Raw genomic sequence first — 121,896 nt, forward strand, 5'->3', positions numbered from 1 at the left:
ATGAGACAGTGATACTTTATTTCCCAGCCCTGTTTCTTTTGTGTGTGGGTGTTTTAAAAGGTATGTATGTGTATTTTCCTTCAATTCTTTGTGAATGAATTTTAGAGGGTTTCTAAGAGTTCCCAGTTGGAAAGAGCTCTGCGTTCTACACAACTTGAAAGGCCGATGTCCCTCTCAGGAAATGAATGAGTCGATAACATCTGACACCAGTGACCAGTCCAGTGAACCCTACCTTAATTCCACTAATACTGGAGGCCCCCAAATCGGGGCAAGTTCGTGTATCTTGTAACTATAGCATTAAACGTGCTTCAGCTGTCTTTGGTGATTGTGGTCTTTTCTTGGCTAATTTTAGCCTTGTCTTTTCTTTTCACTTAGCAAATTGAATTTCATCAAACAAACTAAAAACAAAGGATTCAGACATCAGAATACTAGGAAATAGTTTAGGTTCTGCCTAGAAATATTCTGACTACTTTAGGTGTTTTTTTAAAAAAACACCAGTAAAACGAGGGATTTAAGATAAATGTATGTTTTAATAAAATACTTTCTATGTACTTTAAAATTGTCCTTTTAAAATAAAGATTATATTTATGCTACTTTTTGACACAATCTATATTGTTTCGTGAGAAATATTTTGTACATTTTTCTATCGATTTTTTAAAAAGTTAAGTATTTGACAACCTGGTAGTTTTTATTAAGAATCAGATTTTAAATTTTCTACTATGCAAAATGTTTTCATGTTAAATAGCATTTGTGATGTTTAAATCATAAGTCAGAGGTGATGTAAAAACCAAGTTACACCACTTAACATAATATATGGACTTTCATTGTTTAGTGTGTAGTTTGAGAATGCAAAGAAAACTCAAAATTTAAACCTTGTTTCCCTTGCCAGATTGCTTGTATTTTATGTACTTATTTCCTTTTTAGCCCCACAACAGCTGACTCATTGTTATCCCCCCCAAAAAATGAGAAAGGTTTGTACTCCATCCTAAGAAACAATTAAAAAAACCAAGCAAATGAACCTTCCTAAATCGGTTAGACTGATTGACGCCATCCCCCCCCCCCCCAAAAAAAAAACCCCACAACTGAAGATTACTTACAGTTTAGTAATAACTCTTTATTTCAGATCTGGACAGATTGCCACACATTTTTGTCTTCCAAATAGGACTGAGGGGGTGTAACGGGAATCCAAGATATGTTTTTCAGTATTCCTTATATTGACTATAATCTACATTTTAGCATGGCTAAACTAAGCTTTAAGAGTTGGGAGTGTATGCTAGGTTGAGAAGGGTGGGTTAAGAGGAGAGGCCTGGGTATGGTGGGGGAGGGGAGGACTCCGGAGCTTATTGAAGGGAAGTAGTATCTAGTTTTTGTGTAAACTGCTTATCTAAGAAAATGGGGGTGGGGGTAGAGGTGGGGGTGGGGGAGGCGGGGAATTGGCTAATGTGTATTATATTCATAAACGGGAAAGTTTCTTGTTTTAAATAAAAACAAATATTAGGCAAACCATGTCTAATTAAAGTCCTTATTATAATATTCCATAAATGCAATAGTATTTAACCAGAATCCTGTAATCGAACCATTTCAAGAACTGAAGCAATATAAAAGGTCCAGCGTTTGAGAGAGAATTACATTGAAGTGGGAGGCTACCATATCCGTTAGAAATTGTTCATCTATTTGACTCCACCAATAATGGTGCAGCTTTAAAATGTCAGTGCCCTGGTCAATATTATACCTAATTACCTCCTTTCTCTTGCTCCTCCTATCTCTACTTTCGTCTTTCTCCAGCCCATTCCACCTCCCTTCTTTCTTAATACTCCCTCCTCATCCCTTCCCCTTTTCCACTCCTCCCCTTCGTTCCCTTTCCCCTCCCCCTTTCTTCTCCCCTCCTTCTCTCCTCCTTTCCTCCCTTCCCTCCTCCTCTCTGCTCCTGGGGAACAATCGCCGCTGATTGAGGTTCACTCTTATTCTAAGCTAGAAAACTAGGCTCTTATTTAGGAAGTCATTAATCACATCTCCTCCCCCGGAAAGAGATGGCGGAGAAACCTGTGAAGTACAATTTCTCACTCATCCCCTCCAAAAATGTTATGAGATGCCAAACCTCTACGCATTTTGACAGTATTAAGATGATAACCAGTTTCTGGCAGACTTTTAATTTAATTTGAAATTATTCAGAGGAATCAAAGAGAACCAGGCGATTTTGCATAGTTAGAGGTGTATATCCAATGATCCGAGTCATCGTAGAAACATAACTTGGCACAATTAGTTAGAATCTGAAGTGTATTTTTCCTCTCTGAACTGTCTTAAACCATGAAATAACTTATCCTAGCCATGCCTGCTTCTGACTATTCTGCTGCGTAGATAGAAAACATGTAATATCAGTTCCATTGTGTAACTTCCATGCATTCAGATACGTGTTGCTGGTGTGTGTGTGTTTTTTTAAGAAACGTTTAGAAATCCGTCCATCTATGGCACACGTGTACAAATGTATGACTGTCCTATTTGCCTAAATAGATGAATCACAAGGAACCTGAATTCTGTTTGAATAAGATGCACAGAATCAGCCTCCTGATTTGCCGTAAAGAAATGTTCCAAATAATCTGTAAGATAACATGTTTGAGTTCTTGTTCATTCATAAATTATTTTGATGTCAGCATAGATGAAATGGCGATTGGTTATCTCTTCCTCTTGCCAACCCCTTAAGGATCCGATGTGAAATTAGTAGCAAGAAAGCATGTAATTGACAAAGTCACGTGTGCTCAGGGGGCCAGAAACTGAGGGAGAGAGAAGGGGGAAAAAATCAAAAGAGGGAAAGCACATTAGACCATGCGAGCTAAATTTGTGATCGCTCAAAATCAAGATGTTAGACTGATGCAGAAGATCACTTCGTTCCAAAGGGAAAGTTTTCATCTCACGACTTTGGAGCAGAGGGCCCGTGGGGCAACATGGCCGAAGGTTAATTTTCTTTTCTATTGTTTTACTATGATTTTTTTCCTCTTCCTCTCTCTTCCCCTCCCCCACTCCCACTCTTGCCTGCCTGCCCCCCCCCTCCTTTTGCTCCACTACTATGCATTTACTTTGCCCCCCCTTCGGATCTCTCAAGGGGGGGCTTTCTGCAAACCTATTGTTATAGATCTCCCAAAATGTTTTGTACCGCCCACACTGATTCACAACTTGAAAAGCTTTCTGGGGGCTATTGTTTGAATTGTTCGGGTGTGATTAAGCACAGTTTCAGTTGGTGAATCCGAGAAAACATTTGTACACCTGCTCTCTTCCCCCCATTCCTAACTTTAATCGAAGGGTATTTCATAGGAGAGGCACGTTGCAAAATAATCTTCGTTCCGGTACTATTGCTTGTGCAATAACAAGTAGTTATGCAATCTTCCCGGGTTCTCCTTCCTCTCCGCGCCTTGCAAAGAGAATAGTTTCACCGAACATTTCTCTTTGGAAATGGAATCACTGTTAAACTAACAATCATCTTGTATGCTGTAGTGTAACGATGTGGCTGAAAGATGGTGTTAAATGAAAAAATACACGTATGTACAGAAACGTGGGCTCTGATCCGATCTGTAGAGCATTGCAGGTCCCCTCCTTTTTAATGACTGCTTACTTCTAGAAAATGTGATTAAAAAGATTTTATAAAGTTTTTCCCTCTCACTCTCTTAAGCTTTCTCCTTCTATTATAATGCATGGACATGTGGTATTATTGTAGTAATTCCATGTGTTTTGTCGTCTTCCATCTAAGGGGGGGCAAGTAAAGGTGGTGGAGACGAACCCGGGAAGCTGCAGGAGCAGGAAGAAGAGGAATCCCAGGTTTTGCACGGAACAGGCCACTGCAAATGGTTCAACGTGCGAATGGGATTTGGATTCATCTCCATGATAAACCGAGAGGGAAGCCCCTTGGATGTTCCGGTCGATGTGTTTGTACACCAAGTAAGATCAACTTTTTTTTCCCTTTCCATTTTCTCTCTTTGGATTAATTGCATAGCTGTTAGGTGAACAGAAAGAGAAGTGCAGTTAATTCTTTTAAGCTTAGTGAACTGTATATTCGCCGATAAAGTAGTATAGATTTTATGGGTTTTGGGTCAACTAAATGAGTCGTCTCTTGCAAAGGAGTACGGAATCTTTGAAATTTCATGGCTCCGGCTTATTTAACATTTTTAGCCTATAGCAAGGTTGATAATGGCTTCCCTTAAAGGGTGAATGGTAAAACCACAGATGAACAAATAAAATGCCAGTTAACTTCTGAGTTTGTATAAGGAAATAGTGTTCGTTTCTACAGCTTCTCTTTTAGTCACCTCCCTTCTCTAGCTGAAGGTCCTTTCTCCCTTCCCCAAAAGTTAGGCATATGTTGGGACTAAATCAGCCAATATAGCTTACATAATTAATTGATTTTATAATAAGATTTAAAAGTACGCCCCATACTGAGCAAAAATTTTGAGAAAGTATATGTAGAAGAAGGAGTTGGTTAATTTAGCATTTTGGTTTATCTGCAGGGTGTAGGAAATAATAGATCCAAGGATACTGTCCCTTTAAGGGAGGGAACTCAAAAAAGCATGTGGCCAGAGGCGGTTCTAGCTTGTGCGTTTAAAATGGACCAGGCTATGCTTTAAACGAAATGTCTTTCTGTATATATAAATTGTTGAACCTTTAAAAAAATCTCAAATCAGAACCAGAAATTCATTATTTTGCCTCAGAAATGAACATTCATTCTACCCTTCATTCTGCTATATATTGTAATTACAATGTTGCAACAATAACATTCACAAAATTACAAGCTTTTACTAAATACCTTTAAAAAAACCAGATTTTTCTTGAAGGTATAGAAAGTAGCACTTTCAGAAGAAGGGGGGAAGGGACTGGAACGTGAATCTTTTCTGTTTTGCTTTGTAAGCAAAAATAATTGAAACCATTTTTATTAATATATGTTGCTCTTTTTTACTCAAACCTTCAAACCTGTTAGAGTGTATATTTCAAAAAATGCTTAGTTTCCTTTTGTGTATAAAATGTGTTTATATATACATATATGTGTCTGCATGTATGTGTATATACACACATACATCCATATATGTGCATTTACTCTGTTGCGCATTTGTTACATTCTATTCTTTCTCCCCAAAAATGTACACAAAATTGAAATTAAGCAGATAAGCAATAGAAACCATAAGAAAATATTCCCTTTTGATCTGTAGTCTTATGGTCCCTGCAGCTTCTTGATTTCACTCTGTAGCATTTTTCCCTTTCAGAAGGTCTGGGCATCATTATTGTCTGTTTACATGTGGAAGGATAAGCATAAACTGTGAAGGGAAGCTGGATTTATATACATAAATATATTATGAGCTCATATACAAGCTACTTGATTTTATGCTTCCTGTTCAATATGTGTAAATGAAGCCATCCTTTTTGGTCTGTTTTTTTTTTTTAATCCAAGAATGAGTTACTAAAATAACTGACATCAGTCTTTTTCTACTCCCACCCCCTTTTAACCTTATTTTAGGTTGTTAAATTGTTCTTTACGATCTCATAAATTTGCTTTATAGATAAATGAAAAAAATCTCTATTGCTAATCATACCTTTGTGTAATTTTGTTTTGTTTCCCACTTTAAAATATGTTGTCATTTCATAAATACTTATATTTAAATGTCAGAATTCTTAAATCATGTAGCATCCAAATTTAAATTACCTAATAGTTATAATTTGAAATAATAGATAAATGTCATATTTAGAATTTCAAAACTTCTGAAAAGGCTTATTATGATATAACACTTCAATAGCATCTCTATTTTAATGGTCTTTTAGCAATAAATTTTCTTTCAAAAATATGTATTTACATAAATGAACTATTAAAATATTGTTGCATATATAATTCACTTATGTGACTATATAATTTGAAGCCCTTCTCTACAAGCCTCTTATAACTGTATAGGCCTCAGCAATTTCATAGCTAGCATGAAATTGATGAAACTATAATGTGCTCTTATTTTTTAATTTTAGGATTTTTCTAATAATCTTACCATTTCAATTTTTGGAGTGTTTGTTCTGTCTCAATTTAACTGGTACTTATCATAGCCTTCCCTTCCATTTTTGAATCCACTAGTCTGTTTAAAACATTTCCTGGCCTGTGTTGGGAAAGAAGTATTCTATTTATATAGGTAGTGTATAAATCATGATGGTTTTGAAAGAACCAAAGGCCCTTACTGACTTTGACAGGGCCACTATAAAGAACAGTAAGTCTTTAAATGTGATTGTGTACAATAACTACTTGAATATTTATATAAAGGCATTCTGTAATGTTAGAATGCATTGATATAATTTATGATTCTTTTTGGACAATTTTTATTTTAAAATTTAAAATATATTTTCTAAATAGTATGCCATTTCTAAGAGCTGCCATTCTTCCTGGAGGTATACTTTTTTGAAAATATTACGATTATATATATATGGAAATTAAAACAAAGTTTTTATAGTTTGGGCTTTTCTTCTCTTTTGTGACTTGGAAAATTAACATTCAGCTTAACTGGTATCAACCCAAATTAATTAAGAGCTATCACTTATATTTTGTTAGGTGTTCAGAAATGCTTTTGTTATGGGGTTTGTTGATTTTGAAGGTCATCTGACTTGCTTCTTGAAAAGCTTGGATTTGAAGGTTTTATAAATCATTAGTGGGATTGGGTCTTTACAGTAATGAAAATAATACAGAAAAATGCCTCCCAAAGCACATTTCTCTTGTTTAAAATATGAACATAAATAACCCTAAGCCTACTGTAATATTTCTCTAAAAGGAGAAAAGTGTTCACATGCTCTTAAAGTGATCATTTGGATGCAAAAATTGGTGGCATAGGATTACAACATAACTTTGCCCAGGAGGGTGTGATGTAATCAATACAACATAGGAGAAGCTCATGCCTAGGTGCTGCACTATGCATGTCTTTTGCTGAGTATATTGAGATTATTGTGTCAAAATCATAATATAAGGGAACTGTTTAAACATTTTTTATTCAAAAAGACAACAACTTCTTATCATCTTGATATTTAATTGGGTACTATATAATGTTTGACAATGAATATATATGCTCCATTTGCATATTGACAGTGGTGTTCTAATTAATAGAATACCTAATCAGTATTTTAAGTTTTTTTTAAGGGCATATTCAAGCCATACATTTGCACATCATTTTGTTATCTGAACTGATAATATGTTAGTTGAAAGGAAAATGCCTCATGATGTTTAATTTTCATTGCAGAGAAATGCAATTTGGAGGGATTTTTTGTATAGTAAGCCAAAATAAAATTCTGAAAACTCTGTAGGTGGGTGGGTATCAGTTGTGATTCTGTTGAATATCAGTGTAAAAATCTTAGAGCATATTTATGAACATAGATCCTTATCAAGGTAATTTCATAGATTACAAAGAATAAAATTATTCAACAAGTTTTGATCTTTACCTTTGTTTACCTAGCATAGTGCCTTGCACATAATAGGAACTTAATGAATGTTTGTCCTGCCTTATTTCTTACTATTTATCAATAATAATATACATCAGAACCATCATATTTAAATGACACAGTGCTTTATGTCAAATTATACAGAAAAGATACCTGAGTTCCATAATGATTGATGGTTGTCAGTGTTTATAACTAAAAGATTTAAAAATAAAATTGTTTCCAACTGATATCAGAAATTCATTCTAATGATTTATTATCCACCACTGTACATGGAATGAGCTTGGAAAAAAAATCATGTCTTTCCTTTGAGCTTTTGAATTATGATACTTTAGGGAATTTCTATAGTGATTAAATTTTAGAAGTGATTCAGAAAAGGACATTAAAACCCAATGTAACCTACCAATTGATATTGTTATCTGGTAGACTGTCTAGTGCTTCAGTTTTGACATGTTTATTTTTAAAGTACCATTATTTCAACTTGTAAGCTAAAATGAACATTTTGAACTTTGTTTTATTAATATAAGGAGGAGGGGTAGAGATTTGTTGTTTTTAAACAATGGAACATAGGATTTCTTGCATCTTAACAGTGTTTCCAGAATAATTTTTTCTTAAGTATATCACATTAAAGATAGCATACAAACAAACTCAATCACTCAATCTACTATCACACACATGAGAAGAAAGTGGAGCTAGAGAGAGAGCCATAAGACAGAGACAAAGTAAAGGAGGGGTAGAGAGTTTTCTGGCTGTCAAATTTTTATTTAAGGCTTACATTTCTAAATTTAAAAAAACAAGGTATTTTATATTATAGGATAAATTATGCAAGGGTATTGACTTTTTTTAGTTGGGAAATGTTTTGAAAACCATTTAGCTCAGTTATTGTATTAGAGTAAGCTCAAGTATTTGCCAAGGTATGAGTGTTGCTCTCTAACTTTAAACAAAATTAATTTTGACAATCATTTAATTAGTACCTACTGTGTGCAATCACAATGCTAAACTCTGCAAAGATGAATAAGGTCATCTTATTAGAATTTTATCTTCAGTAGATTCAGTTTGCATTTTAAGACTGATTTCTGAATGATGACATTGCTTATCATAAACAGTGATTGTTTTCTGAAAAATTTAAGCGTTTTTATGTTGCACTATTTTGCTTAGAAATATAAAGATATGTAAACAAAAAGAAATTACTTAATTATTTCTGAAAAAATCTTCAGAATATTTCTTATTGTTAGTAGTATGGGATTTATATTGACATTGTGAATTATAAATATGTACACATGTATACACTTTTAATAATTCACTCACAGGTGGAGTATCAATCATTTGAATGTAGCAAATAATTGATGTTTTGATCATCTCAAGAGTAGTTAAAGTATTTTTTGAAGACATATTTATTTCAAGAGTTTCTTGTGATAATTTTCTTAATATAGTATGTTCATTATCAATTTCTAGAATTTTCTGCCTTTGATGTAACAGCACTTAAATGTATTCTATTCCCATGTAAAAGTATGTTATAGTTAGTGGCAGATAGACTCAGAGTACTTTAAAGCAATTAAGAAATGTTAGTCATACTAATTGAAGTCTTATAAATGTTATATTTTTATTTTAAAATTAAACTTTGTTGGAAGCCATTTTGGTACTTTAAAAACAGTGCCTAATTTACGGAGCCCTGAAGATTATTGGCTTAACCAAGTCTCCCAAATAATTATAAACAAAATACATTGTATATGTTTTACTAGCAAATTCACTTTTACTTGTATTTAAAACAAGATATTAAATGATAGAACAACACAAACCTTAATGGCAAGGATAAAGATGTTGGGCCCTCCCCTTGGCCAGTTGGTGTATTTTCCATTGTTTTTTGTGTATCTAACTAAAAAGAATTTAGTCCTGTTCATTCTACACATTGATTTTGAATTTGGTTTATAAGAAAGTATTTACAGTGTTGAGACTACTTATTGAGATTCTTTAAAGAAACTTTATTGTATTAACATTTTCCTTTTTCCTTATTTGTATTTCTTTTTCAAAGTTGTAGTTTAAAAAAGACAATAAATTGTATAATTGTTAAACAAATATGAAAGGTTTCACAAACTTCTTACAGACCTTTGAGAATTTAACATTTTTAGCCCATCTTCTGACCATATCATCTTGGAGCTCTGGTTATATTTGGTCAACAGTAGATGGTTAGAAACATCTCTGATACTTGTACTTAACAGTGTGAGTGAACTTAATCCTTCCTTGTGAAGGTTGCTGCTTTTGTGGGCAGCCAAATTCTTTATTATTGGAACTTCACTTCTTCCTGTGATGACGTATTTGTATGGAGTTTATCAAAGACTTATAATTTGGGGCTGAGTAATTGTTTTAGTGGAACTTAAAATTTTGAAGTTTCAATTTATATATTACAACACCCCAACATGTTGGAAGTGAAGATGTATATTTTGATAGAAAGACTTCAGTAGAACTTATATTCACTGACTAAAAACTAAAATGAAATGCTTTAAAATTTGATATACTATTGAAGTATTTTTTTTAGTTAACCAAAAATGAATTTAACCAGGTAAATTGTTTAAATGTATTGTTGTATATTCACATCTTTGTGCATGAGTTTTAACTGAAAGTTAAGCTGTACAATTTGTTGAGTATTTTAAAATATGAGAAGCTAAGAAGGGATACTGAAATGGTTTACATTCTCGCCCCAAATAATTTGATTTTAAAATGTCCAAATAGTAGGATTAATGGCCATCGGTAAATTAAGAATAGATACTTCCATGATAATTGCTGTAGATTTTAAAGAAATGATCACATTACATCAATAAAAACATTGTATATATTGAATATACATTGTATATATTGAATGAGGATCAAAGGTTATAAATTGCATTGTAAGTACAGTAAGATAGATATTTCAGAAAGAATAACAAGGTATGAGCATATTCTTGTCATTGTTTCATTTTAATGTAAAAGTATTTGGCAATTTCTAAGGTTTCTATTAAGTAATCAAAATTTATAAATAATTGCCCTGGGTGTTGTATGTTTTTAATTGAAGAAAAGGCTGGTTCTGTGTATTTAAGTAGTTCCTAATTTAATAGTACATCTTCAGTAAGTATCTGTTGAATGAATGAGTAAAAATTTAAAAAAAAAATCTTTTCCTTAGGAAAACCAAGTGATTTTACTATATGTCCATGTTTGAGAATTAGACTATTCCATGTAATGCTTTTAATTTGAAGAAGCAAGGAACTTCCCAGATTCTTTTGTGTATTTTAGCTTTGTTCATTGAATATTATCTAAAATCAGTGGAAATAATTTTGTTACACAGGTATTTTTATTTTAATCATAGTTGCTATAATGCTATTTGCTCTTACTTATGTCGGTGATTATTTAATGCCTGGATTTATATCACTAGGAGTTAATGCAAAGCAGTGTTACTTTAAATAGTGTTGCTTGACTGTCCAGATACAATGTATTATACTTAAAATTAAGGACAATGAAAATAGCTATTCAACTTTATCTTCAAAAATAGTATCTAGATTGTCAATATTGTCAACTGTTATGTAGTTTTTAGAATTGTTAAAGTATGGACTTTAAGGCTCTCTTTGTAATAATTTGGTAGCTGATGGGGGCAGGGAGAGGAAGAGAAAGTGAAGCCATATTGTCTGCATTGACATTGGGTCAAATCAAATAAGTATTTCATAGTTTTGACTTAAATTTGTTCTAGCATATATATAGTCTGAAAGTCATGTAGTATATATAGCCTGAAAGTCATGTACCTTTCCAAATTTTCTCTGGATGTTGATATCTAGAAATGATCAGAGTACAAGTTCTTTCAGTGCATAAGAAGTTAATTGGGATATATTTAACTCATTTAAATATTAGTTTACTTTTACTTATTTTCAAACTATCTTAATTTTGTAAATGTTACAAATTGACTCATTAATATTCATGTCTGATGTCAGGAATTTCCCCATTGGTTTTCAGTTGTAACAGGTTGTATACATTAAATTTTGGGAGGAGTAAAATGGATGGGGACTTCTATTATTGAAGGAAAAGAACAATTAAAATATTGAAATTATTTCTTTCCAGTAAAGTATATGATTACTCATAGGCATGCCACATGTAGATAGGTTGGTGTTTACATTGAATTTAAAAATAATTCTATAGGATTATTTAAGTATACATGTGGGTGACTTGAAGGGAAGAAAGTATTTAGTTTGAAACCTTTTTGATGAGGTTTTTCCTTAACATATCACTTCAGGAAAAGATTGCCAGTTAGTAATCATTCATATAAAATAAAGTATAAGGCAAATGGGGTAGTTTCCTATCTACTACTATTCAGTTCCTGTTTAAATAGACCACATTTCCATGTTGTCTACTCTTCATCCATTGTTGACTGAATTACACATATAAATATTTGTATTTTAATTAAGAACCAAATTTCTTTATTTCTTAATAATAGTATTGGGAGGAAAGTCCTAATTTTCAGACATCTATGGGAAAAAACCAGAGGGCTTCTTTTAATTAAGCAAATCTCTGTCTATCCTATAATTTAATGTTTTACAATGTTTAAATAGAATATATTTTCTTAGTTGCTTTAGAGATTTGTAAAAATTACAACATTATTTACTGTTACTTAGACTGAAAATACTTAAAACTCATAAGATGTTATTTTAAAAGTAATATATCATTAGGTGAAATTTTTAAAACTCTCCCTAGCTTAGTTTTCCAATTAAGCAAAGCTATATGTGTGATTTTATTCTCTCTCATAGTGGAACATTATTACAAGTTTTCAAATTGATTTTATGTTGTCCAGTGTTCTTTCCTGACCATTGCCTTCCACAATCCTCTAGGCCACTAGTAATTATCAATATTGTTTTGAAATGCTTGCAATCTTCATTATTTGATCTAACATTTTTCCTTTCTTAAATTCCTTGCCCTTATCCTTGATGTTCTATTTTATGTGACACTGCATAGTAAAGGAGATGTTTCATTTACCCTATAAGAAAGGTGTCTGACAATTTAAAAGGGTCATTGATTAAATGTAGTCTGGCTTGAATTATATCAAACAATTTTCCCTAAGCTTGGGAATTTTTCCATTTTAACAGTTAACCCAACTGAAATGATGAGACTTATAATACAATCTAACTTTTCAGCATCTTTTCCAAAAATAGATTAAATGATATCTTGTTTCACACTTAACTTGATTTTATTTGTCAGATATTTAAGAAGTAATGTATTACTCTGATTTAGTATTAATCAGGAAGGAAAAACCCTCTCATTTTAAAAGCCATTTTAAAATTAAAAGTTTCTAAAATCTAAAGCACAACATAATCGGAAAAAATGCCCCACCACTTTTAAAAACAGGAAAACAAAATGTATATACAATTGGATTTGCAGTATGCCTTCTTAGAGTTTCCTCCCCCATTCCATTGAAGAATTTTGAATGGTGAGGAATTTGCACCCTTTGGCTCAGGTTGCAGGCCCTCTTGATCAAACTAGGGAAGCCAGGGTCAGGGCTATTCATTGCCTATCACTTCCTCAGGCCATTTATAACCGACCTTTCTGCTTGCAAAAGATTCTCCTTTTGTTAGTCTTTTAATATGATATAGACTTTTAAACAGATATGATCATTGTTTTTTATTAAAATGTACTACATGGCCTGATCTCAATATCTGAGGAGGTTTGTTATTAGCATTTGGTGAATTTTATGTTGTTTTATTTAAACATACTTTAAGTAACTTTAGGTAAGTACTTTATTAATGTAGTAATAAAATGGTTCTTCTGTCAGGATAAGATTATCTACCACTGTCCCCCCATCTCCTTTTTTTCTGTCAAACAATCTCTTCTAGATTAAAGTATCTTAATTTGAATTAGAAATGCAGAAAGTCCAGAAGTACTTCTATCATTTATGTTAACACTTAGAAAAAGAAGGAAACAATACTTGCACATGTGTATGTGAAGCATTGTTAAGGATGCAAATACTTTTCATCTGGACTCTGGTTCAAACAAACACCCAACACTTTGTTCTTATCTCTGAATCCCAAATAAAGTATACAGCCCTGGTTCAAGACCTTAGGACCACCCATCACCCTGGACACTGGATACTCCTATTTATTCAAGAAGCTTGTGAAATGTATGTAGTGCTGAGTGGGGGATGGGTGTGTGTGTGTGTGTGTGTGTGTGTGTGTGTGTTTAACATCATGACCATAGGTGATTCTTCAAAACAAAGAAACAACATTATTTGTAAGTTGCTGAATGCTGTCTGTCCCTGTAGGATGTTCCAATTCTAATTTTACTTCACAGAAAATGCTAGTTGTTTTCACGAAGTGCTGCCACTGTAGTGTGTGGAGCTGGGGAGGTGGGAAGTAGGGAGGTTGGATGCAGTTTTCACATTTTTGATGTATTCAAGGAGGTTAAAGTGGGCCCCCATTAAGATTAACCTCAACCCATTACAGCTTTTTGGCTTGCAGGCCCCACCCATGAATGGCCTTGGATAGCTAATACCAAGCTTTTGTTTCTCCTGTAGAAAGGTTTTTAAGAAAGGAAAGAAAACAGTTCATTCTCTTTCACTGCCTCAGTCATGTGACTTCCCTTTTAGTGAGTCACAGGGTTGAAGGTGAATTTCAGAATGAATAAGATTTCAAAATTTGAAATTTATAAAAATAATGGTCATCGAAATGGCTAATATTGTAATCTATCAAACTATGTTCACTAGAATAACTACTTTTTGGAAGACTGTGCCGTATTTAGTGCTATGCACTCATTTTTTAAAAACCTAGAGATGTTAAATACAAAGCAGGTTTTCAATTGAAGTAATACTTATCTCTTGCATCTCCCCCAAACTGGTAGCTACTGAATCTTCTGTAGAATTTTTCTACCATACTATCTATCTTTCAGGCTGTCTTTGAGGTTTCTGAACTGTAACATATTTTCTCAGAACACACATGGTAAATAAAATGGGGGAAGGGATCTACCCACCTACCTCCATTGTATGGAGTTGGGATTACTCATAGAAATTTGATAATAAATACATTGCTGGTGAAAAAAAAGAAACCATATAAAATGGTATGTAAAGAAAGATAAAGGTAATTCAAGGATCACCCTTCTTTTTGTTATAACAGAGAGGGTTTGGGTGAAAAGAAAAAAGTTATTAACATCATGTTAATAAATTAGTGCTTAATTTTTAATTTAGATAACTTTGAAGAACATTTGATGTTTGGTTATTCTCAAGAATATTCCTCTAATTTTAATGTTTAAGTATCAACCACCAAAATATTTTGGGTTTTTGTATGTTTGTATAAATTTGATTTTCAAAGTCTTGCCATTATAGGTTGCTAAAAAGGGGAAGAGAGATGGCAATTATGACAAAAATCTTTGAATTATTGGACACTCCAAAAAAGAATTCACTTTTCTTTTCTCCATTATTTCTTTACTTTGGCCAAGTTAGTTAACACCTTGGGCATTTGTTTCCTCATCTTTAAAATGAGGGTGTTGAACCTTTTAACCTCTGAGACTCCTTTCAATTCCTAATTCCTTATTTTTGCATTTTTTTTAAAGAGTGAAGAATGGTAGTTACTTTTAAGAAATATTTTTTTTAAAAGACTACATTTCCATTATTTCAGAACATTAAAAGAATAATGGAAATGAACAGGATTATTTGAGGATATTTTTGATTCTTATTATCTCCCAGTTGAAAACACTCTAGATTATTTTAATGGAAAATAATACTTTTTTAATGTCATATTCAAAGTATACTATATTCTGTTTAGTCTTAAAGGGCAATGATATTTGACTTTTATCAGATCCCTGAAAAGGATAACTGAAACTATAAAATGGGATTTTTTTTTACTTCATTGTTTAGGGCAAAATGAAATGCAGTGATCATTTAAAGGGATCAATTAATCCGGTGTTATTACTTACATGATATATTTTGTTCATTTATTTTGAAAGGTAAAAAAAGATATATTTCAATTGAAATATATTATTTCCACTCAACTGCAAATTTAATTAAGGCACTACATGTTAAGTTTTCTTTGATTCTAGCAGATAATTTAAAAAATTTTAAATGTAGTTTGTATTTAGGGAATGTAGTCCACATACCTCTTCTTTTTATTTTTACATTAAAATACTTTTGTGTAATTAATAAGTGGAGTATATATATTTCATATGCACTTTCCATGCTTAAAATTTTAATATCTAATTAGTATTTTGGTTTACATTTCACTAAGATATTTTAAAAAAACTCCTTTCAAATCTTCGTGTCACTCATCTTTTTGTCCTAGCCTAGTTATTAATAAAGTACCTATCATTGTTAATTTAAGCATCTGAACCTCTAGCATTGACATTTACTGTTGAAATACAACACCTGTTTTCCAAGTGTCTGTATAAGCTTTAAAATTAGACGGTTATAAAATTAATTGCTAGAATTTCATTGAAAAGATGTTTATTTAGTTCTAGGAGTGAATTGCTTTGGTTTAGAAAATCTACAAATAAAGAAGGGTTAAAGAAAAGATTGTTTGTTTTAAAATCCTTGTTTTCTTCTCAGACATTTTTCCCTATATTTTTTGGTTGGGCTTCTGGGAAAATTTTCAAATTGATGTGGGATGGATTTAGGGTCAAATTGCCTAAATTTCCCTAACTTAGAAGGTTTACTTGAGTAGTAACATAGTTTGAGGTATGTTATCTTTTCACTGTTTTTCTTGATTTTTAATGAGTGAAACACAAAGCTGATAAATGAATGAATATCACCTTTTCCCCCCAGAAAATAAAAAATTTAGGAAATTGGAAATTTTTCAAATGGCTAAAGTGAAATGCCAACTGAATTTGAAAATTTTCTCTAGTAATTAGTCTTGTCAACATGCCTTAGTCTTCTTCATTTTACAACTGGAATACTTATTTTGTAAAGATAAATAAATGGAGAGAATCTTATCAGATGGTAGTTGATGAACTTTTGTTTTTCATAATTTAGTAGTGATCATCTTTGCCCCCCTTTTCCTTCATTAAAAAATCACACACACATCAACTTGGTAACTATTAAAGATTATCAAAAAGAATATAGGTTTTTCTATAAAATTTGAAATTCACATTCAAAATGCATTTTGAAACCTACCAAAGTACAAAATTTAAAAAAATATATATTCTTTATACTTGGATTAAAAAAAATCATACTGTCAAATAGGTCATTTCCTGTTTTCAAAGTTGATTGATAGATTTTTAAATACACATAAGCCCTTTGTTAGTTTGCCTTATTATATTCTACTTTGCAATCAATGTTTTCCTTCTAGACATCAAATTTCCTTTATTTTTAATATGTTGAGATACCCCCAAATGAGCCAGAATTTCCTGAGTTTGCACCTCTCCTTACACTAACACCACTGCCTGAGCTGCCACCAGTAATTATCACTTCCTTTGTGGGGCCTCCTCTGTGTTCTTAGTGCTCCACCTCACCCCACCCCAGACCAGCAGCTGCAAGCTCCCTTTGGGGAAGGAAGCTGGACTGTCTTTAGCAATGGTAAGAGCCCAGTCATTGAGGAGATTGGGTAAGAAAAGAATGGGTTTTATCCTAAAATCTTCAAGCTGGAGAGAGTAGTCCAGTTCTTCATTTTACAGATGCAAAAGGATAATGGGCTCTGGCATTTTCAGTCATCTGGACATTGCTGCCACTTGGAAAAGAAAAAAACTGACTTAAATATGATATGCCTAAAGAGACAAGACAGTTCATCAGTAGGCCTTTTCTCTCTAGTGTCTCCTCTCTGTCTTCTATTCCTGCTAAAGATAGGCTGAAGTTTCTTGCACTGTTGCCTGTCCGGAGCTAATGTTCTTGCTTCTGGTCCAACAGTCAGTGCCAACAATTAGCTCCGACTGATAATCTTCATGTTGATGAAATATGATATTTCTGGCTGAAAATATGTTGATTACTTCATCAAAATTACTATCTTATTCAATGGAAAGCATAGATTGACAGCTAACCTTGTGCCAAACATATTCTTAAATCATTTTAAATTATTTCAACACAACATAGTTTGTAGATGTATATACATCGTTTCGTTTGTATTAGGAATTTTTTAATAAATAAAAAGAATTCTTGTTGACTCTCCTTTTTCTGCATTATTGTATACCATATTATTATCCATTGGTGATTTCTGATCCTTTTTGTAATACATCATTAATTGTTTAATTACAAAGTCAACATGTGAATGCCATGGAGAGTGGTATTTTGTGATATTAAATGTATATTTACAGAAAAAGTAATATTGCAAATGCATAGTATCTACTGCATAGTACCCTAGTCAGCTAGATATTTTCCCTACCCCTAATCCCAGGTCTGCTGAGGAGGGGTTGAAAGAACCTGAAGAAGAGGTCTCTGCAAGTGAGGTATACACAAAGGTATGAGCAATTAGGTAATTACTCAAATTTATATATTACTAATACTATAAGTAGTTCCTTTAAATAATAGAAATGTAAGGGACATATTTTACTATTCTGAATCTTTTTTGGTATAAAGAGTTCTTTGAATTCTCAAGTGATCTGTGATCTCATCAATTCATATGTTCTGTTTAGTGCTACTGATCACAGCCCATCCATGCCTGACCATTCTGTGTGACTCTTATCCTTGTCTTCCCATAAGTACACCACAGGGGGCCCACTCATGCTAGGGACTTAGGCACTTTTTCTTGACAGATAGCTTGCTCACCAGTTCTCCCTTACTCTTACCATGAGATTGGCCCATCCTCCTTTTCAATTGTAGATTTCTTTGATGACGTAGTTGACTCTAATACTTACTAGTTTCTTCTTGTTAAGCCTGCTCCTACCCACCAGTGTTTCTTTATTGCCCTCTGAATGATTATAATATGCATTTAGATGGAAAACCAACAGAAACCTCATACTTCCATATGTTATGAATCTGTATATATGTATATATACACACCGACACATATACACATATCTGAGACACTATAGATGGAAAATAAGTTGACTTTTGATTAAATAGGAGGAGAACAGGCTGAATTGCCTTTGGGAAATTGTAATTCTTTTAATGACCTTAAACTTCTCCTAGAAACAAAGGCCCATTTTAAAAAATGCCAATATTCTATTTGTGCTATTGTATGGCTGTGATACAGGGAACACTATCAAATTAAAAGGTTATCCTTATGAAAACCAATATCTGGAAGAAGAAATTTTTTTATGAGTAGAATAGTAGAATAGCTAGCTTGACAAATAATTTATTGTAGGCGTATTCTTTTGAGAAATTATGGTAAAAGTTTTTTGGTTTACTCAGAAAGACAGTATAATCAGGAAGAATTCTGTTGTTCTGAATAGTAATGAGAAAATTCTACTTAAGTGCAAAAATGCTGTCAAATAATTTGTAGCTTCTTAAAGCAGCCTGTCAAACTTCAGGATCCATTAAAAGTGGTCCATTAAAAGTAGGTGAGGGTGGAAGAGATGTAGAGAGGAGCTCTTTGTAAACTATTGTGGATTATTGTTGTTAAGTAAATTGTGAGTGTTTTGTAGATGTTTCTTTTGACTTTTCTTCTAGGTGAACATTCTTAGTTCCTTATGCATTTGGTTTTTATTTTCCCCATGTCTTCTGTCTTGATTTCTTTTGTTCTCCCTCTGTAGACCTTCAACTGTACAGGACACTAGTGAAACCATAAAATTTTAGGAGTCATAAAAAAAGGTGAATGCCTGAAAGATAATAAAAAGGAAGATCTAATTCTGATTTACAAAATAAGCAAAAAATTCAGCTCTAGATAAGTTTAGCATTTTAAAGCGGTTTGTTAAAGAATAAATCAATATTTTATAAATAGTAATACTGAAGTATGTGGCATCTTAGGTAATTTTTCATTTTATTTTGTATTTTGTAGTTTATAATGAGTTTAATTGAAACTCTTTGTATTTATATCACAGTTATTTCAGGAAATACTGCTCCCTATCCTGTTACAAACAAACCCTTCTTTGTAATAAAGAAAATTAGATGAGCAAAAGCACTCTATATAGTGGTCATATGTGAAAATGCATAAAATATTCTGTCTCCTGCCTTTCTATTGAGAGGAGAGAGGTGTGTTTCATGATTAACTTCCCAGGACCATTTGTTTTTTTTAAAAGAAATCTACTGCCTTTTTAAAAAAACTTTCCAAATGTTTCATCGATAATGCTTTTCTTTTTTCATATCACTGTCACTCCCCCATGCATCCTCATTATACCCTTTAGAATGCTCTCCTCTACTATAAAAAATCCAATCAAGCAAAATAAATCAACACATTGGCCAGGTATAAAATGTGTACCTCTTTCTGTACCTGTTGTCCACCATCACTATGCCAAGAGACTGGACTTAGGCCTTACAATCAGTCCCCTAAAGTCAAATTGATTGCTGCATTGATCTGAATTCTGAATTTTTCAATTATTGCTTTCCTTTATATTATTTCTGTGATCATGTAAGTTATTGTAGTTCCACTAACTTCACTTTGCATAATTTCATACACTTTCCCAATTTTCTCTGAATTCATTATATATGTTCTCTCTTATGGTTCAGTAATGCTTTATTGTATTTATTTGCCACATTTGGTTCAATCATTCCCCATTGATAGACATACCTCTTTCTTTTATTTTTTTACTATTTCAAAATGTTTTGCTATAAATAATTTTAGGTCCTTTCCCTCTGTCTTTGACCTCTTCAGATATATACCCATTAATAGTGTCTTAAGGTTATAGGGTAGGTACAGTTTAATGACTTTTAGACCAATTTCAAATTATTTACCAGAATGATTGGCCCATAGTTTCACCAACAGTGTACCTGTATTCCCATAGCTCTTCTAGCATTTACCATTTTTTTGTCTTTTGTAATCTTTGCCAATTTGACGAATATAAGGTGAAACCTCAGTCATTTAAAACTTGCATTCCTCATATTAGTTGATATTGTTTCATTCCACGTTTTTGAAAATTTCTCACATATTCTTTGACCATGTTCCATATCACAACCAACTATATATCACTACATATTGCCATCCAATCTGCTGCTGCCCTGCTTCTTCCCACCTGGAATAATACCCCCAGGCAGAAATGTACCCATCTTCATCCAAATCTTGATCTGACCTTAGTAGTCAAATCAATCAAATCGATACTTTGACACTACCATTGCTCTTGAAAAGGGCATGTCAATCGATTGTTCTGTGGATCAATATTCTATCCTTGTGACCCTGTAACTCCCCAGATACTCTCTTTACTGACCAACACTCATATGTATATATTATATGATTTATATGTTATATACATAAATGTATTTGTGTGGTTGTATACTATTGTTTTCCCCCATAGGAATATAAGCCCACTTGAGAGCTAGGACTGTTTTTATTGTTTATATTTTTACCTCCAGCATGTAGTATAGTGCCTCACACAACAATAACTTAATAAATCACTTTTTATTTATCCATTCATTCCTTTGCTCATTTTTGAAGAACATTATTAGTTTTTCTGTTACTGAGTTCAGCTATTTTTTCTAGTGATCTTTTCCTTTATATTGTAATTGTTTTGTAACTGTTTGTCTGGTTCTGCTTATTTCACTCCATATCAGTTCATACAAACCTTATGTTTCTCTTAATTCCTCATATTCACCATTTCTTAAATAGTATTCCATTTCAAGTAATAAGTAATATTCCATAACCTTATTATACTAGTTCAGCTTTCCTTTCATGGTTTAGTATCCACATTTATTTCTAGTTTTATTCTACCAGAAAAAATATTGCTATGAATATTTTGGTATATGTTGGGACTTTACTTCTGTCTTTGTTCTTCTTGGGGTATGTTTGGAGGAGGAGATCACTGACTCAAAGGCTATGAACAGTTTAGTCACTTTTCTTATGTGATTCTGAGGTGATATAGATAATGCTTGGATGAATCCATAGATCTACCAACAATATATTAATGTGTCTGTCTTCCTATAATCTCTTTAGCATTAATTTTTTTTCTTTTTTTAACCTATTTGCCAGTTTAAAGGATGTTATATAAAACTTTGTCTTATCACTAGTGGTTTTGGATTGGGAGTGGTTTTATATGGTCATTTATAGTTTGTAAATATCCTTTGATTTATCCTTATCCTTATCTGTGGGAAAAGGTATCTAAGGTAATGTTGGAGAAAAAACAAAACTGACTTTCAGGGGGTGAACATTGAGTAAATATTAAATTGATTATTATTTTTTTATTGCATCGTATACTATAAATTTTTGGTACAGTAAACTAGAAAATGTATTTAGCATAGTTTGAGTTAGTTTTCTTACAATTTTTTCTTCTATTCAGTCAGTAGCTTATTTTCTCTCTCTCTCTCTCTCTCTCTCTCTCTCTCTCGTGTATTCTGAAGGTTGATTCCCTTAAGAATGATTCAAGGGTGATTGTTTTACTAAATTATTATAACTTATATAACTTATATTTATTATCATTCTTTAAAGTGAAAAATTAATACTCCCAACTTCCCAATCACAAAAGCTATAATCAATATTTCAGATGAGTTATTATTGTTAATCATCACCATCACTGTCATTATCATCACCATCATATGGATCTATGACTCTCACTTGCCTCCTCACTTTGCTCCTATGGGCCTTTTCGCCCATGATGAGTTCTTCATGGAGCCTCCATATTAGGGAATGGCCCAGACCAGCCACCCTTGATTCTTAGTACTTAACTACCTTGTCACTTGGTTGTCTCCTTACTCTGCTCCTGCAGGCTCCCTTTCCATTGGTGATTCTTCCCAGAATATCCATTTTGGAGAAGAGCCAGAAGAGGCATCCTGGATTCTCAGAATTTAGGCATCAGCTACCACATTGGTACCTCCTCCCCTCACCCTTTTCAGTTCCCTTTTCATGTTGTCTTCATTCATTAGAATGGAATCTCCTTGAAGGCAAGAACTGGCTTCCCTTTTGGGGGGCTTATTTTATATTCCGAGTACTTAGCATAGAACTTGGCACATAGTAAGCACTTAATAAATACTTGTTAACCGGACTTGTTGACTCTATTGAATCAGAGGCAGTTTTTCGAAACTGGCTAATTTATATTTAACACTTGGAAATAGTAATAGAATGTCTGCTTCCGATTGATGAAATTAAGTCAGAAAAATTATGTGTTTCCACAAATTGTATCCCTTGTTGAACTGGGTGATTAGAAGAATTCAGTGAAGTGAATTCAACTTTTTTTGGGGGGGGGGTAGTGGAGGTTAAGTGACTTGCCCAGGGTCACACAGCTAGTAAGTGCCAAGTGTCTAAGGCCGGATTTGAACCCAGGGCCGGTGTGCCCTGGATCCACTGTGCCACCTAGCTGCCCCCCAACTTATTTTTTAAAAAGGATTTTCAAGAATGCTAGCTAGTCTGGTTCTGCCTAGACAGAAGATATTAGTGTTACCAATCATAACCTTAGGAACAGATACTGGATAAGATCATACAAATCAAATAATGTATAGCAAATTATAACAATTCATTTAACAAATATATTTTGAAACCTCAGTAAATCACTTTTTTTTTTAAGTGAGGCAATTGGGGTTAAGTGACTTGCCCAGGGTCACACAGCTAGTAAGTGTTAAGTGTCTGAGGCCGGATTTGAACTCAGGTACTCCTGACTTCAGGGCCGGTGCTCTATCCACTGCACCATCTAGCTGCCCTAGTAAATCACTTATTTAGTGGAAAAACAGAGCAATAAAATTAATTTGGATAGCTTATTATAACAAGATTTCAGATGTGGTATATTTCTTTTCCCATAGACAAGCTTTTTTTTTTAACCTGAAAGAGGGGTTCACTTACCTTTTTAATTCTGGGTACCATACTTTTCAGGGAAAAGAACCCCAAACTAACAGAACAGAACACTTAGAAATGAGAGAAAAAGGGCAGAAAGACAAGATTACTATGAGATGTGGTACCAACAGTGATTTGACTTAGGTTCTACTCATGGTACATCAATTTTCTTAACTAGATAGAAACCTTTTCTGGTAGATACATATATTATTACATATTTCTTGGAAAGGAGTTTCCATGATCTTTTTTGGTGAGGCAATTGGGGTTAACTGACTTGCCCAAGGTCACACAGTAAGTGTCAAGTGTCTGAGGCCAGATTTGAACTCAGGTCCTCCTGAATTCAGGGTGGGTGCTCTATCAACTGCACTACCTAGCTGCCCCTTCATGATCTTTTAATAATTGTTTTGGTGCTGAACCACCTTTTTGGTCATATAAGTAAATTTCTTAAGTGCATATTTTGTGCAAGACACTGCTAGGCACTAGGGAATCAAAACAAAAAATGAAATAGTCCCTGCAGTTAAGGAGCTTAAATTCTCCTGTGAGAAATACCATGTACATACTTAAATATATGAAAATCATTTACATAATAAATTCAGGAATTCAATTGATGATGAAATAAAGTACAATACAAATACTATGCACATGTATGTGTTGCACAGAAGGAACTAGCAATTAGGAAAGTCAGGAAAGATCTACTGTGGTTCTTTTACTGAATTTTGATGAAAACTGGTTACTAAGAAGCAGAATTGAGGAGGCAATGAATTCTGAGTTTGGAGAACTGCTTATACACAGGTACTGAGGAGGAAAACAGGGTTTGTGAAGAGTAGCAAAAAGGCCAGTTTGGTTGGAGTAAAAATGTCAAAGTAGGCTGGAGTCAGGTTGAAAAGAACTTTAAATTCCAAACAGGAATTTGTATTTCATGATAGAGGCAATAGTAATAATAGCTAACATATAGCTCCTAGTATGTGCCAAGCAGTGTGCTAAGCACTTTACAATATTGTCATTTGAGCTTCACAACAACCCTGGGAGGTAGTAACTATTATTATTCCCATTTTACAGATGAGGAAACTGAGGAAGCCAGTGGTTAAGTGACTTACCCAGGATCACATATCTAGTAAGTGCCTGAGGCCAGATTTGACCTTGGGTCATCTTGACTTCAGGCCCTGCTTGCTAATCACTTTGTCACATAGCTGCCAAAGAGAGCTACTGGAATTTAGCATGGGAGCGACATCTTCAGACCTCTGTTTTTGTTTTTGTTTTTTTGTTTTTTGTAGGTTTTTTGCAGGGCAATGAGGGTTAAGTGACTTGCCCAGAGTCACACAGCTAGTAAGTGTCAAGTGTCTGAGGCTGGATTTGAACTCAGGTCCTCCTGAATCCAGGGCCTGTGCTTTATCCACTGCTCCACCTAGCTGCCCTCAGACCTCTGTTTTTTTTGGGGTTTTTTTGTTTTGTTTTTTTTTGTTTTGCAGGGCAATGGGGTTTAAGTGACTTGCCCAGGGTCACACAGCTAGTAAGTGTCTGAGGCTGGGTTTGAACTCAGGTCCTCCTGAATCCAAGGCTAGTATCTTATCCATTGCGCCACCTAGCTGCCCCCAGACCTCTGTTTTTTAAAGCAATCATTGTGCTAGGTATGTGGAGAATAAGTTGGAGAGAGGAAAGATCTGAGGCTAGGATACCCATTAAGAAACCACGAAAATAGTTCAGGGGAGAAGTGATCAGGGTCTGAACTAGAATTAGGTAGACTTGTGAATGGGGAGAAGAAGACCAATGTAAAAGATGTGCAATTAAAATCAATGAGACTTGGAAACTTCTTGTAGATATGGGGTGAGGGAGAAAGGGGATTAATGGTTTTGAATCTGAGTAACTGGACAGAAAACAATAGGGCCTTTTGTCAAAATAGGGAGGTTCAAGGAAGGGTGGGTTTGGTGGGGGAGGTGATAATGAGTTATTTTCTAGAAATATATTTGAGATGCCTACAGGACATTCAGTTTTAAATATCTAAAAGACAGTTGGTGATGTGGGGCTGGAGCTCAGAGAGATTAGGGCTAGGTATGTAGATCTTGGAGTCATCTGCATAGAGATGAAAATTAAAGTCATGTGACCAGATAAAGTCTTCAGGAGACACTAAAGGAAAAGAAGATTAAATAACCCAGAACAGAACCAGTTGGGAGATAATGAGCTAGCAAAAGGAGAATAAGAAGGAACATTCGGATAGGTGGGAGGAAGAGTATGACTCTTGAGAACAGTGTCATGAAAACTGAGAGAGAAGAAAGAGTATCCAGGAGAAGAGTTGTCAGCAGTGTCAAATGCTTTAGAGAAGGTCAAGAAAAGTGAAGGTTATGAAAATACTTCAGATAGAATCAGTAGCTACCATGGTTTCCTCAACTTTTGTGAAATCCCCCATATAGGTTAGGCTGATTCTAAAAGTCAAGCACTGTGTTTCCAAAACTTGATTGATCCAGCTTAACCCTTCTCTCAGCTGAAACATTCCTAGTAGTCTAAGGATGGATTGATACAGCTTCCTGGGTCTGGTCAGCACCAGAAACCAGTCAAAGAAAGGCGTGAATTTTGAGATCCATGAGAATGAAGACCATTTCATCCATGTATTAGGTTATTTCTGTGCATAGACCCAACATACATTTTTTTCTGAAAATCCATATATGTCAAACATTGAAATTTCACAAGAAAAATCTCCTTTTTCCATAGATGTTTCTAGCATCTTGTACACTTTAATAGTGTTAGCGGCATTTTAACCTGTATGTCAGTGGATAAAAGGAAATATATTGGAAGAAACAGTCTTGCTTATGGAATTTGGCAGTCCATAGTAACATGGCAAACAGTGCCATTCCCCCAAAAGAAAAACTGGCATTTTCTTTAAATTATCATTGCTTCCCTTTGACACATAGCAGGTTCCTAGAAAGCAGGGCTCTATATAAATAGAGCACAAAGAATATGTGGATTTATGTACTTAATTAACATTTTATAATGAGTGTCCAAATCATTGTTAGCAGGGTTAGCCAAGTTTTCTTGTTATAAGACTAATTGTGGAAATTGTAGAGGAAACAAGCCTGTCCATATCTGATTAGCATTATCATTAATGACTTGTAAGACTCAGAAAGCATGTTAATTATATATACTGATAACACAAAGTTGGAAAGAAAGCAAATATTATAGATGACAAACTTAAGGTTCAGACAGTCTGGAAAATGTGGAGCAAAGGATCAAAACCAATAAAAATGAAATTTAACAAGGATAAAAGTGAAATCTTAGATTTAATTCTTAAAAATAATTTGTACAAATTCAGAATGAGGAGAGCCTAACTTGACAGTAGGTCATATATAGAAGGTCTTGGGGATTTCAGTTGAACATTATATACATAGGCCAATAGGAAAACGTGGCTGCTACAAAAAACAACCCAAAGAATAAATAGATTTTTCTCCCCTTACCTTTCATGTTGTAAACAGTATCTATCTAAAACCAAGAGCTAGCATTATCTGTAATGGAAAAATGCTGGAAATCTTTCCTAAATCTTTTGGTTGTATTTGCCACTGGTTAGATTAAATCTGGAGTGATGTATTGAGGCTGAAGTGTCACATTTTAAGAGAGACATAGACACATTTACATTCATCAATAGGAGTCTTGAAATCAAATTATTAAGAGGCACAGTTAAGTAAAGAGCTAGGAATATTTGTCTCAAAGAAGTGAAGATCAAAGGGACAAAGAGCAACTGTCTTTAGATATTTGAAGGAGGGAGTACTTTGTTTTTTTGAATTTTTTTAAAATTTTTTGCAAGGCAATCAGGGTTAAGTGACTTGCCCAGGGTCACATAGCTAGTATATGTTAAGTATCTGAGGCTGCATTTGAACTCAGGTCATCTTGACTTCAGGTCCAGTGCGCTATCCACTGCACTACCTAGCTGCCCGGAGTACTTTGTTTTGTAATAGAACAAGGACCAAGCAAGCAAAAGTTAGAGGAAGGCAGATTTCTGTGTAATATAGTGGAGCAATGTATTTAAGAGTCCAAAGACCTAGGTTCAAATTTTGGCTCTACCACTTATTAGTAGTGTTAACAGCAAGCAAGTCAGCTTACTAAGACTAATTTCCTTATATACAAAATAGGGCTAATAACATAAGCATTACTTGATAGAGCTGATGTTCAGAAAGCTTTTGTAAACTTAAAAGGAGTGATTTGCTCCTTTTATTAAGGAAAACATTTATGGCAGAGCTATCTAAGAATGGACTTGGTTACTTTGTGCAGTAATGAGCCCTCTGTCTCTGCCAGTGCCCATGTACAAGATAAAATATATTATAGAAGAGATAGGAGATTGTACTAGATGACTTTTAGGGGACTAATTTTATTTTTAAATTTTTAATTTAATGAACACTAAAGAAAATAACATTTCCATATACAAAGTAGGACAGAAAAAGAGGATTACATGTGAGACTTTAAACCTCTTCTATATACACTTGCTTTTTAAAAAGTTTATAATTGAGCATGTTATTATAAAAGCTGCCCTGCTTGTGTTTCTTTATGAATTTGTTCCTGTGCTTTTCTGTGCATTTAAAAAAAAAATACTTTGGTGACCCTCCTTTTTTTTCTTTCTTATTTTTGGTTACCCTTTACTGGCTCCCGTCTTCTTGCAAATTCCCCTCCCAGTAAAAAAGTAAAAACAAAATCTTTGTAACAAATAAGCATAGTCAAGCAAACAAATTCATACATGGTTGTGTACAATAATGTATATCTCATTTTGTATTTCTAGTTCATCACCTCTCTCTGAGGAGCTAAAAAGAATACTGAGTCCTCTGGAGTTGTACTTAAAATTGCATTGATCAGGACTAAAATCTTTCGAAACTCCTTTTCTTTACAATGTTACAGTCATTATATAAATTCTTTTCCTGCTTCAGTTTATATTCTGATTCCAACTTTTTTGACATTTGTCATGGTGTAATAATATTCTGTACATTCATATGCCATATTTTCTTCAGCCATTCCCTAATTAATGAGTACCTTTTAGACTCCTGTCCTTTCCCACAGTAAAAAGTTCTGTTACTAATATATTTATATAAATAGATCCTTTCCCTCTTTTCTTTGATATTATGGTATCACTGTACTCAAGGGGTATACAGAGTTTATTGAATTTGTGGATATTTCAAATTTCTTTTCAGAATATCTGATCCTATTCACAGTTTACCAATGTTGCATTAGTGTGCCTGTTTTCCCACATTACTCTTCGGTGATTGTCAGGTTCATTTTTTGTCATCTTTGGCCATCTGATGGATGTGAAACAGAACCTCAAAGTTGTTTTAAATTGCAGTTCTATTCACTATAAGTGATTTGGAGCATTTTTATATGACTGATAGCTTGTTTTTCTTCTTCTAAGAACTGCTTGTATATATCATTTAACTATTTGACTATTGGGGAATGGCTCCTGTTCTTACATATTTGAATCAGTTTCCTAAATATCTGGGATATTGGATTTTTTTTTTTCTGGTGAGGCAGTTGGGGTTAAGTGACTTGCCCAGGGTCACACAGCTAGTAAGTATTAAGTGTCTGAGGCCAAATTTGAACTCAGGTCCTCCTGACTCCAGGGCCAGTGCTCTATCCACTGCGCCACCTAGCCGCCCCTAGGTCTTTTTAACCTAGTCTTTCCTGGTCAATCACATTTCATTTTAGGGCAGAGTAACTGGACTGATAGATCAGGGGAATGCTATATACATAGTAGTATATTTAAATTTCAACAGAATATTTGATAATCTTTCACCCTATCCCTGTGGTAGGAGGTGGCACAGTAGATGGAACACAGGTCTTGGAGTCAGGAATACTCATCTTCCTGTGTTCAAATCTGGCCTCAGACACAGAATTAGCTGTGAGACCCTAGGCAAGTCACTTAATCCTGCTTGCCTCAGTTTCCTTATCTATAAAATGAGCTGAAGAAGGAAATGGCAAAGCACTCCACTATCTTTGTCAAGAAAACCCCAAATGGGGTCACAAAGAGTCAGGTACAACTGAAACGACTTAACAACAGCAACATCCTTGTGGATATCATGACAGGTTGTGAGCTAGTTGCTGGTAGAGTAAAGTGGATTTGGAAGTGGTTGAATGACTGTAACCAAAGAATTGTACTTGGTATTCATTTGAAGAAGGGGCCTCTGGTGGAGTGCCTCAAAGACCTCTTCTCAATCCTATGCCATTCAGCATTTTTATCACTGACTTAGATGACACATAACAAAGACACTAATCATAACAGATTGCTAAAAGATTCAACAAGTTAGAACATTTGGCCAAACCTCACCAGAGTAATACATTGAAATTTCCACATTTGTGTTTTGTTGTTGTTTTTAAAATCAATTTCATAAATTCAGTATGAAGGAAATATTTAGAACTAACAATTCATTTTTGAGGCGAGGAGATCTAGATGTTTGCCTTGACTAGTAAGTTCAGTAGGAAAAGCCAAAAATGAGAACCAAAAAAAGTTAATTCTATGTTACATTACATTGAAAGAGTTAGTGTCAATAACATGTTGTACTCTGCCAAGATTAGACTACATCTGGAGTAACGTGATCAATTTTCAGTACTCAAAAGGACACTGACAATCTGGAATGCATCTCAAAGAGGGCAACCAGGATGAAGATGCCAAAAGAGGACTAATTTAAAGGAACTAGGAATGTGTAACCTGGAATAGAGAACACCATGTTGGGGGGTGAGGAGGTAGGGTGATAAGACAGTCTTCAAGAACAGAAAAGGGTTGAGATGTAGAGGAGGGATTAGATCTGTTCTTAGCTTCAGAGAGCAGAATTAGAAGAGCTACAGGTTGGAGATTTTAATTGGATATAAGTGAAAACTTCATAATAATTTGAACTTTCTAAGACTGGAAGGAACTAGCTATCTTGGTAGATGGTAGTTTCTCTCTCAGTGTGAAAGTTCTCAGTCAAAGCCTCATGCCATTAGTGTTCTCTAGAGGATTCTTGTTCAGATATAAGTTGCATTAGATGGTCATACTCTGTAATTCTATGCATAGGATCGTATTGCTAACTAGACTATAGTATTGCTAACTAGACTGTAGACTATAGTTTGCCTTCACTTATAGCAGTAGAACTAGAGGAACACTCAGCATTCTATTTAGGTAAGCCATTTTTCATTTATAATAGAATCTGAAATATATCACATAAAACTATGATGCAGTTTCTACTTAGATTGTATCCTGTTTGAAAGATATGTTACATACTTTATTAAACTAAGAACCTAATCTTTGGTTTTAATTTTAATCATGGTTTTGTAGAAGGGAATGTATGTGTTGTAGCTTGGATGAGAATAAGAGGAGAGAATTTTACATGAAAATTTTCAAAGATAAGAGCTAGCAAGTTATTTATGAGTCCTTAGAGATAGCTAATTTTATTTGGTTTAGAGAGTTCTCAGTAATATCCTTTTTTAGTTATAACTTCATAATTGGATCTTCAGAGATACATAGGCATGTGTGTTTCATTATTTCCACCAAATCATAGAGCTTACCCAGATCAAATTGGTTAGTGTTCTTCAGGTTGTTAAATTAGATCTGTTTAGGCCCCAGGGTAGGTGGGTGGGTGGGGGGAACGACCAAACTAATGTACAAAGGACAATTTTCATTTAACATTAAATATTTTCTATTCATTTGATTTTTCTCCCTCTCTATGTTTTTCTACCGTCTGACACAACACCATCTACCCTATAACAGGTTTTCAGCTGTTTCTTTCATGTATACCATATAATTACTTTATTTTTTGCACTTAGTCCAGACTGGTAACCCTACTCTGTTTCTCATCATAACAACCACAAGCTGTTCTATCTCCTCAGTTACCTACTGTTATTAACTGCTGTTCTATATCGTATGTTCATTTATTCCGTTTGTTATCCTTCTCCAAATTTACTTTTTTCTTCCCTAAGCTTGCTCCACCCTAGCTGAATTGGCACTACAGATGAAAATGGGGCTTGGCACTGAGTCCCTGAACACTTTATACTGAACTACCAAAAATTCAGTGTCATAAAGGATTTAAGAATGGATTATCTACATTGCTTCTTTAATGCTTTTATTCTGTTAATGCTTTTATCCCTTACCTTTTCTGCTACTTTTTTTTAAAAACCTTTTTTTTCTTTCTAATTTTTATACCCCTCGCCATTGTTTTCTCTCTTGTTTTTTTCCCCCTCATTTCTGGTCTTGGTGTAAAGAGCTTCTTTAAGAAATTGATAATCTGTTTCTTTCTGCTTCATACTCTTAACACATGGAGCTGGCTGCTAAGGGAAATTGACTAGGAGCCTGTGATCCTTGTCAGCATATCTGCTTAATCAATTTCTCTTTGCTAGAGGAGCAGCTTTCAACAAAAGGAAGCTATCTTGAATTTCAGTCATTTGCCCAGTTCTGCTGCTTAGCTCATGCCCCCCTTTTACTGCTTTTGCTTAGCTCTCAATTTTTACATACCTCATTTGTGTTTGGAATGTGAAGAGCGTATTTCAAGCTATTTCTTCTTCTGAGGTTTTGAATGACTCTGAGGAGGCTCTGATACCTTCAGAAGTCAATCAAGTAACTTCCGAGTCATAAAGTAGTGACTACAAATATTACTGAGAATTCTTTTGCTTTGTCTTGTGGAGAAACCAGATTAGTGCAACCCATTTACGAATGAATTACAGTAACAGAAACTAATATAACAAAACCCTAGGGAAAAAAAAAGCACAATTGCACATTATTCCTATGCTAAAGAGATGTTCTATTTCACATTTATGTTGAGTTAAAAAGAATTTGCCTTTAGGTCAGGGACTTGTTTGAGCAACCAGGTAAGGTGAAAAATGAAATTCTAATGTTTTGTTCCAGCAGATAAGAAATAATCTTTTCACATGTAGCCAGAACGAATGTAGAGTATTGGGTATATTGTATTGAGGCATTTATGAAGTAACACATATAGATGGCTTGGAGAAGAAGTTGAACAGATTTGTATTCATAATAGATTAAAAATACAAGTGATTTGGGGCAGCTAGATGGCGCAGTGGATAGAGCACCGGCCCTGGAGTCAGGAGTACCTGAGTTCAAATCCGGCCTCAGACACTTAACACTTACTAGCTGTGTGACCCTGGGCAAGTCACTTAACCCCAATTGCCTCACTAAAAAAAAAAAAAAAAAAAAAATACAAGTGATTTGCTATTAATTGATGTTAACATTTTAAATAATATTCCCACACAGAGGCTTATTTGTCATTGCTTTTTTGGTTTTGTTTTTATACTACAGTTAAAGGAGAATAATAAATTCCAGTGATATACATTTTTTTGTCAAAAACTTCATTAAGAGAGGCAAAAATAAGATAAGAGGCAAAAAGATACATTTCAGGATATCAAAAGGGAGAATACTGCACATAACTATAATTAAATATTGACTAATAATTTCAAATATTCTAGAATTTTCAAAAATATGTATCTGGTAGTCTTGGACCAGAGGGAAGGATTAAGATGGGGTTAAAAGGGGAAAGCAGGTTTATTGGGCAGAAAGTAAGCTCAGTGTTCCTAGAAGAAACTGGTTAATCTGGAATACAAACAACGTTGATTCAAGTTTCCAGCCAGCCTCTTGATGGTCCTCAGGACACCTATGGGCCCATGTTGGTGGATAAGGAAAGGAGAAAGAACTAGAGTGTTCCCTCTACACACCATTCCATCCTCATTCAAAAGGATTAAATTAGAGACCCTTCAGGGACACATGTGCAAGTACCATTTTGTATAGTTTTTATTGTGTTCTTTCTCAACCCTATAGCCGTAGGGGAAAGGGAATAAACATTTATATGACACCTGTTATGTTACTTGCCAGACACCATGCCAGATGCTTTACAAATATTATCTTATTTGACCTTAACAGTGGTCCTACAAAGCACATGCTATTATTATCCCCATTTTACAGTGGAGGAGAGCAGAAATTAAGCGATTTGCCCAGGGTTACAAGCTAGATTGGAACTCAGGTCTTATTGACTCCAGGCCTGGTGCTTTGTCCATCGAGTCATCTAGCTTCTTTTGCTACTATTTGCCCTAGGTAATATTTGCTTTGAACAAGTACTTTTAATGTGATGGGAGCTACATGCTTCTGTTTATATAACATGTTTGAAAATCTTTGGAAGTGTAAACCCCATACGGTCAATCAACCAACAGGTATTGAACATTTACTGTGTGCCAGGCAACATGAAGACACACCACTGAGGCAGCTGTATGTGAGATGAATTGGAGAGGGGAGGGATTTGAAGCAGCAAAACCTGTCGTAAGACCAACTGCAGTGGTCTGGCACCTGAATTAGGGTGGTGGCCGGGTTAGTGGAAAGGAAGGAAAAGATGCAGCTTAGTGTCATGGAGAGAGCATTGATTCTGGAAACAGAGGACCTGGGTTCAAATCTGTCACTACTTGTATGACTTTGGGATGGCCACATAACTTCTTTGAACCTTACTTGCCTTATCTGTAAAATGATGGGGTTCTTTAAAAGCCCTACTAGCTTTAGATAAAGGATCCTATAAAGGAGATGTGAAGATAGAATCAAGAGTGGGGAGTTGAACCTTGGTGACTAGAATGAAGGTGGTGCCCTCAATAAAAAGAATGTTTAGGAGAAGGGTAGTTTGGGGAAAGAAAGGATAGTGAGTTCTTTTTTGGAGTTGTGTTTTAGATGCCTACAGGATATCCAGTTTGAAATGTCCCTTGACAATTGTTGATTAAGCTGTACAGCTCAGAGGTGACTAGGGCTAAGGATATAGACCTGGGATATAACTACATAGTGCTTATAACTAGAGAATGATAAGAGAGAGAGGTGGTATTGTTAGAGAGAGAATATAGATAAGTAGATAGAGAGTATAGAGAAAGAAGAGAGGACCAAGAACAAAGTTTTGGGCCCAGGTAGGTAGGTGGTGGAACAAAAGAAAGAGCAGTGCCCCCAAAATATTGAGAAAGAATTGTGAACATGCTTCCATGGTGCAGAAAGGTCAAAAAGGATGAAGATTGAGTAATAAAAGCCATAGGATTTGGGAATTAAGAGATAATTGGTAACTTTAGAAAGAGCAATTACAGTTGAATGGTGAAGTCAGAAGCCAGACTGCAGGGGGTTGAAAAAGTAGGAAGAGGAGAAGCAGTAGAGACAAGGAGTGGAGATAACTTTTATAGGAATTCGACTGTGTTAAGGGAGTAAAGTTGTGAGATGATAGATGGAGGGGATGGTATGGTCAAGGGTTTTTGTTTACGTATGGGAAAGATTTGGTCACATTTGTAGGGAAGAGGAAATGAGGCAGTAGATGGGAAGGAGAGAGAGAGAGAGAGAGAGAGAGAGAGAGAGAGAGAGATTGAGATTGAGATTGAGATTGAGATTGATTGTTGTGGAGGCAATGTGCTACAGGAGATGTCGGGGATAGAGGGGGTTGACCTTGTCAAGGAGGTATCAGAAACTAGAGTAAAGGAGAAAATAGGATTGTATCAAGGAGTTTCAAGATACAGAGTAGTAGAAAAAAGAATTTTCGTGAATATCCTCTCATTTTTTCAGTAAATTATAACTATTGGGTCAAACAGTAATGTGGGGGAAGGAGGAAGGGAATAAGCCTTCATACATGGCTATAGATGGATATAGATATATATGCATATACATATCTATGTATATATTTGTAAATTGCTTAAGAGTGCTTGGCATAAATGCCTACTGTGTGCCAGGGACAGTGTCAAGCACTTTACAGATATTACCTCATTTGACCTTCACAACAACCCTGCAAGGTAAATGCTGTTATTATCCCTGTTTTACAGTTTAGGAAACTGAAGCAGAGGTTAAGTGACTTATCCAGCATCTCACAGCTAATAAGTGTCTGACGATGAATTTGAACTTAATGTCCTCTTGATTCCAGGCCCAGTTCTATATACTAAGCCACTTAACCATCTCATAAATGGAACTGGGAGTGCTATAAATGTTTCATAAATGGAACTGGCTCCCTAAAAATGGAAATAACATATCCAAGGGAACTCAAGACAATAGAGAAAACAGATATTCCAAACCTTTCAGAGTGTCTGAGAATGATTGATGGTGACATACAGCAGTGGAAGAGTTTACATCTTCAAAAGAAACACATTGGATAAAAGGGTCAGGTAAAAAGCACTGTATATCTGGAAGATATAGAATAAAGAAGAGAATGGGATTATGTGTGTTCATCTATGAACCTATGGGAGCGTTTCTGGATATGTGACATTTTTGATATATGAGGGCAAGGAAGGAATGCATGGTTAGCACACTTGTCATTAAAAAAAAAAAAACCCAACATTTTCCTGTTTGGGGAGGTTGAGACAAACTTATAAGTCCTTTCCCTCTTTTAGGCTTTTTGCCCTCACACTCCATTGTATGGAGGTGTGGTGCTTTCCAGCTTTTAAAACTGATACAACAGACTGCCACTTCGGATTTGGTATTTTGCTGAACTCTGATTTGATGTTATAAGGTCATTGCTTTACTCTGATCACCACTTGGGTCATACTGTCTTTCCTCAGGATGTTTGCTTCCCTCAGGCTGTTCTAATTGTTCTCAACCATCAGTATTTCCCATGCTCTTTAGGGATGAGGGAGTTAACAGGAAGAAGCATGATGGGATGAGTTTAAAGGATGGAGACATAAAATTGATAGCCAACTTCCTCATTTTACAGATGAGAAAACTGAGGCCCAGGAAGCATAAATAATTTGCTCAAAGTTCACATAGCTGGTTAGAACTTGTGGAATTGGGAGTTTTTTGGTAGAATGATAGAACTTAGATTCTGACAGCTGTGCATAGAATAAATTAGAGGAAAAAAGGATCTAGAGATAGATTTGCTAGAAGGTTGGTTTAGTTCATTTGTGAGATGAGGACTTGGAACAATAATGTTACGAGAAATTAGAGATTAAGAAATAGAAGGAATGATTTTCAGGGTTTGATGGCTGAATATATGAATTGATTAAGAAAGGATTCAAAAACTTTGAAGCTGGGGCTCTTAGAAAAAAAGGATTTGTATTATAAAAATATATGACTTGATCATGTTAATGAAGATTTCACTGTATTCAAAACAGCAAATCCCACTGTTAGGCATGTATTCCAAGGATGTCAGAAAATATATACCAAAAATTAGTAATGGATAAACCTTTTGGGGGTAGCAAATTAATTGGAGACAAAGTAAGGTTATCGGTCAACCTGGGAATACCTAAGCAAACTGTGGTATATGAATGTAACAGAATATTATTGTACAATAAGAAATGATGGATATGATTAATTTATGGGAAGGTTTGATGGAGAATGATAAACCCAGGACCAGTAAAACATTATATGTAGTTATAACAATAATTTAAATAAAAAGAAGGCTCAAAGGAAACTGAATTGTGAGTACTTTTATTAACATCTCAGTGTTAGAGGCTAGATAATGACACATTACTTCATTTTCCTAGCATGAGGTGAGGGACTATAGAATCAGAGCCTCATATAAAGTGCTCTTCAGTCACTCTTTTTGTTGCTTGTGACTCAATATTTTTCTTTGATAAAAGAACTTTCGACGCTCAAAGGTAGAAGGTGGGACTAAATATGCAGAGATGACTATGATGAAGAAAATTTAAAATATCAATAAAACTTATTTTAATTAAAATGAATAATGAAAGGGCATAACACCAGAATATCAGCACACTGAGAGCTCCCAACATACACTGAAGGTTTAAAGTCACTTAAGAATGCTAAAAATACAATGTGTTTGGAAGTTGAAAGGTTTTAAGTTTATAAGAGTAGAAGGTAAGAATGAGAGATGGAGGTTTTCAGTGGTACAGAGTATCATAGTGACATTGAAATGGACACTGATCAGATATATGTGATTATGTATCCCATAATAATTAGTCTAAGAGAAAGAATGAAGGCTCCTACTTCCGGCTTTGTATGTGTATATTCCCATTAGTGTTATTAATGTGATATATATGTGTACTTACTGGAAGGAGATTTATCTTCTCTTGTCTTTGTGTTGCAGTTGAAGAGATCTTCTCTTAGAGGGCCTTAAAATTATTATGATTTTTATATTGTCTTTCCAGTCAGAAAATACTCCACTTTGCAAATTGATTAACTTTTTTATATGGTTAAAATTATTAAGGAAAGTGATATAAAGAGTCATCAGATTTATATTCTCAGTAATTCATTATCATTCAATTAATATTTTGTCATTGATAAAAATTTAATGGTGAATATACTGCAAACAGATGTTAATACTCATTACCAAAGGTAAAAACATCTAAATGAATTTCTAACTGCTAGTTTAACATATTATTAAAATAGAGATTATATTAACTGAGATTTTTATCTGCCAATTAGAAATTCTTTAAGCAGGTTTGACTGAACATTCTTTTTCCTTGTGCCATTTGTGTCATCTTAACTCCTGCTATATTGTTTCAGTTACTAGAATAAAAAAATTAATCCCTCCTTTTATATTCATTTCCTGCTACCGCTAGATAATGTTAGTCACTCACTGATTTTGATGTGCCTGGTACTCTACTAAGTGCTGGTACAAATAGAAGCAAACAAGATAGTTCCTGCTGTCAAAGAACTTACATTCAGATGGAGGAAGCAAACACATGAAAGAGAATTAGAGGGCAGCTAGGTGGCACAGTGGATAGAGCACCGGCCCTGGAGTCAGGAGTACCTGAGTTCAAATCCGGCCTCAGACACTTAACACACACTTACTAGCTGTGTGACCCTGGGCAAGTCACTTAACCCCAATTGCCTCACTAAAAAAAAAAAAAGAGAGAATTAGAAAGGACTTCAGTGGAGGTATATGAATGAATACAAGGTGTGGAGGTGGCTAGGATGTACTGACTGGCTAGTCAGGTGTTGAAAACTTTAAATGTTTGAAAGTCAAGCATCTAGTAGCCATAGTTCTGCTTTGCTTTGAAGAAATGTTTTAGGGGGCAGCTAGGTGGCAGCTAGGTGTCACAGTGGATAAAGCACCGGCCCTGGATTCAGGAGGGCCTGAGTTTAAATGCAGCCTTGGACACTTGACACTTATTAGCTGTGTGGCCCTGGGCAAGTTCCTTAACCCTCATTGCCCCACCCTCTCACCCCACCCCCCCACCCCCCCATGACATTTCTGTTAAATGTTTGCGGATGTGGGCCACCTTTTTCTCCTTGTGTTTCTTCCTAATTAGGCAGAGCTCTATTTTGGCATTCGTGGGAGCTGTGTATACATGGTGTTACTACCAGAAGAGTTCTGCCACTAAAATACATATTTGTCTTGTAATCAAAGGTGGTGGGGGCAGCTAGGTGTTGCAGTGGATAAAGCACCAGCCTTAGATTCAGGAGGACCTGAGTTCAAATCTGACCTCAGACACTTGACACTTACTAGTTGTGTGACCCTGGGCAAGTCACTTAACCCTCATTGCCCCGCCCCCCCCATATATATATATAAATGTATGTAATCAAAGGTGGCAGTGTTGTCAGTATTTTTTACTAATCTTGACTGTCAATAAGTTATACTTTTATTAATGATGGTAACTAGTTGTGTTGAATAAATTATGCTATCTTGTCTATGACATTCTGGACCTACAACATAAAGAGAGAAGAATGGAAGATATAAGATTATATTTAATACTAGCTTTTTCCAGTAGCAGATGACCAGTACATATATCCACAATATTATTTAGATTATTCCCATAAGTGTACTTTTGTATTAGGAAAAATCTAAACACATTGAAAGAGTAATAGTATGGCAAGTTCCATGGTACACACAGAATGTAGTGTGACAGTGTTATTATATGGCTTTGGTATTTTGAAGTAGGGTGAAAATAGAGCCAGTTTCAGTTGAGGTTAGAGAATTCTGTGGTCAGGTTAGTAAAGGGGTTGTCAGGAAGAAAGTTGCTGAAAATGGTGTCAATTGAAGAGGGAGACCATGAGGCAGGTTATCTCTGTGGCTAGGAAATGACCTATTTTCTTTGCAAATAACCTGATGATTGGAATAGACCTCCTCAGATGCTTTAAACTCTTAAGTTGATCCAATAAAAAGCTGTTCAGCTTGTTTCAATATAGGGTAATAAATGTTTTTTCTTTTGTCATTAGTAAATATATTAGAAAGCTGATTTGACTTGTGGTTAGGTCAGGGTACTTTTGAAGAAAGTTTCAGTGTTCATTTAAGAACAAACATAGTGGCACATTTCTTCCACATTTTGGAGATGTAAATTGCTCTGGTAACATAATATGATAACACAATGACTGTCCATCATGGTTAGGAAATGAAATATAAAGTAATTTTCCAGAGAAATGAAACCTACCCTTATTTAAGTTCCAAAACTTAATATATTTTAGCCATTTTATTGAAACCTTTCCAAGATATATCACACATTTCCCTGCCTTCTCAAAAGAAGCACAATGATAACTAATTTAACCCTTTTTTCTTGTTGAATCAAAGGCACATTATGAAAACTTATTATGGTATAGCAATAATAATAGCAAAACCTCAGTGGCCCTTGTGGTACATAGATCTATTTGCCTCTGTGTGAAGTGGCCTAAGATTGCTATGGTTTTGAGTTCATGCATGAACTTTTTATGCCTCTGTTTCTTCTCTTGCTGACAGTGATACAGTCTGACCAGATTAGAATCATTCCCCAAGAGGGAGAAGGGGGCATGAGGAGGTGAGAACAGAGAGAACTAACCAGAATGACTGATGAATTGCTAAGTTCAGCCCCTGACATGAAAAGAATTCTGACAACTCCATTGGGTATCCTTATTTAGCTGATTTGATTGCTATATTCAAAAGATGTCTGTAGTTTACTTCCCTTAGATTGGTCTGTTTGACAAAATGTCTGGCTCCTTCCATCCTCAGTATAAAACTACCTTGCCATAACTGCTGGGCCCATTCAGAACCAGCTCACAGTTCTGGGCAGGGCTGGTTTTCTTGGAACAATCATTTGTTCTCCTTTACTGGTGCAACATCAGAATGTACAGCTGAAACTTCAAGTAGCAAGGGAAGCTAATTAGCATGTGTATCTTTGAATTCTGGGTGTGCACTGTGTGCATGTATACACATGTGTGAATATGCACATGCATGCCATGAATTTGAAATTTTTTTGATGCATTGTGTAGTTAGATTAGAATGAAGGCTTGGACTAAATGAGTCAGGCTGTAAGTTATTATTTTTGTTTACTTTACACATTGTATAATGTTATATAATGAAAAGAACACTCTAGACTTGCAATTGTGAGACCTGGGTTTGAATTCTGCCTCTGTGATGTTGAACAAGTCATTTAACTTTATGAACCCCAGTTTTTTCATCCATAAAATATATAAAATATAATACTTAAACTGTGTATACTCATATAAATGTTAAGTGCTTTGTAAATTGAAAAGCCCCATACAAATGTGAACTGATATTTCTCTCATTTTACAAAAGAAGAAATAGAGACTCCAAAAGGTTGTGACCCACCCAAATTCATGCACTTGGTAAATAGTAGAAATAGAATTTTAATCCATGACTGCCAAATACTAAGTTTAGTTCTCTTTTTGCCCCATAATGTAAATATCAGTATTTCTGTCTTTAATATATCCCTCCTCTCTCTTTTCCATTTTATTGTTTCATATGTGCTGTAGGCCAAGGAATGTATGAAATTAGAACAATTAGGCTGAGTATGAGCAATTGAGGTCAGAGTCCTGGGTGCTCATTCTTGTGTACTGTGTGTGTGTGTGTGTGTGTGTGTGTGTCTGTCTGTCTGTCTGTCTGTCTGTCTTAATCAAGCAAACTCATTTATCCAAATAGATAGCAAACTGAAATCAAAGAAAGTATCCATATGCAATTATATACCAGACAAAGCACAGAATGCATGAGCTTTCCCTTTGGGAGGGAGAAAACTCAGTTCACTCAAGAAAAAGAGTTGGAAATCTCAGCCAAGGGAATTTCCCCAAACTGTCTAAATATAGCAAGATGGAGCTAGGGACCTGATGGAGCCTGCAAATTCTGCCATATTTTGACTTTCAAAAGTGCCACTTCCTTCAGGGACCCGAAGAGAGGTTGGAATATTGTGCCTTTTCTCTTGAAACTGGAAGCCAGAAGATCAGATCTTTTTTCTCTCCAACTATTGCCATCTCCACTCATTAATTGTATAGATTCAGAGCTTTGGGGAATCCATCTTCACCAATGAGGGTGCTCTCTCTTAATGGGCTAGATGCATGAAGTTTAATAGTGAACTTTTGTCCACCTATTCTGTATGCTTAGAAAACTCTTTGCTTTACTCTTGATTCTAGAGTATGTTCTAGATAGTTGAAGCAGCTGAATAAGTAACTAATGAATATATGAGGTATTAGTGGATGATTACATGGAGAAACAAACTCTAGCCTTGGCATGGTCACATGATAGAAGGCTGATGGAAGAATTTAATTTATCTGAAATTCTGCAAGAGCTCACTCTTCATTAAAATCAGAGTAGCTGGGGTAGCTCGATGGCGCAGTGGATAAAGCACCGGCCCTGGATTCAGAAGGACCTGAGTTCAAATCCGGTCTCAGACACTTAACACTTACTAGCTGTGTGACCTTGGGCAAGTCACTTAACCTCAATTCCCTCACCCAAAAAAAAAAATCAGAGTAGCTAATAAATTCTTGTCCTAATGATCATTTCATTTCTTAAAAGGAAGAGCAAACTTTTCTTCTGGATTTTATTCTGACCAGTAAGGTGAACAAAGCCCAGAGTAGATATGACAGGAACTATTTGTTGTGGAGTGCAAGAATCTAGTTCACAGTAACTGAATGACAAAAATTCCTATACCTAGCTCTGCCTAGGTGAGAGGGGGTGATTAATCCTTCTCTTTTTTGAAATTTGGACTGGAGTGAAACTGTTCTCTCTTTAGTGTGGAAATAAAATACATAGACTTGTATGCTCTTGATTTCCTTTTTATTCAGCAATACTTTAAAAGACACATATCATGCAATCAGCCAGTCATGGTGAAGTATAATGGGGCTGCTTTGGGCTCCTCAGTACATATATATTTGGACTTCCCATGGGGCACACTTCCTGGACCATATTATTTCATTTTGATACAAAGCACGAAGCATCCATGAATAGAACAATATGAAGACTGGTTTAGTTTCTCGTATTTTTATCTTCTCCTGGTATGGCATGAGTTGGTACCTCTGTTTCCCAGTGTCCGGATTATACCTTGAACATTACATTTAGTTGGAAGGATGAAGCAGAAAGGTTGCCTGGTTTGTGGATGGCTTTTAACATCATCACATTTAGCAAACCTTTGATCTTTGTGTACATGAGGCTCTTTATCTTATTCATAAACATAGCTGTATGCATTCTAGTATATTGTATTGTAGCATTCTAGTATATTTTACTTAATAACATATAAATGCATCTGTCTTTACTTATATTATCCTAAGCAGTTAAATTACACATGGTCAGAACTCACAGTTGATTTAACAGTCATTCATCTAGGTAATAATTTGTTATTTTCTACTCTCCCCACCCCGCATCCCCTTTCAGTATTTCATGACATTTTCGGATGGATGATAGTGCTAGAGAAAGAAGTGAAAGCCAGGCACAGTCTTAGCTTTTGGGAGAATGAATTTTGAAGAATTCAGAAAAAGGCATTGTGCTATGTTAGAAAAGGTCACTGTATTTGGTGCTTGAAGGCAAATTTGAATAGTAGTGTAATACAATGTAATATTACTCATGTGACTTTGTGTAATTCATTCAACTTCTTGATTTCAGTTTCTTCGCCTGTAAAATGAAATAGTTGGACTAGGTGATTGCTAAAGTCCCTTCCAAATCTAAATTCTGTGCCCTAAATTTTTAAATGGAAATTCTACCCAAGTGACTGAATGCTCCCAAGAATGAAATTCCAATGACACAGATGTAAGTGATTCCAATGAGGGAGGAAAGGGGAAGATGTCTTTAATAAAATAATTTTGGATACACAGGGAAATGCAGAAACTAGTTTTGATTTTAAAAGTTTTTAAAAAGACTTCCTCAACAGAAGCAAGGTCAAGATAGTAGGAGTGGCATATTCTCATAAGGATAGTCTCCCAAAAGGCTAAAACCCAGCATTACCCAAAGCTAGTAATAAAACTAAATAAACCAAAAGCACTTTAAAAAGTTATTTCAGAGGATGGGGCACTGATTATACATGATAAATATAAAGCAAAGTGATTCGGTGTTTATTTTGTTACTGTTTTTTCTACCAAAGAGAGTGATCTTCAGCTTGAAAATATGTAATAAAAAATGGTTAACAGGTATGTGGAATGGTCAGTGAAGAAATTATTCAAGAGCACCAGGCCCTAATGTATTATGTCTCAGCACAATGAAAATACTTGCAGATGTAATTACTGAGCTGCTTTTGTTAATCTATGAAAAACTATTGGACAAGGGGAAAAGTGCCAAAGGACTTGAGATGAGTAAATTTCCTGACTATTGAAGTGGGAAAGAGTATCAGTTTGTCTTTATTAAGTTTCCTCAACTGCATAAAACATAACAGAATTGAGGAAAAATTTATAATCAAGTAAATTATCCAGTGATAAGAGTTCAGCAATCAGATGAAGTGACCTGGATGACAGTAGAACTAGGTGGCTTTAAGTCATTTAAGGCAACTAAGTGTTTTCTTACCATCTCCTAATTTATTTCAGGTTTCATTTCCCTGTTCCCATCTTTCCCACTCTGCATCATTCTCACTGGCAGATGAAAGTGAAACAAAATAGAAACCAAATAATTCTGCCTTCTCTCTCATCATCCATTGTCACTTTCCTATCTATTCCTAGCCGGTTTCCTTAACTCCTTAGATTTCATTCTTGCCTTCAACATAGCTTTAAAAAAACAACCCTTTATTGTTTTTAGTGTTTATTGCTAACCTCAAATTATAGTAATCTTTAGCCTACCTTGTTATATTCTTATGCGACAATACCACTTTTATCTCCAATATTTAGTTACCTACCTTACTTCCTAATACTCGAGTTCATTGATGAATTCCCTGTATAGCAAACGGTTGGGTATTTTGTTTGTTTGTTTTTTTGCTGGGCAATGGGGGTTAAGTGACTTGCCCAGGGTCACACAGCTAGTGTCAAGTGTCTGAGGCTGGATTTGAACTCAGGTACTCCTGAATCCAGGACCAGTGCTTTATCCACTATGCCACCTAGCTGCCCCGCAAATTGTTTTCTTTAGACACATTCTATCCATTTTTTTCTCATTAGAAAACATTAATTGCAACTCTCTCACCACATTTTTGTTCTTGAGAACTTCCCAACTCTCTTAAGCCAATTTGCCTTCTAGATTCTTAGCCCATAGAATCCCAACTCCTTATCTGTCAAAATTCTAAAATGGCATAGACATGACTTCTAAAGGGTCCTGACATGTTCATTTCACTAAGCATTTTTCAGTGGTCAGAATTATGTCCATAAGAGCATTCTCCCTTGTTGCTTTCACTTCCCTAAAAGATGAAAGTATTAGTAAAACAAGTTAAGAATTTATTAGTTCCTAGAAATTCCTTGATTCTTGGAGTTCCTACAGAGCTAAGTTGCTGTCTTTTTAATTTACTTTGTTCAGTGTCCACTATGGTGCCATGCACACAAGGCATTTATTAAATTGTATATAAAGATAATCATAATGGCCTTCTGTCTCTTGTCATCAATTTCTCGCCTTCCTCTGACTCCTCTTATCTAGCTTTTGAGCATAGCCAGTTCTCCCTCATCCTTAAATTATTACTCTGCCAAAGAGTTCTGCACTTTTACAGATGAAATAGAATTCCTCTAGAAACACTCAGCTCATTCTATTTGAAGAAATGAATATATAGCAAATCATTAATTTGGATCATACTTATTTGAAATTTGGAACAATCTATTCTGTAACTGGACTGAATTTTAATCTACTCTTATAAGTCTAGATGACACTTACATTTCCTTCCAGATTTACAATTGATTCTAGAAATAAAAACCTAATTATACTTTGAATGCTATTATAGTATCACCACAATTTTTTGTCATTTTCAGAATTCTTTTTTAATTGAAAGAGCTGAAGCATAGCCCTCTACAGTGGTCTTTTTCAGCTATATAGTTAATAATATTTATAAGTGGACAGCATTTAAGATTTACTGCCTCATACTGATACTGATCTTTTTTAAAAATAATAATAAACATTTTTATTTATAGTTTTGGGTTCCAATTTTTATCCCTCTTTCCCTCCCTCCCCTGCCCCCTTCCTGAGGCAGCAGATATGGGTTATATGTGTATGATTATGTAAAACATTACCATATTAGTAATTTTGTACAAGAAAATTTAATTAAAAGAAAAAAATGAAAGAAAGTGAAAAATAGCATGCTTCAGCCTGTTCCATCAATATCAGTTCTTTCTTTGGAGGTAGATAGTATGTTTCATCAGTAGTCCTTTGGGATTGTCTTGGATCATTGTATTGTTGTGAATATGGTACTGATTTTTTGATGTCTACATATCTTTTCTCTTCAATTAAATAATGTGCTCATCAAGGTTAGAGAATGCATATGTGTCTCTGTATCACCCAGCAGCATCTAGCACAGTAAATATTCACTAATTTACTGTTTGAGATCCAATACAATGAAGTCAGCTAACTAGAATTAGTTATTTAATAAATATTTCCAAAGTATGGTACCAAAAACATTACTTTCTAGGAAGAAGTAAAGTGGGTTGTCACTGCAAATATTTTATAGTACTTATAACTAAAATCTTCCTTACTGTGTTTTCTCTTTATGGCTTTCACAGATAGCCATAATTCCTCTAGGTCTCAGATTCCTCTTTTCCCAAATAAAGAAAAATCAGTTGGACTGGAAGAGTTCTATAGTCTCTTCCAATTCTAAAGTTCTATGAGTACATGAAACCATGGAAACAGGAAAGAAGGATGCTTGGGAACTTTGGAGAGCAACTAGATTTAAACAAAGATTAAATCTGAAAATTATCATTGAAATGGTCACCAAAATCCCACATTTTTATGAGAGGTTCTAAGTTGATAAGTGCAGAGAGAAAAGTGGCATAGGAAACCAGGCTGATATGGAGCCATTCATGTCTTCCTTTGCATCTCATTTTCTAGTTGCCCTGTAAATTCATCTTGGTCCTAGAAGCACTCCATGAAAAAACCTAATTATAAAATTTCTTGCCATCTTATATTCTTTTGTCTTCTGGGTCATGTTCCCCCTTGACTGGCTTTTTACAGACCCTTTTTAGCCTTTGGAATAAAATTGGAAAACTAGTATTTCTTTTTTGTCCTTGCTTAGGATATGCAAATGTGGATGAGATTTTGCTAACTCAATATGGTCTTTAAATTAAATAAAAAAAGATTCTTGATTATCCAGGAATTTTTTTTCCAAAAAAAAAAAGTTTTCTTTTATGACCACAACACAAAACTCAGCAAAACTACTCCGCTGTTTAAAATGACTCTGCAATGTAAAAGCCCTGTTGTGAATCAACATTTTCACACATGACTAGAAACAAAACATGCTTTTGATCACAGATGATGAACTCTTAGTAGGAAGACCAAATTAATCTGAAAACAGCAGTTCTGGAACCAAACAACAGGTTATGGGTTCATAATAATCAGGTACTCCTAAAGTCATTAAATTGTATTTTTTTAGTGTGAAAGGAACTGTTTTCATTGTTTAGTAATGTAAATTTGCCAAAAATTAAATGATAATTTTACTTTGGACACTGAACACAGTATTTATCTGCCTTATTGGGCCTCTTTGGAGCAACTTTTGGCCGCCTAGTAGACAAAAATGGTTCTTTACCTCTGATTCAAGGCATAGGGGACAGGAAAACATTTTGTAAATTACTTAAAAATCTAAGAAATAACTATAAAAGTTGTTTATGATTTGTTTGCAGACAGGACTGAATTCTTTTTGATATGTGTACATAACTATGCAGGTGAAAAGATTAGTAGGAGTGTGGTTTTCAGTTGCAGCCCTTTTCTGCAATCACTTTTGAAAGATGGGTATTCTTTACTAGAAAAAAAAGTCAGGCAATATTTCTTTAGTTGACTTTCCACTTGTTCATACTGATTTGATAAAGGCTTTTTTTTCTCATCAGACTTCTTTGAAAAGTTTATTTTTGACTGGAAATTGTCACTCACTGCATTCTTCTTATTCATTTAGATGCCTTTTTAAAAAAATTCACCTTATGCCAAAAACATTTAAGAAAACATTTTAAAACTGAAGTGTCATTCTAAAGTACACAGATGACCAATGCTATCTACATCCAGAGAGAGAGAACTGATGAACTCTGAGTGCAGATTGAAGTATAATTTTTCACTTTCTTTTTTTGTAACATGGCTAATATAGAAATATATTTTGTTTGATTTCACATGTATAATTGACACATTGCTTGCCTTCTCATTTGTTGGGGGAAGGGCTGAAGGGCAGGAGAGAATTTGGAACTCAAACTTTTAAAAAAAGGAATGTTTAAAATAAACATTTTTTTTTAATGCCTGGTGTCTGAAATTAGAACAGTTTTATGTTCTAAAACTTCTAGAAGGGAATTTATAAAAATAAATTGTTGGTTTGGTTTTTCTATATTTGAGTGAGAAAAGATTAAAATGGATTCATATTTAAACTAAAAGCATCTCATGTGTACATATATGTCACATATAGTATATTACATTTATAATTTTATGAACAGAATTTTATAAACAGAAATCCACTTAAGATGATTAGAAATTATATAGATCACATTGACCTTATTAAGGTTAGAAGGAAGAATATTGATGATGAAACATTCTTCTCACCTCTTGGCAGTGAGGTGTTTGACTAGAGGTACAGAATGAGAGGTAAAGCTTCAGATGCGGCCAATTTGTTGATTTTTTTTTTCTTGAATATACTTATTTGTTACAAGGGAGGGCAAGTAAGTTGGGATAGAAATACAAAAATAATAATCAAGTAGCAAAGATAGAATGTTAAAATATATAGTAGAAAACCAAAAAAACCCTCAGAAGTGGTCAGAAACAGGACAATTTTGTTACTACAATATGAAAGTTTATAGACACTATTTAAAAACAAATTGAACATAACAGAATTTTATAGTTTCACATATGATCTTCTTTGACTGTTGAAATGTTCATCCTTAATGATGAATACTATTATTTTGTTATGTGATCCTTTAAATTACAAAGATTATTTATAAAATAGTGATAACTGAGACTTTTTTTGTTTCCTATTTACAGAGCAAGCTATATATGGAAGGATTTAGAAGCCTAAAAGAAGGAGAACCAGTGGAATTCACATTTAAAAAATCTTCCAAAGGCCTTGAATCAATACGGGTAACAGGCCCTGGAGGGAGCCCCTGTTTAGGAAGTGAGAGAAGACCCAAAGGGAAGACACTGCAAAAAAGAAAACCAAAAGGAGATAGGTAATGTTTGCATTTTGTTACCTTCCAGTTTTGTAAGACTTCTTTAAGAGATTTTTTTTAATGTTCCTGGTGCCTTCTTAAATAGAACCCCACAATAACGTTGGTAAATAAGAAATGACTTAATTATGAACTTGCAAGTAAAAGGTATCCAGAACCTAGCTGTAATTATTTTTAAAAAATACTTGAGTAGTCATCAGATGCTGTTGTGAGTCTACAGTTGGAGAGTTGGAGGAGCTGCCTTTTAGATGCATTTTCCTTTATGATATCTCTACGTGGTAGATATTCTCTCTTGTTATTCCTTTGAGCTACCTTTCACATATTAAGAGCTGTCTTTCCCGCCAGTGCTTTTACTAAACTGGAGCCATTATTTTAACCCTTGTAGCACTTTGAGGCAGCAGGCACGTAGAAGGGGATGAGGTGGTATTCAATGACACTCATAACCTTGGATCACTGATCAGATAATCCAGTAGATACCAGCCACAGGCATCAGAGAGGGAAGCAGAGTGGGATCCATTAGTTCAAAGGATAATTTAGGCTCAATGGGTAGTCTGGTTTCTACTGTTAGGTTTCAGGTAAGAGTAAAGCTTGTGAATGAGAGCCACATTCCAGCCTCTGTATAGGATCAGTGGCCAGCCACAGAGAAGCCACACAGAGTTATAAAGTCTGGTTGTAATGTTGCCTCACAGGAGAAGCAGGATCTCTATTTGGTGGTGGTGGTGTTCATCCTGGGAAGTATCTGCAAGCAATAGCAAATGTGATCTAGTGGAAAGAGCACTGCATTTGCATGCAATTAGGCGAAATGAGTTTGATTGTGTGATGTTGAGCAAGTCACTTAATCCCTTTAGGGTTCATTTTTCTTACTTTTATCAAGTAAAGGAATTGCTCTAGGTAGTTTCTTTGGTTAGTTTTTTTACTCTACATCTTTTGATCTGCAATCTTCTGATACAAAAAAGTAGTACATTGGTTCTGATGTGAGTCTGTATCCTCAGAGTTGAGTCCAGACCCACACGTATTACTTGGCCAGATTTGGAAGGGAAGCTCAGACTGGTGTTTAAGCTGAAACTGTGCTAATACAATGTTTTGTTGTGTGTTTTTTTAAAACAAGCCTTTTATCTGGTTTTTTGTTTTGCTAATGGCTTCAATTTCATGTAGAATAAAACTGAAAAGATGACAATGGAGGCTCTACTATAATTGTGCTTTCATAAGAACATAGGGATTTGGGGGGGTTTATTATCAATGTACCCACAGTGGTAAAAAGTAGCTCTTATATACAAGTTTAACTTATACTCCCAATTTAGTAAATATATATATATATATATATATATATATATATATATATATATGTAAAAGAAGAAAGTTAAATGGGATATTCTAAAAAACCCAAAACAAAACATTGCTTTTTCAGATCCGAAAACTTTTGAAGTCTTCTATTTAAAAACTGTCTGGATATATTAACATTAGAAAAATATGGAATTTTTGAAGAAATCAAACTAACCCCATGCAATTAATACTATATGTATAGATTTTAGTATGTAATGTAATGTAATGACAGGAGTCTTCATAGAACAGGTGAGTCTTGTGTGAGCAAAGGTACAGAAGCAGAAATGTGCATCATATTTTTATGGCCATCAAATCTATTTAATTTGATAAAAATGATGAGGAGAAGTAGGAGACAAAATCATAACTCCCTATCCTGGTTAGCATTTTAGGACTCTTTATAATCTGTATGATTTTATTTTACCTAGCCATCTTTATTCATCTATCTTTAGGTAATGGGGAACCATTGTTGATTTTTTTTTTTTTAGGCAATGGGGGTTAAGTGACTTGCCCAGGGTCACACAGCTAGTAAGTGTCAAGTGTCTGAGGCCGGATTTGAACTCAGGTACTCCTGAATCCAGGGCCGGTGCTTTAACCACTGCACCATCTAGCTGCCCCCATTGTTGATTTTAAAACAGAAGAATGATATAATGAAAGGAGTCTTTTAGATTATCTTAAAGTGATGGCAGTGTTCAGGATGAATTAGAGTATATGGAAGGAGAAGATCATGTAATAACCTAGGCATGAAGTATTGGGCACTTGGTTTAGGGTGGTTGTGATAAATATAAAATAGTAGGGATTGGATAGAAGAGACATTTTGAAAAATGAACCAATAGGATTTACTTGACTTGTTGGATATTGAGGATTAAGGGAAAAGGGAGTTGTTAAAAAATACTCTGAATAATCTGATTGGAACACTGCTGGTACCATTAACTCAAATGGATGAATTCAATGGGAAAATCAGTTTGGTGGAGAAAATAAGTTGATTATTGGACATACTGATTGTGAGGTAATACAGCAGAAATGTCCAGCATTTCCAGCAGGTGGATATATGGGATTAGATTTTGGAGACAGATTTAACAGTCATCAGAAGAGGTAAAAGGAATATTATGTGAAAGGACTATTAAATAATCCTTTTAATAGGCTTCAAATCCGTTAGATGATTACTAAAGTATGACGTCCAGGATGTTGAAAAATTTGGATTTCAGAGAATGATAAAAATAATCAGAGTTAGAGAAAACAATAAAGGAACCGTTATTACTTCATCTAAGGAAGAAAAGGAAATTCAGTAATTCTTTCCTGTCCAGTTAGGGCAATGTGCTAGCTATATTGGGAACTTTCAGTCAATTTTAGCAATATAAATGTGGTCTGCTGTAGAATATAATTTACAAAAGCCTACTTATTTTCTTCTCATACCATGTGCAAGTATATAAATATTTATCATAATAGACCATATTTTTATTTTGCACTTTTAGATTTAGAACTTTATTTTCCTTACAGTTACCCTATGAGGTGGGTATTACAAGTGGCATTATCATCTCTATTTTATAAATCAAGAAAATTAAGTGACATGCCAAAGGTTTTACAAGTGTAAAGTAAGCAGAAGTTGGTATTCAAACTCAAATCTCTTACATCCAAAGCCAAGGGCCTTTTCTCAGCACAACACTGTCTTGTTCATTCATTGTTTATCGTACCTTTCTTATTACTCCAACTTGGAGTTCTTATCCTTTTGGACCCCTTTGGCAATCTAGTGATGCCTATGAACCCTTTCTCAGAATAGTGTTTTTAAATGCATAAAATAAATTACCTGGGATTACAAAGGAAACCAGAGGTTACTGAGAATAACGATTTTTGTTCCCCCTCCAAGTTCATGGACCATATTAACCTTTCCATGGAACTTCAACAGTATATGGACCCCAGGTTAAGAAACCCTGTTCTAACCAGGTTTAAAGTCTTGGTGAACTGAAATCAGGTTTCAACAGACTTTAATGTATATCACGGAGCTAAGTGATGGACTCTTGTTTTCTCTGATCTTGGGAGTTGATTAAAACACGGCACGGTTTGATTACAAAGTTTACTAGCAATCCTTTTTTCATTTCTGCATTCAGAAATTATATCCATTCTTGTGTCATTCAAGATGACCTTAGGGTTAGTATACTTAGGAAAAGAAAATAGACTTTTATATATCTTCAGTATGTGGTTTTAAAATCAAGTGGGTTAGTTAACATAATAACTCAGAAGTAAACATTTACCAAAAGAAGGCAATCTTAGTAGTTTCTAATATAATTGTCACATGCTTTACAAAAATGTGTGTGCAGTGTCAAAGAGATTACCCTACTTGGCTACAGAAAATAAAACTTTACAGCCCTATTTACCCAGAAAGACAGTGGTCCCTTTCAGTAGCATTATTGTTGATTGGTAAGGAGTAGCTTTCATAATTTAATAAAATTGTCTATCTCCTGTAACATTTTGAAGAATGTACAAAAACTAACCTTAATTCTGTATACTTAACAAAACCTAGCAACTACTAAAACTGTTTTATAATTAGTTTTTAACATACCAACCATTTTATAAAAAAGGAAAAATTTTAAAACTTTTTATCATAGGATAGTCAGAGAAATTATTTCTTGATAAAGACAACTCATAGGATGTCTTTGGGATGACTGTAATTTGAATAGTTACTTGCACCCTTTTTGCCCTTCCCCCCTCCATTTCATTAGTTATATACTGTTATATCTGAACAGCAAAAACTAGTCAACCCTATGAGAATTAGTTTGGGCCCCTTATTTAGGGGCAGCTAGGTGGCGCAGTGGATAGAGCACCGGCCCTGGAGTCAGGAGGACCTGAGTTCAAACCCGGCTTCAGACACTTAACACTTACTAGCTGTGTGACCCTGGGCAAGTCACTTAACCCTAATTGCCTCACTAAAAAAAAAAATGTAAGAACAAATTCTCCCTCCACCATTATGTTCTTTTTCCAAATTAAAATAATGGCAGACAGAAATAAAGTAAAGATTAGGTATGCAGTGTGGTAATCAAACTAGTAAAACAGCCCTTCGTGTCTTATGTGAAAGATGTCAGAAAATCTTGCTTATTCATTTAATTTCAAGTCTTTAAAATTAATCATAGCATATAACTGATGAAAAACTGTTGTGAGTACTAGAATGCCAAATATCACCTTAGTTTTTGTTATGGGGCAACAACTAAGCATCTATAACATTTCTAAAGTTGACATATTCTTTGACTATCTAAGGGGGATTAATCTAATGCTTGGAATGGATAATAGAATCATTTTAGGACAAAATAATTTTAAAGATTTTTATCATATAATTGATCACATGTTTATATATTTGAATTTTCAGCTTTGGCTTTTGAAAATTATGTAAAATTTTATTTATGACACAAAGAATAAATATTTTTAAAGCTTGTATTTTAATTGTCATCTTTAATCATAAATGAGCCAGGAATGTATTTTCTTTTTCCCCTTTTCTATGTTAAAATTATTTTCTTAATATTATACAATGTTTTGTTTTAAATAAAATATATATTTTTTAATTCCTTAATTTTAAATAACACTAGGATAATTTCTTACTGTTATTTGCTTTTCTCTATGTTTATTTTCAGTAGAGATGTTTTGCGTGTTTTATCCATTCTATATGGAGGAGAAAAGCAGTTTTAACACATATTAAAATTTTTAAATAAAAGATAGATGATTCTGATCACTTCCTGTCTGATTTGCTTTAACTTCCTTCTTCCTTAGAACACTACCTGCCAACTTCCTTTCTCTAAAAATAGCTCAAACCATATGGAGTGAACACAGTAATTGCTACGGTTTAATAGGCAAAGAGTTATTTCCTTTCTTCTACAAATTATTCACTCTAAGCTTTATAAGAAATAGTAATGTTAGCAAACAGCCTTTCATAACTCATGTATAAGATTTATAATGATAACTTATTTCATTGTTATTGTTATTATTCCTATGCTAATCCTCTACCTTCTTTTTTAAATTTTAATTTCCTTGAGGGTAGAGACTATCTTTTACTCCTTAATACCAGCCTCTCTCTCCACTACACATGCCTAGAAAGGGGGCTAGTAATATAGAACTTTGTCTTCCCATATGTATTAACTCTTTGAGAATCTTAAAAATATAATTTGGAGAATAGCAAGTCATGGAGCACTCTCATTTAGTATTTCTTAATGTTTCAGTTATCACATCCAATTGTAAACAAGGTGCTTTGTTTTCTATTTTGAAATGCAATATTAGCAATTTTTAAAAATTAACATTTTTATTTCAAGTTTTGAGTTCCAAATTATATCTCTCTTTCCCTCTCACCCTTCCTCCCTCCCTGAAGCAATAAACAATTAGATATAAGTTATACATGTACAATTATGTAAAAAATTACCATATCGGTCATTTTGTATAAGAAGTCTCAAATGAAAGGGAAAAATTGAAAAACAGCATGATTCAGTCTGTGTTCAATCAATATCAGTTAATATTAGCACATTTTTTACCAAAAGGCAGGTTAATAATGAAAGGTTAAGGTTAGTGATTTCAGTTGTTTAATACAAATCTTATCATTTGCATTGACAGGCATGCGAGTCCTTTATATGAACATCTTGGAATCATGTCAAGTTCTTTTTTATTTAAATTATAGTAGGCCATCTATATAATTTAAAAACTGATTTGGTTAATTTAACACTTTAATAGTCTAGTAAAATTTTATTACATAATAGACATGATGTTTTCTTTTTCCATGTGTAAAAGAAAACTAAGACTATTAAGACTACTAAATGAACAGAATAAAGCAACTGCCAAGTTTGTTATTGTTTTTGAAATTCCTATTTTACCAAATTGTATCTTTGAGTGATTCATTTTTTGTCAATGCCTGTATATGATAGTAAAATACTTTATTAAAAATTTTCAGTAGTTTTTGATGAAAATTTAAATTAGAGAGTCATTCTGAGTCCTCAAAATTTATTTACAAGGACTTTTCCTCAACTGTGGGCAGTGCATTTTTCCTTGTCTAAAGATTAGATCATTTATTTTTAAAAGAAAATAATTTATGCCCTGCCTTCCTATACAGCAAATCTCTTTTATTGCTGATAGTAATTACAATTCCATCTCTAACAGTACTTACTCTAATAAACCCCCTTTTCTTAGATAAAGATGGAATAATTTAACAATTTTATTTTCTTTTATTTTTCAATAAGTTGTACTTACAGGAAAACTTAATGTCCTTTTTAAAGGTATATGCTTCAGACTATTTGTAGCAACATAACACTAATGAATTTTTATGTTAACGTTAGTTTTTACAATGGCCCCCTACTAAACTCCACCCATTTTAACTGGTCCTTTTTGATGATTTTATTTAAAGGATACTCAAACACCTGCTTAGGGGACATAATACTAATCAGTGTTGATAAGGTGCCAGAGATAAGGTTTTTGGTAGAGGCATATCAACAAATTCCAGTAAATAAGTATTTCATCTTTATACTTCTGTGATTAGATTTTTGGAATTTGCTGTTTAGTTGGTTTCTTTTGTGGAAGAGAAATCTTTCAGGCATGAATTGATAGGCCCGATCCTTTGAGGTCTGTCTCCTCTGACCTCTGACCCCTATTCTTACAAGGTCAACATCTGAGGGCAGGAGATTAAGGCAGTTTAAAGACTGGAATGGTAAATGGAATGGAAAAATTAGCCAGCACATTTTGGGTGCAAAACATCAAAGTCATCAAACAGTTTACTTATTTTAAACCTGGCTTAAGGGTGTAACAAGCTAATTGTACTGGGCTTGTTGGTGTAAGAATAAAGTTTTTTTAAAAAACTATAATCTACTTGCAAGAGACCAGTTAGAACATAATTTTTTTTAAAAAGAGTTTAATTCAAATTAAATCGACAAATGTAAGCAAAAAAGTAAAGGAATGCAAAATGAAGTACTTGTAGTACCATTACCGTCTCCTACTGCTGATGAGTTTGGATGCTGATTTTTAAAAATATTTTCATTGGAGAAATGTTTGATATCGTTTTAAAAACTTAATAATCAAACTTTATTGAGAAATCATTGACAAGGACACTTTTGTGTACATTGCCAAGATATGTCTATAGGCCTGTGCGTTTGGAGAGTTTAGCTAAAATGTGAAAGGAGAGCAGAGAGTGAATCTTAAAGAGGTAGAGGAAAAGCCTAGTATGTTTTCTTCATCCCCTTTTCCTTTTTTAATAGGCCTTCCTTCTTCCCCTTTCTCACCTTTAATTTTGCTTCATAATGACATAATTGTATAACAATACAAAATGAGTCCAAGTAAGTATCACTTCTTAATTGCTATGTCCTGGTCACTGTTGAGAATCGAATACCAGATAAATTCTTTATTTCATGTTTGTTTATTTTTTTTTTCCTGAATAATTGTGGGAATGTAGTTTCTGTTTCTTACTGATTGATGAAGGCTGGAGTCAAATAGCTCAGCTATTAATTCATGGTCCCATACAGGCATAACAGTAGTTTAGGAAGTTAGTAGCACAAAATGAACACCTACATATCCAGGAATATTCTGCATGTTTTACATTGCCCCCATTTCACTCACTAGGGATTTAATTTTTAGGTTGGTTTTCCAGGTCTCTTCCTTTCAGGATTATTTGGCCAGGGATCTCTTAATGAGGCAATTATAGCTGTTTCCTTCATTCACATTATCTTAGCAGATGCTCTCCCTGCTGTGACCTCTGGATAGGCTAGTCAGACAATGTGCCATTCTCATCTTCTTCAAGACATTGTATAGGGTTGAGCTTCATTTGGCCTTGCTAAAGTCTTAGTGAATTCCTGATAAGAATAATCAAAAAACAAAACCAAAAAAACCCAGCCTGAGACTAATTTTAGCTGAGATTTTCTGCAGTCTTCATACTCCCTTCCCCTCAAAAAACCCCCCAACATAGAAAATGAATCATATGAAAAGTTAAATGTTTCAAAATAAGTTAATGGATAAATCAAGTAACTATCGACTATACTCTTCATATATTGTGACCATGGGTAAGTGGGATTAACAGTTCATTGCATACCTTCATTATAGGGCTATTGTGAAAGTTAATTAGGTAACTTTTACAAACCACTTAGATATCCTTTCCAGAAAAGGTAATTTAGCTACTATCATTAAAGTTTTTAGCTGGTATGTGCCATTGCTTCTCTGTAGAAAAGTTAAAGAATATAAATGCCATGTCTTTTTTTTAAGAATTGTGGTGTCTAGTTTGTTCCTACCTTTCTTTTGTAAAAGGAATGATGGTGAATGCAGATGCAGGCAGGCCCATGGTACATTCTTCCATTCATCCAGATAAATAAATCCTCTAATTGAATATCACTTCTCCCATGAACAGCAGTAGAGATTAACAAGGTTGTTAACTGCTCCCAAACTTTCCATCTTTATTCTCTATTAATAGGGAAATGCAAGGCAAATTCTATTTAGTAAAACTCATGAGTCTGAGCACATTTTATCTCAAATTTATAAAAGTTTTGTACAAAACTAAATATTGATTGAAACCAATGGACTAATGGGTATAGCTTGAAATCTTTTTGTTATATAGAGTTATTTGTTGTAGTGGCATTTGACTTGTACTTCAACATTGTCTTTATGAGCTTACTGAGAAATCTTAAGCAAAATAATTATGTTTTTCATTGAAATATGTTTAAAATTATGATTAATCCCAGATGCATGCAGTTCAGTCTTTTGAAGTAAAATTCTTTAATGTTAGAGCAAGATCGTTATATGAAGCTGGTAGTATACAAATATATATATTTAAAAAACAAAATACCCTTAAGAAAAAGATGATCTTGTAAGGTAGCATATTACTTGGAGCAAGACCAGAGAACATTGGTCAAGAATTTGAAACTTAAAAAAATTTTAAATACTATAATTTTTGAGTTGTACCTCCACAAAGTTCTCCAGTACCTAAACATGGTTTGAAAATTACCTTAGGCTCTCAAAGACTATGCCAGTGTAACAAGAACCTTTTCAGATTCTACAATGTTAGAAAGGATTTGAGTAAGTTCTTGGCAACAATGATTTTTCTTTCCAAGGAAAATTCTAAGTAAGGAAAGGCTCATCGTTTCTACCCTGTCTACTTGCTAATGAATTCTTTGGCCATAGCAACCCACTAGATAGGGTGAGCCCTGAATAAAATCACACACACACAAAAATGATTATATTTTATTGGATAGGAAATGACTTGCTGTTGGTGTGAATGCCATTCCTGAATTAATTCTCTGCATTCATCAGATCACTGGCTAGTTAAAACAAAGATCAAAATTAGTGTAGAACTTCAGGAAAGAATAAAAAGAAGAGACAATATGGTGAACAATTTAGAAAACTTCATCCTTGAACACTTAAGCCAGTTGCTAATTGTGAAAAATGGGATATGGACAGAAGAAAAAAAACAGACACAGAATACAATATATTCATTCTGAAGTTCTGCTAATCTAACTTTCTACAATGAGGAGTCCACAAGAACATAAAAAATGAGAAAACAATCAATTTACTTGCTAACAAGAATGTTATTAATTTTGGGGACAACATTGCTTTAGAATGAAAAATGAGAAAACTCGTTTGTGAAATCTCACAAAGTAGGATTATGGGGAAATATAAGCAATATCACCTCACAAAACATAGAAGCTATAATGGACAAATCCATTTTAAAGAAAAGTTGGCAAGATACCCAACTAAGCAAAGTAATTTAAGGATGAAAATTGAAGGAGGGCAAGAAACAATTTATAAAAAGATCTCTGAATAGTTTTATAAAAAACTATTCACCATCAATGACAGTGTAAAAGACACTTAGCCTCTAACTCTTGTCTTGAATATACTTATAGAGGAGTCAGAAACGAAACTGAAGAGTTAAGAAAAACGGGTGTATTAGACCAAGAATACATAAAGGAGATTCATCCTTTTTTTTTTTTTTTTTTTTTTTTTTTTTTTTTTAGTGAGGCAATTGGGGTTAAGTGACTTGCCCAGGGTCACACAGCTGGTAAGTGTTAAGTGTCTGAGACCGGATTTGAACTCAGGTCCTCCTGAATCCAGGGCAGGTACTCTATCCACTGCGCCACCAAGCTGCCCGAAGGAGATTCATCCTTAACATAATATAACTGTGAGAACATTGATAGATCAATTTGAAGGATATCTGAATAAATAGAAGATACAAAGGTATGAAAAAATGTTGAGCCTTCTTAATATCCCCTCCCCCCAAAAGAGGATGACCTAGAGAGCATCAGCAACTACTGACCTATATGCTGGTTTAGAGGTTTGTAATCTCCGAGGCTGTCTAGTACAGCCTCCCCATTTTACAGAGGAAATTGAGACTGAAGGTGGTTGAATGGCTTGCCTAGGGTCACACTACTAGTATATTATTCCAGAGTCATTGCTCCTTTGACTATACCACAATGAACCCCATGTATATTAAATATTTAATACAATAGTACATATACACAAAGCATATACACAAAACCAGTTTTTTGTGCTTAGGTAACTGAAAGGGTAGTAGTACCTTTAAGAGAAATAAGGAAGAACTGAGGATTTTTGAGGAGAGAATAGGGAACCTGGAGGGGAAAGGGGAAGGATTTAATTTTAAACATGTTGAATTTGAGATGCCAGTGAGATGTGAAAGTACTGGTGAAAGTATACTGTTGGTACTTGGAAATGTGGGACTAGAACTCAGAAGAAAGGTGAGAATGACCTCACACCTATCAGATTGGCTAATATGACAAAAAAGGAAAATAATAAATCTTGGAGAAGCTGTGGAAAAATTGGAACACTAATGCAATGTTGGTGGAGCTGTAAACTGATCCAACCATTCTGGAGAGCAATTTGGAACTATGCCCAAAGGGCTAGAAAGCTGTGAGCATACCCTTTCACCCAGCAATACCATTATTAGGTCTTTTCCCCAAAGAGATCATTAAAAATGGAAAAGGACCCACATGTACAAAAATATTTATAGCTGCTCTTTTTGTGGTGGCAAGGAATTGGAAATTGAGGGGACGCCCATCAGTTGGGGAATGGCTAAACAAGTTGTGGTATATGAATGTAATAGAATACTATTGTGCTGTAAGAAACAATAGTGGGTGGATTTCAGAGAAACTTCGAAAGATTTGCATAAACTGATGCTGAGTGAGATGAGCAGAACAAGGAGAACATTGTACACAGTATCAACAACATTGTGTGTTGATCAACTGTGATAGACTTGACTCTTCTCAGCAATACAATGGTCCAAGATAGTTCCAAAGGACTCATGATGGAAAATGTTCTCCAAATACAGAAAAAAAGAACTGTGGAATCTAGATGCAGATTGAAGCATACTATTTCTCCTTTTTTTGTTTTTGTTTTTTGAGGTTTTTCCCTTTTGCTCTGATTCTTCTTTCACAGCATGACTAATGCAGAAATATGTTTAAGGTGATTGTACATATATATATATATATATATATATATATATATATATATATATAAATAACCTTTATCAGATTGCTTGCTATCTTGGGGAGGGGGGAGGGAGAAAAATTTGAAACTAGAAATCTTATAAAAACAAATTTTGAAAACTATCTCTACACGTAAATAGAAAATTGAAAAATACTTTTATGATAAAAAAGAAATAAAGAAAAAAGAAAGGTGAGAATGGATGATAAAGTTTTGGGAATAGAAAGGGAATATTTGAAGTGCTAATGAGACCATATGAATAGGAAAGAGGAGAAAGAAAAAAGACAGAACTGATGATAGATTTTAGGGAAATACCAACCCTTAGGGAATTAGAAGTAGAATTATTGAAGGTGATGAGAAGAAAAAATTAGAGAAATTGAAGAACAGAGTTAAACAAATGCCAAGGAAGGGAAAGAAGAAGAAAGTTTCAAGTAGAGGAAGGTGGTTAACAGTCTCAGGTGTTGGGGGAAATATAAAGGAGGATTGAGAAAATGCCACTGAACTTGGCAACTCCACAAGTCATTGGTGCTTTTTTATAGAGTAGTTGTAACTGAATGATGGGAGAAACCAGATAGCAAGAAGCTAATTAAACACTGAATGGAAAGGAAGTAAAGAAAGTGAATGGAGACTTCTTTTTTGAGTAACATGACATTTGTTTTGGGTAATGTATAAATACCTGAATATGTCTTTAAGTAGAATTAAAAGTTCTTGAGAAAGTGGGAGGGGATAACCTGATGACCTAGAAGCGACATCCAGTTAGAATTAGGAATAAACAAGATCAAGTCTGTGTCACGGATATGAACAGGAAGGAGTTCTTAACCAAACAAGGGATAGAGTATTTTACAAGAGATAAAATACCTAATTTTTGTTAGATGAAATAAAGAAAATACACTAAGGAAATCAATTCAATGAGGATAATAGGGAAAACTGTCAGTTGGGGGAAAATCTTTGCATCAAATATCTCTGATAATGCTTTAATATTTAGCATATGTGTATTGGTAAATATGTATGTAAGGGCTTGCTGAGCCCTTTTCAGGGCTGCTCATCCACCTTTGGTGTTCACTTTTACCCAGCTCTCACCTGTGGCTCCAAGAAGCTGTAGCATGCACATGTCTGCAGATAGGTTAAACCAGGTTGAGGGTAACTGATAGATAGGCCTCAAACCCATCAGTGAGTTGGCTGAATGGGTGGATGAGAAAACTGGATCCAGCAGCCATGAGAGCGGCTGAAGTGGGCAAGGTTGAGTACTTAGAGCTTGGTCAGACATTGAAGACACCAAGGTCATCCACCACATCTCAGGGCATTGCCAGTCCTCTCGACTTTTGTCTTGCTACTGTACTTTGATGACTCTGGAAGAGAGTGAGGCTGACAACTTTGTGCAATTCTGTCACACTTACATATAATTCACCAGAGAGTCAAGCATTGGTTCTTTTTGAAACAAAGGACAAACAACATGTGTATATATTGGACAAAAAGATATTCCTCAGTGGGTAAGTAGTCAGTGAATATGAACAAAACAGTTCTAAAAAGAAGAATTTAAAACTACTAAGAACCATAGAAAAGATTGTTCTTAATCACTAACAGTAGGAGAAATGCACATAAAAACAACTCTCAGGTTTCACCTTATACCCAGAAAATTGGGAAATATGACAAAGGGTAGAAATAGTGTTGGAAGAACTGTAGAAAGACAGGCGCTTGCTGTGTGTGTGTGATGTGTGTGTGTATGTAAATGTAAAAATATAGAAATATAAAGACACTATTATTGTATTTGTATATACATACACATACAAAACTGTAGAAAGACCAGCACACTAATATGTTGGTAGAGTTGTAAATTAGTTCAATCATTATAGAAAACAATTTGTAATTATGCTTTTTTAAAAAAGGTGTTTAAAATATCCATGCTTAACTGTCCCTTTGACTCAAAGATTTTATTGCTAAGCATGTTGACCAAAGGGGTTGAAAAAAGTCCCCATCTACATCAAATAAGATAACATTTGTAAAGTATTTAGCACAGTGCCTGACACAAAATAGGTACTATATAAATGCTTTTCCCCTTGCTTACATCAGAATATTCATGGTAGCATTTTTGTGAGAAACTGGAACCAAAGTGCATGTTCATTGATTAGGAAATGGTTAAAAATATTATGGCACACTAATGTAGTGTATTATTGTACCCTAACTATGAATATGAAAAATTCAGAGAAGTGTAGAAGCACTTGCCTGAACCAATGTGGGGTGAAGTAAATAGAATAGAATAATAATTTACATGATGACTATAACAGTATAGTCAGAAATAACAAAAAACCCCAAATTCTAATTATATTGACCAAGATTGGTCCCAGGGAAGAGATGAGAAAACACCTCCCAGGGGAACATTTCATATACTCTTAGTCGTGGGTGATATACTGCTTAGTTCAATCAGTTAATCAGTAACCACTTATTAAATGCCTACTATGTTCCAGGAACAAAAATGAAATTGTCCCTTGAAGGAAAGGACTGATGTTATGTTGGGAAACAAATGCATATATGAACAGATGAAAAATAAATTCATTTTTGAATGGGAAAGCATCAGCAGAGGAGTTTAGAATTAATATGGTAGGAAATAGAGACCCATGGAAACTGGGTTTTTTTCTCCTTTGGAAACCAACTTCAACTAGTTCTTGAAGATTTTTAAAAGTCTAATTCAGATTTGTGTTACATAATCACATCCAGATTTTCAGAAATTCATATTTTTGTAGGTACTTTTGATCTTTTAATTGGGCTATTTGATTTGGTTTTTAAGCCTTTATTGATGCCAATAGCACCTGCTATATGTCATGTACTCTGTTAGGTGCCAGAGATATAAAAACAAAAATATAATAGTCCTTGCCCTCAGGGCCCTTGCATTGGATCAGGGGAAGAAACAAATGCATATATAAGCTTATTTAAAACATGAGGATGGGACTGAATCTGTACTTTAATTGGTTCAGTGAGAAAGTTTATTAAACCATAGAGACTTGTACCTTTCAACTTAGTCTTAGAGAATTCCCTAGGGCACTGAAAGATATTCTGAATCATATAATAGGACTTGAACTCAGGACTTCATGGGTCCAAGGCTACTTCTCCACCCATTATGCAAAACTGTCTCTCTATTTGGGAAGGGAGGGCACAAAAAGGGGGGAAGTCAGAACAGTGGTATCAAACTCAAAGAGAAATGGATCCCTATGGGCCACATGCTGACTTAGAAAACAACAAATTAATTTTATCTGCGTTGTATTTTTATTTATTTGTGTTAAACATTTCCCAATTATATTTTAGTCTGGTTTGTGCCTTATTCTGGGGGCACAGACTGGGAGTTTGACACCTTTGATGTAGAAGATGGTGTTTAATCTGAATTTTAAAGGCAACCAAGGATTCTAAGAATTAAGGGTCGTGGCATGGGGGACAGCCAGTTCAAAGACACACAGATAGAAGATGGAGGGTCATGTGTAAAGAACAGTAAGGCTCTTTGAACAGGAACATGGAATGTAGATGAGATGGGGCTAAATTCTGAAGACAAAAAATGCCAGAGGAATTAATATGTGATCTTAGAGGAAATAGAGAACTAAGTGGCTCAGTGAATAGATCACTGGGCCTGAATTCAGGAAGACCTGAGTTCAAATTTGACCTTAGATACTTAATAGCAGTGTGACCCCTGGTTAAGTTAGTTAACCTTTGTTTGACTTAATCCACTGGAGAAGAAAATGGCAAACCGCTCCAGTATCCTTGCCAAGAAAACCCCAGCAATAAAAGAGGAGAGTGTAAAAACAGACGTGAAACTTAACATCAAAATTGGCTACTAGGTGGCACAGTGCATAGAGTGGTGGGACTGGAGTTAGGAAGACCTGAGTTCAAATCTGGCCTCAGATACTTACTGGCTGTGTGACCCTCGGCAAGTCACTTAACCCTGTTTGCCTTAGTGGCCTCATCTGTCAAATAAGCTAGAGAATGAAATGGCAAACCGTTCTAATATCTTTGGGAAGGAAACACCCCGCTCTCTGCAAAGGGTTGTGACTTGGAGAGATATCAAAAGATCGGAGGTTACAATTGTGGAAGGAGAATGGCCTGGAGGTTGATAGATAATACCTTCCAGGATCTGGATTGAGTGATCACTTTGTATAGAGCGAATCTCAAAGGAATTGAAGTATCTGAGCAATGACATTGAAGGGAAACTCTAAAAGTGCAAGCAGGGATGACGGGCTTTTTCCAACTCCCTGTCTAAAACCATGGTCTTGGGGGAGAAGTAAGAGGTAGAGAAAATGGTAGGAGAGAAGGAGCAGCGGGTGCTTGAGAGAGTTGCCAGAGATAAGAGCCATTTAGGGACCGGAACAGGCACCACAACACTCCCTAGTGCTGCAGATTAAAAAGTAATTGGGGAAAATGTTTTTAAAAGCAAATAAAACTATGATAAAGCATAGATAATGTTAATATATTGTTTTCTAAGTCAGTATTCCCACACAGGGATCCTTATGTATGATTTAGTGGTATAGTTTCTATTTGAGTTTGACACCACTGATCTGGGGAAAGCTTGTTTGTTCTCTGTCAGTAAAGTAAAATATCCCATGTGGTTGGTCAGAGATAAGGCCAGATGCTTCCACCAGTCACTCACTTTACTATGGAGAGGAGAAAATCGTGTTGAATCATCTGTTCTCTAGCACCTAACTTGTCATTAGTCTGGGTTTGGATGTCTTTTAGGGTTGTTTTCATTTACACTTTGGTAGTTTGTCATTTCTTCCAGTGATGTAGTATTCCATTATATTCTTATCATGCAGTTTCTTTAGCCATTCCCCAATCAATGGATACCCACTTCATTTTCAGTTTTTGTGGTACCATAAAACATGGTACTATAAATATTTTATATGTATGTAGGACCTTTCCCCCTATCTTTCATCTCTTTAGCTTAGATATAGAGTGGTAGAATTCCTGAATCAAAAGATATAAATAGTTCTTTGTTCCTGTTTTATTGATATTCCTTACTAATTCCAAACTGTTATCCAAGGGTTGGGCCAATTGACAGCTACTCTAATAGTGTATTAATATACTTACATTACTAAGGCCCCTCCAACACTGCCTATTTCTATCTTTAATCATCAATCAATTTTGTAGGTGAGAAATTAAACTCCTGAGTTGTTTTAATGTGCATTTTTCTTATTAGTGATTCAGAGCATTTTTGATATGCTTATAATATTTTCTTTTTCATCTTTTAAGAACTTTTCATATCATTTAAGCTTAGCTCTTGGTCTCATATATGTGTGCCAATTTCCTACATATTTTGAATATCAGTCTATGATCAGATATATTTGATATAAAGTTCCCTTCCCCCCCCCCCACAACCCACACAGTATCTCTTCTTATTCTAGCTGAATATATTCATGAAAAAGCTTAGGCTCATAGGACAACAGAATTACAGATACAGATACATATAAAAAAACAGTCATTAGAGGCCTTTTAGTCCTGTTATGTAATTTTAAAGATGAGGAAACTGAAGTCAGGTAAGTTAAGGTACTTGTCCAAATTCACACAGGTAGTAGATATCGGAGGCTGGAATTTTAACCTAGGACCCTTGACTCCAGACTCCAGGGCCTATGGTAGCTTTTTAATTTTATGTAAAAAGAATTGCATTTTATTATTTCTTTTTATCATTATTATTTTGATGTTTCTTCTATTTTAATATTTATTATGATCACCTCTCTCCCTTGTTTGGTTAAGAATTATCACCCTAGCCATAGCTGTGAAAAATACCTTCTTCTGTTTTCTTCTAATTTAGGTCTCATATAAATTTGGAGCTTATTGTATGTGGTATAAGGTATGGTTTAAATCTGTTTTCCTCCAAATTGCTTACGGTTTTTCCTAGAAAATCCTGTCAGATGGAGTTACTCCACTTAGATATTTGTGTTCAATTGCATCTGGATTTTGCTTGTCTAGTCTGTTCCAGTGATTTACTTTTCCATATTTTAAGCTTTACCAAATAATTTTTATGATCACTATATATATATATGTGTGTGTGTGTGTATGTATATATATATATATATATATATAGTAGTTTGAGATTTGAAATTGATATGCTCCCTTAATACCTACTTTTGATATGATTTCCTAATTTCATTTTTTTCTTTAACATAATGCTGACTCTTATTTTTAGATATTTGCTTTTGGTTGTATTTTTAAATGGTCCTTTAATGCTTATGTTTTTAGGTTTTTTTAAAACATGAATTCTGTATTTTTCATAGGTTTTTCTATATATTTTGACATATATAATTATCCTTTTGCCATCCACATGATAAATAATGCTAATATTAACAGATATATATTTTTGCTATTCCTATGAATTATGCTGATTGTTTTCTTAATGTTGAACCATCCTTACATCCCAAGTAAAAATCTAACTTGATCACAGTGAATAATTTTTTAATTATTTCTATTTAAATTTTACTTAAAATGTTCATATCCATATTTCTTGAATTGATTCATTTAGTCTAGATTTTCTTTCTGTCCTTTATCCTTCCTTGAATTGGTTGTCAGGGCCATCTGTGACTTAAAAAGTGTCCAGTAGAGTGCCATCTTTCTTAATTATTGAGAATAATTTAGTAGAATAGATATTCATTGTTCTTGTATATTTCTGATAGAATTCAATTGAAAATGTGCCTAGATTAGGTTTCTTCCTCCCCACCTCCCTACCCCCATTTGGTAGATCACTTATGGCTTGCTCAGTTTCTCTTTCAGAAATTGGGTTATTAGCTCCATTTTTGTTTTTTACATTTTGGTATTTTATATTTTTAAATAATCATCTTTTCCTATTAAATTACTAGTTCTGATGGCATATAATTCTGTATTATAGTTTCTGATGACTCTACTTCTCTCTTTCTTGTGTACTTATCACATTGATATTAGATTTTAATAGTTTTATTTTTTCTTTTCATCATTTTCAACTAGTTTTTCAATTTTGTTAGTCTTTTAAAAACAACTTTTACTTTTGTTTTTCAGTTATTTTAATTTTTTGTATTTTAATAATCTTTTCTTTGGGGGTTACTGATTTGTTGATTTTTCTAGGTTTTTTTTTAATCGCATGCTCAATTCCTCTTTTTCTATTTTCTTTCTATATGTTTTCAGAGATATAATTTTTCCTCTGAGGACTGCTTTAGCTGTACCCCCAAAATTTTGGTATGTTTTCTCATTGTTATCATTCTATTTAACAAAGTTACTTATTATTTTATGATTTGTTCTTTTACCTACTTAATGTTGATGGTATATAATTTTCATTTAGGTGTGTCCCTTTCACTTTATCTGTATTACTTTCTTTAGTGTGTTATGGTCTATAAAGAGATATAATATTTGTGCTTTTTTAATGATTTCTTTGTGTGCTAGCACATGAATGATTAAAAGGTACTATTAATGCTAAGAGGTGTGTATGTGTGTGTTGTGTGTTTGTGTGCATGTGTTCATGTATGTGTGAATGTCTTTGACTATTCTCATTCCCAAGATTTTGGTCTTTTTTCATTTACAATCTGTTCATCTCTGTTTTCCATTTTGTTTATCTTTCTATTATACTTATACAATTTAGAGGATCACTAAAGTCTTCTACAGTTATTTTGTTACTATATCTCTCTACAATTTGGTTAGCTCTTCCTTTATGAATTTAGACATTATGCCATTTAGTATATGTATATTTAATAATGACATTGTTTCATTCCCTTATTTACCCTTTAAGTATATAAACATTATATAGTTTGCTTTATCTCTTTTAACATGGTAAATTTTTTGTTGTCCTATCTAAAATTACAATTACAACTTCTGCAAACATCTGAAACATCCTAAATTTTGTTTTAGCCTCTCATTTTAACTCTGTGTATGTCTTTATTTTTAAAATATGTTTCTTGTATATAAGAAATTAATGAAATTATTTCATATCCATTCTATCTTTCTCTTTTATTTTATTAAACAACTTAATCAATTTATATTTAAGATTATGATTGTAGGTTGAGGTTTTGCTTCATATAATGAATTTATTTGATTTTCTCTTCTCTTTCCCCTTTTAAGTTAGAACTTTGTCCTTATGATTAGTTTTACTTACAATGATTTGATCCTAGTCTCCTTCCAAATACTCTTATTTCATTGCTCCTTTCTTCCCACCTTACCCAAAGTTCCCTGAATTTGCTTTAATTATTATCTATTTTTAATGCATTGTTTAATCTTATCTTTTCCTATTTCTTTTTTTAATTAATAAAGTATTTTATTTTTTTCCGTTACATGTAAAGATAGTTCTCAACCTTTGTTTATACAAGCTTTACAATTTCAGATTTTTCTCCCTCCCTCCCCTCCCTCCCCCCCTCCCCTAGGCAGCAGGTAATCTGATATAGGTTATATATATATACACACATAATAACATTAATCCTATTTCTGCATTAGTCATGTTATAAAAGAAAAAAAATCAGAGCAATGATGGTAAACCTCAAAATAGAAAAAAAACAACAGCATCAAAAACAAAAGAAATAGTATGGTTCATTTAGCATCTATACTCCGCAGTTCTTTTTTTTTTTTTTTTTTCCTGGATTTGGAGATCCTCTTCCATCACGAGTTCCCTGGAACTCTTCTGTGCCATTGCATTGGTGAGAAGAATATAGTCCATCACAGTAGATCAACACTCAATGTTGATGTTACTGCGTACAATGTTCTTCTAGTTCTGCTCATCTCACTCATCATCAGCCCATGCAAGACCCTCCGGGTTTCTCTGAACTCCTCCTGCTCATCGTTTTTTATAGCACAATAGTATTCCATTGTATTCATATACCACAACTTGTCCAGCCATTCCCCAATTGATGGGCACCCCCTCAACTTCCAATTCTTTGCCACCACATAAAGAGCAGCTATAAATATTTTTGTACATGTCTTCCCCATCTTTTTAAAAAAAGTTTCTCAGCATCGTTTAAAAAAATCTCACTATCAAAATCTAAGTTCTTGTAGGAGACAGTGTGGTGTTGTAGACATCAATCTAAATCCCACATTACAGGGTCTGGTATAATTCTATGCTTCTATATATGTCATATCCTACTTCTGTACCTGTGTCCTTATTCACCTGCCTCCAACCCCATCCACATAAATTTCATTCTGGATAAATGAAGTCTCTGCTTCTAGACTTTTCTTCCTCATTCCCCTCCTACATTGGGTTGCAGTGCTGAGAAATAGAATCATTGCTCATAGAATGCTATTTCCTTAGGTCCCCGTTACTCTTAATCAAAATCTGTTATTTGGTCCTTATCACTTTCTACCACTTCTTTTATAATACCACTTGACTTCCACCATCAGTTTGGCACCTGGGAAACATCCTCATTCCTGTGTCTAACAAAAAAGAAAAAGCCTTTCTCATCAGCTTATGCTTTCCCACGGAACTCCATGCATGTTTGAAGGGCTGATTCAACCTGGAAACCAGGCAGAACTTCATTTTTGTTCCATACTCCCCCTACAGCTGCCCAAATGAGTTCTCTATGTATGGAAACACAAACATACACAACAAATACTGGCTTACTTATGAATAATCATGAAATTTTAGTCTATGAAATGCTGTTTCACTTACTCATCTTTTCTTTCTCCTAACTCTTAACTTGGTTGAATCTTCAGCCCCAGAGATCAGAGAACATAAGAGGCCTGATACATTATTAGCATGTGGTTTTGAATGCCAGTGTGTAGCATCATCCCTTGCATTTGACAGGCTCTTATTAAATGCTTGTTGAGTTGAATTGTTGAATTTATAATGGAAAAAATTGATAGACTCAAGGAAGCATGTAATTTACCCAAGCTCACATAGCTTATAAGTGGTGAAGGTGGGATTAGGATTTAGTTATTCTGTTTCTGAGTTTAATATACTTTTTGCTGTATAACTGCATCTTTTAAGGAAGATAATTTGATTAGCAATATGCAAGTATATTGAGATAATGTGGAGAACAGAACAATTAGAGTCAAGGTGACATACTCGGGGCCAGAAGCATCAAACTTATTACTGGCCTGCTTGCAGTAGACAAAACCAGATTAAAAGGTAATTGGGAAATGTTTAACAAAAAAAATAAAAATACAACATAAATAATATTAATTTGTGATTTTCTAAGTCAATATGCAGCCACTAGGGATCATTTCTATTTGAGCTTGACCTAATAATTCAAATCCAGATAATAGGGACTTGAACTGGGATATGACAGTGGGATTTGAGATTTCTGATTTCTGATTCACTCATGCATGATTCTGGCATGGCAGAGCAACTCCTCATCTGAAACTGTGTTCATGATCTTATAGCAGCGTTCAGAGCATAAGAGCAAGAAGGAGAAGACCCCCAAATCTTACATTTACCTGAGTTAGGACAATCTGAGGATCATAAAGAGATAGTTTTAGAGCTGCAAAAGACTTGAGAGATCAAGTCCAAACCTCTCACTTTAAAAATAAGAAAACTGAGGCAAACAAGGTTAAGAGCACACAGCTTGTGTCTGAAACAGGATTTGAGCTCATTTTCCTGACTCTACATCTAGCACTCTATCCACTGTGTCAAACAGCTGCCTCTAAAGAAAGCCATGGAAGACAGTTAAGCTTCCAATAATCTATTTCTTTTGCCATTTCTTTCTCTACGTCCATGTTTTTCCTTGGCTCATTTTTTCTTTTTCTCTTTTTTTTTGAATAGAATTTTATTTTCCAAAATATATGTAAAAACAAAATTTTAACATCAATTTTTAAAAAAACTTTGTGTCCAGTATTATCAACATTGAGTGTTGATCTACTGTGATGCACTATATTCTCCTCACCAATGCAATGGTGCAGAAGAGTTCCAGGGAACTCATGATAGAAGAGGATCTCCAAATCTAAGGGAAAAAAAAAAAGAACTGTGGAGTATAGATGCTGAATGAACCATACTATTTCTTTTGTTTTTGGTGCTGTTGTTTTTTCTATTGAGGTTTTTCTTCATTGCTCTGATTTTTCTATTATAACATGACTAATGCAGAAATAGGATTAATGTTATTATATGTGTGTGTGTGTGTGTATATATATATATATATATATATATATATATAAAACCTATATCAGATTACCTGCTGTCTAGGGGAGGGGGGAGGGAGGGAGAAAAATCTGAAATTGGAAAGCTTGTATAAACAAAAGTTGAGAACTATCTTTACATGTAACAGGAAAAAAATAAAATACTTTATTAAATTAAGAACAAAAACAAAAAAAACTTTGTGTTCCAACTTCTCTTCCCCCCCTCCATTTGCACCCACCCACCCACAAGAACTCAAGCAATTCAAAATAAGTTATACATGAGTAGTCATGGAAAAATTCCCATATTAGCTAGTTGTGAGAGAAAACAGTCCAAAAAAACAAAACTTCAGATTAAGGAATTGTCAACGAGTAAAAGAAAAAAAAATTGTAATGTGTTTCCATCTGTTTTCAGATACTATCAGTTCTTTCTCTGCAGATGGGCTGCAATCTTTATAAGTCTTTCAGGGTTATATTGGATCATTGCCTTGCTGAAAATAACCACATGCTTCACAGCAGATCATCCCCCACTGTTGCTGTTATTTTGTATACAGTACATTTCACTCTGCTTCAGTTCATGCACGTCTTTCCAGGTTTTTCTGATAGTATCCTGTTCATTTTAACCTGTATATAGTACCTCAAGCTTGACAGAGAATTTTCTTCATAAAAACCCAGCAAAGTAGGTACCATACATTTTGCCTTTATAATCAATCATCATAACTATTTCCCTCCATTCCACTCCCTTCCCATGACATTTACTCTATCTTCTTTTTACCTATTCCTCCTCAGAGGTGTTTTACTTCTGACTATCCTCTCCCTCACTCTGGACTCCCATTTTTCACCCTTCCTTCCTTCCTTATCCTCTTCCCCTCCTATTTTCCTGTGGGGTTAAATAGATTGCCCCTCCCAATTGGGTATGAAAGCTATTCCCTTCATGAGCCCACTCCAGTGAGATCAAGGTCCCTGAGCTAATTCTGTGTTCTAAATTTTTCTTCCTCCCTCCCTCCTCAACCCTCCCTATAAGATCAAGCAATTCAATATGTCATACTGGTGCAGTAATGCAGAACATCTTCATCGTCCTTGAAAGTGTTTTGCTTTTTACTGCTCTCTACCCCAATCTGCCCTTTCCTCCTTCCCTTCTTCCCCCCTCCCCTCAGGGCAAAAATATATTACTATACCTACTTGAGTATGTATGTTAGTCCTTCTTTGAGCCAATTCTTATGATATTAAGGTTCACTCACTCCCCAACTCCTTCCCCCTCTTCTGCTCTCCTCCATAAGCTTTTTTCTTGTTTCCTTCATGTGAACTACCTCTCCCCAGACCATCTCTCCCCTTCTCCCTCACCCAGTTTATTCCTCCTACACCTTAACCCTATTTTAATGATGTCATCATGGATTAGTTAGGTGGCACAGTGGACAAAGCACCAGCCCTAGACCCAGGAGGCCCCATGCCCAAATCCAGCCCCAAACATAAGACACCCCACCTTGTCTGCCCTACAAAGAACAAAACATAAATGCTTTACAGATATCATCCCTTCATATTCAGTTCAGCCCTGTCTTCTGTGAATTTCTTACTGAGATAGTTCTTATGATTTCAAGGTATTATCTTCCCATGTAGGAATGTAAACTGTTTGATCTTTTAATATCCCTCATGAAGTCTTTTTCCTGTTTACCTTTTTATGTTTCTCCAGGGTCTTGTATTTGAAAGTCAAATTTTCTATTCAGTTCAGGTCTTTTCATCACAAATGCTTGAAAGACCTCTTTCTCATTGAGATCCCATTTTTGCCTCTGAAAGATTATACTCAGTTTTGCTGGGTACGTGATTTTTGGCTGAAGTCCCAGTTCCTTTGCCCTCTGGAATATCATATTCCATGCCTTTCAGTCCTTTAATGTAGAAGCTGCTAGATCTTGCTTTATCCTTATTGGAGCTCCACAGTATTTGAATTCTTTTTTTTTCTAGCTGCTTGCAGTATTTTCTCCTTCACCTGGGAGTTCTGGAATTTGGCTATAATATTCCTGGAGGTTTTCCTTTTGGGATCTCTTTCAGGAGGTGATTGGTAGATTCTTTCAATTTCTATTTTAGCTTCTGCTTCTAGAATATCAGGGTAATTTTCCCTCACAATCTCTTGGAGAATGGTGTCTAAGCTTTTGTTTTGCTCATGGTTTTCAGGGAGTCCAATGATTTTCAAATTTCTCTCCTAGATTTATTTTCTAGGTCAGCTGTTTTTCCAAGGAGATATTTCACATTGTCTTCTCTTTTTTCATTCAATTGGATTTGCTTTACTCTGTCTTGGTTTCTCATAAGGTCACTAGTTTCCATTTGTTCAATCCTAATTCTTAGGCAGTTATTTTCATCAGACAGTTTTTTAATCTCCTTTTCCATTTGGCTTTTCAAACTGTTGACTTTTTTCTCATGACTCTCCTGCATCGCTCTCATTTCTCTTTCCATTCTTTCCTCCCTTTCTCTACATCTTCTTTCTATTTCTCCTACTTTCTCTTCAAAGTCCCTTTTGAGAGCTTCCATGGCCTGAGACCACTTCATATTTTTCTTGGAAGCTTTGGATATTGGAGCATTGACCCTGTTATTATCTTCTTTTTCTGAGGTTGTATTGTGGTCTACCTTACCCCCAAAGTAGTTTTCGATGGTCTTCTGCTTTCTCTGCCTACTCATCCTGGCTTACTATTTCTTGGCTTTTAACTCCTTCTTAAAGTGTGGTGCTGCTTCCAGGACACACTGTTCAAGCTACAGCGTGACCCAGGGGATAGTTGGGCTTCTTCTCAGCCTGCCTGGCCTCATTTTCATTTGATTTTAAACTCTCCACTGGGGGGGGGGGCACTGATTCTTGGCTCCACTCCTCTTCTCAGCTTCAGAGGGTCCCAGGTGTTTTGGGTTGAGGTGGGGCAGGCTTTAATTTCACCTGGCCTGTTCTCAGGTCCAGAGATAACCTCAGGCCTACTTTACTAAGCAACCAACCAGCAAAGGTTTCTGTGGTGTGGTTCTCAGCTTCAGAGGGTCCCAGGTGTTTTGGGTTGAGGTGGGGCAGGCTTTAATCTCACCTGGCCTGTTCTCAGGTCCAGAGATAACCTCAGGCCTACTTTACTAAGCAACCAACCAGCAAAGGTTTCTGTGGTGTGGTTCTCAGCTTCAGATGAGACTACTCCCCTGCTCTCCCCTCCCCATCCTGGGGCTCCTGCTGCTCAGGATTTCTGGTTGCCCGTTGGGGTGGGACAGTCGAATCCTTCCCCCCAGTACACTGGTACCTCTGCACTTACCCCCCCCCCCCCACACCCGCTGTTCCATCCAACTGCTCGCTCGGTTCCAGAAGACGCCGGTGCCGCAGCCGATTCAGAGGCACTGGGGCAAATTCCTCTGGCGGGTGTTAGGTATGTTGGCCCGATTACAGGGTTAGGTTTTATTCGTGGCCCAGCATGGCCCCCTGAAATCTATCTATAGCTGGAGAAAACTTTCAGCCCGTATTTTTGTGTGTTTTTCTTCTTGGAGGGTTCTTTTATTGCTATTTTTGGGGTGATTGTATCAGGAGCCCTGTGGTTTTAATGTCTTTTCTCCGTTCCCCCACCATCTTGGCTCTGCCCCCCCCTCTCCCCCTGCTCATTTTTTCAAACTTTGTGCTATGTGCCATCCCCTCTGCTATCCTTATCATATCAATTCTCCCTTTCCTAACCTCAGGGAGGAGGAAGGGGCAAGTGAAATAGAAGCCATGTCAGGACATTAGCATACTCACTAAAAACTAGGATGTCTCATATATAAATGATCTCTAAGGGGGGCAGCTAAGTGAATAAAACACTGCCCTGGATTCAGGAGGACTTGAGTTCAAATTCAGCCTCAGACACTTGACACTTACTAGCTATATGATCCTGGGCAAGTCACTTAACCCTCATTGCCCCAGGAAAAAAAAAAGTATGCATAAAATAAATGACCTCAAAACTTTGCTTAGAATACCGATCTCATGACATCTTTTTTGTGCCAAACCCCCTATCAGTACTCAAATTCTCTAAAGGCCCCAATCCCTGCTCCTCACTATACTCGTCATTCAACATTTTGCCCTCACTTTTCACTTCCTTTGCCAGTACTACTGGAAACTTCTTTCCCAAATCACCCAAGCTGGAACCTCTATCCAGACCATTAGGAGTTGCCACTAAGGCTTTCAAGTTGGAAGAATTGCAATGTGAAGTAATATGTTCTTGTTATCTCAAATTGAAATTCTAAACTGTTGATTCATTTGGAAATACTGTTTCAAAGGACATTTAGTTCTTTCCGTTAGAACTTTATTTCTTAGGTACTCAATGGGTTAGGTACAGTGGAAAAAATATTGGATTTGAAACCAGCAGGCCTGACTTTCATTTGTGTTACTTCAGGCAAGTCATTTAACCTTTCCTTCCCTCAGTTTCCTCAGCTTAAAGTGAGGGGATGAAATGTGATGACCTCTTTAAGGTATTTTTAAACTCTCACTCTGTTAACCTATTAAGTAGACTTTTGTGTATTTGCTTGGGAAACTACCATTTATTATATTGCTTAAATGCAAGTGTGAAACTAATTTAAAATTAAGTTTAGGGATAGTAGAGTATATTGGTAAGTTCAGGATCTGAGTGGAGACTACCTATAAAATATCATAACTTCAACAAATTTAGGAGAGTTTTAGAGGCTATTTTCAGATTTCTTATGTAAAAATTTTAAAATATTTAATCATGATTATGCTCTACAAAAATAGAGCAAATGCAAAGATAATGTTATAGCCACTGTAACACTTAGGTAGCTCTTTCCTATTTTACTCTCAGTCTATCAACAAAAATTTATTAACCATAATTATGTTCTAGGCACTATGCAAAGCATTGAAGATACAAAGAAAGACAAAAGACTGTCCCTGCTTTCAACTAGCCCTTGTTATAATGTGGGAGACAACTTACAAACAAGTAGATACAAACAAGATACATACAAGATAAATTGGGGATAATCAACAGAAGGAAAGCATTAGCATTTAAAGGTATAGGAAAGGGAATTAGCAATTATTAAGCATATACTATATACCAGCCATCATGATAAGTGCTTTACAAGTATTACCTTACTTGATCCTCCCAACAACTCTATGAAGTAGGTGTTATTATCTCTACTTTATTGTTGAGGAAACTGAGGCAGAGAGGTTAAATTACTTGCCTTGGGCCATATAGCTAGTATTTGAGGCTGGATTTGAACTCAGGTCTTTCTGACTCCAAACCCAGCACTTTATCCTTTGTGCCACATAAGTTCCTTGAAGTTCTTGTAAACCATAAAATTTTAGCTAATATTTAAAGGAAGTCAGGGAAATCAGGAAGGTAAAAATTCTAGGTGTGGAAGACAACAATGCCTGGAGTAGGGACATAGATTCTTTTGTGTAAGGAATATCCAGCAGGCCAGTGCCACTGAATCTTAACATATGTAGAAGTGAGTACATGCAAGAAGACTAGAAAAGTTAAGAAGGGGTCAGATTAAGAAGAACTTTGAATGCTAACAGGATTTTATATTTAATCCTAGAATTGATAGGGAGTCACTGAAGTTTATTAAAAAGGAGATGACATAGTCAAAACTTCACTTTAGGAAGATTAATTTGACAACCTAGTGGAAGACAGATTGGAGTGGGTAGAGATTTAAAGCAGGGAGACCAGCCAGCAGGCTGTTGCCAGGGTACAGGTGTAAGGTGGTGAGGGTCTGCACTAGGGTGGTTTCAGTCAGAGGAGAGAAGGGGGACATATATGAGAGAGGTTGTGAGGATAAAATTGCCAGGAATTGGCAACAGATTAGATATGGGAGCGGAGAGAGAGGGAGAAATAAATGATGACATCTAGGTTTCAAGCCTGGGTGACTGGAAGAGTAAAGGAGGGTAATTTTCTACAAAAACAGGAAACTTTGGAAGAAGGGAGGGTTTGTGTGAAATAAAAATAAGTTCATGTTTGGACATTTTGAGTTTAAGATGTCAACAATATCTAGTGCATTTCATCCATTTGAGATGAGATTCTGGAGTTTGGGAGGGAAGTTAGGGATGGGTGAGTACATTTGAGAATCTTCAACATAGAGATGATATTTGGAAACTGATGAAATCACTAAGCAAAATAGTGTAAAGGGTGAATAGTTGCTATCTGTGAGGTAGCTAAAATTCTACCTAGACTGTCTAAAAATCTAATGAGTGGTCACCATAAATTATAAGCTTTTGCAAGAGTTTAGACTTTTAAGTATTTATTAAGGAGCATAAGAATTTGGTGAGGAGAAAGAAAGAGGCCAAGATGCCTTTATCTATCTATCTAAGGGAGCCAGTGTCTCTGCTTCACTCCACATGAGGTCCCGGCGAAAAGAGAGAGAGCCTCGCCCCTTCTTCCTCCCAGATGCCCCCTCTCCTACAGGAAAAAGGGCCGTGTACACACACACACACACACACACACACACACACACACACACACACACACCTCCAAGCTAATTGGCTGGTAGCTCTGATTGACAAGTCTAACAGGCGGCTCTACAGAGACAAGTTCCTGGGGGCCAGCTGGCCAGCTTCCAGACGCTAAAATCACATGTCTCCCCTCAGGCCAGAGCTCGCAATCTTCCTCCCTGCAGGGGCATCATTCCAACTCTCACAGAAGAAGAAGAGAGGACCCAGGAAAGAGCCTTGGGGGAACGCCCATCACTAGTGGTTGTGCCCTGGACAAAGGAAACTAAGAAGGAGGTAGCTGGGAGAACCTGGAGGGCGTAGTGGCATGGAAACCTAGAGAGAAAAGAATATCAAGAAGAGGATGGTAGACAATTTCAGAGGCTGTAAGGAGATCATGGATGGGGATTGAGAAAAGGCCTTTTGATTTGGCATTTAAGACATGATTGGTAACTTTGGAGAGAGAAGTTTTGATTGAATCATAAGGTCAAAAACCAGACTCTAGAGAGTTAAGAAGAGAGTGAAAGAAAAGGAAGTGGAGACATCCATTGTAGATGGCCTTCTCAAGTACTTTAGCCATAAACAATAGGAAAGATCTGGAACAATAGTTAGTGGAGATGAATAGATCAGTTGAAGGTTTGGGGGAAAAGTGGGCATGTTCCTAAGTGGTGGATAAACAGGCAGTAGAGAGAAATGGAAGGTTATTGAGAGTGGAGATGATGGGGGGCAATCTTCTGGAGACAACAGGATGGAATGGGATCAGTTGTGCATGTGGAGGGGTTTGCGTGGGCAAGAAGAGCCACTTCATCATGTGAGACAGTGGTAAAATAGGACATTGTTGCAGAAGGCATGTGAGTAATGTGAAATGAGGAGGTAGAGATAACAGGGAGCTCTTGGTGAATGGCAAGGCTCTCAACTGAATTTGGGGAGCTGGTGAGCTATGGGAAGTTTGAGGAGGGATTAAAAAGGTTTGGCAAAGTCAATGGGTTGAGTGGGATATTGAATTACTTTGATAGGTATAAAAGGATTATGTTGTTACAGTGAGGCCTCAGTTGAGATTATGGAACATAAATTTATAGAGGAACCCGTAGGCATGTGAATAAGAGAAGGCAGTTGATGTGTGGGATAATCCAAGGATGGGGTGTGGCAGGGCAAAATCTTGGGCAAGGGACTCAGGAGTAAAGGATAATATTGAGCATTATGGATTTTTTGGATTATTTTGAAATATAAATTTTTCAGCCCAAGTAGCAATCATCAAAAATATTTTTTACTCACCCAAATATATTTTTGAAGATGTTTCTCAATTATTTAAGCATAGGAACATGTTCAGTGCCTTTGGGTTTACCTCTCACTGAGAGAATAAACTACTTTCTTCATTTAAATGTCCACCAGTGAGAACTTGAGCAATTTAAATATGACACCTAAAAGAATATTTCATCTTGCAATAATATAATTATGACAGCTCACATTTACACAGCACTTTATGGTTACAAATATAGTGGACAGACTTGGAGTCAAGAAGACTTGGGTTCAAATCACACCTTGGAATCTTATTAGCTGTGTGACCCCAGACAAGCCACAATCATTCTGTTCATTTTCTATAAAATGAAAAAGTTGGTTTCAATGACTCTGAGGTCCTTTCTAGACTTAAAATATATGTTCCATGATCCTATTTCATTTGACCCTCTCAACCCTTTCAGGTAGGTAGTCCAAGAATTACTCTCCCCATTTTACAGACGAAATTCTAAAAAGGTAAGTGCCTTGCTCACTGCTAAGAAGAGACACAGTTTGATCTCAACCACAGATTATCTGATACCAATTCGAGAGCTCTTTCCATGCCACTACATTGCTTCAAAAATATAAAAGACCAGTAATCTTTGAATACTGCAGCCTTTAGCTATAATGTTTTCCAGTAAAAATAGCCATGAATGTGCATCTCAACTTCATCCAGGTTCTATTATCCTTTCTGCTTTATTTTTTTAAATTTTTTTTTGGGGGGGGGGAAGTGGGGGTTAAGTTACTTGCCCAGGGTCACACAGCTAGTAAGTGTCAAGTGTATGAAGCCAGTTTTTAACTCAGGTCCTTCTGAATCCAGGTCCAGTGCTCTGTCCACTGTGCCACCCATCTGCCCCCCCCCTTTACTTTTTAGTTAATACTTCTTTGTTTTTTTTCTTTGTTATCCCTTTCTCCCTATCTCTCTCTTAGATATTACAGATTTACAGTTCTACATATTTTAAGTGTTCAGTCCAGAAAACAAGACTTAAGAGATCAGAGACTGCCCTACAGGAATGCCAAATAGCCATGGCAATCCAAGGAGGGTATTCCTGCTTCTCAACCTAGACAGCCAGCTCTGTCTAGCCAAAGGATAGCTGTAGCTGGAGAGACCAGAAGAGCAGTTAAATAGCCAGGGCAGTCTCCATAGATATCGTCTCTAGTTTTATCATCCTTCATTTTTCCTGATTTACTGAGAAGAATTGATGCCAGAATATGAAAACAGTGACTTTCCCCTACAGCAGCCAGTTTATTTTATATATTTTTTCCTCTTTTCTTGGTGAACAATTTGAAAATTGATACTTCCTGACAAAGGAGAAACCTAGTCATGAGCAACAAGCACCACCAAAAACAATTGAATGAGAGGGGGAATGAGCCGAGGGTCATCTTGTTCTCATCTGTATTGTTATTCCTCTTCCTCAGTGGTATGTTCTGGAACATGAAATCAAATTTATTGATTGATAGAAGCCTTTCTTTGGCTATTTCAGGAAAGTAGTTTTAACTCTCTAGGACTTTTAAGATCTTTGAAGGCAAAATTGTTATTGCTGTTTATTGCTTTACACAATCTTTTCTTTGTACTTTAAAAACATGTTAATCCTTAAAGCATAGTTCGGATAATACTCGAGTGAGCAGAACGTAAGTCCTGTGTTTGATACTACCGGTAATTTCCTCTACTGTTATTTGCATAAAGGCATGGGTACATACATAAATATTTTAAAAATGGAAAACCAATGTGTGTTACTTATTACTGATTCAAGTTCAGTCTCTAAATTTTCCCTTTTGGGGAATTTATTTATTTGTCATAATATAATTTCTTGGTGAAGATGTAGCATAAACAAAAGATCTTGTGCTAAATCTTCTTAAAATGTTGTTAATAAAATATTTTCTCAAACTTAATCATTCAATTCTTAAAGTATCCAAACAGTAGTGATTGCTACTTTGGATAATCCAGCATTCAGCTATGCATAGTTCAGTGTAGTCATTTGTCCACAACAAGGATAGCGTCTTCTTATCTTGACCTTTTAGCCCCTGCCTTTCAAAGATACAATATAGATCTAGAACTATTATCAAAATCACCTTGTGTACAGTTCATCAGCCACAGCAGTGAAATTGATCCTTGGCCTCCAAACATCCTTTGCCCTCTCTCACCTTTGAAATCTTATGCTATCTCATTCTCCTTCTATCCTTATGATTTTTGTTTTAAGGTAGAAGTTTGTATGGAAAACATGAGTTAATTTTTCATCTTCATTTTTGCTGCAAAATGTACACATGTGTATGTCAATGCATACATACACACATATATAAACTTTCCCAACTTATTTGGGAGTATTTGATTTTTATGACAAAAGTTGTGTTTATTTCTCAGTTTTATAGTTTTACATAATTACATTTACTTTTAAAAAACAATAGAAGAGGGGGCAGCTAGATGGCGCAGTGGATAGAGCATCGGCCCTGGATTCAGGAGTACCTGAGTTCAAATCCGGCCTCAGACACTTAACACTTACTAGCTGTGTGACCCTGGGCAAGTCACTTAACCCCCATTGCCCCGCAAAAACAAACAAACAAACAAACAAAAAACAATAGAAGAATCATGAAGAAATTCTTTTTTAAACTTGGTTCTTATATCTGTGATTAATGTTTTTGTTAATTGGAATAAGACTACTATCAACTCAGAGTAAAACAAATGGCATAGAATAACTCAAGAGTACTTATGCTAACTATATAAAAACAATCTTGACCCACCAGATAAGGACCAAATAAGAAATCATGTAATGAGCAAGAAAAAATATTTGTAAAAAGTTGAAACAAAGTTCAGGACTAGTTCTTAAGGCTGCTAATGTATATTTATATATTTAGAATCATAGAGTTACAACTAAAAGGGATGTTAGAGGTCATTGAGTTTAACTCCCTCATTTTACAGATGAAGAAACTGAGACCCAAGAGAAGTTAAGTGATTTCAAATAAGTTTTTTTTTTTTTAAGGAAGCATGCATTTTTCACATGTGACATCGTGCTAAATTGTGAGGAAGAAAGGGCAAAAATGAAACCAAGTCCGAGAGCTTACATTTTATCAGGAGACATGGCATATGTACATTTAAATAAATACAGTGAAAATACTTAGTAATTTCAGAGGGGGAACTAACACCCAGGGACATCAGTAAAGGCCTCATGAAGAAGGTGGCACCTGAGCAATGGTGTGAAGGAGGCCTGGGGTGCAAAGAGCCAGAGATGAGAAGGGAAGTGCATGGAATGCACTGGGAACAGCCTGGGCCAAGGCTCAGAGAGAGAAGTGGATGTCAGAATGGCAACCTGGACAGCAGGGTATGGGAAGGAAGTTCTGTGTAAATAAGTCTGGAAGGCTAGGCTGGAGCCAGATTAAGAAGGGTTTTAAAGGTCAAACAGAAGAGTTTGTCTTTTATCCTACAGTTAATCAAAAACTTTAAAGCAGGGGAATGATATGATCAAACTTATGCTGAAGAAATACAAGTCTGATAGTAGAAGATAGACTGGAGAAGGGAGAGGCTTAGTGAAGTGAGAAGACATGATGTTCTTTAAAAACATTGATTGGTAAGGACTTTCTGATAAATGGGAAAAATAATTTTCACACTAGATTATCTTTGTCTATAACAATAGCTTCAAACTATTTTGAGATAAGGCAAAATGTATAATTTAACATAGGAAAATTTTCCTTTCTGTAAATTTTTAATAGGACTAACCTTTAAAAAATTTCAACTCAGTGTTTTTTCAACATAATAGAATGTCATGGACTTGTTGTCCTTGATTCTAAAAGCATGATTTTAATTCTCTACAATAAACACAGTTACATTGTTATTGGGCTATAAATGTACATGTGGCTTGTATTATGTTGTATGTGTAATAGACCTGCCTTGGACACTCCCCCTTCAGAGGTCTTAAGAATGGAGAGTGCTATTGGCAGCGTGCCCATGCACGTGGGATCAGCATCGAGTCCTATTTCATAACAAACCTCTTTTACGCCAGAGGAATTAGAAGGCATAGAACTCTCTGTACTTGAGGCTATAGTTTTCCTTATTAATCTGATCTTTTCCATTAGCCAAAACTGATAGTAAATCATGTTGCCTAACTTTAGTTTTCCCTCTTTTCCTTGCATTTGTGGTTACTGTGAACTGGAGAGGTCTAAGAGTATACCAAATGTAGTTATGCTCTAGGGAATATGAGAAGAATCATCCAGTCTCAACAATAGTCACATTCTGCTACCTACTCCCAGGCGCATTAAATATTAGCTTCAGATTTGATCCAAGGGAGAAAATTGTCCAGCCAACTTTTATCAGAATTAGTCAAGATTTAAGATTATTCTTGCTAATTTGATACTTAGTGTTAACTTGCTCATCTGTGAAGTCTATACCTTTTCTCAGGGGACTGGTCACTATTGCCTCTCCATCCTTAAGAGAATCAGAAGCCTAAATGATAAGGTACCCTGAAAAGTCTTTTGTGTGTTCTCCCATTCATTATACAGGCATATCCCATTTCATGACTTTAACCAGTTCCATAAAAACACATTAGACAAAGCAACATTGGGTCAAGGGGAAAGAGTGTCAATAGCATATAGTTTCATAGGAACAATGTTCTCAGTAGGCAATTGACCAAATAATGATATAACCTGGTTTTTGATGTTACAATGAGATTTCATTATAATATAAATGAAAAGGCTTAAGGTATGGTGGAAAGAACACTGGATTTGGAATAAAAAAGACTTCTGTTTGAAACACAGTTCTGCTACCACCTTTGTTATCTTAGTTAAGTCACCAAACTTTTTTCGGCTCAATTTCCTAATCTATAAAACGAAGGAATGGGATTAGATAATTTCTCTGCTTGGAAGCAAAAGTTCACTAAAGCTCTGCTGTTCTTTTATTTTGTGATCTTGAGGTCCATTTCAACACTAAATCCTATGACAGTATTGTAAAAGACATCATGGTTACACCATGTAGAGTATTCCTGTACACAGCAATGACTTAGAGTACTCGTTTTCTGAGACTTCATATGAAATGTCTCCAGTGATGTCAGGTTATCTCATAAAATTCTCAAATCAGCTTTGATTGATATTAATTGCATATAAACACTTGCTATATCACTTGTAGGAAAATGCTTGAGAGAAATTATCACAAAATCAAATAAGTAGAAAGTCTTGCAACTCCAGAAAGGTTTATATATGGAAAGATTATAGTACTTGATCCATCAGTAGGAAAGGCTTTTCAGATTTTTTCCCTAGGTATAATGAAGAATTTATACTAATTTGTGCATACTTTTTTCCTTAATAGCTATATAGCCTACAACATATATTTACAAGATGGTTATTATAATATGATTTGTGACCCTGGAACAGAAAGAATTTGGCCACAAGGCAGATTTTAAAAATACTAAATAAATGTAAGTTAAAGTCACTTAAACCTGTTTGCTTCAGTTTCTCATCAGTAAAATGATCTGGAGAAGAAAATAGCAAATCATTCCAATATCTTTGCCAAGAAAACCCCAAATGGCATCACCAATAGTTGGACACAACTGAAAAAATGCAGTACAACAATAACAACAAAAGAATAATAGATTTTTAGAATCAGAAAATCCCCAAATGACCATGTAGTCCAGTCTATATCTGAAAAGGTAATTATTGTTATTAAATGGAATTGGTCCAAACAACTGCCAAATATTTTGAAACATGGTGAAATAAAGTAGAAAGAACACTGGATTGATATCTGGATACTTAAGGTCTAGTTCTAACTCTACCACTAACTTAACTTTGAACAAGTAGACCTTATGGCCTTAGCTTCCCCATGTATAAAATGAGAAAGTTGGGCTAGATGATTTCTTTTTTTCTTTTTCTTTTTTTTTTGGGGGGCGGGGCAATGAGGGTTAAGTGACTTGCACAGGGTCACACTCCTAGTAAATGTCAAGTGCCTGAGTTCAGATTTGAACTCGGGTCCTCCTGAATCCAGGGCCAGTGCTTTATCTAATGTGCCACCTAGCTGCCCCTAGATGATTTCTTTTTTAATGAATTTTATTGATCAATTCTATTTTGTTGGGTGTTTTGTACATCAAAATTTCTCCCAGAAGTCCTATAGAATTTCCCTTCCACTGATTCTCCCATCTCTCCCACATGTTGAACCTTTTGTTCAAAGTCTATAACAATCATCCTCAGTGGCTTAGTGATAAAAACGTTTTCTACTGCAGCAGTATACATAAGATGAATGCCTTGCAGTGCTTCAACAGAATTAAAAGTTAGCATTCTTGATTGATTTTCATGCAGAAATCATTTTACAACTGGTAGTTAGATGCATCAGTACTGTACTATACTCTGGTTACACTGATGGAGACATTTGTGGACTGGCCTGAGACCCTAACCAAAATATAAAGAACAAAATTTTATGAGAAAATACTTTCTGAGTTTCAAAAAGCTAACTTGACCCTGGTGCTGGCGGTGGTAGTGGTGCTGGTGGTTGTTTTAATAATCATAGCTTGACCAAAAAAATAATAATAATCATAGCTTGAGTTTATGTAATATTTTAAAGTTTATGAAGAACTTTTCTCACAACAACCCTGTGAGATAAGTATGACAGGCATTATTAATTGCTATTTTGCAGATAAGGAAAACAAGGCCCAGAGCAGTCAAGTGACCTTCAGTGTCCACTTCATTTCTAAATCCTTTGATCATTTTCAATTCTAAATACCTTGATCCTAAGCCAAGCTATGCCTGACCAGTCATCCATTCAGTCTACTATTAGCTTTCCTTTAACCTGCTAGTGATATACTATCCATGAATAATAATAATAATAGCTAACAAATGTTATATGGGCACTGAATAAATGATCCCTAGTGAATCGCTGATCAGAGAAGGTAAAGGAAACTATAAACATGAAAGGTTTTCTGGATAAAGTATTCATTCCTTGAGTTCTGTACCTGAAGCATTTGTTTTAAAATAGGTCTATCTCATCAGAATGGTGGGTTCTGTATAGGCCAGTTTTTTGTTTGTTTGTTTTTTAAGGATATAATCAATTCTTGTTCATATAGAATGGATGAATACATTAGATAATTCGGGGCATTTTTGACTTTTTAAAGTGACTTGTGGAGGGGAGGGGCAATTGGGGCTAAGTGACTTGCCCAGGGTCACACAGCTAGTAAGTGTCAGGTGTCTGAGGCTGGATAAGAACTCAGGTTCTCCTGAATCCAGGGCCAGTGCTCTATCCACTGTACTGCCTATCGGCCCCTTAAAGTGACATTCTAAACCAAAATTTTGAAAGTGAATGAAGATGACTGCATAAACAGAAAAGGTATTTAGAACCTTTTTAATCTTAAGAATAAGATGATACTCAAGAAGAAAAATAATATGGCAAGTTCAATAATAATTACTCATATCATAGTACTTGAAAGTCTATAAATTGCATTACTTATAACACTTTGTGCAAGTATTACCATCCTATACATACATACATATATACATACATACATACATACATACATACAGTTCAGAAAAATTTAGTGATTTATTTTTGGTTATGATGTGAGTAAGTGACAGGGCTTGATTCAATTCACATTCTTCTAATTCCAAATCAAGGGTTCCTTGCACTACCCCACACAGCCTTTCCTAGTTAAAAGCTGTGCTTTGAGATCTAGATTGTTGGAGGTCAAAGGGAGTGTGTTAATTCTCAGTTAAGTTGCCCTGGGGTTTTGGACTTAGTACTAGGTTGGTTCTCTTGCTGCCCCATTGGAAATCAGGGAAGTTGCTTTAGAGCAAATATCAGAATTGTGTGCCGTGGCAAGGCTGTCAATAATTGGCATAATTGGTGGAGGGGAGCCACTGTATACTGAAAAGGAAAGATTGTGGACAGTGTTCAAATTTAAATCAGAATGATTAATCATCTGCAGATATCAATAGTATAGAGCAAGAAAGGAAACATTGAGAACTTTGAGTCTCCTGGGACTTTGAGTATATATGAGCAAAATTAACTGGAAGAGTGAAAGAATGCCAAGATTTATGTATCAGCTTTGATTTGAGGAAACAGAGAGAGAGAGGGGGGGGGGGAAGTCCAATGCTCAGGTGGAGGATAGTGGGCCTGAGCTCTAAGAGATTGTGTGTCAAAACATATCCTCTGCCTACTTATAGAACAGTCTGGATCTCTAGGGAGTCTTCTAGAAGTGATCTATTTCTTGGAATTGGCCTTCTGGGAGTCTGGTCCAAACATGAATGGATGAATTAATTAATATTACAATATTCCAGGTACTGTGCTAAGTGCTGGAGATAGAAAAAAAAAAAAGGAATGAATCATTTAGGATCTAGCAGGAATTGACTTGACCATAGAAATGCCTGTCCAATGGCAATTCTCCTCACTGACTTGTACTTACCATCTGTCAATACTGTTACCTTTAGCAGTCATCTAAATAAGTGTTTAGATTTTATATAGGAATTCACCATTGGTGGAGTGGGGGAGAGTGTAGCTGTTTTTGCAAAGTGTACCTTTATCCTTATAGTATTCCAGATGTTGGCACCCTTGGAAAAAGTTCCATTCACTCCATGCTCATTGCAGCCCTGATTGTGAGTAGATTACAGTAGATTGTAAGTAGAATATCAGTAGATCACAGATCCATTGAAATATAAAAGACATTTCTGTTTCAGGTAGAAATAGACCCTTTAAAAATTTATTTAACCTTTTAAGGGATTTTTCCAGCAGATAGATCCAGAAGATAAATACAAAATTGCAAAGTTTCCATAAATGAGATACTGTAAAATGTATAAATTTTGGCAATGTAAGTTTTATAAAGGGAATCTGTTTTTATTTTAAAACCAGCAGGAATGAGTTGTTTTGTTTTGGTTTTTTTATGATTCTGTGTATGTACTCATTGAAGCATACACTTTTTTTTTTTTAGTGAGGCAATTGGGGTTAAGTGACTTGCCCAGAGTCACACAGCTAGTAAGTATTAAGTGTCTGAGGCTGGATTTGAACTCAGGTACTCCTGACTCCAGGGCCAGTGCTCTATCCACTGCGCCACCTAGCTGCCCTGAAGCATACACATTTTTAAAAATTGTTTTAGTCACAAGTAAGAAAAGATGGAGAGTTGTGCTATTTAGGACTACTATTTAATAATTATTGGTGAGTCAAAGAAAATACTAATTTATATTAAGGATTATAAACTGCCACCTAATCAAATTACCTTAATGACCAAATACTGGTGGTTGATGTAGTCATTACTTATTGTATTTTGATTTGGGGACCCTGCCTTTGGGCTGAGATTAAAAAGCCTTAGACTCTCAGGGGTTTTTTCTGTGTGAGGGACTGGTGCCCCATGCCCTCCACTTCAGCTCAGCCAAAAAAGCCCTGTGGACTTTTCAGGATGCCAGGTCAGATGGCTGGGGGCGGAGGGGTGGGGGGGAAGAGCCCCAGCTCCCTACACCCTGAGAGGAGCAACCCCAGAGATCCCAGGCTTGTCCTGCCAGGCCCTAATATAGCATAGCTGGTGCAGAGGTCCCAGGCATGCAGCAAGGGGCACAGGCCCCTTGAACCCCGCTGGGCACAGCCCTAATGCAGCTGGCGGATTAGCTTGATGTATGCGGGGGCGCAGAGCCCGAGCTTTGAGGGGAGAGAAGGAACATATATACGGAGCTAGCGAGACAGTGAAGGTAGGGGTGCCAGCAGACTAGGAGGACGCAGGGAGGCCGGAAGATTAAGAGGACGGACAGAAGGGGGACTGCTACAAGGACACTAAGGAGACTGAGGCTGTGTAAAGAGAGGGGCTGACAGAGACGGAGAAAAAGCTAAGAGCAAGGAGGCTGGAGGACGCTGGAGCACTAGGAGAATGCAAGGAGAGGTCGGTGAGAGAGAAACACTGGGGCTCAGCGCAGCAGTACAGAGAGGAAAGTTAGACCGTAAGGGGTGGGAGTCGACAAAGTGGCTTGGAGTTAGAAGTGAAAGTGAAGCAGGGAAGCTGGAGTGAAGGAGAAAAAGAGTGAAAGTTAGAGAAAGCTGGAGCATACCTTAAGGCAGGAGGCGGCAAAGGCCCTTATTAAAAGCAGACAGGTAGTATAATTTTCATTTCTTAACCCTTATCAGTTACATTGATTTTTATAAATAAACTCTGCTTTGGTTATTTAATTAAGAGGCTTCTTAATCTTTCGCTTATCAATTTGGGAGCAGTGTGGAGAAATTTTTAAACGGCCCATATTAAATTAACAGCAGTCAGAGAGTCAGCCAGTCAAAAGTCCCCAGATTAGTCACATGGATAGGGATAGATTAGACCCCCAGTTAGTTTAGTCCCCCCACAAGGCAAGTTAATAAAATATTTTTACATTTGAATGGCGACCATGGCAGGACTTATGGCCCAATTATAATTTTTCTAGAGTTATAATTTTTCATATAATTAAAATTTTCCATATAGTCCACAGGTATATAATTTTTTCAGATAGGATTAGTTATTAATTTTTTTACAATATCTAAAAACTCAGTAGCAGTCTTAGAAGCAGAGTAAACACCCCTAAAACTAAATTCCCATGTCCATTGAAGGTTTTCTTTCCTAAGATGGCCAAAGAGCAGCATTAGCAACAGGTGGCCAGAGGGATTCTCTACCATTACATCAGGGAGTCTGGAAAATAATTTTCTGTTCCTAGTAAGTAACAAGGAACAGTATGAAATGACACTACTTCTGTTTGTTTTATGAAGCTGCGATGACACACTGAATTGTTGAAACTTTGGCAGGCTCTGTTTACTTTACAAGTTGAAATGTTATTTTGATACATGTTCTGTTTTTGGAGAAGCATATTAACTTCATGATGGGATTATAAACTGTTCCCAGGATAAAATCTTCAGTGCCCTGTTTGTACAGAGGGGCTCTGGAACCTCTTTAACAGTAAAAATCAGATTGTTGTATGTGATTAGATTGCAAGATTAAAACAAGCCTTTTGGCTCTACTTGATATGTCCCTTTTTAGAAGTCTTATTTCTTCTTTTTATTCTATGTGTTAACTTAGGATGTGCCTATTCAAGATATTTCTGTTTGCTTTTACATGTTTACACTGTACACAGCTATGCAGAGTTGTAATCAGCTCTGTTTACAAGTTATTTTTCTTAATGGAGGACAGCAGTTGGCATAATCAAAATTGTAAATAACTTCCAAATTATTTATTTGACTTTGGAATGTGTTGTTGGTAAGGCACAATTCTTCCAAATAAACAGTTAAGTTTCTCTGAAGACCCCCATGGTCTGTGTCAGATGGGTACCCGCCTTAGTGGACACAGACCTCAAGAGGTGTGTCACATGTAGCAAGTTGTCCTGTTATCAGGTATGATTGGCCAGCATTGCTCACTACCCAGGAATCAGGATAGGATTATAAGTCATTTTAAGTTTGATTTGACTAAGACTAGTCTCGAGTAGTCAAGAATTATTGTCAAATAAATATGATGAAAAAGTTGTCACTGAAGATTGTGCTAAGGGCTTGCTTATTGGAAATCCAAAGTCAAAATTGGTCATTTTAACAGAGAAATAAAGGAAATCAAGGCATCAAAAAAGGAGCGATTTCGAACATTTGCTTCCCATAGTCACAGAGCTGAAATGGATCTCAGAAGCCATACTTGAGCAAAATACCTCCACAACATTCCCAACAAATGGTCATCCATTATTCACTTGGAGACCTCTAATTAGGGGGAACCCATTACCTCCCAAAGGAGCCCACTTCAATTTTGGATAATTCTAATTGTTAGGAAATTTTTCCTTAAATGAAGCCTCAGTATTTTTTTTTCCAACTTCTATCCATTGCTCCTTCTTCTGCCCTCCAGGGCTAAACAGAATAAATCTAATCCATCATTTGCATGACAGGCCTTAAAATACTTTTTCAGCCATTGTATACTTCTTAAGTCTTCTCTTTTCCAGACTAAGGATGTTACTCCTTTAATCAATCTGCATATAACATGATCTCAAAGCCCTTCCCCATCCTAGTCACTTGCTGGCTATTGTTCAACTCACCAATGCTGATGCAACTTATTAATATAAAATATGATACGTAGAAATGAAAACATATAAGACATGGTTTGATCAGGGCAGGGTACAATGAGACTATAATATCTTTGTTCTGGATGCTATTCCTTTTTTTAATATAGCCTAAGTTCTCATTAGCTCTTTTGACTCATTGAACTTAGTCTATTAAAATGTCAAAACCTTTCAGAACTAGTATATGGCCAAGTTTTTCTAGTAGTATTCCAGTGATGCTGATTTTTTTAAGCCCAATTGTAAAACTTTTTTACATTTATATCTTTTAGATTTTATCATATCAGATTTAGTGCATGTTCTAGCTTGTCAAAATCTTTTTGTAATTCTGACTCTGCCATCTGATGTCACCTGAAAATTTAGTAAGGATGCCCCAACTCTGCCACAACCTAAGTCACAGATATAATGTGACAAAGCATTAAGCCAAGCCTGGTTCCCCCCGGGGACTTCCCTGTAGAGTTCTTTCCAAGGTGATCACTCATTGGTGATAAATAATCTTTGTGTCCAATCATCATTAAAGCTTAGAATATAATTAATTGTACTATCAGTTAACCCACAGTTCTCCATCTTGTCCACAAAGATGCATGAGATTTTTCAAATAATTTGTTTTAAAATTTTTATTAGTATCTTTTGATATTGTATTACTTACATTTCTCAATATATATATTCCTTCTCCATCTCCCAGTGAGTCAGCTAGCATTTATTAAGAACCTACTATGTCTCAGACACTGTGCTCAGAACTGATGACAAAAAGAAATTTAAAAACAGTCCCTAGTCTCAAGGAATTCACGTTATAAAGGGAGAGATAACATGAAAACAACTATGTACAAACAAGATGTATGCAGAAGTAATTAGGGATTATCCCATAGGAAAGACACTAAGATTAAGGAGGACTGGGAAAGGCTTCTTGTAGAATTTGAGATTTTAGCTGACTTAAAGCCAGAAGGCCACAAAGCAGAGATGAGGAAGGAAAGAATTATAGACATGGGGGGCAGTCAGTGAAAACACCCAAAGGTAGAAGATGGATTGTTTTTGTGCAAGAAATAGCAAGTGTGGATCTGGCCATAGCAACGTCCTACTCAAACTCTACTAGTTTCCTATTATGTCTAGAATCAAATATAAACTCCACTGTTTAGCTTTTTAAAGCCCTTCGCAAGCTTGCCCCAGCCTATCTTTCCAACCTCATTGTATACCACTTCCCCATCTGTGCTGTTTGATCCACACAAACTAGCCTTTTCTTACACAATACTCCATCTCCCCCATCTTCATACTTTTACACTGGCTATTTAGAATGCCTGGAATGCATTCCTTCCTCACCTGTTCTTCACAGAATTTCTTTCATTAAAATGCAGTTCAGGGGTCGGCTAGGTGGCACAGTGGATAAAGCACCGGCCTTGGATTCAGGAGTACCTGAGTTCAAATTCGGCCTCAGACACTTGACACTTACTAGCTGTGTGACCCTGGGCAAGTCACTTAACCCCCATTGCCCTGCAAAAAAAAAAATGCAGTTCAAACACCCATCTTCTAGGTGAAATTTTTCAGGATTCATTCAACTACTAGTGCTCTTCTTCAGACTACTTTTATATATTTGTATTCAATCACTTAACATTTATTCTATATGTGTATGTCTTTGTTTTATCTGTTAGAATATAAACTCTTTTGAGTAGGAGTTATTCTATTTATTATCCCCATCATTTAACATAGTGTCCAGCATATAATAATTGCTTTATAGATAAGTGTTGCTTTGTTAATTGAATATGGTATGCTCTTCCATAGTCACATTTTGGTCATGGGTCCCATAACGAGAAGTCTCAGTGATTTATATTTGGTCCAATTTCTTTCCTTTTGTTGAGACCAATGATTTGCTTTGCTTGTGTGCTTGTATTTGTTTTAACCGTGTATAACTATCTAAGACCATGGGGTTTATTGCTGCCTCTTGTCTTGATTTTTTCCCCCTCTCCTCTGAATTACTGGATGTCTACTGCCATTATTCTCTATCTTATAAATGTGTTTTTCTAGATTGGTGGAGAGGCAAAGCATAGCCAGTCTTTTCCCTATCCTATTTTCAGTTTAGTGCAATTTTTCTGTAATTTGCAAGACTCCAAGCAAATGTATTTTAACAAGTTTTATTAGGCATACTCCATTCCTGGAAAAGAGTCCGTTATTTTTATATTTATCCAACAGCATGATGTAATGAAAAGAGAAACTGAATTTAGATCAGAAGTTGTGGATTCAAATCTCTGCCCCGATAATTGCTGCTGTTACCTTTGTTATTTCACCTCTCAAGACCTTTATAAAATGAGGGTGCTGGCCTGTGTGATAATAATAGCTGACATTTAGATAGAACTTTAAGGTTTTTATCCTTCTATCAAGTGTATGAGGTGAGTAATGAAAACTGGTGTTGAAATGACTTGCCCATCATCACACAATTAATAAATATCAGACGTAAGCTTGAATCCTGGTTTTTCCTAAATCTGCCTTTTTCAAAGCCCTTGCTTCCAATCAGAAACAGTAATGAAAACAATAGCTTATGCTTTGGTTTCTTGCCCAGGATTTCATAATCGTTAGCAGGGCTTTCTATTATCTCTTCATATGGTCTGAGCGCCAGATCTGATGGCCCCTTCCCTAGCCAAATTTCTCAAGGTCCCACAAAATTTGGATTCCTAGAGCTGTTCTAGCTTTGTAGTAGGTTCTAATTTCTCATTATTTGTATTTTCAAGGAAAGTCATGTCCTTTAGCTAGGAGAAAATCTCAGCATGGTTTCCTTTAGCTAGGGACAGTTGGCTGCTGTTGCATGTTTTCAGTTTGCACCAAAACCATTTCATCCTTTTTCATCAATGCTTTTCTTCTCCATGGTGATCCTTCAGTACTGAGGGCAACAACAGGAGAGAAAGATAAGACATAGAGCTCTATAACCGAATCAGTAGGGAGGGAAATGTTTTCTCACTTCTTTGCCCTGTCTCTTACTCCACTTTCAGACTCTCCCTCTGTGGCCATCATTCAACAATCTGCATATACAATTTTGTTACCTTATCCAGTAATGGTAGCCATCTTTTACAGACCCTGAGGACATTGTCCTTTCTTCTTCAGTGAGTTTAATGCCTGACCCCAACTCCTCTCAAACTAGGAGACTCGGACATAAACATTTGAAGTTTCCTCAACCACTCAAACTTCCTGGTTCCACAGACTGCTTAGCTTGGACTACTGTTTCATGAGCAGGCTTGCCCATGATCACTTCACTCCTGGTTCCACGCAGTCTCCATACTTCTCCCACCCTCCCCCCTTTACAGCTAACCTACTTCATTAGAATGTAAGCTCTATGAGGATATGGGGCATTTTTGTTTGTATTAAGATTTCTAGTGCTTAGCACATGATTTGGCACATAGTAGGCATTTAATAAATATTTATTTAGCTGCCTCCCATAATCTATTCCTTTCTACCTTAGCTACACAGAGGGATGGTCTTACCACTGATGTTGCACCTCTAAATAATTCCCTTTCATGTACATGAACTTTAAAATTCCTTTCTCTGGTCATAAGCTTTTGTCATGCTATGCCTTTTGACCCCCAATCCAGGTTTTCATCCTCAGTGGCATGCAGTCCCTCCAACCCTTGTATTTTTCCAGGCTATCACCCCTACACTTTCTATAGTCTCATTCCTTCCCAGTGTTGCTCTTTTGAGGAACAAGTTCAACTCTACACCATCTTTGACTTAAAACCCTTATCTTATCTTGTCAGTAGTCATTCTTGACTTGACCTCAAATTTGGATTACTACTGCCATGCACCTCCTATTCAAATGCTGCTTAAGTGGAGTCTGAGGAAGTCAGGTAATGATGCTGTGACTGGATCTGCTATAAATTTGTTATCTGATCTTGCCTGCCCTGTTACTTAAGCAAGGCAATGCCTTAATCAGTTCTCTATCCCACTCACTTAGGCGACTGTTCCAAATGTTCTCTTCTTTCAAAAAGCCTCCTGTAACACCCTTCCTCTGGTCCTCCCAGCTGATGACCTCATTTCATACATCACCTAAAAAATTGAGGCCATTTGTGGAGAGCTCTTTTCCCCTTGTCCTCATATCACATCCCTCTCACATCTTCACCTACTAACTCCTCCACCACTTACCTCTGGTGAAGAGGTGACCCTCTTCTTTTACAAGGAAACCCTCACTACATGTACCCTTATTCTTCCTATATCCTCCCTCAGATTGTCCCCACTATTATCCCATTCTCACTAATCTACATTCTTTCCTTTCCTCATTCCTTCATCATACCTATTGATATATCCATATCCGACCCATCCTTTAAAAAAAAAAACAACCTCACTTGATCCAACCATCCCCACTAGCTCTTATCAAATTTCCCTACTTCCTTCTTAGCTAAACTTGGAAAAAGCCATCTCTGCTTCCTCTCCTCTCACTCTTTTCTAAATCCTTTGCAGTATGGCTTCTGACCCCATCATTTTACTGAAACAGTTCTTCAGAGTTACAGATGATCTCCTAATTAACAAATCAAATGGCCTTTTCTCAGTCCTTAAGCATTCTTTCTTCTCTGCAGCATTTTGACACTCTTTCTTACCTTCCTCTCCCACATATTCTCTCCTCTTTGGATTTTTGTTACCCTGTTCATTTTTGGTTCTCTTCCTACTTATCTTATTGCTCCTTATCGAGCTGATGATCCCCAAATCAATATACTAATGATTCCCAGATTTATCTATCTAGCCCTCATCTCTCTCTTGAACCCTGGTCTCACTTTATCAACTGCCTACTGGACATTTCAAATTTAATCTCATAGGTATCTCAAACTCAAACATACCCAAAATGGAAGTCATTATCAAATTCCCCCCTCGCCCCTCATAATACTCCTGTTCTGAACTTCTCTATTGCTTTTGAGGAGACCACCATCTTTCCAGTCTCTCAAGTTTTCAACCTTGGTGTAATCTTTAACTCTCACTCATGACATATATCCAACCATTTCCCATATCTTATTCAGTTGAGTCATTTCTACCTCTACAACATCCCTTTATTATATATATATATATGTATATATATATATATATATATATATTATTTCTACTCACACGGGCACAATTCTAGTTCAGGCCTTTATCAGCTCTCACCTTAAATGTTGTAGTAGCCTTTCTAATTGTTCTTCTTGCCATAATTGTCTCTCCACGCCAGTTCACCCTTTACATAGTTTCCAAAGTTATTTTCTGAAAGCCTATCTCACCATGTCCTCCCCTCCTATTACTTTATTTATTTTATCATCATCATCATCATTATTGGTGAGGCAATTGGGGTTAAGTGATTTGCCCAGGGTCACACAGCTAGTAAGTGTCAAGTGTCTGAGGTCGGATTTGAACTCGGGTCCTTCTGAATTCAGGGCCAGTACTCTATCCACTGCGCCACCTAGCTGCCCTCCCTCCCATTACTTTACTTTATTTTTTAAAACTTTTTTTCTTTTCTTTTTGTTCTTCCTTCCTTTTCTTTCTTCGTCTTTCTGTCTTTCTTTTTTAGCGGGGCAATGGGATTAAGTGACTCCCCCAGGGTCACACAGCTAGTAAGTGTCAAGTGTCTGAGGCCAGATTTGAACTCTGGTACTCCTGAATCCAGAGCCAGTGCTCTATGCACTGTGCCACCTGGCTGCCTCTCCTCCCATTACTTTATAAACTGCAGTTGGTCCCTAATCGAGTATCAAATGTAAACGGGGGTGTTTTTGGTTTTTGTTTTTAAATTTAAAATCTTCACAACATGGCTCCTTCCTGCCTTTGCAGTCTTCTTGTACTTTGTTTGTCTGCATGCACTTTGTTGTCCTGGCTTCTTGCTGTTGCTCATTTGGGATACTTTGTTTTCTGTGCTTTTGTACTGGCTGTCCCTCATAAATGCAGCGTTCTCCCTTCTGATCTTTGCTTCTTACAATCCCTGGCTTCCTTGAAGACTAGGCTTAAATGCCATCTTCTACAGAAGGGCTTTCCTGGTTCCTCCAGCTACTAGTGCCTTTCCCTCCCAGGTTACCTTCCATCTCTCTGTATCTTTTATCTTTCTGTTTGTGTACATGTTATTTCTTCCTGTAAAATGGAAGCTACTTTGGGAGATGTGGTTTCAGTGCCTGGCTTGGGGATTTCTCATCTTGTTACCCACATGACTGAATCTCCAATTTCCTTTTCATTGCTACCACTAAAGGGGTAAAAATGGTAAAGGAAAAAGGTGGAGTATGTTATAAGCAGTTTCTTGGATCCTGCCTTTTCCTCTTCTCTCTCAGTTTTCTGTGGAAGTAACTCATCTGCTATCTTGTCCCCTGCAGGCCAAGACACAGTTCTGATGCACAATTAGACTTGACTACAATGGGCAGGAATTACAGGTACAAAAATATAGTTGACAAATAATATTTTTATGATTTCATGTTTTGATTGCTTTACCTCTAGTCTGAGAATAGTCATTAAATATTTTCCAAGATGCTGGTTATGTTGTCTTGCCCTATTTCTTTACCCCAGTCTTGCATGGAGAGGTGGCCCTTCTTGCCAAGTCGAATCCCTCTACACGCACCCTTGATCTCATTCTATCCTGCTTTCTCCAGAAGATTGCCCCCTCTATAATTTTAGAGGGAGCAATCTTTAAACTCTCCCTATTTTGCTGGCTGCTTCCTATTGCTTACAAGCATGCTCACAGCTAACCCCAAACCCTCTCACCTGATCTGTTTTGCCCCTACTATCTTCCTGTAGTTTTCCTCTATTTCCTAGCCAAACTCCTTGAGAAAGCCTTCTATAATCAGTGCTTCCACTTTCGCTCTCTTCTAAACTCTGCCAGCTGACTTCTAATGACTTAATTGAAACTGTTCTCTACCAAATTATTCATGACCTCACAATTGCCCAATCTAATGGCCTTTTTTCAGTCCTTGTCCTTGACTTCTCTAAAGCCTTTGCTACTGTCAATCATCCTTTTCCTGAATACTTTTTCCTCTCTAGGTTTTTGTGACACTGCTTTCTCCTGGTTCTCCTGTCTGCTGTTTCTTCTCTCTTCTTTGCTGTATAACCATCCAGGTCATGCCTGCTAATTGCAGGTGCTGCCCAAGGGTATGTCCTAGGCTCTCTTTTCTTCTTCCTCTATAGTATTTCATTTGATGATCTCATTATGTCCTATGGATTCAATGATCATTTCTATGTAGATACCTCTCAAATCTCTTAGTCTATGTCTTATTTCTCCCTGATGTCTAGTCTCACATTTCCAAATGCCTGTTAGACATCTCAAACTGGATGTCCCATAGATGTCTTAAACTCAACATGTCCAAAATTGAACTCAATACATTTGCCCTCTACCCCACCCCCACAAAAGCTTTCATCTTTACAGATGTCCCTATGACTAGCAAAGGGACTCCTCTCTTTCTAGTTGCTCAGGATCACAACATAGGTGTCATTCTAACTCCACACTTTTACTCAAACCACATAGCCAATCTGTTACCAGTTTTGGTTATTTCTACCTTTGCAATATCTCTTATATATTTTTCCTTATCTCCAGACATCTCCCTGGTATAGATTTTCATTACCTAATGCCTGCTCCTTTTCAAAAGCCTTCTAGTGGGGCAGCTAGGTAGCGCAGTGGATAGAGCACTGGCCCTGGAGTCAGGAGGACCTGAGTTCAAATGTGGCCTCAGACACTTAACACTTACTAGCTGTGTGGCCCTGGACAAGTCACTTAACCCCAATTGCCTTACCAAAAAAAAAAAATCAAAAGCCTTCTAGTTAGTCTCTCTTCCTCAAGTTTCTTCTCACTCCAGTCTATCCTCCACTCAGATGTCAGATTGTCTTTCCTTATCATTCCCCTACTTCACAAAATCTAGTAGCTCCCTTTTGCATATAGCAGCCAATATAAAATCCTCTGTTTGACTTTTAAAGCCCCTCAGAGGGGCAGCTAGGTGGTGCAGTGGATAGAGCACCAGCCCTGGAGTCAGGAGGACCTGAGTTCAAATCTGGCCTCAGACGCTTCACACTTACTAGCTGTGTGACCCTGGGCAAGTGTTGCTCACCAAAAAAAAAAGTAAAGCCCTTCAGAACTTGGACCCTTCATACCTTTGTAGTTAATCTTCTTATACTTCATTCTCCTCTTCAAATTCTTTGATCCAGCAACCTTGGGTTTCTTGCTTTTCCTTGCACATGACACTCCATCTCCTAACTCTGTCCTTTTCACTGGCTATTCCCCCGATGCCTAGAAGGCCTTTCCATCTCATTTCAACTTCCTGGCTTCCCTGAATTCCTTCAAGACTCACCTCAAATCCTGCCTGATTCAGGGACTTTTCCTGATTCCCCCCTTCCCACTAATGCATTTCCTCTGAGATTATCACCAATATGCTATGTATATATCTTGTATGCACATGGTTGTTTGCATGTTAATAGAAATCTATTTTTCTCTCCCTCCCACTCACTACCCCATTGGGGGAAAAAAAGAAAAGAAAAACATTCTGTACCCTGAGTCCACCACCTCTCAGGAGGTATATAATATTGCTCCATCCCTGAGCCTCTGGAATCATGAATGGTCATCATAACTAATCAGAATTCTTATAGCTTTCTTACAGCTTTGCATGGTTATTGCTATTTCATTAATCTTCCCCATTCAGATATGAGCTTGATTGCAAGGACTGTTATTTTACTTTCTTCGGTTTTTTGTTTAACACAGTGTCTTAGATTTTTCTACTTACTTGGGTTTCTTGCCTAGCTTTTATTTAACTAGTTTTTACTTCCATTGCTTCTTGCTGTTTTATGAAGTGTTATTGCTCATAATCTTCCATCATTCTCTGTAAGATTTTACAGTGAGTTTATATTTTAAGCCAATGTTGTCTTTGATTGCCATATCTCTCCATTAATAAGCAGGTCAAGTTTCTTCCTGAAGAAGGAGTGTCTAGGGTCTTTTGGTCTCCATTATGGCAATTGATTATACTGATTGAACTTGCATATAAAATTGGTTTAATTGGTGTCAGTGTACATTTCCTTATGTATTTCCATTTTTTTGGAAAACCCGTTTAAATAATTGGAATCATTTTAACTCTGCCATAATTTGTGTCTGATTTTTAGTTTTTAGTTGTTTTTTTTTACTCTTGTCCAGTGACTCCCATATTAGTAAAAGGTCCATTAAAATAGAATAATTTCATTCTTTTCTGGTGCTTTTTGGTGTTTACTAAATCCAAGACCTCCCAATTCTTATTTTTAAAGAAAATATTCACCATATACATGTTTTTGTGTTGTTTATAATCCATTATAAACTTCTATTGTTTCTTCATTCACAACTATATTGTCAACACATTTTTTGCTATGTACCTTAAGTCCATGGTTCATTAATATCACAGTATAAAAGTATATGTAAATCTAATTTGGAGGGTCTTATCACACATTTATTAATAAGTTTTCTCTGCATCCTTCTCCTCTTCAACAGATATTGGTAGATAAGCTGCAACAATTGGTCTTTTTGGTGAATAATTATAGATATTGTGACATGGGATGAACAACTGTTTCTTTTTGATTTGGGGCACACAAGATCAACTTTGCCAATTCCTTTATTTAGATTTCCAAAAAAACCATGTGTACCAGCATTATAATTCTCTTCCATTTTTATTAATTAACCAAGTCTCTAATTTTTAAAAATTGGTGTTACCTTGATTCTTGCCTCATTCTTTAAATCATTCCTTCCCTTTCCCTGTCTGTTCCCCATGTAACTGATAATTCCACTGTACTTTTTGCCTTGTGGTAACTTACAGACTACAGCTCTTCTTGTTCTACCTTCTGCTGATAAAAATTAATATTTTTTCATGTAGTTGTTTTTTGCATTTTTAAAAACTGGAATCAGTTATTTTAAGCTTACATTTAACATTTTGCCAAATGTTTTCAAAATACCCAAGGGCATATGTTCCCCATTTGTAACAAGGTAGAAAGTAATAAAATAAAAACCCCTTGCATATTAGGACCAGGTCTGAGTGTTTCATCTTGACTTGTTTTGCCCTTTCTCCTTATATGCGGAAGTATGAAGTAAGCCAGAAAGCAAATAAAGAGAGGTTAATATTTGAGAAGAGAACTCCATTTTAATTCAGTCAGTCAATCAATACACGTTTATTAAGTACCTACTATGCTAAGACTCTGTGCTAAGTGTTTAAGGGGAAAAAGTGCATTCCAATCATGGAAAATTATCTGTGTAAATGTAATGAATTAGAGCAAACACATTGAGATCAAGGAATAGTTGTAATTCAGTTTGGTTGAAACTGATAAAGTAGATGAAGGCATATTTGTGTAGACTAGGCAGAAAAAGTAATTTGAAGTCAGACTATAAAGAGTCTGTAATACCAACCAACTTTATCTGTAGCCTGCACCTTCCAAATTATGGGCTCTGAAATTGTCCCCAGGTTAAAGGCATGTTTGGGGTTAACATTGACCGAAAACCACAGCTCATATTTCTTTTGCCATACCCAGTAGAAGACACACTAGTTTAAAAAAAAAAGGCTTGATTAGACAGTATAGCCAGATAAATGACGAAGGCAAATTCTTCCCTAGTCAAACAAGCATACAGTAACATTGGCCTTCTTGCTTTCCCTTGTCCATGACACGCTTATCTCCTGACTCAGTCCTTTTCACTAATTACTCCCCACCCCACCCCCATGCCTAGAATGCCTTCCCTTCTCACTTCTGCTTGTTGGGTTCCTGGCTTCCTCTAAGACTCAGCTCAAATCCTACTTTACACCTTCTTACCATGCTACCAAGTGAAAGAAGGAACACATATAGGAACATGAATGGCCAAGGCGCTGAAAGAACATCACTAGTAATGGCATATCACACACTCCATGAGTTTCATGTCATCCCTTCTAGAACACTTCTCTGCTTCCTCATGTAGCTACTGAGGTCATTGGCATGCCTACTAATACCACTGGATCACAACTGCTTTCTCTACTGATATACACTGCAGGGGTTCTGCTGATCCATTTTCTCCATTTCTCCATCTACTGGTGTCTCCTGGCTACTCTCTGATGGTTCTCTGTATTGTAGCTCCTAAGCAGCCTTTTTCCCCCCATGAGGAAAGAGTGTTATTTCTTTTAACTCCTTCACTATTTTAACTCCTTCACTTTAACTTCCTAACCATATGAGTTCTTTTGTATTTTCAGCCCACAAATGTAGTCAGACATTGCCTGTTTATTGTATTGCTTTTCTTCTGCTTCAGCTGCTACTCTTTGTACTCCATCTATTCTTTGCTAGCATGTGAAAATGCCTTTAAATTTCCATTAGGCCCTTGGCCCCTGCCTGGGTCCACATGGAGTATCTCTGGGGCTTCACTTAATAAAACTGGGTGAGGGGACAGGGTAGTGCTAGCAATCTCTTGTTCTGCATTCTTGCCAGAAGCCAAATCACTAGACTTTCTACATAGCCAATAGGCCTGGGGAGCCAATGACGGTTTTTTGAGTAAGGAAATAAGATGGCTAGTTCTGTGAAGTGTAAATGAGAGAGCAGTGGCTGGGAGACCAACTCCTAGGCAATTATAGAAGTATTGACGTAAGTTAGTAAAGGCCTAAAGAGTGTAAGTATGCCAAAACATATATAAAGCACTTCACAGACCTTAAAGGGCTATGTAAATCCTAGACATTAATGATAGTACTAATAGAGAAAAAGGGAAGGAATGTGGGAGATACTGTAGAGGTAGGGTTGGCAAGTCATGGCAGCTGGATAAGGAATAGAGAAGAAGGAAGGGAAAAAGTAAAGAAGGGGGAGGGAAGAATAAAAAATAATCTTGGATGACCAGAGCAATGGTGATGACAGCTAACCACCACATGTAGCCCTAATGCTATCTTAATCATTATTTCAAAGCTGTCTTCTTACCCTACCAGAATTCATGGACTCATAGCAATTTTGAGCTAGAAGGATCCTTAAAGAACAGTTAGTCTAATTCCATTATTTTGCAAATGAGCAAATTGAGTACCAGAAAGGGTGAGTGACTTTCCTAAGGTCACCCTATTCCTTAGTCACGATGCCAGGACTAGAATCTAGGTCTTCTTACTGTTAGGCCAGTACTCTTGCCTCTGTCCCACTGTACTTCCAAAGGAGTATGTGCTACATGGAAGAAAGTGTTCCCCTGTGAAGAATGGTGAGATTGTCTAACAGTGATCTTTTATTTTATTTTATTTTTTTATCTTTTCAGGTTCAGGTTCCTTGTTTATGACATCAAATTAGCAAAAGGCATCTATTATAATGCTATGGTTTTTTTTGGGGGGGGGGTTTGCGGGGCAATGGGGGTTAAGTGACTTCCCCAGGGTCACACAGCTAGTAAGTGTCAAGTGTCTGAGGCCGGATTTGAACTCGGGTACTCCTGAATCCAGGGCCGGTGCTTTATCCACTGTGCCACCTAGCTGCCCTATAATGCTATGTTTTTAATAATTCTGTGTTTATCTTGTTTTAGAAGTATCTATTATACTTCATTAAATGTCTAAATTAAAATTTCATTGTAGTTCTATAAGCATACTGTTAAAAAAAACAGTGATCTTTTAATATGAGATAGAGTTGATGCTATAGCCACATGGGTTTATTTTTCAGATATCAGAAATTACAGTTAACTTTTTCTCCACCCATTTCTCTAATTAGATACAAAAGATCAGGTTGTCACCTCCAAAAATGTTATTTAAAAGATTATGGGATTCCCTCCCCATTATCAATAGGCATTGAAAGGGAAACTCATATACATACACATAAGTGCACATATGTGTGTGTGTGTGTGTGATTTGACTGATTTTCTTTATTGCTTAGATAAAATATTTTATAATTATAAATTGAATTTGAGAAAATATTTCACCTGTTCATTTAGTAGTTTAGTCATTTCTATTGGTGAATTTCCTATAAGTTAAAGTAAACACTAATTATTTACATACAGTTTCCATATTTGAACCGTTATTTTATTTTTGTGGATCCTCATAACATAATATCCATTAATGTTACCAGATTATTATTTTAGTGTCTGAATAATATTTTAAATCATAATTTCATATTCAGAATCCATTATCATTTAGGTAGAATCAAGTATTTCGAAAGTCTTAAATGCTTTTAAAATTTTGTTTGGTCTTAGATGTCAGAGGGATTTCAAAGCTACTGTATACTGGCATTATTCTCCTTTAGCTTAATATTTTTCCCTTTCTTTTTAAAAAAAACTGATTAAGCAATAGAATTTTGGGTAGCTGTCACTGCAACCATCTTGAAATAGTTCTTAAACAAGATGTAATCTTTTTAATGATGAGATCTCCCTTCCCCCATTAAAAAATTAAAGCAGCTATATTTTTGTGAAATGTTTTGATTGAAAGAGCACATGGGCCTAGGTCCCCTTTTGTTTTAATTTTGCTTATAGGATTTAACTTGGTGTCAAGGATTTGGCAACAATTTGTTTTTATGTGTACATTTTTATTCTTACTAAAGGCTTTAAGAGATCATAATGGCGTATAGTTATTATGTATGTGCCTTTGGGCACATGCATCGATATATTCACAGAACTCCCCATTGCCATATGCAATTTTGGTGCAGACACCATAATGTAAAATTAGGCCATGCATAACAAAAGCAAAATCTAGTTTGGAGAAGCATTCCTGAATGGTGAGTGAACAAAGGGGGCTAGTACTACCACATACTGCTTGCATGGAGGATGTGGTGTGGTATCATTTGTGTGCTGAGAGGTAGCTGAACATTTCCATTTTGGTGTAAATCCCTTGAGAAGGAAAGCATTTCAGAATGGGGTGTGATCTGCTCTCTTAGTAAGAGTGATTGACATGGAATGAATAAATAGAAGAGGAGAATAAATACCACTCCTCCCCTTTTAAGCCCAAGCACATATACATTTAATGCAAAGCTTTCAGTGCAGAAGGCTAGCTTCCTTAATAACAGCAAATTCCTTAAAAGCCAGGCAATAATTTGCCAGTGGTTCTGGTTAAAAAAAAAAAAATTCCAAGAAACAAGCAAACAAAGCCTCCTTAGAAAAAATGTAAACATTTTGCAAGGCAAATGTGGTAGTGAATATGCAGATGAAATTTATGATGGAGCCCCTATATGTGAAAGTGGAACCTTGACAGCAGTTCTTGGTCAATGGGTGAGACAGAATGGTTCACTGAATTGGATAACACAGTGCATACCATAGTGACTGATTAAATTGATTTGTCTGTGGCTACAGCCTCCTCTATTACTGAAGCCCTTTAACCTATTTTGTAACTCTTCAAAAACTGAGATCCTGAATGAATGTGATCTTAAAGGAAATTAACTTAATTCAAAAGAAGGAATTTTATAAATGCAAATTTAAACTTGATAAAGTATTCAATTTTTGCACACTGAACAAAGGAACTGTGGCAAAAACCACATTAAAAGAATTTTTTTTTTTAAAAGAAGCCATGATTAAACATTTGACTTTCAGGCCATCAGCTTTCTTAGCCCATAAGTGAATTTGTTGTTTTAATTATTGCTGTTTAATTTTAGATCCCCTCTTAGAAAACATAAAACATGGCAGAACCAACAGTGTTGCTGCTTTGAAAATGAGTTTAATTTACATAATGTTATTAAATATAAACACATAATTTAATACTATGTTTTCTATACACACATGACCTATTTTTTTCCTTTCCAATTTTGGAAAATGCACAGCATTTTTGTTTGAGATAAACATATATTGATTTTAACATTAATCCATAGTTAATAAAATACAGCCCGTTCTTTAGGTTAATTTCTTGTGTCTGAGAAAGCAGTCAACTGTGTGTGTCTAGTTTTTGCCAGCTTATCTATTACATGGAACAGGGAAATGAAAGTATACAAATTCATTATTCTTACTGTCCCCCTTCAAAACAAGGGTTTCTTAAATGAAATGGACAGCTTTGAACTGCTTTTTATCCCTTCTATTTCTGTTTGAAATATAAGGCAGTCTAGGTACCAGGACTTAATCCATTTAAAATATTAGTTATATTTGCACTCAGCTAACATATTACCACACCTTAGGATATATAATGTTAGTTATAGAAATGTCAGCTTCATTTACATAAAAATAAATGACACCCATGAAAGTAGTCATTTTCAAAATGATGAATTGTTTTTCTTTCTGCTACATTATGAAAATAGCAGTATCTCCAATTTAGTGAATCAGTCTCAAAGTTTGCTTCCTGCACAATAAATGTAAGTTGAACAGTATATGTATGATACGGATTATATAAAACATTTTGTTTTTAAGACAAAATGGCAAACCAAAATTAATTTGTACAGTCAAGATTCTTCATTTTGATCACTGGCCTCCATTTCTTTAATCTCAAAATAATTCATATTTTTCTTAACATCAGGGAAACTGTTGTTTTAGATTTGTATTATGAAGAGATGAAAAAACTTGTTAGGGGTGAGTAATTGTTATGTCTTCATTTCCTAATGCAGCTTTTAGAAGATGAGTAGAATTTTCAAAAATAAACACCCAGTGCAACAGCCTCACACTCATTCAGTGGACGTTCACAGTATTTGATGATAGATTGGTGTTCATTTGAATTGAGAAGAATTTACCGTGGAGGAACAATGAGATGTTTTCAGAAAGAAAAAGAAATCTGTTTAAAATTGAATGACAAGCATGTTAATATTTTTTTTCCACAAAAATTGTTGGCATTCCTTTGAAAGCATAGGTATTGTATAGAACCTTCTACTTCCTTCATTAGATTATCATCAGCCTTTACTTTTGTGCTTATGAATCAGACCTAAGTGTCTGGAAACATTCCATTTGTAGTTATGTTCTGATTCAGATACTTTCTGTATTCTCCTTGAAGTATTTGGTCATTTGCCAGGTATCATTCATTAAAGATGCCTGAATTTTGTGGATATCAAATTTCACTATGTTTAACTTTTACAAAGGAAAAAGTATTTTCTCCCAGTTCGGGTAGTTATCACACCCAATCTAATAATGTCACAACCTAATTTCAGTTGTAATTTTCTCCATCACAAGTTGAATAAATTTCTCACCTAGTTGAATTAAGTATGTATGTGAATATATTTTTAAAGTCTTCTTTGTAATGCTCTATGTTGTTTAATATTGGCTGCCCCCTAGTGGACTAAGGTATCAGAAACAAATCCATACAATTTTTAAAGAAAAAGTTTTCATTGGCTTTTTTGAGACAAGTGCTCACTCTTGTGGACCTGGGTTTGCACTCCAGCTTCATGACTTCCTACCTGCATGACATAGGGCAAGACCCTAAACTTCTCTAGACCACTCTTTTCACATCTTTAAAGGTTGAGGTTATATTCAATGGCCCCCAGTGCCCCTTCTAAGCCTTTAAATTGTGGTTCTGTGACAACCACAATAATTTGTCTTATCCACAAGCATATGCATTTGTTAGCTTTGAATCATGTAGTATTTGAAATTAATTGTTTTATGTAACCTCATTCATTTTCATCAACAGTCCTTGAATTAGCCAGTGCAGATAAGGCAAATTTTAAAATGTTTTACCGATGACCATGATGTCTTAGTAATGCCAACTTATTTGAGGCTCTTACCCTGTTTTCTGATGCTACTTGGAGTTAAAATAGTCATTTTTTCCCTCTTTCTTTGCAGATGCTACAACTGCGGTGGCCTTGATCATCATGCTAAGGAATGTAGTCTACCTCCTCAGCCAAAGAAGTGCCATTACTGTCAGAGCATCATGCACATGGTGGCTAATTGCCCCCATAAAACTGTTCCACAGCAGCCCGCTAGTTCTCAGGGAAGACATGAAGCAGAACCACAGCCATCCACTTCAACTTTCCCCCGAGAAGTGGGAGGAGCCTACGGCTACTCATCTCCATCGTATTCTCAGGAGGGCCGATCCGAGATATCAGAACGGTCAGGCAGGTCACCTCAAGAAACTTCCTCCAGTAAGTTATCCACCTCACCTGAAGAACAAAGCAGAAAGGGGCCTTCTGTTCAAAAAAGAAAAAAAACTTAAAGCTTTTTCATCACATACCATTTTTTTTTTACCCAGTTGGGATGTCTACCTCATGCAAGTACAGGGGAAGTAATTTCACCATCAGCAGCTGACCTGGAATTTTAACTACTGTTGAGGAACTGTGAAATTTTTTTTGAACAGACAAATCACTCTAAGCAAATTGTATTTAAGCAGGGTGTCGATGTTTTTTGTTGTTGGAAGAATGAGAGCGAATATGAGAACAAATGTGTATCTGCGTTTGCATGTGTGAAAGGAGAGAACATGTGTCTGTGAGGGGTGTAGCTTTCATATACAGGTATGTAGACATATATATAAAGAAGGGTATATCTTTATGTATATGTAGATAGAAGCACACACTTTCACACAACTGGAAATGTCCAAGAGTTGGATATTCATGTGAAGCAATATTCACATTTAGGATGTTTTTGAAAATTACCCCCTGGAAACTTTCTTGAAATATCACCTTTTTATTTATAGCCACTTATAAACAAGAAAAATAGGACTGTTACTCTTTATTTGAACCAAATAATAGTTCACATTTCATAGCTGCCAGTCACGTGGTACTAAGGGTATTAAGACATCCATTTCCCCCAAGTTTGGGGTAACTTTTTGGTTTTACTTTTCTTTTTCCTGATGCTCATAGATCAGCATTTCCTGTTATCACGTCTCAAAGGCAGTACCTTAATGCTCTATGCCTCTAACTGCCACAGTTTTTATTTGTTCTGGAATATAGAACTCCAGAAAAAGACAATGAATGTGTATTTTATGTGCTGGTATCTCAGTGTTACTTTCCACGAATATGGCTTAATTGTGAATTAGATGCCTACTAGGAGGAATGAAGGGAAAATGATTTAAAAATTGTTATGACTTGATCATTTTGTTGGAAATCATGATACCACCCCACCGTGACCCATTATGTATTGTCAGGTTTTTGAGGGTCCATTGGGAGTAGCAACTTTTCTGGTCAAGTCAATCCCTCTAACCACTGTTTAGATCAAGGGGGCCTCCTTTAAAAAAACAACAACCAAACAAACTCCTGAAAATCTTGGAGAAAAACTCTACTAGTTTGATGTCTATTTTTGGTGGTTGTTTTTTCCTTGAGAATATAGGAATAAATCTGTTTTTTAAAAAGATTGAAAAAACCAAACAGCACAAAAAAGTGAACAAACCATTATGATAAAGGTTGAGAATGGAAATAAAGTGGGTACCAACAGTTATCCAACCTGTGTTACAAGAGAATTATATTTTTTGGGAAAAAAGTGCAGTATTTAATGGCACACAACTAGAGTGATGAAACCTGGGGCAGAGGTCGTTATACCTCACCTGCCCAAATTCTAGTTATTTGTATGTACTTGGCATGATGAAAATTGACCATATTACAATTACCTTATCACTGATGATGAAGTTAGCCCATAGAGACTTGAGCTCTGAGCTCTGAAGTGCTACTTGCATCTTAGATCCAGGATGCAGCATTGCAGGCTTTGCATCAGTAGTCTCAGTAAGTAACTCCTTTGTTAAATGGATAAACTGGTTGGGGAGAGGTGAGGAAATGTGGGCTGCATAGTAACCGTCATGGTATTGGTACCTTGAGATTCATACAGAAAAAATACAGGACGTTCCTGTTCAAGTTGCTATTCATAAATTTATGAAACATATCCGAGAAAGTATAATTTAATTATAACACCTAACATTGGCAATAAATGTTGGTTTGCAAGTGTCTGGTAGGTGTAAGCTCAGATAATCAGAAAGAAAATAGCATGAATCAAATTAGACAGTTGCCGTTGTATAGTTTGTCGTCCCTCCCCCACTTGTCCTGCTATGGGAGACTTTTACAGTTGCTACTGCTTCAGTGAGCAGCAGATAAGGATATAATGCCTCAGGCTGTGGCACAAATCCTTTACAACTTAGCTTGAATTCCATGACAGTGTTTGTGAGAATCTCCATGGTTTATACTGATATTCTCAGTGTGCTATAATGCAAAGCTTACCTTTGACGATATTGAATGTGATATATCTATAGAGAAGTACTTCCTTGCCTTATGTGAGGATTGTAAGCTTATTTAAATTATGTAGACAAATCAAAGTGGCATTGCTTAACCTTATAGCAGGTATTATAACCAGGTTAAACGGTATAAAGATGCAAAACATAGGTCACTTTGAAAATTCAAACCAAAGTTTCTTGACCTTGTAGAAATAGGAAATTGTGCATTTGAGAACTGGACATTCCCTGTTTACATATTAAAAAAAAAAGTTCAGAGCTGAGATCATTTTAGAGTACGAGATTCAGAGTTAGGGTCAGAATTTTCGACCTTACTGGCGCAGTTTAAAATCATTGTAAGCGTCAACCCAGACTGAACTACTAAGAGCACATACCAAACCTATCTTATGGTTAAAAGTTTAGGGTTTATTTTTTTATATAAGAATATTATCACGATTACATAACATACTCAGGACAAAGAACTTTGCTCAGGGAATATACCATATAATGTTGAGTTTTTTCTTTACAGAATAGTCTATGGGCCTGCTTATTCAAAACAAACCAAAAAACTTAGACCTTTGTGTAAGTATTATGGACTGATGTTAGTAACTACCTCTGAGTTTGACATAGACCTAAGTTTTTGATAATCAGATATCAATTTTTGTATTTTTGTTTCATGTGAAAATGAGAAAGTGGTATTCCTGTACTGGTTGCTTATGTGAATATCAGTGATGTTAGTCACAGCATATTTGCATAGGTGAAAATGTTATATTCTGTTTACAGCAAAAGACTACCTCATAGTTAATGCAGAGCACACCTTTATGCTGCTCCAGCCTTAAAGGTGGCTGTTGACCCTATGGTACATACTCTTTAATATCTGTATAATGTATAGTAATTCACCACTGCATATTTCTGACAAACACTTGGTAATAATGAAGCATCTGATTTTAGTTGTGTGAAGTCTCCAGACATTTCCTTAAAGTTATTGATTTGGTCTAAAGCATTATGGGCACTCTTCACAAAAGCCAAATAGAACACTAAAGCAGCCTTGGATATAGCCTGATTGCTGAGGGGTGAATAATCATTTATGCTAATTTCATTCATATTGCTACTAGTCAAAGCTACCAAAAGCCAAACATTGCAGCCTGTGGCATGTAACTAACTAGCACTGGATTGCCAGGAGATATAAAAAGTGCAATTCCATACCCAGCTACTAGAATTGGCCTTTGAAAAAAAAACTGAGCTGAAATGCCCTACAGAACAAATGACCGTTTGCATGAACCAGAGTATCTTAGTTCAAGGGCAGGGCTGTGGTCCTGAGAAGAGATTGCTTCTTGCCTTCCCATGTATATCAAATTGAACACTTCAAGTGGTCCAGAGAAAGATGCACTCCCATCCTCCCAAACCTTACAAAAATATAAATGCCTCAACATTGAGATAGCATTTTTATAACTGAATTTATGTCTTTACTTGAAAACTTTGCATGATTCTTTTTATAATTGACACTTGAAACCAAAAGAACAATGGTTACCTGCACACCACCCAGAGTAAAGTTGAGTTGTGTGCTACTTGTGAGTGCAATGTAGGGGAAGAGATCAAGGAATGATCCTTGTGGCTGACTAGCCCAACATGTTAGTAGCTTCAATCCACCTTCCAACAGAGGATATTTTAATTGCCAATCATTTTCTTTGTTCTCATTGTGGCTCGAGTTTATTTTGCACCAGTGCTATCCCCGAGTTACTTACTGCTAGTTGTATTTAGTTTTGTGAATAGAGACCCATAAGTGTTAATAGAGTTGGTAACATTCACTGTAAGATGAATTATAAAGGACATGGGAAATCTCATTAAGTCTTAAAATTAATTTAAATTAATTTATCTGTTTTCTCTAAGAAATGTTTATCATAAAAATATATGTGTGTATTTCCCCTTTGGTTATAAAAATTGGGAAAGTATGTACATGTGCAGATGCACTGACTGCACTGACTTTAATTTTCTAGATGTCTTAATGAGATTTGTTTGTTTTAGAGAACACCTTGTGGAGAACATCTAATTCTCTCTTACACATCTGTCAACAACCTCTTTGAAGACATGGTGGTTGTATTAGCTGTGGCATAATTGTTGAGTTGTAGGAAGAGGTTGATCTATGAATGTTTAGGGCTTTTTCCATTTTGTGCTTTAAATGGGGCTGCAGAATTTAATATTGTATCAGGAGAAAGAGCTGAGCTATGTCCTACACCTGTTGCTTAACACATTTCAGAATTACCAGCTTTAAAACAATCGTGTTGGGCTACCTCTTGAACTCCTTTTTAGCAATTATTGGCAACCACCACCAGCCTGGCTTTAACTAGTATGTGATGCTTTATGATGACACCTCCAACCATACTAGAGACCAAAGTGAACACGGATTTCTATTTGTCTTTAATACTGTGTCTTATCTAGTGTTTTTTAAATTATCCTATGTAGTATATAGATTACCTCATTGTCCATTTTGACTCATGTTGTTTACAAGCTAAAATAAAAATCACTTGAATTGTATGTTTCTAAAAGGAGGAAAAGAATCAGATGTCTTGAAGGGCATTTCGTCGGTTCATGGTCATCTTGCTAGACTAAAGCACTGATTGCCTTTCTGCATATCATATATTTTATATTCTCATTTCATGCCTAATGTCTTATTTCTGTCAATCATGGATGTTATGAGGTTTCAAAGAAGTACTTGATTAAAAATAAAACATATAACGTTGGCATTTACAGTGGCCTTTGGAGGTTGTCTGTGATTTCTGAGGTTGAAGGATGATGGCTGCTCTCCTTAAACGGCGTTCACACTCACCCAAATGCTGAAAATGGTTTATAACATCTCATCCAGTAAAGGCCATTTTAGTTATGGAAGTTATTGCTTATTTAGAACCATATATACATAACCAGGTGGATAAGTTACTTCAGGGCTGGGTCAGCTCTAGAAATTCTCCCTGTGTCCTCCGGCCACAAAGCCATAGGAGATTATTGATTTTGAAATCAGTTCAAATAATATATCCTGTAGTCATCCCAAATCATCTGAACTAGCCATTTTTGAACACCTTTGGAGGAATTCTTTTTCTCATTTTCCTTCATATTTTTCTGTCTACTTTCAATCATATGAAAGCACAGCTGAAGTTACTATGCCATAGTACTATACCTGATATGTGAAATGCCAAATATAGATCTAATACATTATTACTTAAAACTCTATTTGTTATTTATTATGTGACTATGAGACCATTCTAAGGAATCTATTGAATCTTTTAATTATACAGTTCATCCCTGCAATGGGATACGTAGATATTTTTAAATAGCCATGTGAATGACTATATATTTGTAAATTTCCATAAAAGCATTCATGTGAGTATTTTTAATGCTTTTTTTTCCCCATTTAGGTCTTCTGTTTCTAGGTATGGCTTTCACTTTTAGCATAAGTTTCATCTTTTTTAACTACTAAATATTTTTATTATTAATTTTATAATTTATAATTTTATTTTTCCCCAAATCGCATGTAAAAACAAATTTTAGCATCAATTTTTAAAACTTTATGCTCCAAATTCTCTTCCTCCCTCTGTCCCCATCCCCCCTTAAGAATTTAAGCAATTCAGTATAAGTTATATATGTGTAGTCATGCAAAAAATTTCCACATTAGTCAGATTATGAAAGAAAACAGACAAAAATAACTTTAGAAAAAGGAACTAACAAAAATTATGCTTCGATGTTGTATATTTAGATACCATCAGTTCTTTCTCTGTAGATGGATTGCATTTTTCATAAGTCCATCAGTGTTGTCTTAGATCATTGTATTGCTGAAAATAACTTGTCATTCACAGAAGATCATCTTACAGCAATATTGTTTTTCTGATAGCATCTTGCTCATCATTTCCTATAGCACAATAGTGTTCCATTATATTCTCATCCTAAATTTTTTCAGCCATTTCCTAATTAATGGGTATCTCCCCAATTTCAAATTCAACTTTTTTTTAATCTCTTTTTGGATACCAACTTAACTACTAAATTTTTTTGACCTACTGAGGAAACTCCATTTTATGGAGAATATTAGTGGCTCACATTTATGTAGCTCTGTAAGGCATACCAAGCACTTTTCTCATAACTCCTTACACTACTTGGCTCACAACCCCTGCGAAGTGGGTAGTATAAGTATTATTATCCTTATTTCACAGATATGGAAACTAAGGCTGAAAATTGAAAGGAGTAGTGCAGAGAACTAGAGCTACTAAATGTCAGGATTTGGATTCAAACCCAGATGGACTCTTTCTGTGCCATTATACCACCTCCGAACAGTGTAAAAAAAATAAAACAAAACAAAACAAATGCCACTTGGAACATCTGAATTATAAGTAAAATGTAAAATGCAGAAAAACAAGATAAACTTGTGTTTTATTTAGTTATAATCCATTACTTTTGGCCAGTATGCAAGAGGTAGATATTTCAGGCCACAATACAGAGAAATATCATGTGGTTAAAGAAAGGAAATTTTTTGGCCAGCACTGTTATAAAACATCTTTGAACTAATTTCCATTTTTTCAGGGTATGGCTGTTACTTCTGACCTAACACTCCACAGTACCTTTCTCTGGATTTTCAGAACATTATCTTTATCACCCCTTGTACTAAAGTTTATTTCATGCCCTAATTGCTAAAATTTCATGCTCCCTTTTAAACATTTCCGAACTATAGAAATCCTTGTCTGTATAGTCTAATGATGGTCAGAGCTCAGCAATATACTTTTGAGCTAGTACGGCTTGCATGAAGCTTTGATCTTCTCCAAGAAGATTCAAACCCAGTGAAGAAGATAGATGATGTCTTAATTGGAAAAGGTCTGCATTTTGCAGTAAGAAAGCAATATCCTTGGATCATAAATTACTAAGTTACTATATATAAAGTTCAGCCCTTCAGAGTGGGCTAAACTTATGTCGATTTAACATTTTTTCCTTTGCTCTGATAACTATTTCTTTCCCTTTGGGGAATAAGCAACTTAGAAGAGCCTTAGTATACTCATTTGGTCTTTTCCAACAATACAGTATGAGAGTTTTTCCAAGTGCATTCTGAAGACTCTTAAGTTACCAAGTAAGATAGGATAGCATAGCATAGGATAGGATAGTCTGGAGACTATAAGTTACTGCTTAACAGGGAAGTGGTATTAGATTAGTGCTCAGTTTTCATGTTGAGCAGATATATTTAGGGATTCAGTTTTACTTAACGAGTGTTAATGACTTGAGGCTCAAAGGCTGATTTTTAATAGTGGGCCTACAAAGCCTTTTATCTTTTTGGACTGAACCTCACTTTAGGCAAGATATATTTCTGAATTATGAGTAAATCAAAGAATTTTCAGTATAATAGTGAGATAGCTGACTATTTGCAAGTCTTTTAAAATAAGAATCATCCCCCCATAATTATTTAGCTGGTAAATTCAGATTGCTGTAATGGCTTTCCTTAAGTGAACCACACATCTCTCTACCTTGAATCATTTTTACACTACTAAATGAAATATTTGTTTATTCAGTCCCATACCTATGAGACAGAACAGTAAGCATTCTCAATCGAAGAATATTAACTTCAAATGATTGTTTTCCTTTACTTTGTTAGTAGTGAAAATATACATTCTGTAAAATAATCCCTCTCTTTTTGTTTTTCCTTTTGCATTAATTAACCTGTAGCCATGGCACACCAAAGTCTAATATTTATGACACTGAATATTTGCCACAAACTAATGGATATTACAAATTTAGCTTTGTGACAGAACCAGAGAGCCTTGTAGAAAGGGGAGGACATGGACAGCTTTGCCCCTTTGTCAGCTTTGTGACACTGAGCAAGTCTTACTTTCTCTGAGCCTCAATTTCTTCACGTGAAAAACTGGGATAATAATGCCTGTTCTACTGACTGACCTCAGGGTTATTGGGAGAATTCAATGTAACATCTGCCAAAATGCTTTAAAAACTATAAAGCCCTATATAATTGAAAGATGTTATCATGGTTTATGTTCCTTAAAGACTCTTTTAAGATAGAAAGGAATAGAGGCAGCTAAGTGGCACAGTGGATCAAGCACTGGCCCTGGATTCAGGAGGACCTGAGTTCAAATCAGGACTCAGACACTTGACACTTCCTAGCTATGTGACCCTGGACAAGTCACTTAACCCTCGTTGCCCTGCCCCCCCCCCCAAAAAAAGGGAAGGAATGAAGGAATAGTCTCCATAATACCATCTTCTTTTGAAATACATTAAATGTGCATAGATTTTTAAATGTATTTTTTAAATATAACAACAAATTTTTAAAAAGATCTTCTAATTTAACTATTTCTAAAACAATGGGATTTGAAGGGAGAGTATAACTTAATAATTTAGTTGTTCTGAGTGGTGTTTTTGGCAGAATAGTTTCTCCATAATCTGAGTTAACTCCAGTTTATCATAAGTATAAATTTACATTCCAAATCTATCCACTAAGTCATTGATGCTTCATTGGATGGAAGAGAGGCCATTCTAGTCCAGCCCATACTACCAAGAAACTCTTCTACATCACTAGGAGGTCATTCAGCCTTTGTTTGAAAATTTTTAATGATGGGGAACCCATTGCCTCTCATAGCAGCCTTTTGGGAAAGCTCTAATCAGTAGGAGGTTATTGCTTACACTGACCTTAAATAGGTTTCTCAGCAACTTGCACTAATCACTTCTACTTCTTCCTTCTGGGGTCAAACTAGGAATATGAGTCCCATCCTTTATATATGACAAGTCTTCTATCATGTTCCTACATAAGTCTTATTTTCTCCTGACCAAAATGGCACCAGCTCCTTCCTATAATCCACTCAGGGCATAATTTTTAGACTCTTTAATCTTCTATATGCTCACCTCTGAATGCTTTCATATTTATTGACATCTTTCCTAAGATGTGGCTGCCAGAAATAAGCACAATAATTCAGATACGTTTTTCCCAGGAGAGACGCTTGGGGTTAACACTTTTTTTCGTAGAGTTGAACCTGAGAAACTGACCAAGAATTCCCTAGCATAGCACTCAGGGGTCTGGGATGGTTTATATTCTGGGTGGGATGTGGGAAACAAAGTCATAATGCTGCCATAGTGGAGCTTGAGTGAACTAGACAAGTACCATATCTCCTGATTGACTTCTCTTGGGAATTGTACAAGGAAGGAGCAAACAGTGGCTTTTGCTACTATCAAAGAGGCAGATGGAAGAGCATAGGTCTCAGGCAAAAATAATGGGACTGGGAGAATGATAATAGGATTATAGACTTAGAGTTGGGACCCTTAAAGCTTATCTAGCTCAGCCCCCTCCTTTTTACAAATTGGGAAACTGAGACCTGAATCGGTTAAATAACTTGCCTAAAGTTTCATAGGTACTAAGAGCTAGGCTTCTATCCAAGATTCTCTGATTCCAAATCCATCATTCTTCCCATTGTGCCACAGGATTGTAAAGAAGCAGAAATCCTGTTGGAATGAATACACATATAATTAAATGTAATTTGCCTGCTAGGCTCATATGTATAACAAATGTTTTTATTAAGCTGCCACGTGAATATCATATAAGTGCTGAGAGAGTTTTGAGACAAAAAGAAGACACTCTCTACATGCTTTGATCTTAAGATCTAGTTAGGAAGAGAAAACATGAAGAAGATAGGTAACAATAAAGCATATGATGAATTGTTCAGATCTGTGCCAGAGACAATAAGTACTTCAGGAATAAAGAAAAGGAAGATATCGTGATTTGGAGAACAGGACAGCATTCAGCAAACTACAGCCAAAGGTCCCAGATATAGCCAGCTGCATTGTTTGTTACTGCCTGCAAACTAAAAATGGTGGTGGTGGTGGGGTGTTTACATTTTTAATATAATAAAACTTTAAAAACCATTCTTAGCCCTACCAAAAAAAAAAGTTGATGCTGGATTTGGACTGAAGGTTGTAGTTTGTTCATTCCTGTTAAGGAAGTTTGACTTAAATGATACATAGACTTTAGAGAAAAGGAGGATGGCATACAAAGTGAAGAGACTTGACAGAGACTGGGAGTTGAAAAGAGCATGTCCTATTCATATACCATTATGTCCCTCAGTTTGAATGGATTAGAAATTGGGAGATTGGGGGAGGAAAGCAGGTCCAGGTTAGAACCATGTTAGGGAGCACAGTGAATAGAGCTCTGGGCCTAGAGTCAGGAAGATCTAAGATCAAATTCAGCCTCAGACATTTACTAGCTCTGTGACTCTGGGCAAGTCATTTAACTTCTGTCTGCCTGCGTTTCTTTATATAAAATGAGATAATAATAACACTTACTTCCCAGGGTTGTTTTGAGGATAAAATGAGATAATATTTGCAAAGCACTTTAAAGCACTATACAAATTATTTGCAATTTACCACTATATTATTTGGAATTTACCCTGCAAACTGGAACAAAATGGAGGTTTTTGAGATAAGTGAGGATATAGGTATTTTTGAAGGTTCATTTAGTAGCAATATGCAGGATATGTTTGGGGAGGATGGAAAGACTGGAGGTATATTGAAGGAGGGTATCATTCATCACAAACATGATGATAACCATAGCAGAAAGGAAGGAATGTAGATTTACCCAAGACTCAGCAGAACTTGATAATGTCTGAGATACAAAAAGAGAGTGAGGAAGATTGTTTTACGCTTGGTAGCTGGGAGATTGTGTCATTGCCAGAGATGAAGAAGATAATTAGGGATCCCAAGATGAGAGGGGAAGATTCAGCATTCAATTGTAGACATGTTGAGAATAAAGTAGATGATGAGACATCCTTATGGAAGAAGAAAGAAGAGAGATTTGGAAAGACAGATTTGGGAAGTCTTTCACATAGAAGGAAACATGGTATAGATGATAAAGCCCTAGACTTGGAATCACAAAGTGTGACACTGGGCAAATCAATTAATATTTCTAGGCCTCAGTTTCCTCAAATGTAAAATGAGAGAGTTGGACTTGATGGCATCTGCAATCCATTCCAGCTCTAATTCAGTGATTCAATGAAGTCCCAACTTTGAGAAGAAACGTTTGGACTCCCAAGTACCTGAGCCTACTGGTAGCTAGATTTTGTAGCACTTTTGGACCCTAATAACCCCATAATGCAATGGGAAAACCATGTTTCTGGTATGAGGATTTGACTAAAGTGACCTAAGAAGTCAGTATATAATAGAGATTCTTAATCTTTTGTGTGTCAAAAGACCCCTTTGTCAGTCTAGTGAAGATTATGAATCCCTTCTCAGAATTATGTTTTTAAATCATTGAAAGAAATGTTAAATTTCCGTTTGAAGTTAATGAAGATAAAGATGTACCCTTTTTTCCCATCTAAGTTCACAGATACTTTCCCCACCAAAAAAAAAAAAAATCTATGCATTCACTCCTTGGGAGTCCATAGACCCCAGGCTAAGAACCGCTGTTCTTTAAGCTTCATAAAAGCTTAGAAATACATAGCTGGTTCAAAATACTCCCATGTCTCCTAGTAGAAATAGCATAGTTCATACTACTTTTTCTGCCCAGTGAATTCTATTAGAGAACATACAGTTTTTAAAATCATAGTTGGGAGAATTAAGAAAATAAGTAGTGAGTTCAAAGACATTTCTAATATACATGATTTGTACATAAAAAATAAATCAAAAGGATGTTTAAGACAAAGGGCCCCAGAAATTTTGTCCCTGAATTATATGGGTAAGCACCTCATCCTCAGACATTAACCACGGGAGGTATATATCTTACTGTGGCCTTGATGTACCATTTTTATAAGCTTTTTTTGTGAGGAGCTTTTGCTTGCTTTGCTATTAAATCAAAGAATTGCTGAGATGACAACCCATCATTTTCTGATCGATAACCCTCATGTTTTCTTGTTATTTTCTTGAAATTGAAAATGTCTGTCAAATGTCCTTTCTGTGGGCTTGCTTGCTCTGCTTCCTGGAAACAATTAGGGTTAAAAAGTAAGCATTCACTCCTCAAATTCTCATTTCCATCTTTTTCAATTTAAAGATCAGCATATGTTATTTTTTGTCTAACTAATTCTTCCCCCTCCCTCTGCTCACCCACACATGCATTTTCTCAAGTGGTTTCTCTGTGCTCTGGGGAACTAAATGCAAGGCTTTCAAGAATTTCCATCCTATGGGCCTCTTAGCACACACACTCTTAGCCTCATTCTTCAGGTTCAGTCTTCCACCATGGAAACATAGCATTTATATGTGTGTTGATTTCTAAAATGACCTGGAAATGAGAGAGAGAGAGACTCTGACTCTGTGTGTGTGTGTGTGTGTGTGTGTGTGTGTGTGTGTGTGTGCACGCGTGCATGTTTCATGCTTTCTGAAGATCAAAGGTCTCAGATTTTCTCTGGTTTGGGAGCTGCCCAGTAGCTGTACTCCAACACAAATGCTCCTAGGCCCTCTCACTGCCTCAGGCCAGCTGTCTTAGATATCTTTTCCCATGGAAGGCCTATCTCGGTCTCTAGTCTGAAAGCCATTAAGTGCCTGATCTCAGGGCCGGTACACTAGGGCCTATTTGGGACTACTGAAAATTCTGCTAGGGACTAGTTTAAAGTGTTGTTGTTCAGTCATGTCTGACTCTTCATAACCCCCTTTGGGATTTTCTTGGTAAAGATACCAGGATGATTTGCCATTTCCTTCTCTGGCTCATTATACAGTTGAAGAAACTGAGGCAAACAGGGTTAAGTGGCTGGCCCACAGTCACACAGGGTCTGAAGAAGGATTTGAACTCAAGTCTTCCTTACTCCAGGCCTAGCACTCTATCCACTGCATCATCTAGCTGCCAACATTTCAACAACTCCAGAACAAAACTTTTTTTTGTTCTTTTTTGTATTTGACAGTGCCCTTCAATCTTGTCTTTACTGCTTTTCTAAACACAGTGGCACCATCAGCAATGTAGCAGGCGGGTCGTCCCACACACACTTTATTGCTAGAGTCTCTGATGACTATCGTATTTCTCATTTCCTCTCTTTCCAAGAAAATTTGGATTGGATAATAGGATCATAGATTTAGAGCTATAATCTTACAGATGAGGAACATAAAATCCAGGAACATTAAATGACTTACCCAGGGTCATATAGCAGTTAGGAGCAGAGGCAGAATTTGAATCCCAGCCCTGCCTAAAGAGACAATGCTCTTTCCAACTGAGATGGTCACAGAGACAGAGATTTGTATTGTTTCTTCAAACCCTCTATCTTCCTTTCATGAAATTCATTGTGGACAATTGTTTTTTCCTGTTCTGAATCTCATCTCATCTAGCCCTTTTGAACACTGGTTATCATCAGTCTCCCAATGTGACCCTCCTTTAAATACCTATGCTTTTTTTTTCACCTGTCTTTCTAACATTATCTGGACATACTCCATACTACTTCCTTTTTTTCCTTCTTTATCGAGAGTTCATACAAGTGCAGGGGCTATACTAGAGGGGGGAAATCTATAAATGACTGAGAATAACAAGCATGACAGAAAAGCTATTGGTGTAGCATGGAAGCACAGATTGAATCAATTATTGGAGTTCAGCATGTGCAATAGGACACAGAGGAGAGATGTTTCACTCTTGAACCCACAAAGGCTGTAATTTCCCCCATCTGAGGACCAGGGAAGTTGAAAGGCAGCTGCAAGAATTCCCTAGCTGTGCAACATCACTATAATTTCACCATCTTCTATCCTTTGGACCCTGCGGGGGTTCAAAGACCCTCTGGACACTTCTCTCCTTCCCAAGAGCTTGTCGCTGCAATCCAAGGAGAAGTCAAGAGAATTGGTGAAGCCCAAAGCTAGGGATCAACTTTGAATTTTCATTTCTCCTGAGCCTTCACTGAAGGATTTTCCCCAACTCAGCTGCTATTTTTAAAAAAATTTTTGTGCATCTATTGCTATAATCATGTGATTTTTTTTTATTTTGATTTTTTTTGGTGAGGCAATTGGGGTTGTGACTTG

At 35.8% G+C, this 121,896-nt stretch overlaps 1 protein-coding gene across 1 annotated transcript; it reads left to right on the forward strand.

Moving 5' to 3' along the window:
* The first annotated feature begins 2,942 nt into the window (after positions 1–2,942).
* Positions 2,943–107,970, forward strand: LIN28B (lin-28 homolog B). Its single transcript, XM_043963821.1, has 4 exons — positions 2,943–2,952; positions 3,743–3,930; positions 48,377–48,561; positions 107,601–107,970. Exons 1-4 carry the CDS (start codon positions 2,943–2,945, stop codon positions 107,968–107,970), a joined length of 753 nt encoding a protein of 250 aa, XP_043819756.1.
* The last annotated feature ends 13,926 nt before the right edge of the window (positions 107,971–121,896 follow it).

Source organism: Dromiciops gliroides, chromosome 4, assembly GCF_019393635.1.
Source record: "Dromiciops gliroides isolate mDroGli1 chromosome 4, mDroGli1.pri, whole genome shotgun sequence".
Lineage (NCBI taxonomy): Eukaryota > Metazoa > Chordata > Mammalia > Microbiotheria > Microbiotheriidae > Dromiciops > Dromiciops gliroides.

Excerpts from the sequence above, each read along its gene's own strand:
- LIN28B (XM_043963821.1), top strand. Across the intron at positions 3,931-48,376 it reads TCGATGTGTTTGTACACCAA|AGCAAGCTATATATGGAAGG; the intron begins GTAAGATCAACT and ends TCCTATTTACAG. Across the intron at positions 48,562-107,600 it reads AGAAAACCAAAAGGAGATAG|ATGCTACAACTGCGGTGGCC; the intron begins GTAATGTTTGCA and ends CTTTCTTTGCAG.